The sequence below is a fragment of the Condylostylus longicornis genome, unplaced genomic scaffold (assembly GCF_029603195.1).
Source record: "Condylostylus longicornis isolate FDR11 unplaced genomic scaffold, ASM2960319v2 ptg000022l, whole genome shotgun sequence".
NCBI classification, from domain to species: domain Eukaryota; kingdom Metazoa; phylum Arthropoda; class Insecta; order Diptera; family Dolichopodidae; genus Condylostylus; species Condylostylus longicornis.
In genome coordinates, this window is record NW_026577991.1 from 1,199,462 (window position 1) to 1,343,640 (window position 144,179).

Sequence of the window (144,179 nt, forward strand, 5' to 3'; positions counted from 1 at the left end):
TCCGCCAATATATGATCATAGGCTGTAGCAAAAATATTTCTGGAGATATTTAAAAAAATCTTTTGCAAAACCTTAAACGCGTTTTCTGGCTAAACTAGAAGAGATAGAGCGATTTTAAGTGGTTTTTGTGATCACTGGGAACCCACAGAATCCGCCAATATATGATAATAGGCTGTAGCAAAAATATTTTTGGAGATATTTAAAAAAATCTTTTGCAAAACTTTAAACGCGTTTTCTTGCTAAACTAGAAGAAATAGAGAGATTCTAGGTGTTTTTCAGGATCATCACGAACTCACAGAATCCGCCAATATATGATAATATGCTGTAGCAAAAATATTTTTGGAGATATTTAAAAAATCTTTTGCAAAACTTTAAACGCGTATTCTGGCTAAACTAGAAGAAATAAAGAGATTCTAGGTGTTTTTCAGGATCATCACGAACTCACAGAATCCGCCAATATATGATAATAAGCTGTAGCAAAAATATTTTTGGAGATATTTAAAAAAATCTTTTGCAAAACTTTAAACGCGTATTCTGGCTAAACTAGAAGAAATAAAGAGATTCTAGGTGTTTTTCAGGATCATCACGAACTCACAGAATCCGCCAATATATGATAATAAGCTGTAGCAAAAATATTTTTAGAAATATTTGCAAAAATCCTTCGAAAAACTTTAAACGCGTTTTCTGGCTAAGCTAGAAGAAATAGAGAGATTCTAGGTGTTTTTCAGGATCATCACGAACTCACAGAATTCTCCAGTATATGATAAAAAGCTGTAGCAGAAATGTTTTCGGAGATATTTGCAAAAATCCTTCGAAAAACTTTAAACGCCTTTTCAGGCTAAACTAGAAGCGATAGAGCGATTCTAAGTATTTTTCGGGATCAATAGAAACTGACTAAATTATATTATTTAATTTGGTTAATCCAAGCGGAATTTCTAGTTATAAAATAGTGAGCATTTTTAAATTGATTTTTTTTAGCTGCAATCTATCATCATTTTTCATTAAAAAAAAAAAACAGTTTAGATGGTGTAACTTACAAATTCCTATTTAAAATATTATACTATACTCGTATCTGAGTTGATTATCGAGTCCATATTTCCATCCAAAACAAAAATACAAAATCACAAAAAGTAATAGTTTTCTAAACAGCATAGTTTGTATCCGTTATCCTGTAAAAAATTTCCTTAAAGCTTTTGCATTTTCAAACTCCAAGTTTGGTTTTTTTATTTTTTAAGCAAAATTTTTGTAAACCCAAATCCTTCCTAAAAATAAAGGAAATATTTTTTCTTTTTATATAAAAATGAGAAAATTATAAAAATAGTTTGCTTGCTACTATTTTAGTTTTCACTTCGATATTCTTTTTTACCGACCGTATTGTGTATACAATAGGTAGGTTATGTGATGGCAACAAATTTTGCATATCGAGTTTTCGGTGGGAATGCACTTCTCCATAGTAGGGAAGTGTAAATAAACAACTTTTAGCAACCTGTCGGTCTGTCGGTCTGTCGGTCTGTGTGTGTACGCGTGTATCTCAAGTTCTACTGAACCGATTTTTATGAAATGTTATATGTAAGTTTATTTCCACCATGGCACGGATCGATCAACTTTTGGGATATATCAGGCCTCGGGAACATTTTTGATCATTTTAAAGAAACTATTCAACCGATTTGCTTGAAATTTCATATATAAGCTTCGCTCGACCGGCCGCAAAATCTCCTAACTTTTGGAAGAAATCAGGTGTCAGCAACTGGACGTTTACTACGGGCCAAATATACATTTTTGCGTATATAAAGAGAAATAATCAATTTCATTGAAATTTAATATTTAGGTTCTTCGCATTAAAACAATGAACATATAAATTTTTTGGAAAGATCAAGGCTCGAAAACTGATCTGCGGGCCGATTTTACATTTTTCACTATATCTACGGAACTAATTGATAGAATTTCTTGAAATTTGATATTTGAGTTCTGGTTGTTACCGAAACTAACTGACGAGCATTTCAGGGAATTCGGGTGGCACAAAGCGAAACTCTACTAAGAGCCAAATTTACATTTTTCTAGGTATGTTAACTATAAGCTTATTAATGTCCTAAAAATTGGAAAGAGGTAATTAACAGGCATTTTTATAATATTCTGTAACACTTTCACTTAACTAGACAATGCACAATGCGGTCGGTTATGTGCTGACCACATCAGATTTTTTTTATATTAGTTTCACCTTTTTCCTTTTTGAAACAAGTCGAATTGTTAAAAAGCGGAAAATTAAGCAAATATAACGAAATTTAAAAGGAAATAAAATTTAGTTTTTATTCAAAATAAATATTGTAATTGAACATTACTCGGATTTCTAGATAAAAAAAATATTATAGGAATTTTTAACTTTTAATATTCAATTTGATTTGAAAAAATTTATAGCGAGAATCAAATAGAGTGACCGTTGGTAATTCAACTCTCTCACTGTGGTTAATCTTAACTCTGCGTTTGTTCAAATTTATTTTCTTAATACATACGAGTATGTGTACATATGTGAATGCTTTGTCATAAAAATCAATTTTCCCAGAAATATTTTGTGTTGTTACAAACACTTGAACTACTTTATATTTTAACAAATCTTATCAAATATAATTTTTTCTTAAATTTAATGCCTTCTAATCACATGGTATACAAATTCAATATTAAATTAATGATTTATTATAATAATATAACACATAATTGATGGTCCAGATACAAAACATAATTTGCATAATCTTCTAAAATCGGAAATTCTACATTATAAATCAGAACATTTCAATTTTTATATTTGATGCAAAAAAAAAAAAATCTTTCCCTTTACCATATACTTGATTTAAGCCAAAAAGTTTTTATAATAATTATATTATAAATTCATACACACACATGTACACATACGAATTATATTAATAAAAGTAAGAATGAATATTATTCTTAAACTTAAAACAAAAAAAAAAAAAGAAGCAAGAGCAAAAATATTCCAAAATTGAAAATTATAATCTTACCATTTTGATGTGTCCAGCACATAACCTGTCGCAAAGTATATATTCTGTTGACAGTAAACGGTAACAACTTTCTGTTAACGGCAAAATTTTTCTCGAAAATTACTTCTGCCGAAATTGACATACGAGTGACCACACAAACCGGCGGACCAATATATAGTTAAAAACAATTTATTAACGCTCCCCTACCTTTGGAAAGTTTGTTTCTACTGAAAATTAGACATACGAATTTTAGTGCCATCACATCACCTCCCTTATTTTATGAATTGCGGTCGGTAATAAGGTAATAAAAATAAAAGACGTGTAGACGCAAAAAAAATAAATTTCCAATGAAAAGAAACTAAAAACGAAATTATTTTGGACCTATTACCCATAGCAAAATTCCTTGAAATATTAAACAAAATATAAGAAAAATGAAAAAAAAGAAACATAAAAAACAGGGGAACCAAAAAATCAAAATTTCGCCAACAGCAGTAATTCAGTAATTTTGTAATATACGCCTTTTGTACTTTAAATTTTATAAAAATTATAAATATAATTTTATACGTAAAGCATAAGATTGTTTTTTGTAAATAAATACCTTTGGCTAACAAGAAAAAGAAAAAAAAAGTTAAAAAATTTTTGACCAATAAAAATAAATTTTTACCCGAAATGTCATTTTCTAACTTTATAAGGAACTTTTAACTTCGTTTCCAATATTTAGTGTATATTTTGTAAGCTAGTTAGGATTGTCCTGCAATTACTACAAAGCCATTATAGCGCGATGTTAAGAATCTGACATATTCGTTCGATGTTAAAAATATCAAATGTTCGTTCAGAAATCGACTTCAAATCAGGACGATTTCTATTGGGTGGTGAAGAATATTTCGGGAAATTTTTTACTTGTTCATCTCTTGTGAATTGCTTTTAGAGAATGATGTGAACTTTTAAACATGGGACAAGGTACTCAGGTGAACAAGGCCTATTCAATTCGTTAAGAGGAATGTTAGAGACTCCAAGAAAGTAACAATTGTTAATTTTATTCTGAAGTGTCAGCGAATCGATTTTTGGACTTGCAACAAAAAAAATCGTACTGAGCCTTTCAAAATCTTTTCAAGAGTATTTTCTGAATTTCATAAAGAAAACTCTCTATGAACGCCTGATGAAACAGGGGACTTTTAAAACGTAGAAGTATGTAAAAGGTACTCTTTTAGTTAAACAATTTTATTTATTTTCAACAATAAATGTGAAGATTTAATAATGAAATCCTATAGTCTTCCTTATCAAATACAATTTCAGTAACTAAAATTTAAAATATTACCGACTTTTATTATTTTATTTTAAAAAAAATATAAGAAAAAAATAAAATTATCAATAAAATAATAAATTTACATGCATAAAATCAAATTCGCGACTCGCGTAAAGAGTAAAATGCAAAATGAAAAAAAAGAAGAAAAAAAAGTAACTATTGATCAGCCATCATCAGTGGTTATTAAAGATTTTTGGTTTGCATGTCTGCTACTTATTTTGTTTTGTATTTTTTTTTCTGACTTCTAGAAGCCCCATGGGAGCAAATTTGCATGGTTTAAAAATGTTAAGCAGATTTTGCTACTGTCTTACTTTACCATATTTTCCTTTTTTTTTTCATTATTATTTTTAACGTCTATCTTTTCAATTTCATATAAATATTTTGTATATCAGGGCAGCCCGACGAAAAGAAGACAACAAAAGAAAACAATATAATAATGGTTGAACCTAATGAAGAAAAAAAAAACAAATGAACAGCAAACTTAAATGTTGAATACTGTTGAAGTTTTAATATCATTAAATTATTGCGTACAACAGAAGCAACAAAATAACACACGATTATCAATTATAATAATATTTAATAACTAAAGAAAAAGTAAAAAAAAATGATTGAAAGATTGAGATATGGACAGAGGATGGACATGTTATAGGAGATGGAGAGGGAATTGGAGAGGGAAAGGTGCTTAGTAAATGAATCTTCTTAATGCGATGACCCAATACTATAACTGACTTTTTACAAAGGATGGACATGTTATAGGAGATGGAGAGGGAATTGGAGAGGGAAAGGTGCTTAGTAAATGAATCTTCTTAATGCGATGACCCAATACTATAACTGACTTTTTACAAAGTAAAAGTAAATTTTTTGAATCAATTCTCTTCATCAGTTTGTTATTGAAATTGTACAACTCAATTTAACAACTGCGCTTGCATTCTCTTCTTGGTATAATAAGAGGTTTTTGATACATGTATGTAAGTATATTAAGAATTAGAAAAAAAGTTTTCGTATTTCTAAGTTTTATAAATGTCTGTTCGTGTTGCTACAAACTATTCTTATTCCATCACTCTCTTTCAAAATAAGATAAGTCAACTGTGGTGAACAAATAAAGAGCGATACAATAAATAAGTTCGGTGTTTCACTTTGCAAAACTTTTCCCTCTAACACAATAGTTTTGATTGAATATATTTTGCTGAATAAAGAATGATCATTGGTTCAGGTCAGTTACTTATTGTGAATCGATTGCCAGCCAAAATTGAATTTGGAACGCTGTTTTTAGGAAAATTTTAGGAAAAATATGCAAATATAGATATCAAGAACACTGTTTTTAAGGAAAACAGAAAAATATTAAGGAACGTCTATCTGGAACTTGAATGAAAAATTCGCCGAAATATGAAAAGTGTCTGCCTGGAAGGTGCTTTTAGGTAAAATTTTTAAAAAATATGACGGTTTCAAATATAATCCTTATGTTTAAGGATTCAGAGATTTAAGTGTTCGATATCGTAATAAATTAATATGAAAGTATCAAGCCTGTAAACTTATATGAAAGAATGGTTTGTGGTTTAGCAAATTTTTTGCAAAAAATTGTTGAAGCACCTCTAATTTCAGTGAAAATAATTAATAAAATTATATATACGTATAAACTTTTACGATCTGCCTATTTGATAAGAAAATTACTATGGAATGAAATTTAAATTTCATTGTTTGTAAGAAAGTTTTATATGTACGCATAAATTTCTTTCATAAACCAACCATCTCCAATATAATATTTCGTCTTTCCATATATGAAAATATCACTGTATAACGGTATAAGACTCTAGTCTGTATAATAAGTATATGCTGTATATAATATAAGTAGTAAGAAGTATGGAAAATAAATAGTGAAATGCAATGTATAAAATGATGTGCCAGAAGCATAATTGGAATGAAAAATCAACGAACCATACTAGTGAGAATATACTTGTGATTCACTTATACATACATGCGTTGAATGCAAAAAACTTTACCAAAGTAAAATATATAGGAGAAAAGTGATATAGATATGTATGTATGTATATTGCAGAGAAATATGGCCTTATAACCGCATGAAACTGCAAAGAAAAGAATTAAAAATTTTTGGAACTTATCGTATCTAAGAGATGAAACTAGTTTTTGTATCGCATATGGTGTTACATACGCATTCATACTCCTAATTACTACAAAATTTATATAATATAAAAATGAAAATATCCTTTAAGAAGAATAAAATGTGAATGTGCAGTGTAGGAATAACTAGACAAAATACAAATATATTTTTATTTGATTTTTGTGCTATGACTTTGTTCTAATAATATACATATAGATACTAAAAGGACGTATTATTATGTGTAGGGAATTTCTTCAAGCAAAATATCGGACCTACACCAAAATATGTTACGCGTTATATTTCTATAAATAAAGTTATAAATGTATTTTGTGAATGTATACACGTACATTTCAAGGTGTTAGGGTACAAATTGTGAGTTAAAATTATTACAGTTATTTAGGTAATTTTAGATTGTCAAATTTTCTTTTGATTTTCACTATTTTTAATTATGATGCAATATTTCTCACGTTCAAAAATTGTATTTATTTATTTTTAGAAATATAGAAGTCACCTGATATATATGATAGGCTGCATACAATGTTAATTTAATAAATATAGAATGATTTATTGGAATTTTATAATTTAACACAAGATTAAATAGTTGATAAGTTTGACAATGAGAGATTCAATAAGTAAATTCATGCTTTTATCGAAATTCTTCAATAAATTATAAAAATTTTTATTTCCATTGAGTATAATTTAACTGCTGGAACTAGCCTAAAACACTTGTTTTGAGTTTTTTTCTTGTCAATATACTTTATAGTCATTTCAAACTCCCAACTTCTTTTATTTTATTAATTGTTCTATATCGAACAAGAACCCGTAATATTTTGTATATTGCTAAAATATCTGAACATCGAATAATATAAAAAATGTTATGACTTTCATTTTTTTTTTAATTTTCAACTTCCAGAATATCCAGAACATTCTTATATATGTATGCTCTCAGGCAAGCATTCCTTGCAACATTGTTGGCTAATATGGTAGCAACTATTAAAAATATTATCATCAAAAATGATTAAAGATTAAATGAAAGAGAAACTGGAATTTATTTATCTTATTCTTGCCAAATGCAAAGTAAATCGGAATATTATCACCAATTTAATTATATTTTATTACATAGATCTAATATATATGTAATATTTTTATATATTTAATTATCTTTTAATAATTATCAATTTTGTTTTTTTTTCATATTATATTTTTACACATTTTTAACTACTCTTTAATGTTAAGTCGATAAGCATGTATGATTATACAAAATCTATTAAGAAGAAATTAACACTTTAAATGCTCATGATTAGTATCAGTTAGTTTGAAAACGCCTAAATACTGAAAAAATTTCTAAATTACATGAACACAGTTTGAGTGAAGCTTGAACTGAATATTTTATTTATATTTATTTTATTAAATATTAACAAATTATTCAGTGGCATAAAATATGTAATATATTCCTTTATGTTGCAACATGTTCTATATAATATCGAACATGTTTGTTTGTTAACGTATATGAGGTTTTATTTTCCTGCCTTCTGAATTACGGTTTTCTGTTTTAAACAGTATTTTATAATTTTCTTCAATAACCTTTGAAGACCTCTCATATGCGTTAGATTGGCCGCGGCAACCGAAGTTGCAGAAATGAATTGTTCCGCATTTTTAACACTAAGGAAATTGGAAAATACCACAGAAAAGGAAGGTGTTTTAGTGCAGAATATACATATGTACGGAGGCATGGATGATCAAAGTATTATATCTAAAAGGAGATAAACAAAACTGTAAATTCCGTAGAATAAAAGATTAATAGTATTAAAATATGTCCACAGGTATCAAGCGGGTTAAAAATTTCTTATTGATCGCGGTACATTTAAATGTTAATGATTAAACTTACATAACTTTTAATATGTAAAAAAAAACCTCAAAATACGCGATTAAATAAAATATAAAAAGTGGAAAAAAATAATAAATATTATAAATAAAAAATATATATATATATATATATATATAAATTACGAAAAAAATAATAAGTAGAGAAGTAAAACTATTAAAGTAATAAAAATAAAAATATCAATTTACACAATTCAATATTTTAATTTACTTTAAAAACATTTGCAGAATTCTTTACATTATTTTAGTTGCTTACATTATTTTACTTTGTTGCAATTTAACATGAACAGTTTGTTTATAAATGTAGCATATACTTAAAATAAATACGTACAAGGTGGTCGTAAAAAAGTGAGACATCTTTTGTTAATCAACCTTATTGCGCGAAGAAAATTTAAATATTTTCTTGGATGATGGAGCTTTGCGTTTATGTTTTAAATAATGGTAGATGGTATCGAAGTGATATACAGGACTTAGAAAGAAGATTCCTCAAAAGAACCGAGTGAGATAGGTAAGTTAGATAAAACGGTGTATTTACGCTGATTAGGGTCTCTCACATCGGTCTCGTAAGCATAATACCGAAAAAATTTATAGACTTAAAAATCTTTTCACTTTTATTTTTAGAATAAAAAATTTTCTTAAGAATACAAAAATTTACGAACGTTTTAACCTTTCTGGAGTATAGTCAGGAGGAGGCTTTTTAAAGTTTTCCAAAATACTTGTTCATATATCTCCAAGAATATCGAAAAATATCAAATTCTATACGTTTCCGGGCTTTGGTATAGGTTTGTTTTTATCTTGCTGAAAAATGAATTCAAAGAAATAACTGTGAATGAATAATGTTAACATTTCCAGCTTCTTCCACGAGCTTTTCTTAAAGAAATATTAAATAACTGTAAATGTGCACGCACATTTATTTATTTACACTTTTTATTAAATCAATTGGGCGTCATTTCACAATTAAAATTCAATGTAATAATTTTTTTAAGGTGATTTCATTTCTTAATATTTATTATATTTAATAGCAAATTTTCATTATTATTTTTCTTTAATTATCATTAAATAAAAATTATGATACTTAATTACTTTCAAATTATTATTTATAAAAAAAATTATTTTTTTTTTTAACATTATTCTCTTATAATGAATATTTATGTTAAACATAGTATCCAAGACTGTTGTATTGAGTACATGCGCAGCATAGTCACAATTTAATTAGGTTGAAAAATTTTAAAATTAAATAAAATTAAATGAATTACGAAGTTGATTTTCTGTTTTATTTTTTAATTATATTATTTATGATTATTTTGTAAATTTAATTATGTTAATATTTATACGATTTGGCACTTATATACTTCTTGTTTTTTTTTTACAAAATAAATATTTAATTAATTACTGATAAAAGATGTTCGAATTTGAATGTAAAATTGCGTTTAAATCAGAAAAGAAAATTTAGTTTAAAGTTGTGTTATAATGAGAATTTCAATAGAACTTGTGAACTTTTCAAATTGAATAGGTAGAAATTATTGGTATTTCGACAATGTGAGTTATATTAGTGTATGGCAACACTCATCATCAATTTATTATTATCATCATATCATGGATGTTCATGGATATCATCAATGAAGCAGGCAGTTTAGAATTTAAATTAAGAATTTAAGCTTCAATACCTTGATAACAGCGTATACTTTTTGTAATGATAACAAAGTTGCCATATATATTCAAATATAATTAAACCACACAACTTATTTTAGTTCATAAGTTTTTTTTTTTTCTTTGTTCACTCCTAGGAGGAGTATAGGCTAGTACATCACTGAATCAATGGTATATTGCCAATGGTCCGTTGTAAAACGTCTGTAGTGTTTTAAGGAAAGGGCTTCTTAATTCATGTTAAATTTAACATTTGAAATGTTGCTCAGGCGCCAGTTTCATCAGGTTGAAATAATAAGCCAAACTCAGTTGATAACTGTAACGAATTTTTCAAAAAAATTTATTATGGTATTGCCAGTTATCCCAAAAAGCTGATAAATGTTTTAAAATAAGAGAAATATTACGAATGAAATCAAATTTTTGCAGGACACGCCTTTAGAGCCTACAAGATAAATAAAATACTTGATTTTAAAAATAAAAACCCCTTCTTACATTTCGTAAATTGATTAATTACCGAAATTTTAAAAGAAATTCTATATTTGTTTAATAATTCTATTACTAATCGGAACTAATAATATTTTTTTTAATTTGGATCATATTTTTATTTATTTTGTTTATACAAATACTTCAAAAACATAATATTATATATGAAATAAGAGAATGTCGAGTATATATGTATAAATTTCATGCACATTAATAATTACATACCTATATATACATATTAATATTAGTTGTGCTAGGTAATATACACACGTTCATTCAGAAATATTTTTTTTGTTTATTTTGTATTTTTTCAATTAACGAAAGCGCCTCTCATTTCAATCAAAATTCTATTAAAAAATTTAATTAATATTCGAAATAACGAAATAACAAACAGGATTTGAAATACAAAAAATGACAAAACGAAAAACCAACGAGAACGAAAAGAGAAGTTCCAGAAAATTTTAGAAAAAAAACTATTTTGCTCAAATTCCCCCTTCCCCCCCCCCCCCCTACACAAAAAAAAAAACAAGAATATTTTTTATGAATCCGAATTTTTTTTTATTTTTTTTTTTGAATCCTTTAAAATTGAAAAAATGAGCGTCTTTTTCGTTTTTGTTTCATTTTCTTTCTATAACTTTTGCAAAAAGCAAGCAAAAAACAGCAAAATTGATACTATCAAGATTCTATATTGCACATGAAATCTAAGTAATTGAAAATATAGTCAAAAATTGTATAAAATGCATTATAGATTCGAGTATGATGCGTACACTATACTTTTATATTAATTGTAGATTTTTGTATAACGCACAACACTAACAAATACTATAGTAGATTTTTGTTAATTCGCAATAGGCAAGAAATGTGTGTGTATGAAAAATATTAGAGAAAAGCAAAAGAAAATCTTAATTTCATGCTCCTTTTTTTTGGATTTTCCGTTCTACTTTTTTACTTTATACACATCATCTTAAAAATGGTGGGTGTGTGCGAAAATTATTGAAAAAGAAAACTATCTGAAAATATGGGTGCAAAACGAAAATTAGAAATAAATTTAAATGAGAAACTATGGAAAACAACAAAAATAAAAAGAAAATGCAAAATGCAATTATATTGTGTTATCGTTTTTCTTTTATATTTTCTGTCCAAATTTTCTTCCCAGGAATAAAAGCACTTATTTTATACGCACCACACATATAGGTAACCAAAGATCAAATATATATAAAAAAAACCTCGAAAATCTTTTTTTGGCTGCAAAAACTCCAAAAGAACAAACAATGAATACGCAATAGAAAACCAAACCAAAAATTTTTTTTTTTCATTTCGTATCTTTGGTTTTTCTTATTCTACATCTCCATATAATTTTATATCTGAGCCCAGGGACATACTCTACTTGTACATATGTAGCGTACGCAATATATGTAATTGCGTATATCGTCAACAATACATACAAACAAGATAGTCATCCTGGCCCTTATATTATTTAATAAAAAATTAAAATTCTCAATTAAAGTTCATAATACACATTCTGATGAACATATTCAAAATAATATTTATGCACGTATATACGCTTAATAAGAATGCGTAAATTCGAATATAAAATCTCCAGAAAAATTTTTCAACGCAGAAATAAAACTTTTCGTATACTTTTTGTTTTCCAATATGAAATAAAACCGAAAAAGAAAAACAAAAGGAATTGAATAATGGCGTAAAATGCATGTAGGCGCAATAATATTGCAATAAGAAAAATATTTCGGACTCATATAAAAGGAATTAACATATATATGTGTATATATATAATGTAAGGATATATGTATTACGAATAGAAAATTGAAGATAAAAATGCAGTGGAAATCGGTAAAATCAACAATTAGATGAAAATTTTAAAGGATGCGAAAATGATAATGTCAAATATTATAATCGGTTTTCTCGATATTTTATTAATTAGCAAATCTGGGCTTATATTTAATAAACATGATTTGTTAGCATGTTACTTAATTATGGGAATGTGTCAAACAGATTCATGATCTACAACATTCCATAATAACGTTGCACACAATACGGCGGATATATATAAAATGTTGATTCGCATCGCAGAAAAATTTAAGAATCTCGTAGGTAGTTGGCGAATCGAAGCAACGTTCGTCAAAATGCAAGGTTCATCTTGAACAAGACGTCAATATCGAGACCTCTAGACTCCTTGTTATGCTCCTATCTTTTCTATGTTTCATTAGAGCAAAGAATGTTGTATTTACTTCTGAATTAAAATTAAAACAATGTGACGGTTGATCTAAAGCGAAAGATTTGGTTGTTAAAGATATGATTTAACTAACAGTGGTTTGCTAGAGAATAGTAAATTACTAGCATACATGTTTCTCTCCGACTTTGAATGAACAGAATATATAAATCAATAAAAAACTGCCTGTAGGTACATGTTGTTTGAAAATGAATGAAAAAAATTACTAACCTAATATCTCTTCATTTCTAATACTAATCATTAGAAATGAAGAGAGGAGATTTGTTTATAGGTTACATTTTGATACTGAACTTCGAACCATTAGGCGACACTCTATCAACGGCACCTCAAAGACATTCTTAAAATTTGATTTCAATTCATTATAACGAAATTCTTAACATTTGGCCAAATTTCTCTATCGAACACAAAAGTATAAGGTAAAGAGCATAATACGTTTTGTATTGCGTTAGGTTGAAAAATAACTTTGAAAAAAGAAATGAAATTTTTTTCTTATTAAAATCCAGAAATTTTCTTTTTCTTTTTCTCTTTTATTTTTGTGCATATCTTACATATACATACATAAAGGTATAAAATGAATATGAATTTAGAAAGATGTAAATATGAGAAAATCTACTGAAAATTGTTTTTCTTATTATCTTTATTTTCTTCCTTTTTCTTTTCTTTAGTTCATTTTCAGAGTAGAGCTCCGCCTATCTTATATGCATATTGACCATTGAATTAAAAATAAAAAGGAAAAAAAAGGATATTTTCTTTTTCATTTTTTTTTTTGTAATTTTTTTCTGTTCTATACTCTTTTTCTAATACTTCACATCCTTTTAATGTTATATATAAATTTTTATTTTTATACATATAGATTTTTAATATTGTATAATAGTTTTTTCTATATTCCTATAATATAATTTTTACACATATTATTCTACTTTTTCTATAGTTTTTCACATATTGTATAATATTGTACTGAATATTTTCGGCATATATAGAATTATAGGTGGAAGAGGATTGGATGTAAAATGTAAGTTTCATTTAGAATTTGATGACGAAACAACAACAGTAAGACCCGAAAAGAGTATACAAACCATGTATGAATAATATTTATGATGAAAAAATATGATTTGAAGCATAATATTATAGAAAATCCGGAAGGAAGAAAACTTATAATACAAAATTCTATTCATATACTCGTATAACAATATATAGAACATCTATTAAATGTAATATAAACACATACGTATACCTTTCCAATATACTCGTATTAATATACAAACAAATATAATATGAGATCAATCATTTAAAAATTTTCATTTCTCATCGGTCCGGTGGGGGGAGGGGTGAAGAAATAAAATTTTTCTGTATAATAAAATTACCTATACGTACATAATTGTGTACAAAATTGTATAATATTAATTTTAAATTTATATACATTATATGTATACATAAAGTGTATTTAAAATATATGCATAAAAAATATTATAGGAAAAATACCTGAAAAACCTATAGAGAAAATTTGAAGAATATGCAAAACAAAAAAAAAAATTAAAAAAATAAAAGGAAAAATTTTTGGATAAGAGTGAAAAAAGGAGTAACTAATATGAAAATTGTAATGGAAAATTATATGGAAATAGAAAAATCACAATAACAAAAGCAAAAAAAAAAAATATTAGTTTGGACCCAATGTCCAGTCCACCCATATTTTAATTTCACATACATATATGTATGGAATAGGTATAGCATGAACATTATGTATATAGATAAGCTTTTGGTTGCATTACACACATGCAAATATAATATTTTTATAATATGTATGTATGTACATAAATACGTGCAAAAATATAATATCTTATTGAGTGCATAGTGAGAAAATTGTATACGCAAAAAATTTTCCAAGAAGTAGGCAAACAGTAAAATAAAATGCAAAAATATAGAAAATTTTTTTCGATTGCCTATACCTTAATAATATGACCCCATTTCCCTTAAATTTTATTACTAATGCAAAAGAAATGCATGCAATATTTATGTATCTAGATTTCCTTGTTTTGGTTTATATCAAATTTTATTTCGTAAAGAACTTATACTCTGGCTATTTCTTGTACTTTGCCAAGTTTATAAATTAAAAATTTCAAATATCTGGTTGTACCCCATTTTATATAATTGCAACTGTTGTGAAATATGGGCTTGGAAGTATAAAATTTATATTTTATATAAATCGTAAGAAGATAGAGATAATCATGTCAACCTTATAATATTCCTAACGTATATTTTCTATGGTTCCTGTTAGGATTGCAGTAGAATATTAACGTCCAGTTATTAAACTTCGTTCAACATAAAAATATTGAATTTTAGAATTAAATTCATTTTGAAGTTGTATAACAGTTACCGTAAAAACTTGTACAACGACTACAACCAAATTTTATCAGAAAGTTTACACTTTTACAATTTTTGGGCTAAATTCTATTGAATGATTCCAATTCGTTACAAAATGTTTTGTTATATTGCCCAAAATGGTAATTTCAATATTGTTACTCCTAAAATCGTTGCGCTCACTTTAAAGTATTCAACATTTTCAGAATTGAAAACTAGTAAACCAATTTCTCGATAAAAGCATTATTCTCTCAAAATTTTCATTATTCAACAAAAAATATCTACAACTTAATTTATGAAAACATTATGGTAATTTTGGTAATGCTGATATTTTGATATTCTAAGTAATGTAAGATCCAAACCCTCTTAGAATATTTTAATATTTCATATTAACCACTGAAAGCTTGATAATTTCGATACGCGGATATTATAGTCTAAAATTTGAGTAATAGGAAACTGCCTTATAACCTTTTTTACCCTTGCAATTTCATCCACAACAAAAACACGTCCTTTAAAAATTATGAATACAAAAATTCACTTAAATTATCAATTACATTTTAATTTTTTCCTATTATTATTTTATTAATTTAAATTAAAATATATAAGACCTAAATATATATATAATTATCATTAACGTATACCAATATTTATCTCAATAGAATTGATAATTAATCTAGAACTACAATAATTAAAACACTGTTTTCTTGTCTGCATATCCTTTCCAGGATGTTAGCGATTACATCTCAAGTTATATTTTTTACAATATTGGCAAATTCTTTTCGACGTCTTGCTATGTGGAGTAATGGGCTTGCTGTTCTTACTCCAATCCAGTTCTTAATATTCCACAGTCATGACATTTTTTACTTTCTTCCGATACCTCTTCAACCTTCAATTTTACCTTCAACAATCAACTGTAGCTCATACAGCTCATACTTCGGATGTCTCATTATATATCCAAGATAGCTTACTTTTCTTCTTTTAAGATTAAAAGAAGGAATTAAAACATTACGTTTTATAAAATCAAGAAAGATTTCGAAGAACAAGAAATCCTTAAAATTATTAATTGAGGTTAACAATTAAAGTTATTGAAACTCAAAGTAATTATTTTCTCACCTCAATTAATTAGTAATTTTCTCACCTCAAAAAGATTAATTTAGGAAATCAACAAGTCTTACTGAACTATAATATTTTCCCTTAAAAATCATTGTAATAAATGTAAAACCATTAACTACCCATCAAAATTATTCCACAAATAACACTTATGTAACATTTTTTTTTTTGTTGTATAAAAAGTAATTTTATAGCTTATATGTTAATCTGTTAATTATTTACAAGTGTAATAAACTTCAACATATGCCCCATATATGCCATTTGTTATACATACTATTCCATACATGGGTATGTAAGTAATTCACATATTTACAAATATTTTATCTAGACAATTAATTACATTTAAATTCCTTTTAATCTTTGGTATTATTTACTCACTTTTTTTTTTGCTATATATACATATGTATATATAGTAATTTTCAAATTAACATATTTTACATATACACTTCATACATACATACATATTATATACGTAAACAAATTTCTTGTCAACACTTTCACTTTTCTCTTAAATGTAACTTAAGAAGATAGACAAAGACATATTGTGTACATAAAATCTTAAATACCTACAATATTCTTCAACATTTATAAGTACATATGTGTGTACGTGCTATGCATTACTAAATATTATTATTCCAATTACTTTCATTCAAGAAATATTTTTATTAAACCATATAACACAAAAATATCTTAAATTGCTTCTCTTACAATAAACTCTTAAAATATTTTTATTATTACCAGATTTAAGGAGTTTTACACAATAAATATCTTCTCTATGGCTATACATATACCATATGTATATACACGTATAAAAATAGGATATATACATACTTCGTTTGGGTTGTACATGATAAAGTTGTAAAACTATGAAATATCATAAATTAAAATTGACTATATATTACTATATAATATGTATCTATATAGAGTTTATATAATATTTATGGAAAATTTACAATATACTTAAGATTCTAGACCTACATCAATTTAAAAGTTCAAAAATGTTGAATGATTGTATAAGTGAATGTAGAAAAATCTCTTAAGTTCTATATTATGTAAATATTTTCAAGAACAAAATGAATGAATTGTAAGATAAAAAATACTATGAAAATATTTTTTTTTCTTTGGTTTGTTGTTAAATGAACTCTTTGAGGCTTTGTGGTCATTATTAAGATATTTTTTTTACTAAGAATATAACACTTATACAATAGAATCTATATTGCATAATATTTTACAGAGACTGTAAAACTCTGTAAAATCAAAACTGTAATTCAACAATTAAAGCATTTTTACAATCTAACTGAATTTTTTTTGTTCCTTCCATATCTCGATGGGCGGCCACCTACATCGGAGTTTAATTGTTACACCTAGCCAGAGCTCTGAGAACATCGGTGCACTCCCTAATTAGATTTGATGTTATCACATTGGTCGAAAGCGCCGTGATAACAGCCCTATTGTCTGACAGAATATTATTTCTAATACACTCGCGATGGAACATGGTTCAATTGCATAGGCTTCCGCCTGCAAAGTTGATACGTCACACTCCAGGCCAAACCCTTCGACCAGAATCCGGCTGCGATCCCTAATAAGTGATAATGGTGAATAGTAATAATGGTGAAGTACTCTTCTACAAAGTTGAAAGACCCATTATAGTTAAGAAAATTTTTATCTCTGTTGTTTTTTTTACACAATCCTTCTATAATTTTTTATTATCATTAAATTTTTTTACTATTTACATTGCATACGAAAATGTAAATGTAAATATTTATAAATATGTTATGCATTTTGTAGGAATAAATTGTGTTTTCAAACAATATATATATAAAAAAATTCTTAAGGACGTCAGATTTTTATTTTTTAAAAGTAATCAGACATTCTCACACTCTACACTCGTTACATTTTTAATATTAAAGCAGAAAAAACTGTTTTGTATGAAAAAATAGGGCAGTGTTTCTCAAAGTTTCTAGATGTTAATTGAAAAATTTCATATCCATAACAACACGTGTACTTATAACACACGCACTGGTAAGTATAAGTGTTGGAATACTCACAAATCAGCTTTCCAATAATTTCATTCATATTTAAGCCAAATGTTATAAGTTTTCCATTCTAGAAGTCAATTCATACTTACGAAATAATGATCTGTTTAGTAGCTGAAAATATAATATAATCTGTATAATGAGAATAATTGTGCCTTTATGTGAGCCTTCATTTAATGTAAATTTAAGGCTAGATATGCTTAGAGTTTGTAATGTTCAAATATATAAGTTCTATAAAGTTTCATCTATGCATTTAAAATAGTAAAATCCAATAGCAAAACATGGTGTCAATATTTGGGCAATATTTTGCGGATTTTAAATTAGTTTCTAAAAATATTCAACATCAAAACTCTATATAAAATATAAGCAACACTTAATCTTAAAGTGATACTGAAGTGATAAATCTTTCACCATCAAAATATGGTTACCCTCAAATGAGTTACTCTCAACCTTTTAATATAGGAAAATTTTATGTTCAGATAGAATGATTCGGTTTCTAAAGGCTAAAAAAAAACAAATAATCTTTAAATAAATCAATTGGAATAAGCAAATATATATGTATTTATACATACCACACATAATTCAAGAAGTAAAGGATCAACAAATTGCAGTACCTTTTCTAAAGGATTTTCTTCCGATTCTAAAGGATATTCTATAGATGAAGAATTGAATTTTATCCTTCGTATTTCTATTCTAAAACTTCTTTATTGTTTAAAAGTGTTATACTGTAGAACATGTTGCAATAATAATTTATGCAATAATACTCGTATGTTACAGTTTGTCTTAAGTTTTGTGCAGAGAATGGGGAAAATTTTCTTTCCTCACACAATATGGGTATTATTTAAGGTATTTTTGTTTTGTGTTATAAGTATTGTGTTGTTGTAAACAATAAAGTGTTTGAATTGGCATTGTTATGTAATTTACTTGAACTTTTATTATTATTATTCCCTCACCACACACAAAAAATTATCAAAAAGAAAAACAAAAAAATAAAGTAATGAGTACCTTTTCCTTCTTTTAGTATTTGTACATGCATGTGCGGTAATATGTAAGAACAACGTACATATGGAGTAGTTGCTTGTATGAGGGCACTCGATTTTAAACTTATCTTCTTCTATCCTCTTTATTGTTTAAAAATGAAGAGCCAGAGTCCCCTGTCCTTTATGAAACACTGGAAAGTAGCTTACAAAACTTCTGCGACGATCATGCAGGTTGGTCAGGCAAGTTGGTCATGCATGTTGGTCAAACAAGCTGGTCATGCATGTTGGTCAAGCAAGTTGGTCAGGCAAGTTGGTCAGGCAAGTTGGTCAGGCAAGTTGGTCAGGCAAGTTGGTCAGTTAAGTTGGTCATGCATGTTAATCTTGCAAGCTGGTCATACAAATTGTTCATACAAGTTGCTTATGCAGTTGGTTATGACAATTATTCCTACGCATATTGGTCATACCGATAGGTCACATCATGTTTGTTTGTCAGGTCACACAGATTGTTTATTTATTTTCGTTTACATATGTTTGATACACTTTTTTCACTTGCATATTTTGGAAATAAATTAATCCACTCGTGATCATGAAAGAGACTACTGCATTAGATTCCAAGAAAATTAGACGAATACCTACCGATAAATTTGAGCATGAATTTTAGTGCAGTTAAAGAGTTTTATAATTCTGTAAAGTTACAAAAAAAAAATGCGTTTCATTAATTTTAATTAAATATTCTTTTATTTTTATATAATTCAAAAAATATTTTTTAATTTATAAATCTCGTCCACGAAATTTTTCCGATCTTTATACAATGATGTTCTGATTTATCTGATGCTATGATTATTCGACAAAAAACATTAGTGGCCAACATTTTTATCTCAAAGGAAGGAAAATTTATTAAATTTTCCAAGACTCCTGCAATTATAAAAGAAATCATATTTTGATCAAAGAAGTTTTGATTTTTCAATAATAATAAAAATTTTCAAACAATTCATGCAAAATTTCATATATTTGTTTTAAACCCGAGCATGTATTCGAATCGAAAGCATTCATCACACCAAACATCAAAAATATTATTTAAATGAAAGTTACAAAATAACTTTAAATTTTCCATTTTTAATACACAAAAATTTAAAAATAAATTCAAAATTAAAATTTTATGCATTTATTAATTAAAGTTAAATAAAAATTTTTCAAAAATTGTTCTAATTTTTATCATAAATTTAAAGAATCAAGGCGAGGCATTAAATTAAAATCGAAAAACAAAAAATGAAAAAAACCAAAAGAGAATAAAATCAATAATCAAACAATATTTAAAATCTGATAATTCGTACAGCTTAAAATCGAATTAACAATTTAAATCCACAATAATTCAATTAAATATTTCGATTTAATGTCTGTTACAATATTCATTACATTTACAACACACTGTAATAATTTTATTAATCATTTCATAAAAATGTAAAAATTTTTATTTGATTCATGATGTAAATTTATGGATTCAGAGAAAAAAACATAAAAATACAAAATATGAAGCAAGAGTATGGAAATTTGAAATGGTTTGATCATCACTCGAATGAGTAATTGCATTCATAGACTCAGGCTAATAGAACCACGATTGGGAGTTTGAATATTTATTTTGTCTTCTTGTACGTATTAGTAAATTTAAATGTTCGCGCTTACATTTATTTACAGCAGCAAATCGAAAAAGTTGAGGTACTCTAACTGTCTGTCTAACTGACAAATCAGGCGTGTTTGATTTGAATTTTCGTTTGGAACAGCACAAAATACCAAAAACCCCATTTTTTAACGCGATCTGATATTTGCAACATCTAGTCTTTTAACGATAATCATTTGGATAATATTATTCTCTCACATTTCGGCTAATATGCATTTTAAATCCGCAAGGCTTTTAATTCGAATTAAATAGAAAGAGTGACCCTGACTAAAGCATTCCCTGTAAACAGAATGGCAAAATTTTAAATCAGTTTACTTAGCTGGCCATTTACGGTGTTACCAATTTCTTTAAAGTATAAAATTCAGAAAAAAAATTTTTTGAACTGTAAATGAAATTATTAATTCATAATATACTTTCATAAAATTTTAGAATTTAATTTGTAAAAATATGAGAAAATCGAAAAAAAAAAATTTTTATTTCCTAAATTCAATTTTAATGTTTTAAATCTGATTAATATAATAGAATTACATAATAAATTATTACATATTGTCAAGTGTAAAATATTAAAACATAATATCCTTCCTATTATTTAATAAACCATGTTGTATTTGACTACGTTCCACTTAAAAATGCATGTTAAAAGTACCATGTTAATTGTTTAGTTTTCAAAATTAACGAGAAAATTTAAATTTCTATATAGTCTAACAACCAAATGCGATAACTTATATTTAGCCTAAATTTTTATTCTGTCAGTAAATGTGTGCTCCATTTTGATTTCTGTGTGGAGTGAAATTCTCCATTTCGGGTACTGTGTTTGAGCTCAAAGGAGATATTTGGGTAAAAAAATTTAGTGTTGTCTATAACAATTACGAAGAGCTGCAAAAAATCATTCAATTTGTTATTGAAAATAAAAATAGACCAAATACAGTTTGTCATAATTTGTTGCAACACCATATACAGGATTTATTGTACACCAGCCCTTATGTATAAAATAAAACTGAATAAAAGTGTGAGATAAATAATTACAAAAAATTAGCGTATGTATAAATGTTTGTAAAATATTTAATAAATTCTTTTCATGTTCTTCCTGATAGATATGTTTTGTATGTAGGCTGTAATACTTTGCCAGGATATCAATAAAACTGTTATTAATTATTTATCTTTCCCTTAATTTTTTTATTTTATTTTATTTTGCTGATATACTGTATAAAAATAACACTATATTTGACAGAGTAAAATTATTAATACTCGTACTTGTATATTCAATTTTTAAGTTTGGTAAATTTAAATCAATTAACAATCACACAAAAAAAATGCGAAAAATGCGAAAATATTGTTAAAAAAAGAAAAGAGAAATTTGCTGTAGAGGCACTAGATTAATTTTAAATGGTGCATGAAGAAAAAAATGTTGATGGGTTGTAGTGTAAGCAATTCATTTTCGATTTAAAAATTTGTCTGCCAAAAAAGAGTGAAACGGAGAAAAGAGAATCTATTTTTTTTGGAGTAGGAAATCTTAGATGAATGATAAAATCTGCATACAATACTGCGATGCATTGTAAAATCGGTCTCATACTTCAACTAAATTCAATCTGTAATATTGGTCAAATTTCTTCGGCTTAAACACAAATATTGCATTATTACTCTATTCTCGTTTCGACGCCGTTAACAATCAAAAATTAAGTATTGACAAGATGTTGAAATTTACAACATTCACCACAAAAAGTGCATCACTACACCTTTACAACACCCTCAAATTAATAACAAAAACAAAAAATATATACTTCACTTCACACAATAAACAAAAATGCAGAATAATTTTTTTAAATTGAAAAGGATAACCTGTTGTTATTATGAGATCCAAAACCAAAAAAAAAGAAAGAAAAAAAAAATTTCAATCCCTAATTTGTTCCAAAAGGTGGCAGAGGTACACTGAAAATGCATGACTAAATTATTTTTTATTTAAAGGGATGAGAGCAAATCATTTTGATTTTTTTTTTTTTGCAGCGATTGTGCCTATACAAAAATTATTGTTCGGCTGCTTCTTCTGTTTTTGGTTTTTGCATAAATTTTGGTGCATTGCTTTTAAACAAAAAAAGAAAAAAATACGTTGAAATCCCAAAAGGGTGGCGGTTTATTCGACACAAACTGCAACAACCAACAGATATTTTTATTTACAGTTGCACAAAAAAAAAATGCATTTGTTGCACACATATGCTAAAATGTGAAGTGCAACAGTTTACATTTTTTGTGTTTTTTGCAAAAATTTTTGGAATTTTTTTCTTTTCCTCAATTTTCTTTTTTATATAGTTTTTATAGTAAAATTTTGAAGGGATAACAGTAAAAATAATAAAGAAAGACAAAAAAATTTTTTTTTTTTTGGTTGTTTGCTGCACGGAAATGGTTAACAGTGATTTAGTGGTTGAAAATTTTATATATGCAATCAATATACAATCATCAGTAGCAGAGGCTTATTAAGTAATCGTTTAGTATAAATATCTCAATAAATATATATATATATATAGATACAGAAACATGTACATTGAATAAAATGTGCATATTAAAATTGCATTCCGTTCAATATTGTACAGAATATTGCAAAAATATTATAATGTGTGAAAAGGGATACTAAAATGCAACAATTATATATTGAAATTGCAATGAAAATAAAATGAAAAAAAAAAGAAAATCATGAAAATTTTTTTTATTGTTTTCACAATAAATAAAAATTGGTATATAAGTGAGAGGTAGGCTGCAAATTAAATGATAGCCAATATATAATTTGATACCATCGTTTCAATAAAACTTTAAATTGATATTGATGATCAGTTGAAATTGATAATATTACTTAATAAAAATAATAAAAGAAAATATTAAATATTAAAAACGCAAAATGTGTTCAAAAATAAGAACACAAATTAAGAAAAACGATGAAAACAATGATTTAAGTTTAAAGTACGTGTAAATCCTTGCGGACTGAATTAAAATTCTTGTTAATTTTAATTCAATTTTCAATAGAAAATAAATCAAATCAAGAGTGTATAGATTTATAGAAGAAAACAATGGAATTTAAAACTCTTCTATAAAGAATGCAGGGTAATATTAAATATTATATAAATGTTATATCTGATCTGCCATCTTAAATTAAAAAAATATAACAGTTTTAGTGTTTTTCACGTAATCTTTAATGCAATTTTAATATTTATACTAAATTCTGAAATGCCCATGTTTTACTATAAAATCACCCCTATACCCCCTAATTATATATTTATTTCCACTAAACCTAATAATTTAAGAAACTATTGTACTATAGACGCCATATAAGGTTAACTAACTCTAAACTACATTCATATTATATACACGTATATTAAATAGAACATATTCTATATTTTAAATAACCTAAAATATTCAACTCAATATCCCATTTCCCGATTAATTTCCGAAAACACTAAAAAAAGTTCTCTCTCTTTCTCCTAATTCTCGATAACAATGATGATGAATTTTATCAATTAAATGTCATCGAGTCGGCAATTTGCATTTTTGACATTTTAACTTTGTTTTTTTTTTATTCTTTATAAAAATTTTTTTATTTTTCTGCATTTGTTACCAAAATGTACTTTTGCTTTTTATTTATTTTTTTTGCATATAAAAAAATATGAAAAAATTTATTATTACGATTTATTATAATAAAAAATAAAAAAAAAAATAAAATAATATAAAAAAAAAAAAATGTGAAAAATTACACAGTTGAAAATAATTTTTTTTTCGTCCTTTTTTCGTAGAAATGCATAGAGAAATTGAATAAGCTAAATATTGGCGGGAAAGAATGTAATGGTGACTAATATACGTTGATGAGAATTGCATAATATTTTTTGTTGTTGCCCTTTTGTATTACCATATTGCCCATTTCAATATGCAATTTCAGTATGGGAAAGAGCTTGAAAGTATGTAGTATTCTAACAAGATAATTTGACTTGGTGGTGAAAAAATAGGAGCGGCGCAGATAATATAATAGTTAGCTTTAAAATAGTTAGGTGCACCCGTAAAAACTTCAAGTATCTTTGGAATCTCAACACATAGACTTCCAAAAAAATGCATCTATTAGCTTTACTCTGTTCGCCCCTGTTTTTGCAACGTTTTCGAAAAGTAATCCTTTAATTTTTAAATTTCTACAAACACCAGTTGTTGAAAATTAATTGTGGTGAATTTTTGAGTTCTGAAAACGCAATACAGGCCGAATTTTACTTACTGCAATACAGGCCGAATTTTACTAACTATTTACTCTTCCTAAGAGTAAACACTGACCAATTACTCCTCGACTTGCGTTCTATTTGTTTTATTTTTTTTAATCTATCTTCATATACATTGAAGCTGGCTATATAGTATACCTAAAAATGTAAAGGAAGGCTCTTCAAGCTGTAATTTTCATTATTTTATTTATTATTTTACAAAAAAAAATGATTTATTTCGAGTCCTGTTATTTTTATTTCTATTTTGTTATGATTTACTACTTAATTTTAGTAGTGACCTTTTATAAATTTTTTTTTTGGAAATAACTATGAGTTGATCATCAAACTTGCATTCAACATACAATCACATATACAGAAGTCAAAAAAAAAATTATGCAATCCGCGGTTTTACACATTGCAATTTTTACACTTTTTTCTTTGCTGATTTTTTTTTTTGTCCAATATAAAACAATTTCAATTCATTTATATTAAAGGACCGTCCATTATTTTAGTTGAATAAAGAATTAAGTGGATTTTTTTTCCAAACATTTGTAATTTTTATTTTTTTTTATGGAATTTGAATATTACAAGTGTGAGACGAAAAAAAAAGTGTAAACAATATTTTTAAATACATAAGCAATTAGAGGTTAATTAACCTAACGGTAGTTACAATTATGACTATTAACTAACGGATTTGGCCGGTTTTTTTTTGTTTTTGTTAAAAATATTGTTTGAAATTTTTTTCGTAATAATATTTTTTTCGTAATTTATAATTAAAATTAATGAATAGACTATTTAACAGTTACTTTAAAATAGTGGTATTTAAAATAATAAAAAAAAATCTGATGTGGTCGGCACATAACCGACCGCGTTGTGTATTGTCTAGTTAAGTGAAAGTGTTACAGAATATTATAAAAATGTCTTTTAAATACTTCTTTCCAATTTTTAGGACATTAGTAAGCTTATAGTTAACATACCCAGAAAAATGTAAATTTGGCTCTTAGTAGAGTTTCGCTTTGTGCTACCCGAATTCGATGAAATGCTCGCCAGTTAGTTTCGGTAACAACCAGAACTCAAATATCAAATTTCAAGAAATTCCATCAATTTGTTCTGTGGATATGGTCAAAAATGTAAAATCGGCCCGCAAATCAGTTCTCGAGCCCTGATCTTTCCAAAAAAGTTATATAATCATTGCTTTAATATGAGGAATTCATATATTAAATTTCAATGAAATCGGTTGATTATTTCTCTTTATATACGCAAAAGTGTATGTTTGGCCCGTAGTAAACGTCTAGTTGCCGATGGCTGATCTTTCCAAAAAATTTACATGTTCATTGTTTTAATACGGGGAATGGATATATTAAATTTCAATGAAATCGGTTGATTATTTCTCTTTATATACACAAAAAAGTATATTTGGCCCGTAGTAAACGTCTAGTTGCCGATGCCTGATTTCTTCCAAAACATACGAATTTTTGCGAACGGTCGAGCTGAGCTTATATATAAAATTTCAAGTAAATCGGTTGAATATTTTCTTCAAAATGTTCAAAAATGTAAAACAGGCCCGCTAAAAAGTGCAGTTCCCGAGGCCTGATATATACCAAAAGTTGATCGATCCGTGCCATGGTGGAAACAAACTTACATATAAAATTTCATCAAAATCGGTTCAGCCGAACTTGAGATACACGCGTGCACACACAGACCGACAGGTTGCTGAAAATAGTTTATTTACACTTCCCTACTATGGAGAAGTACGTTCCCACCGAAAACTCGATATGCAAAATTTGTTGCCATCACATAACCTACCTATTGTTTACACAATACGGTCGGTAATAAGGGTAAGTTTTGTAAATTTATCTAAATGTAAAAAAAAAGTAGAAAATTAAAAAGTTTTCAATATTTAATTAAATCAATTCAAAATTTTTTTTATAAATATTCCAGAATATCATAATTAATTGCACAGCTAAATAATTAAAAAAAATTTGAATTGAATTATGGGTTGGATTTAAATTAAATAGGAAATTTATTAAAATAAATGTAAAATAAATTGTTGGAAGCAATTTGTTTGTATACGTGTATAAGATGAAATATGAGAGGAATTAAACAAAATCGTTTCATACTTGTTTGATTTATTATCATACTTGCGGGACGGAAAATGCAAAAACAAAATAATAGGTTAATGTTATAAATGAAAATTTTCAAGCAATTGAAATGAAATAAATTCGGGGCCATTTCACGCACATATGCAATAAAAATGATTTTTAAAGAGCTACTTCCAACAGACAACGTACGCGTAATACTCAACTCAACTTGTTTAAATGCAAAACTTTGTTTGAATGCAATTTTTTAGGATATCAATATGTTTGTAATAATGTAGCTAATATGAAATGTGCTCTAATTGCATTGATGCTAACAATTAAGATTACAAAAAATTTTTAACGCAACTACGAGTACAGTTGAACAATAAATACTAAAATTTATTGTCTTTCAATTATTATTATAAATTTATTGTATAATAATTTATATATGTATATGTAAATCAACCCAATAATCTTAAGAAATAGTTGAATAGAAATTAAAAGTAAGTTACTACTTAAGTAACTTAATTCAGAAAACAATTAAAATTTAAATAATAATAAGTTGATTAGAGACGATAAGTAACTGGCACACCTTTTAAAACACCAAGAAATATTTTAAGAACTTGTTCCTTTCGTAACATACTTACATAAATGTGTATATAAAAATTCAATTTGTTCTAAACTTCTCCAGTGCGCCTCACATTTTGTATATGCAATGTCAAATATTATTTTGTAAGTACCTGATTAATTATAATGTATGCCACGATATATATTACTCGTATATGCATGCATGAATGCAAAACAAAGACTGAGAAAAATTAATACATTTTTATTTATAAAGAAAATTACTTTTGCAATGAGTTAAACGTCATCATTGTAAAAAAAATGAAAAATATCAAAAGCAAACAAACATCAACAACAAAGTATAGCGGTGGCATTTCCCTTTGTTTTCAAATTTTCGATTGCTTAAAAAAAGAAAAATTCACCTAATTACTATTATTGCACAAAGGAAAATAGTGTAGGGAAAGAAAATAAAAGTAAGTGGTGAAATTTCTTCAAGGTTGAGATAACATTCGTACATTAGTATTTACATATATAAAATGTATGAATGAATATAGTGATATAGAAAAATTTATAATTACAGTTCCTGCTAGAAAAAGCCATGCCAATTTTCAACACAATTATTGTCAAACAAAGTTGGATATAAACTGTGCACTTTATATAGTTTAATTCTGTCCATCAGAGTGCATTTCTTCAGAAACAGCTTCTTATATGCTTTTTGCTGATTCATAAATTTATTTTGGAAAGCAGAAGGAATTTATAACCAATTCCTCTTCAATCTTTAAATATTATTGACTTTGTAAGTTATTGAATTTCCTGATGACATCGTGTATCGAAACAGTAAACGCTTCATAGTATACCTTTACAGTCAAATAGCATAGAATAGTATAGAAGAAGTCTGAAATTTTAATGACTGCAGACTTGATTTCGATGAAATGTGCAAGATTTACCGAATTGACCGTCGAACCTCCAATTCTTGTCAAAAATTTACAAGAAAAGGAAGTGTGATACTTGACAAACCATTGGTTTGACGCGAACTCATTCATTATCATATCCGTTCCCTTTACCTATTTTCCATTATATGTAAATTATAAAATTGTGTCACAAATTATTTTTATTTGAAAAAAAAAAATTACGGTGGTAATTTTAATAAAATTTTCCATAAACTATAAATATTGTAGGTTTGAATAAATTACAGTAAATTGTATAGTTAGAGGAAGAATATTTTGTCCGATCCTAATTCTAACAATATATGTATTTAAAGAATTTTTTTCATTTTCTATACCACATGCATGAAAATTAATTGCATAAAACAAAGAATCCAGGTATCGTTTTTAAACATAAGTAAGCTTCCATAGGTTCAGATATTTGTACATTCATACATATATAAATTTACTTAAAATTTATACAAGAATAAAATTAAATAGAGATTAAATTTTCTTAATTTATTTAATTGAAAATCGTATAAGGTTTCAATTCTTTAAATAAACACTTTGTGATAATTAAATTCGATGGATTATAAATAAAAATTACTGCACTACTTTTATAATGCAATAAGTTTCTGACAATTTATAGAAAAATTATTGATTCGGTTAATTGGATTATTTATAATAAGGATTAGGTTTTTTATTAGTCATCAATAATAGGTTAAAAGATTTCCAAAATAAAATAATTAATAAAATTAGTTGTTTATTACGAGGTTTGTAATTCGTATGGCCAGGGGACAAGCGCACTTTGCTACGCGATTGAGAGCTTGCTATTTGAATCACATACCTTGAAGTAGTACACTGATTAGTTCACCACTTCATTGGGAAATGGCACTGGAAAATATATGCCTAAGGTCAGGCATATGTCAGCTTCGACTGACAATGTACAGGCGCGTTATGCGACTTGTGGAACGTTGATTTAATGTTCGAAATAGGTATGGGTCTATCTCAATTGCTTTAATGAATTAGGAAGACAAAGCTGAGTTACATTCAACTGAGTAAAGATGCGCTTCTAATTTACCCTTTCTGAGATCGGAGCTCTTTTGTCGCTGTTTCGGCAAATAGGCTTTACAGATAATATTGGAGTTAACGAAACGCCGCCATTTTGTATAGAAGGACTTCTTGGTAATTGTAATCGGAGAGAAATATCAAAAAATAATAAAAATTTGCAAATACGAAATAATAATACTCACGGGCATCCAAAAGAAACATCACCGGTTTAAGACTCACCTGAAGAAGCTCTTTTGAGAGAAGATGCCTTATAACACCTCGGTAAATGTGAATCACTGATTACAACTATTTTCGCAATCTATGGTATAGCCATTTCTGCGGAGCAATAGAGGTGCAGCAATCCACCTGCTCAAAGTTCTTGCATTTTTCATTAGGAATTTCATTTTAGGTATTGTAAATGGTTGGAGGGGCATACTATTTCCCCTTTTTGAAAATATTATAGTATTAAATTCAAACAAAAAAAATCAATATTTGACCTCTTTAAAGAAATGAAGCTATTCATATCGGATTTTTTTAACAGTTTACATTAAAAATTATCCTTGAATGACTGTTACCACACACACACACACACATACACATATTATTGTTATTATTATTATATTGATCCAATAACTTTCATATTCAATAATTATTATTAATTATAATTAATTCATAATTTCTTTGAAATTCTATTGTATAATACGTGTACCTTTTAATATAGAATTAAAATAATTAAAATTTAAAACAAAAAAAAAACTTATATTGAAAATAAAATATATATAATTATTACATACATAATGTATGGGGTATTATTAATGTTGTAAAATAATTAATCGGTTCGGAACAATAGTGGAAACTCGTACCCTTTTTTATTAAAAAGAGAAAAGCGCAAAATAAAAATAAGAAATATTTACTTAACGGCACACCCTTTCGATTAGCCACAATTTTTATATATATTTTTTCTATACAAATTATAACATTTTTTTTTATACCTTTTGATCCTTTTTTTTATATTTTTGATTTTTTGATTTCCTTTTTCTTTATATGGTATGAGTTTATTAAAAATTATTGTAAGTTTATTCAAAATTTGGTTAATTCTTTTGTAATAACTAAAACGTCGATTTCTATAACTTGGACGTGGAATGATAAACTATTAAAATTTTAAAATCTAAGTGGTTTTTTCCTGAGCTTTTTAATTTAATAAAATTAACAATTGAAATGGATAGATGGATTGTACAAGCCTTCACCCACAAGACTTTGTATCTCTTTTTAGTTTCGTTATCTATTATGTCAACGAATTTCCTCAGCGGCAGACGCATCGATTTATCCACTAATGGAGAACTTAGCAAGTGGTTAGAGTCAGTGCATCCCTGCAAAAGTTTGTGAAGTTCTTGTATTTTACCTTAACAATAATGTTGAGCTTTGGAACGCGATAATTTGTACAGTGTTGTACAAACTTAGAATAAGAATGTGAAAGACCATAAATTATATTCTGTTCGTTCGAATACCTTAAAGTTGTGATTTACATTTTTCCATAATTTTTCCAATATACAGGGTGATTCAGGAAAGAATACAATATTATATGTTTTTGTTTAAGGTGTAAAGAATGGGTAAAATTTTTATTTGCAACTTGTTGTCAAATGTCAACGGTATCCAAGATACAGGAATTTTAACGAGTTTTCACGAGTTTTCATCTGTCATCTGTGATTTGTCATCTGCCATCTGTTATCTGTAATCTGTCACCTTTCATCTGTTACCTGTCATTTGTCACCTACCATCTGTCACCTGTCATCTGTCATTTGTCATCTGTCATCTATCATCTGTCATCTGTCATCTGTCATCTGTCATCTTTCGTCTGTTATCTGTAATCTGTCATCCTGAAGGTTTTTTTCTTATAACTTCCATTCCGGAAAAGGTAGAAGCTTCGAGTGAATAATTTTTGAAAGAGCTAGTAAAAGGGTTGAAGGCAGTATATTAGTTGATTTTATATTTCATGTACTTTCGGAACACTAAGCATTCGAACTTTAGAAAAAATTAAATTTTTCCCTTATTTTATTTTTTTAGTTTTCTCTAACTAAAAAATTAAAATAAAACTGAATCACTCTGTGTATTTTTTTTTTGTTTATTTTTAATGAAAAATTGTACGTTTAATTTCTTCTTTGTTTAAGAAAATCTAAAATAAATAAAAAGAAAAAATATTCAATAGAATACAATAAAGAAAAAGAAGAAAAACTAACAAAATAATGAATGAAAATTAAAGGTTGGTAAATTATTTTTTATAGTTTATGATTGGAAAATTACAATAGTCTAATGAATTTTCTATTATATTTAACACTAAATATAATATATTAGATTGTTTATGTAATATCAAACTATATGGCACGTATATAATTTAATGAATAGTATAGAACAGCGGGTACCACACCTTAATTATAATGAATTTTTTTTTATATATTTTATTCAAATAAAGGTGAAAATTTTTTTTTTTTAGTTTTTCACAATTGTAACGATATTATAAAACTTTATTATTATTATTATTATAATTTAAAGGTTTTATGTTTCCTTTTAGACAAAAAAAGGATAATTTCTATAATTTATTGATGGAAAATATTAAAAAAAAAGAAGTCGAAGGATATACTTTCTCGATTTTTTAAAATTTAATAAGATCTTGAATAAAATTCTTTAAAAAATTTCATCCTTTTAAATATGTTGAAATTGAAATTTCTTAAAGAAATCTGGGGAAAACAACGAAGTATGAACCTTCTAATACCCCACAAATGATACAAAGTGAATCAAACTATTATTTTTGTCGCTTAGCGAGTATTCCATACAAAATTTCGCTCAGTTAGTATCGCTTACTTTGTTCAAATTTTAAGCAATTTAAAGTTAATTATTGTTCTCTTCAACAACCAAAAATCTAATTCTTCAATCTTTGTAATAAATTTCTATATATTATTCCAACCTCAACATTCACATTTTAATTTTAAATAAGAGAATATGGGTAATATTTAAAATGCATAAAAATTGTAATAAGGTACGAAAAAAAATTTTCTTATTTTTAACAATCAGACGCTAAAAATATGCGAATGAATGCCACATTTACAATTATTAGTCTTATCTATTTCATACCAACAAAATATACAAGATACTGGAAAAAGACCTCACTAAAAAATATAGATATTATGTGTACACCTCGTGTATGAAGCAAAAACAATGCAAGCATAAGTGAATATTTTATTTTAATATAACGCCAGGAAATTTTACACTCAGCGAACTATGAAAACGCTAACAGTATACTTAATAAATCTTTTTCTTGTTACTTTTAATTTATACTGGTGGTTTTTTTTAGCGTATCTTCACAATATCTTAATAATTAAAAATATTTATGTATAGATATGAATATGTGTTAAGTAGACTATATAAGTATTTATATAGAAATTAAAAAAAAAATATATTTGTTAATTTTTTTTTATAAAAGGTAAATTGTAAGTACAATAAAAGTTAATGGGAACGAGAAACTTTGACTTGAATTAAAATTCAGTTTATTAAAAAGACGAGTGTAAATAATAATAATAATAATGTTATTCAACAAGAGGTCACTAGAGGTCATATTTCAGATTAGATTAGGTGAGATGCATACGGCTTTATGAGGCCTGTTGAGGTAATCAAATCATATTTTACTTGAATCATACAATGTGATGGTTAAATAAAGTTTATATGTTTCAGTTCAGTGTGTTATTAAATTTTCAGTATACTATGGTAATTAGACTACTGTGTCTATAATTCTGGAGGACAATTTTTTTCTGTAATATGTTGTTACGGATTTGTGTAACACTGAACTCTTACGGGGATGAGCTTATATGTTTGATGTACAGCCTCAGTTTTCAGCTATGATAATTATTACATTGGACATTATTTTTATTTTTTGTAATTGAATATTAGTTTTCACAATGCTGAATGTATAGCATAGTGATCATGTCGGAGTTTGAACTAGAAACAACTTGCTTAAAGGGCCAATTCTTTACAACCACCACAGCATTGGTTAAATATTAAAATTCTAAAAATAAAAACCCAAAAATCGACTGTGATTAGCGCACCAACAAAAACAAATATTTAATTCTCATTCTTCTTTGCACATCATGTAAACCATCGGGATATTATATTCGGGATATCAGGATATCATTTCCACTTAAATGCTATTATATCTGACTATCATCACTATATCATTATCATCATCAAAATCATAATCATCGTCATAGTTTAAAAATGGTAATCATCATTGTATTTAACTTTATTTACTTTTTAAATTCATGATAAATTTTTGTAAAACAAAGAAAAAATTCAATAAAATATTGTTGTTGTGTTGATATTGGCATTGCTTATAGCGAGAATCCTTTTATATAGCAAAAATTCAACAGGTCGTACGTACTTTATACTTTTATATATGTATATAAAACTGATAATGTTATAAAATTGCAGTTGCATTTTAAAAACTGCAACATTCAGGGGTAGCAATTCATATTGCTTTCAATCGATTATATAAATTTTTTTTTGTTATACTGTCGCAATTTCTATAAATTTTTTCGAATTTTTCTGTGATTTTTTGATTTTTATTTTTATATAATTTTTGTTTTTTCGTTTAAATAAAATAAAAAGAGAAGATTTAACAATTACACGATTTTTTGTCAGAAAAATATTTTATCCTATAAATAATATTGGGTAAAAAATAAGAACAAAAGCGTAATATCGGAGCTGGGGAATCAATAAAATTAAAATTGGATAGAGTCATTTCGGAAATTTTCAAACAAGAAATTCTCTTGCAATTCACAACTAATTTAAACACTTTTTTTCATTTGTGATTTTTTTATGTTCGTATGTTTGTAACTCTATTGTAATTGTAGTAATTAATGGAATTCGTCTCTCTTACTGGCTAAGAATTAATTCGTGCCTATTCTTCGCCGAATAAGAAATGAAAATTTTTATAAAAATCGAATTATAACTTAACAAAATATGCAAGCAATTGCAACGGAGATCAACCTACGGGAAAATAATTTTTGTAACCGATAATGTTCCAAACAGTGTATATGACTTAATCGGGCTTTACACGTCGCCTTTAAGCTTCTGTCTTTTATGTTAAGATTCTCTTGTATGGAACGTCTTGCATTTACGTACACTTCAATTAAAAGCACTCATATAAATATTCTAATATGTATATTCTATGTACAATAAATGACAAAATTAAAATGCAATAAAAAATTGTGAAAAAAAAAACTTTCAATCACAGTCAAAAAAAAAAAAGGTCACGAAAAACAAAAAAAAAACATGGAAAATAGAATTTATATGGTGTGACGATTCGCACTTTTTGATATGCGGTTGCATTTATACCAATAATAACGATAATCCGGTATCGATTAAAATAATTCCACAGGCTATCGGATTTCATTCAATTGGATATCATAATAATAATCATCATCATTGTCATTGCGACTGCAGTCTTATTCATCTACGTACCTACATAATATATTTAGCATATACAAACCATGTTATATTAATGTACATACATGTGTTTGTCATTAAAATTGAATGTGCAACATACATAATATAATGCAGTGTATGTATGTTGTACGCGAAAATATGACAATAAAGGATATAGTTAATACCGAGTTAAAAATGTACATTTCACGTATGAAAAAAAAAAACATTAATGCACACAAAATTTTGTATTTTAAATCAAAAAGGCAAACCAAAAAAATGGTTCTATAATATGAAATCAATTTGTTTTGACCATTTTGGGAGTTGATTGCTTTCTGTTTTTTTGTTGTTTTTCTTTTTTTTTTGGATAATTTTACACAGTTTAATTGACGCACCAAGGGATTTAAAATTTTGATTCGAAACTGTGTATAGCTAGTGTTCTGTTATACAAAAATCATATAGTTTTAAATTTTTCATTAATCACTTGTATAATGTGTCGGGTGTACATTGTTATTTTAAAAAATAAAAATTATAGAAAATTTAAATTTTATTATTAGGTACCTATACCACTGGATTTAATAAATTCCTTTAATAGCCTCTGAAGATGAAGTATATGGAAAATACTAGTTAGTGATGTAAATAGATAAGGTATGTTAGAATATAGTGGACAATAAATGAGTTAGAATTGGGGGACAATGCACATCAACCCAATATTAGTGGCATCAATTGTGCCCTTGGACTAGGTATAGACATGGCGCCCAAAATATCTCCCAAAGGCCTATTTATTCAATAAATTCGAGTATTTTCACCCTCAGAGCCGTCTGCTGTCAAAACAGAGCTACGCAGAAACTCCCTTCTTCTGTGGATCAAAGCTTTAATCTAAAGAAGAACGTTCATGCAGGGTTCTCCTTTTCTCTACAAATCTACAAGTACCATTACCTTACAGACTCAACTTTCGAAGAGTTCCTAGAGCCCACTTAAGAGACCTGTGAAAATTCGGACTTGATTCCTGAACATCCCCATAATCCTCGTGTAACGTTTTTGGTCATAGTCACACACAAATTCTTTGCACTGTCATAACTTCGGAGAGTTTCTTTACAACTCCGACCTCCCCATTTCTATATCTTTTCTGACCTCCTTCTACGAAATAAGCTTGCAGAAAAATTCTGGTCACAGAAAGGGTATCCCTAGTACATCAACGCGTTCACTGGTTCTCTAACGTGCAGAAGCATATATACATATTATTATGTACAATGATTAATAATTTACGACCAAAATATTTGACTTTCTAATTTGATTTTTTTCCTATTTTAATATTAATATTCAAATATATTCGCTAAAGGCACTTAAATTAAATTTCAAGTGAATATTAAATTAAATTTAGTATTTAACTAAATTTAGTAATATATACATATGTATAGAATACTTACTTAAAAGGTTACTTTATTATATATGAATCGTAGACGTAGAATCTATATAGAAATTTAAATAAACTTAATTGATAATAATTATTTAAGTGATAATAATAAAGATGATATCGATCAGGAGAGCTTTATTGAAAATTTTATTACAAGTTCGTTTGTATAAATATATGTTTAGGGTTTATATAACTAGATATGTAATAATGCCAACTTATATAAGTAAATTATCCATTTTCCTTATTTTTTTCATTTCATTTTTTATTATTCACATTTTATTCTTTATTGTATAATTAAAGGATATTTTCTGTATATATAATATTTAATGTATAATTAAGGGTAATTAAATACAATAATATCGAAAATATATTATAAAATATTTTCTCTTATATATACTCGTATTTTATATTAATTTGAATTGTCAATCTAAAGATATGCAATATGAATAATTAATAATTTTTTATGTAAAACATTTATTATACGATTGCTGGTAGGCCTCATAATTCGTATAATATAATTTTCTCAATTGGGAAATTAAAATTATTATTCATTTTGTAAATTGTATACGTACACATACACACGGATATTGTGTATAACAAAAATGTATTTATATACTTATTGTATAATTTGGTATATTGGAATTGATGTAGACCTGATATTGAGTGAAAATGTGTGCTAGCTATGTAAATGTATATTAGAGCTACCAGATGCTTTGTAAAAAAAATTAAACATAGTTTGTAAGCAATTCCTATTATTTAAGCAGTATAATAGTACCTGAAAGCAGAAAAAGACATGGAAAACAGGCTTAAGAATGCAAGAGCAGCATTTGCTAGGTTATAACCGCAGAACAGCCAGATATCAGATAACAAAACGAAGAATATTTCGATTGGGTGTAAAATTTACAGTATTGAAATCTGCTTTGCATTAAATCATAATTCACCAATTATGCTGAATATTCCGACCGAAAACTATAAAGGAACTCAAAAGCAATGAGGGACTCTGATTTATAATATGCGAGTAACTTATCCATAAATAGATTCGAAGCAGAAAGATAAGATGGAATGGATACACTCTAAGAAAACCCGCAAGCAACAAAACGAAAATGATTAGAATGGGATCTACAGGGTTTAAGAAGACCCGCACTACCAAAATAATATCTGCAGCTACATTGAATTTCAAGAACAAAACTTCTAATTAATTTCTTACCAGTTTAAAATAAGCGTTAACTGGAAATCCTAATTATTTCATATATATTATTTGATACTTAATCAATAAATTATAATATTCGTATATTATGAGAAAAATTAATATTGTTATCCAATTTGTTATGTAATTATTTTGAATTACCCAATACTATGCCACGTGAATTTAAGTTTTATCAAATTAAAATCAACTTTGTTATAAAAGTTTATTCATAAATTTATTTTTTATTATTTATATAGAAAATGGTAGAGTACCACATCAATACAAATTGGTCATATTGCTATTTTTGAATAAAAATGTTTTATAAGTAAAGTTTTTTATATATAAAAATTCAACAATACTCACTTAACTGAATCCTTGAATCCAAATAATAGCAATAATAATAATATAAGTTAGGAAATAATAGGCGGAATTATTATCGGTCTTCAAAATCACCCAAAACCATTTTCATATTCAAGCTTAACAAGATGATTTATAAGGTTTTCCTGTAAATATATTATAAAAATAATTATTAATAAAAATTAATTTCTACTACAAAATTTATAACTAATTAAGCACAACTCTAAGTGTTAACTAAACTTCAATTACAGAAAATTAAACTTTTAATTGTGAATTATTGGATCCTATTGATAAAATCAAAATTCAAACGCATAATACCACTAAAATATTCAAAAAATTGATAAATTAAAAACTAAAATAAAATTGAAAGTATTTGTAAAATGTAAAAATGATGGAAAACAGTGGATTTATGAAAAACAAAAAAATTTATTTTTATTTTAGTTAATTTAGACATCTATGAGAGCCACAATAATTAATAACAGTTTTTATAGTTAAGTTATCCTTGTAACGCATAAAACGAACCAATCAAATCAAGTGAAAAGAATTAATAGTAGTTATGGGAATTTTATCAAAATCTAAATTTTTTTTCTCCTTTATTTTTGTTTTCTCTATAGAATATATTTTATTGTAAAATATATAGAGGTATATGCATGAGAGGTCAATATCTATGGTATCGCATCTCTTTTACAGTATATGATAGAATATTTAAAATAAAACCCAAAAATATTTAAAATTACTATAACCATATTTTGCAGAATCTGTGTACGAATATGTGTACATAATTGGCACAATATGCATTTCTATATTATGCACAAGTATGTGCACAATGTATGAAGGTATTTTAATAAAAAAGAAATAATAAAAAAAAACTAGCATCACAAAATTAATTGTTTGTCTGCTTTTCAAAACTTAAAATAAATAAGTAAATGAATGAATGAATGACTGAAAGTATTTTGTTTAAATAACGACGAACATTTTAATTTATAAATTTTTTTTTTTGCATACATTACGGGTCAAAAGAATTGGAGCAAAATCATTTTGACCTAAAAATTGTAGCAAATTCCATTTTTTTGTTATCCTAATGGCAAAGCACTTGTCAATTAACTTTAACACAATAGTTGGGTTTGCTATAACTTTTGATGGGCACAATAAAGTTAATTGAGTGCTAAATATAGCCCCAATCATATTTCAAATCGATTATGATTTTCAAGAGCTTTGGCAAACTAAACAAGTTCTTTGAAGAAGATTTATTGTGGCTCTCATGTTTAAATTAATTAAGGGACGGAAAAGAATCAGATGAGAATTCTCACTGGAGTCTTGTCGCGTCACTGCAGAGTTAGAGGGCACCTGGAAAGTGAAGATACTTGCAGATTCTTTAGGGAAGATAAGGAGATTTCCCTACATCTTTTGGGAGAATGTGTTACTCTCCTTGGCAGGAAAAGGGAAATAGTGAAAAGCTTTACTTTCGCACAGGGGCGGACATGCAAATTTCCGAGCCTCACAAGTTGCTCGAGCTCTTCAGGGAGGTGATCTTGAGTGGATGTTGTGGGGACATATTTTCACTCAACGGATGGTGAGGGGGGATAGGGTACAAGATTCTCTCATCCAACTACAAAATTAGAACTCAATTAAAATGAGCTTTAAAGCAAAATGTATATAAACACTTTCGACCACCATTGTATTTATTCAATTCAATCGTATTATATTTTAAAATATTATAATAGAATTTAATTTATGTATATGTATATATAGGTATATTTACATAACCTCAAATATGGTATCGTTTTTATATAAATTATATCAAAATTTTCTAATTTAAATAATTGTATACTTATGTTCCTATAATATTATGCATATACATATAAACATATGAATACAAATGAATATATGAAGGTTTTTATAGAAAAATAATGTAAACTTTGTTTAGAATTTTATAATATTGACTGTCACATCAATTGTAATTTTATAACTAATATACAATTTATATATGAAGTATAACATTATTCTATATAACGGTATTCACATATATTCCATATGAATTTATGTAATTTTCTATATTAATACTTAAAAATAATATAATTATGTACAATATACATACATATATATACACTTAAATATTGTACATATTTATTGAATTTATTATTAATTAGTATTTTACAAAATATTTTATAAATAATAAATGATTTTAAGATAATCACAAATCTAAATTCAGTTTTCATTATATTGATTAAAATGCAATATATACAATAAAACCACTTATAATATGTTATAATGTGCATACCAATATTATATACGTATGTATATACAAATTATAATATGAAATTTATATTGAATAATTGTTATAAAGGTGACATAGAATATTAGAAGGTAATCAATTAATTTTTGCGATTTTAATTTAATTTAAATTTACTATAAATGTGTATGTGTTTATATGTATGTATATTTTATATTTGAAAATAATTTAATTTTGTCATGTTTATATATTAAATTTATAAATTATTATTATTATTATTATATTATTGTGGATCAATGTATATATTGCATATATATACGAACAATTATTACATTTTATAAATTTATAATATATGGAAATATTTTATGGAAAAATTATTATTTTCAATAATTAGTTGGAAGTAAATTACGAAAAAAAAATTTAGTTGAATATGAAAATCCTTTGAAATCTTTAAAAATTTTATTAAAATTTAACTGGCCATTTAAGAGTGATGCAAAGTTGATATGTCGCGGTTTAAAATTTTCCAAAAAAATTTTAACGACTTGTCCATTTGCCAGAATTTTGATTGCAAGTAATCGAATGCTTATATGATGAGTTGTGTACTCATGCGAATCACTTGATGAATTCCAATTAAAAATATAAATAAAATTAATAAAGGACTTTAAGGCCCATGCTTTAAGTTCTCAATATTTGCAAATTATACAAAAATTTAGTTCTTAGTTTTAATATTTGCATACAATAGAATTAAAACCAACAATTTTTTATCACCAATTTTAAATCATTTCAAACTAACGCTTGTTAGGTAGAACAGAGTAAGTGCGACCGAAGATTTAGAAAAATTCCTTAAAATTTCTGGGTGTCTTCGATAATCCACCTGTAATAGTGGACATTTCGACGAACGATACATTTGTAGTAATAAGGGCAAGGGAGGGCTATTGTGCCGACTAAGTCAACCCACCTACCGATCCATAAATAAATATACTCAAGAAACATCTAAAAGTCTATATATACAACCATTATATTAGTGATATACGAATGCATTACTTAAAAATATGCATTTATTCATAATACACTCTAAGTATATATAACATAAAAGTACAAGTGGCGGCATCTGACTTTATTGCAAAACATTATAATAAAATAATAAATAATATGAGAGGGAGCAATTTAAGGAAAGAAAGTTCGTTGTTTTCTAATTTTGCTTTCAACTTTTTCCATATATTTTACAAAAACATCAAAAAACAAAAAAAAAGGAAAGAAAAAGACATCAAAGAGAAAATTTGATGAAACTTAAAAACAAAAAAAAAATTCTTTGAGAATATTTTTATGTACCATTTATATAAGCATGTATGTTTGTAATATATGTAAAACAAAGTCTACCTACATATGTATTCATATATATGCGCTCGTATAAATGCACTAACATGGATTATGAATGCTGCAAGGGAGATAACGTATCTCTTTACAATGCATTAGTAAGAGCTTGAAATTTATCCTTGAACCTTGTTCTCTTCTTTTCAAAAACTCTGTCGGATGGTGACGATCTGAAATCTGTCGAAATCTGCCGAAGGAATTGCGATATTCGTCTTCAACTGACAAACATTTGGCTCTTTTCTCTCCAGTCTGTTCCAATTCTAGGTGAGTCTAATCCTTGTTCTATAATGCTAACGTAACTTTAACAAACCTTAAACGTTCATTTTTCAAAGTATGAACATTTGCAGCATTGTCAATCCAGTTTCTACTTTTCCCTGTCCTGAAAAACCTTGACATTGCCCTTTAATTAGCAGCTTAGTTCCCATGTAAATAGATGTTGGAAAACCCTTCTTTTATCGAAAATAGTAGGAAATTTTTTATGATATATTTTCTCTTATATTACTTACTCTATGATCTCACCGAACAGTTATGCATCGAGCATATAATGCATTTTATATTTTGTGTTATTCATTATGTATAAATATTTATGTAAGATGAATTATAATAAGAAAATTTATTGTATTTTATTATTTCTTTTGATGTAATGAACAAACGAAATTTGAAAAATTTCCGAATTTTTTATGTCTCGGCGGTACGAACACCTTTAGCGTGTAGTGTGAAAATATATTTTTGTTTATTCCGAAAAGGTTCAATGGTCTACGTACTTAAGAGCTACTATATTATGTGTTCCGAAGATCATCTTGTTGTTTGTTTTATAATTGTGTATATTAGAAATTTTATAAAAAAGTATAATATAAGAATGTGTACATAAAATACAAAAATAAGTGACGAATTTCAGTAATATTCGTCATTTCTTGCAAAATTCTATTGTGCAATTCAGTATAAAATTAATATACATGTATATGCATGTATGCCAATTTCATTAATCGGAAGGATACAAAAACAAAACACCCAAACATATTAAATTTCTTAAATATTCAATTTAATTGAAAACCCTGTCTTGTATCCGGAAGTCCTTGAAACAATAATAAATATCAAAACATATTCCTGTACAATAATCTTTTATATTTAAGATTGCTGTTTGTGTGTATGCAACTTAATAATATCCTTAAATATATAATGTCTTCTTGTTTGCCCTATACTTATAATGTATAGATATGAACGTGAAATTTCCATTTATATAATCATTTTACTCAAGGTCAAGATCAGAGGACCATATACCCCACCCAAATTGATAAAAGAAACCAAAAAATAAAATTCCAAATACAAACAAAATGAAATAAAATTTTATTTGTATGAACTGTGTGTAATCGTACACTGAAATACAAAGGGAAAACTTAAATGCAAAGGGAAGAAGAGAACTAAAAAGCAAAATACAAAAATAATGCAAAAGAAAAATTATAACTTTTAAGACGGAAGTCAAAGGAAGAAGGAAATTTTCATTCAAGACGAAAATACAAAACAAAAAATCTTTGGTTTTCTTCTTAAAATGAAAGAAATTTGTTTTTATCGCAAAAGGATATTGGCCTTTCTTGATTTTATTTTTAGATTAAGGAAAGAAGTTAAAAAATTTATTGAACTATAGAATCGTACACATAAACGCGCATATTATAGCATAATCATAAGCACAGACATAATTGATACAGTAGTAGCCAACCTTTTCAATTTAAGAAGTAGCCTTTTTAATTTAAAAATTGTGGAAAATTAGAAATAAAGGCATTGCAAAGAAATTCAGCAGAAATTGCGGAAATCGGAGAGTTCACTAGATGAGTCAATTACCGTTTGTAAAAATATTGATTAACCCATTTTGATGAATTTAACAACGAGTTGATGGACGATTAATCGACAAAAAATTTTAGATCGAAAGCAGATTTAGAATTGGAAGATTTCAATAGGTGCGGTTGTCTTATTCGTCGCCAAGTTTTATTAGTCTTATAATTTTGCTGTGGTACAAATTATTAAAAAATCTTATACCGCCCTGATAATACTCTCACACACGTCCTACCAATGAAGGAAGGTCTACGAAAAAATTTAAATCACATTTTCTTAAATTTTGTTGTGCAAAAAAAGAAAGAAACATGATTGTTAATTCCTTTAAGGATTTTGTTGAAGATTTTCTTTTGATACATGATAATAATGATTGGTATACTCCTTTTGAGGATATTTTATTTCTTTAAGATTAGAATATCATTATTATGCTAAGGAAGGATAATTTTTATGGGCTGGATTATACTTTTTTTCTTGGAATTCAGTTTTTTTTTTTCTTTTCTTTTACATTTTTGGGGTGACATAAAATTTTTCCTTGAAAATTTTCCCTTAGTTGTGGTCTTTAAATGTTATGGGGTTACACCCGAGGTCGTTGATATAATTGTGGTGGAAACTGAATGTTTATAAGTTTATTATGAAGATTTCATTTTTTTAAACCATTATCCCTTTTAAAATTCATCCTCTGATCACACTTGAATAAAATAAACACGTTGATAGGAAGAAAATCAAATTTTACTTTTTTTGCTTTCAATTGAAATTTATTTCTTAGCAAATTGAGGGATTGGAGAGGTCAAAAATTTGTTTTCCTGTTGTTCAATTGAAAAACAACAAGTATAAAATTTTATGAGTCATTTAAATATCATTTGAAAGGATTTGTAGTACGATTAAGGAGGAATTATGGAAATTTTATAAATTTTTTGAAGAAAAATATTAAGGAATGGATTTTAACTTTTTGAAGAATATTTTCATAATTTGTCATTGATTATTTGAAAATTTGAAAAAAAGTAAATTAATAGGCGTTAACTGTTGTTAATATATTTATTTAGATATCTAGGTGTGGTTTTACTTTTTAAATAACTAATTTATGTTTGAATTCTGATCTACTTTATATTTGTAGCAGTTGAACAGCATTTTAATATTAATCAACGATAATTTTATATTGGACTACAAGTTTATGAACTTGAAACTGGAATTATTAACACATTATTTATAATTATCATTCAATAGTATAAGAAGCCATATAACAACAATTGTTTGTAATAAAACTGTCACCATTACTTATGCAAGTGATAGTATAATTTGCAACTTTAATTCTTATTTTGTCCTTAAAGAAAATTAAGTGAAACAACAAGTGTATGCTAAGAGCTTCGCTCAAGGCAAAAGAGAAATTTTATTAAATCAAATAAAAATAGCATAAAGAAGACACCATAACAACTCTTTATGTCATCTCGCAAATATATGAAGCAATGTTGACATGAGAATTGACAATGCAACATAGAAATTCAGATAAAGAAAATTTTGTTAAAAATTTCGCAATATAACAATTAAAATAAAAGTGTATAACTGTATAGTATATATCTATTATACAAAATTAAGATGAGAAGCTACAGGGCATAAAGTTATTGTATTTTTAATTATAATAAAGAAATGTCTATTATCCCAAAGTGGCGGGTAATATTAAGAATAAATTTTAATTTTTTAAATTAACACCATTTTTTATTAAAAGTTTATATTGTGATTTTTGTTATTATGACCGGCTATTTTATATCAAAAAAGGTATTGTTCTCATACAAAACTTCACATATCAAGTTTGTAATATTGCATTGCATACAATAAAGGAGGTTATGTGATGGCATTAAATTTTCAATTCAGTGGAAATGCTTTCCACCTTGCTATAGGGATTTGGAGATTGTAGATTTTTAAGGGAACCGAGTGGGGCAGGAGGACCCGCCCGAGCCATCGCATCTACTTCTTATACTTATTGTAGCCGCCCCACGCTCCCACCTATAATAACCCCGCCCCAAATATGAAGCTGAAGATATCCCCAAGGGATTTGGACAGCAGTTCTCGAAGGCTTACGAAGCCCTGTCTAAAACAATTGCGACAGTGGACAGCCGTCGGTTTTATAACCGTCCCCACATAATCTGCACAGGGGGAAGCCCGATTTTCCCAGCCTATACAGGTGATACTTCACCGGGCAATACTATAATGAAGTATAAATAAACTATTTTTCGAGAGATGTCTGTCGGTCTGTGTGTCTCTGTTTATCTGCCAGTCTGTTTGTGCAAATCAGTGTCTCAAGTGCGCCTGAATCGATGCCTATTAAAGTTTATACCTGATTTTATATTGGGGATGAAAGAAGTTTTTGTAAAATATTTATTTTTGGTGATAAATTTATTAGCTTTAAAAGTCAGTCAGAATAACTTATTGTAACTAGTATGTTTCAAATTTTTTGTAATTTTATATAAAAACTTTATTTGGCAATTGAACGAAATCTAAAGCTTTTATAGGCTTTCTAAGTTACTTTGGCGTCTGATGTATAAACAATTAGCAATTGATTTAAATTCTTATTATGAAAATGTGTTTATACTTGGTATCCCCTACAAGGTATGGGGGTGGGTAATTTCTAAAATCGACAACAAAACATCTTTATGGGACGAAATTTATTTGTTTTACTCGCAATTCTATATAATTTATAATATTGTTTTGTTTTGTAAATAATAATATTATTTTTTTTACCTTTACATTAAATTGGTTTATTTTTTCTCAATAATTTTCTGAAAAATAAAATATTTAAAAAAAATAAATTTCTTGAACCTAAATCAAAAAAGTATAATATAAAAAGTCCTAAAAACTAAAAAGAAATCGAATTTATTTACCGTAAACTAAGAAAAACAACTAAGTTAAAGTATAAAGTAAAGCAATTCGGCGCCGCTGTTAAAACTGTCAAAAAATAGAAATTAAAAATACAGAGAAAAAAATATTATAACAAAAAAAAAACAATAAAGTTATTTACTTCGTTGATTTTATATTTTATAAAAAATAAAAGTTAAAAAGAAAACAACACGTTAAAATAACAAAAACACATCAGCACACACTTACACTATAGAACAAATTTTCTTCAACAAAGTAACAGAAAAACTTTAAAAAATTTTTATCCTTAATGTCCTGTTTTTTTTTGCTATTGTTTCAAAAAAATTTTATGGTATTAGTTTTTGGTGATGTTTTTATATGTCCTGATTTATTACAATTTTATTTTGTTATCTATAAATTTTTATGATCAAAATAAAACAGAAAAACCAAAAATGTAAAAAATAAAATGTAAAAATTCAATATACTTGGTAGAAATTGTATAAAATAACAACAAATTACGAGAAAAAATATTATTCAGAATCCTTATTTATTTGTATGTATTGGTACAACAATTATAAAAGAAAATTTACTTTGCTCTAAAAGTGTTGAAGGCTTAATTACACTTAAAAATTCTTCATATTTTCAAAATTTCCCGATCCGAAGCCAAATAATGAATAAGTATTAAATATAGGCTAAACTAAAGGTCAGGCTCAAATAATGTATAAGGTTATTTTCTAATGTTAGTTTAAGAACTTGATAAGTGAAGGTCAAATCACTTTTAGAACTGAAGCAACGTTTAATACCAAATTATTATTAGAACGTTTAAATACAAAATTATTATACTAATTAATAGTGAAGAAAGGATACTGAAGATTTTTTTGATACGAAATTCTTTAACTTTATTTAAAATTTAATTTTGCAGGCTACTCTTTCGATTGTACTCTAATTTTCATGAATATTCTCAAAAACCAAAAACTCGGACTTGTACTCTATCTCCCGTGCTTTTTCTTTTGTTGAAAATTTATTATTAAATATAAAATCGAATCAATAAAGTCCAAATAATTATTAATTTATTGAGTATTTTTATATTATATAATCATTAAAATATTCTTTTCTTTTACTATAAATTATTTTTGCTCTACTAAATTTTATATTATAAAAATAATAATTATTGAACACAAAAAAAAACAAAAAAAAATTGAAAAAACGGTATTAAATCTTATAATAAAATTAAATTGAATACAATAAATCATAATTAAAATTAAAAATATTTTAATAAAAAAACAATAAGTTGAAAACAAACCAAAAGAAATTAAAAAACATTAAAATTAAATTTGTATTATACCTAAAAGAAAAGAAATGATAAAGGAATAATATATAAGAAACAACAATAAAAAAAATACAGAAACAAGAAGGGGGAAGAAATAAATTTGCATGTTTTGCAGATATATTCGAGCAATATAAAGAAAGGATAAAAGAAATTATAATATTTACAACATATTAAAGACAATATAAAATATAACATTAACGGTAACAGTAATGAGAACAATAATATTATTAATAATGAGAGCGGTGGTATAGGGAGAGAGAACGGAAACGAAGAAGGGGGAAGAACAGAAAGTGGGGTAACAGAATAAAAATCTTCGGGTTTTTTTGAAGTACGAGTATTTACAGGAAGAGCGCAAAAGAGAAAGTAATTTAAAGCGACAAAGAGTTTTGTTTTCTTCTATAATTATTTCTCCCCTTTACAATTTTTTTATTAAATTAAATACTTTTATTCTTTGAATCAAATATGTTTTTTTATAATAAAAATTCATCACTTATTCATTGCAATAATAAACTATGCCGTCTATATACATAACCTGTAAAATTTAAATTTGAATCATTTACAAATTTTTAAAATTTAAATTTCACTAATTTCACTAATTTTATGACAATTTTTTAAAATTTTTAAAAAATTTTGCAGTAATTTTGTGGTATTTTTAAAGTAATTTTTATAAACTTGATTTTTTTTTTGCACTTGTATTTTAAACAGGGTTCGGTTGATATTTACTGTTTTGTATACATACCTTCTATATCCTCTTTATATCCCGTTATACTTTGCACATTTTGTTTTTTATTTCTCATACTTCTTTTTGTTATAATAAATTTATTTTTTACTCATTATTTTTTCCCACTTAAATTATTTTGTTTGTTGCTTAAAGATAACGTTAAAATATACACGTTGCATTATATACTAGTATATACGTATAATATAAAAAAATATAAGAGTAATAATAAAATATATTTCTACTTTAATAATAATTTACTTTTATTTTTATATCATTCTAGACTATGTAATAAATTTAAGTTTAGAATTTCCCTTCCATATTTCATATTTTGTTTCATTTTTTTTTTATATCCGAAAGAATAAGCGAATAGTTTCAAAAGGTATTCAAGAGTTACCGTTTCCTATTTGTAACATTAAGAGGGAAGGGTATGTATAGGTACGTAAAAACTCATTAATTAATCCTAATTGATAAGAAACTATGCATATGAGTTTATTATTGTCTGGATACTTAGCTTCAAATGGAATACATGCTCAATTTAAAATCGAATCGAGTTTCAAAAACGGCAACTTGTTTATAAAAATAGTTTCATTAAAATTTACGAATATAAGTTTTTAAATCGCTTCTGCAATAAACACAATAAGAAATTAAAAATTTTAGAATTTCAATACTCAGAAGTGTACTCAGGATTTGCCTAATTTAGGTTTCGTGTCAATGGAAATCGCGGTGATGTACTAAAATCTGATAGCCACGCAGTTCGCTTGGTACTGATATCAGTAAATTAAAAAACCTGAGATCTAACAATGAATATAATTTTATTCGGGCTACTTGGCATAGGTAAAAAATCAAGCTTTTTACATGGTTTTTTTAACAAAAAAAAAAAAAAATTTTAATCTTAGAATTAATTCTTGCAGGTGAATACGAAAATCACTTGATAGTTGCATAATCTCTTAAAAATTGCATCGTGTCTCCAAATCCAAGCCTTCTTTTAAATGTTATAACAGAAGCAATACTCTATAGTATTGCTGAACGAAACTTCAAAAAAAACTTCTTGTTTTATGTTATTTTTTATATTATATTTTTTTTTTACATACAGTTCAGTGAAATATAAAAATAATATAAAATAATAAAGAAAAATTATATATATAAAAATATAAGAAGAAAGAGAATAATAAAAAAAAAACACAAAAAATATAATATAAAACAATAAATTTATATTATTGTCTTATATTATGGCGGCGAACATTTTATATAAGTTGGTAATCATAAACGCCATCCCACCCACGTTGGTACTACCATAAAAAGCAAAAAAAAACACAACGAGCGCTTAAATAAGAATATTAAGAAGAAAGAAAGAAGTTACAAAAAAATTATTACACAGTAAGCGTTATTTGCAATAATAAATATAAAAATTGAATGAACGTCAGTATGTATGTGGGTATGTTGTCGGTGAAGGTTTTGATAATTTGTAATAACACATATTCACATACATAATATCTTTATAAAAAATGCAAAAGAATTTAATTTTACTTAAATGAATTTCATAAAAATCAAATAAATTTTATTAAAATTTAAGAATCAAAGAAAAAGAAAGAAAAATTATTTTCGTTTTTTATTTTTTTTTTTTTGCAGTTTTTAATTTGCATTAATGCTTTTTAATATTGTAATAATATGCGTACAATTTACACGTTATTTATTATTGATAAATATTTTTGCAAACCCTCATCATTCGCAGCCAACAAAGTAACTCTTGTTTTTCGAACATAGTATGGATGTAGTAATTTTGAATTGGTATTATATAGCTATAAGCGCTAATTATGTTCACTTATATTATTCATTGGTTCGTAAAAGAACATTTTATTTTTCTTTCGTATTCTTTGCTCTCTCTTTGAATGTCTTCATTATGTCTTAATTATACAAAAGTAATTCAAACGCTATAACAATGTTTTTTTATGTTAAAATTACTATACCTATAATATTCTATGGAATGACATTGTGCAATATATTTTCTGGAATTCCGCATAATACTCGCCGACATGTTTATAAAATTCTAAAGGAATTATCGGTTATGATTTTATATTGGATGTATTTATTCTTGTAAATTAATAAAATCCAACACGTTCATGTGTTATACGTATGATTATGCGCTCTATTTCAGCTAGTTCGTCCAGAAAGTACACTTAGCGATTATTCATTCGCGATTATTCTGACTAGTTCGGTCAGAAAAATCTCATGAGTATTCTCAAATTTTTGTGTATAACACGCTATATTTTCATACTTAAAACACCAACAGTTTTTGATTGAAGATTTCAAAAATTTACGTAAAAAAACTCTATCTCTACTAGTTCAGCCAGAAAACTCTCATTAGCATTCTTAACTTTTCGTCTATCACACACTTTATTTTCATACTTAAAACACCAACATTATTTGATTGAAGATTTCGAAAATTTACGTAAAAACACTCTATCTCGACTACTTCGGCCAGAAAACACTTAAGTGCATTCTCAAATTTTTGTCTATCACACACTATATTGTCATACCTAAAACACTAACATTATTTGATTGAAGATTTCGAAAATTTACGTAAAAACACTCTACCTCTACTACTTCGGCCAGAAAACACTTAAGTGCATTCTCAAATTTTTGTCTATCACATACTATATTATCATACTTAAAACACCTACATCATTTGATTGAGCATTTCGAAAATTTACGTAAAAACACTCTATCTCTACTAGTTCGGCCAGAAAACCCTCATTAGCATTCTTAAATTTTCGTCTATCACACACTTTATTTTCATACATTCAAGTGCATTCTCAAATTTTTGGTAATCACATAATATATTTTTATACGGAAAACACCAACATTATTCGATTGAAGATTTCGAAAATTTACGTAAAAACACTCTATCTCGACTAGTTCGGCCACAAAATGCTTGAGTGCATTCTCAAATTTTTGTCTATCACACACTATATTGTCATACTTAAAACACCTACATCATTTGATTGAGCATTTCGAAAATTTACGTAAAAAAACTCTATCTCTACTAGTTCAGCCAGAAAACTCTCATTAGCATTCTTAACTTTTCGTCTATCACACACTTTATTTTCATACTTAAAACACCTACATTATTTGATTAAAGATTTCGAAAATTTATGTAAAAACACTCTATCTCTACTAGTTCGACCAGAAAAGACTTAAGTGCATTCTCAAATTTTTGTCTATCACATACTATATTGTCATACCTAAAACACCAACATTTTTTGATTGAAGATTTCGAAAATTTACGTAAAAATACTCTACCCCTACTAGTTCGGCCAGAAAACACTCATTAGCATTCTTAAATTTTCGTCTATCACACACTTTATTTTCATACTTAAAACACCTACATTAATTGATTTAAGATTTCAAAAATTTACGTAAAAACACTCTATCTCGACTAGTTCGGCCAGAAAATACTTAAGTGCATTCTCAAATTTTTGTCTATCACACACTATATTGTCATACTTAAAACACCAACATTATTTGATTGAAGATTTCGAAAATTTACGTAAAAATAGTCTACCCCTACTAGTTCGGCCAGAAAAGAATTGAGTGGATTCTGAAATTTTTGCTTATCTCATAATATATTTTCATATATAAAACACCAGCATTTTTTGGTTGAAAATTTCAAAAATTTACGTAAAAAAACTCTATCTCTACTAGTTCGGCCAGAAAACGCTTATTAGAATTCTTAAATTTTCGTCTATCACTCACTATATTTTCATACTTAAAACACCAACTTTATTTGGTTGAAGATTTCAAAAATTTACGTAGAAGCACTCTATCTGTACTAGTTCGGCCAGAAAATACTTAAGTGGATTCTCAAATTTTTCATACTTAAAACACCAACATTATTTGATTGCAGATTTCGAAAATTTCCCGAAAAACACTATATCTTATAATTCGGCCGGAAATCGTAACCAAAAATTCTCAAATTTTTTCCAATTGAGTTAACGTCCTCTCTTGTCTCGTTTTGCCTGAAAATCCAATTGAAATATCTCTATACTTAACTGTATTGAACTATATTGAGTTGCAATACTTCATTATGTACTTCCCAACACTATTTCAATTTATTTACATTTACACCTAGCTGAAATGAAATCAAATAATATTCAATGTTGCAATAATTATTTCGCGCAAATTATAAAAATAATTTAAAAAAAAACAGAAAAGCCGCATCGTGATTAAAAATTCTTATGTTTTTTTAATTAACAAAAAAATTTTATCAATGATGATCACAAAATATACACAAATTATTTATATTTTTATTTTATGGATGTATGTTAGTATGTATGTATATGTATCACGTAAAAATTAATAAAATAAATTGCATTTTAAACGCCAATTAATTGATTTTTTTCTTTTATTTTTTTTTTTTTGCTAATTACAAACAAACTACACACTGTACATTCGAGTTAAAATCATTCGTACATATGTATGTACATATATTCATTCATATATTAATTTTAGTAAGTAGCGCAGTACACTGTACATTTGTACACTTAGTATATACAGACTAATTTACAATATTTTATTTAGTGCTGAAAATACACAATTGTTTATGTGTAGTGTTTTATGTTAGTGTGTATGCATATGTATATTGTGTGGATGTTAATTGGTCATGGTCGAACACCTTTTCTCATAAATAATGTACTCGTATCGCTGTAATATGAATTATAGTTTTCAATATGATGTAAAAATTTAGTTGTAGATTTTATGCTTGTAAAACTAAAATAAAATTTATGTTTAAAATAAATTTATTTTAGTTTTTAATTATATATGTATATGAAATAATATTGTATATGTGTCGATGTAAATAAAAATATTAATTTATATAGGAAATTGCAAAATAAAATGTTAAAGAACACAAGAAAAAAAAATTTAAATTTTTATTAAATAAAAAAAAAATTTTTTTTCGTTTCACTTTGTTTATTTTATTAATAAAATATAAATTTTCTTTTAAAATAGAAAAAAATTATTCCGCCTCTATTTCAATAATTTATATTTTTCATCTTCAATTATCATGATATTTAATATGTAGTTGTTTTACTACAATATTTTATTATATTTAAAAAATGTTACATTAATTAAAGAGAAAAGACAAATATGTAGTACGTGTACCACTATGTACAGGGTTTACCATTAATAAAAAAGGGTTGATGAAAAATTTTCAAATTTATTTTTTTTGAATTAATATTAAATAAATATTTTTTACCTACATATTACAAACATATTAAACGGTACCAATTTAATTGATGTGAGTAACATCCTTTATTGAGCCCGTATTGACTATACAAAAATACAAACGTTGCCAATTCGCTTTGCTTTATGTTGTTTTTAATATGTAATAACTACATTTTTGCCTGGCCGATACTAAAATCTACCATCGAAGAAATTAAATCGAAGTGAATTGGGTATGCACTCCGAAGGGTGTTGATCACTATAGTCAAGCGATATAATGGAACCCTCACGGCAAAAAGGTATGGGAACACCACGGTTCTCGTGAAGCAGATCATTTGCACATTAATTACAAACAACTGGAAAAAATCTTCTTTTCAGAAGGAAATCAGGTCTGATAAAGTGCGTATTTGGCGCACGAAATATATTAGCAAAAATAAAAGTATTTTATTCCGAATAAAATGCAGTTTTCTTTTTATACACCAAAAAAAGAAATTTTATATTTCGGAAAAATTATCAACACTAATTATTGAAGAATTTTTTTTTGAACTGGGAAAAATTATGAGCAGAACTAAAAATATTGGCGCAAAATAGAGTTTCACGTGAAATAAAAAAAACGGTGTAGATATTACAAGCTCATATTTTATGAGACCTGATTTTGCTCATAAAATGCAAATGTCGAAAATTTTAGAGCCCCTCTTATTGAGCCCCAAAAGTCTAAACATATTAGCTCTGTCAAAAAGATATTTCTTATTAGAATTGATTCAACGTCATTAACACTTTTATAATAATGAATAATCTTGTACATGTATCAGAAGATTAAAACAGAATTTTATTATAATTTTTGATAAGTAATAAATTTAGAATAAAAAATACTAAGAAAAAAATCTTCATAATTAATTTCTTGATTTATTTTTCTATTTTTCTTTTTAAATAGATTTTTAACTTTCTACATGGATTCACTTGTATTTTAGTATAAAAATTTTATTTATGCTGTGATTTTTATTAATAAAAATAGTCGAGAAATTTCTTAATGTTTTTAATATATTCTTGCAAAAAACAAAAATTAATTAAACATTAGAATAATTAATTTAATTATATATGACTATATAATAAAAAAAAATATAGAAAATAGAAATCTAATAAAAATCATTGAATTGAAAATTTTCTTTAAATTTAAAATTAAAATAAATTATTTAAAGAAATTTGTCCATAACATGTAAACATATTTATTTTTGTTTCGGCAGATCACACAGGTTTCTTTTATTCGGTATGTTGAACACCCGAGTCAGACTCGATTATAATGCTATGTAAATCAAACTTTTTTTGTTAACGAAAAAATTTTTTTTTTTATAATTTATGAATTTTGGAAACGGTTGCTTGCCAAAATTTCCAAAATTCCAATACAGTTGGACCTTTATAGCGCAAACATAGAAGTTCAATTATACAAAATTAATTCGTGTTATAGAGAAATTCGGTAAACTTCGTGTTGTAGGAGTTCGTTTTAAACCATGGCGTATACGCAAGCTCAAGCACACTACCTAAAGAACTTATACTTGATGATAATTTTAAAAATTATTTGGTTAATTTCATATACCCCATTATAACCACTAAAGTTGCTACATTACAAACAAAGAAACTGGTATACACTTAAATATATATAAGGATTTTTCAGTATAAATCAAAGGCCAATATATTTTCTGTTATATGTTCTCAGTTCGTAATCTTGTCCTGAGTTAAAAATATTGCTATTTACAATATACATAATATTTATTGTATAACTAATTATTTTATACTCTGCCGGTATAATATACCAATATATACTCGTAATATAGATTTTCAATAATAATATTTTATTTTATTTTTTTTCAATTTTGTAAATTACAATTTTCAAAAAAGAAATTATTTCTTTTTTCAAATATTTCCGCCACTACAAATTTATAATAATAAATATCCATTATATATATATATATATATATATATATAACATATTTATTATATATACTCTATACAAATAACATTTAATAATATTTTAAAATATATTTTGTAAAATTTATCTAAATTTATTTTTATTACATACGCATCAACTGTGTAATATTCTAATATATAAATTTTAAAATATTATGAACAATGTATATATGCGCCTATTGAATATGCAATCAAAAATTCAATGAACTAAAATGTTAACTTACGAAAATAAATTAAAAAAAAAATCTCTTTCTATTAAAAATTTTATATTTTGAAAATATAAGAAGAGGAAACAAAGTATGATTTTGCCTCCAATATGATAAAGATTTATGCACTAATTTTACTTATTCACATAATTTTTACTTATATTATTATTTAAAACATGATATCATATAGAATTTGAACAGTGCACCCATTATATTATTAAGTATATACCTACATACGCACTACGTTTATTAATATTATAGTTTATGTTCTCAAATTATACGGGCACAATTATTATCATATAAGTACATATACATATGTACATGTATAATTATTTCTAAATGGTGATCCTTTTTCATTTTTAGGAACCCATTTTAAAATATCATTCTTTATATTCTAATCTTGTCTTATTATTTTAAATATTATATAATATTATTATATTGTATGTGTGTATGATTTTTCTTTTTCTATTATTTTTTAGAAAAACGCACTTTTATTATTTGTACAGTTATAAAGCGTATTATATCTAGTATGTTTGTAGATGTTTTATTTCATTAAAAATAATTTTTAATGGTATACGCAAAATAATTTTCGTATATATTTTACAGTAGAAACATCAAGAAATTAACCAGATATTTTTAAGCGAATAAAATGGCTAAGTTGATAGTAGTAATCCTTAATTTTATTAATATCAAATTGGCACTCTTCCGGTGATTGCGTGCGTTATTTGAAAATGAGGTGAATGTATATCTATCCATCCGTCCCTTAATCAGTCAAGTCCAGTGATAACTCAAAAACAAATAGAAATAAATCCAACAAGTTATGAAATATTGTCAGAAATATTTATTACTTAAGATAACTAGAAGTTGAGCGCAAGAATATTAAGGCTATTAAGGTGGTCCAGAGACCGGTTTCAGTGAGAATTTCGAAAAATATTATGACTATAATATGATTTCAAATTGAACCGTGCTTAAATTTTGCACAAACAATAGTTACTGAAAGGGTTACAATTTAGTCAAGTTTAAATGAATCTTTTTTGGTCCAAAAATATCTTAAAGTTGACATAACCAATCTCATCTGTTCCTCGTTTTTAATAATAAAAACTTTTAATTGAATTTTACTGTACCCTCTCTATTATTCTTGTACAAATGGTTATTTTATATTGAAATTTAATAAAAATATATTAAAAGCCTTTTGTTATCCTTATTTTTTGTTAGAAAAAGTATTTTGTTAGAAAAACCTTTTTTTCTTCTAAATAAAATAATGTTTTAAATATATACAATTTTCAAATTTTATCCTTATAATACAATATTTATTTTCATTCTACAAAACTTACATATTATGTGCAATGTAGTTGTGCCTCTATGTATGTCTCTGTGTATATTCCGAAAAAAAAAACAGTGCATATACTAAGCCGTGCACGATAAAGAATCTTTTTTTGTATATACTCAAATATTTTACTTATAGTATGATTTTTTGAATCCTTTTTCTAATATAAAATTGGTATACAAATTCGTCTAATATTTTTTTCATGTACATACATTATAACATACGTTATGTATATACATACTAGATTGAATAAAATTATAATTAAACTTTTTATGCGTATAAAATTTCGGTCATAAGAATCTAGCTAGGATATATAAAGAGAAACTTTTTTTTAAAAAGGTTATACGAAATATATATGCACTCATATAACTGGACGTAAAATATACATAAATTTATGTGTATATATATAATGGGTATAGGATGCAGTTTATAGTCAAATTTAATTTGAATTTGAAATGCAAAAATTGCATTTGTAATATTAGTTCTTTATATTCTTGCTCTTCTTGCTTTTATATTGCTTGTTTGTTAATTGGTATATGTGTATATATGCATTCGGTGATATTAAAATTTGAATAGTTAAAAACGTATGTATGTATAGATATAGATAAATGTAAGTAGAATAATATGTAAGAATAATTGTGAATATTTAAGAATTTTTAAAACAAAAATATCCTTATAAATTTTTTATAAACATAAAAATAATATTAGAAAATAATAAAATGTATGTACTCATATATTAAATACAATTGAATATACAAAAGTAAAGTAGGTACAAATACAGAATGGGTACCTATGAGCACACTGTCCTCCTTAATTTCCTTGTCCATTTTTGTTCTTTGATTTTTTGTTATCATTTTTTTATGATTTTACTTTAGAATAAGCAAAAACTAAAAACAAATTTTATAAGAACATTCGCTTCTATAATATTAAATATTTGAGAATTTGAGCCGGATATTTGATGTACTAATTCATTAAGTTTTATATATATATACATATAAAACTCTTGGTACATGTGTGTATATAGACTTATCAACTATGTTATGCGAAATAAAATGCGTTCACATTATGCACTCCTATATACTATATAAAAATGTGAGAATTTTATACCAAAAGTTAAAGAAAAATAAAATTTTTTATTTTGGTGTTCTTTTATGTTTTTCCCTTATTATTTTTCTTTGAATAAAAGTATACGTAAAATTAAGTTGAATTTATTGTGATATAACGGGTTATAGATATGATCACGTTTAATATATAATATAAGTTTGTGTGTTTGTTTAATTAGAATCAAGATAAAATAAGTAATATTGAATAAAACAACGCATATCCTGGTATATTTTAAATATCTACCCATAATTTTTATGTTTATTCAAGTATATATGTATGTAATTATAAAGGATCTCAAATTGTTGGATTTTATTTAACCGCACACACTGTTTTTCTTTTTTCAAAATTCAATAAAGGAAAGAATGAGAATTTTTGTTTTTACTTATTTTGCAATAATAATAAAATAGTGATATTAATATTAAAGAAACTATATTTATATAGAGGCAAGTGGAGATGCATTTTATTATTTTGTATATTAATGTATAGAAATTTATGTAACATATTATAGTGAAATGGACATAGAAAAAAGAAGATAACAATCAATAGTAAAATATAAAAGATAGTTCAATAAAAAAAGGAACAGGCTTGTTTATTCTTTTATTTTAATTTTATATTCTTAATTTATAAGGGGTTACAAACGCATTACGCACACACAATAATTTTAGCATAGTCAAAAAAAGAAGACGAAAGAGAAGCAAGAAGAAGTAGAAGAAGAAAAAAAGAAGGTAAAAAAGAATCTGGAGAAGAAGGAAGAAGAAAAACAAAGAATAAGTTGAAGAAGAAAAAGAAAAGAAAGGAAGAAGAAGAAGGAAGAAAAAGGAAGGAGACGTAAAAGAAGAAGATGAAAAACAGAAGAGGAAGAAAGCGATAGAAGAAGAAGAAAAAGAGGAAAAGAAGAATTGGAAGAAGAAGAAAGGAAAAATCGTTGATAAAAAAAAGAAAAAGAAAAATAAGATGGAGAAATTGAAAGAAGAAGGAGAAGATAAAGGAAAAAGACGAAGAAAAACGGAACAATTAGAAAAACAAAGAAAAGAAAGAGAACAAAAAAACTGAAAGAAAAAGAAAAAAGGGCGAATTAGAAAAAGAAACGAAGAAAGAAGGAAAAAAGAAGAAAAAGACAGAGAAATTGGAAGAGGAAGGAGAAGAAGGAGAAAAGGAAAAAGAAGAAGATGGAGAGATTGGAGGAGGAAGGGGAAGAAGGAAAAGGTGAAGAAGAAAAGAAAAACATTATAAAAAAAACCTGAAAAACAAAAAAAAAGAAAAGAAGAAGAAACAAATTATTAAAAGAAAACGTGAGTTAAAAAGTTTCGCAAGAATAGAAAGAACAAGAAGAGGAAGAGAAACAGAAAGAAGTGGAGGAAGAATGAAGTGAGAATTTTAAGAAGATCAAGCAGACAGAAGGAAAAAGGGAGGGGAATAAAATAAAATCTATACCAAGAATCTTTACTGAATCTATATAATTATTACAACAGCCCGCAACTTAATCCCGGTATTTACTAATTTCTAGCGTAATCAAGCCTACATCATATATAACTGCACACCTTGTATCAATTTTTTTTATGATATTTATGTGTTTCTCTGAAAACTAAACTTTCATATACATGCACGTATGTACATGATATGTAAATTCAAAAATTTTTCCTAAGAAAATAAAACAACAAACCTAACATATATAAAAAAAACACAACTAACATACACACAATATACTTAAAACTTTGTTATGATATTCTATAAGCAAAATATTTTTATATAAGCAACGGAAAAAGGTCAAAAAATACAATTTTTCATTTGCATATCTATGTGCGTTTCTAATATAAAAACTTAAAAAATTTTTTTTCGTTGCGATGATTATTGCATATCGACTCGGCACTTTTTTATATGCAATTTTTTGTATGGAACAAAGCTAATAGCATACATACATAGCATCATTGTGCATTTTAGGCTACATACACATAAATATTTGCAAAATTATTTTTGTTTCTTTTCATTTTCATTTGGTTATAAAATTTCCGGTCTTAAATGTCTAGGCATATGCGGGTACATTTTGGATTTCTATATATGTACATAATGTGCTTAAATATACAAACAGAATTTTTAGAATTAGAAGAAAAAATATTAGATTATGAACGTTACCAATTTCTCATTGTAAAAACATATATAAAAATTTTTAATAGTAAAGAGCGCCTTTAATTAGAAATGTTTTTTATATAGACGTGTATGTGTGTGTGTGTGCAAACGCATTAATAAAATATATATACATATATTCGTATATTTATAATATAAAGAAAGAATTTTTCATTTGATTGGTATAAAAAAAAACAAGAAATTGGAAAAGAAAAACAAAAAAAAAATACAAGCAAAATAGCAATTGAAGAATCAAAAATTCTTATATCCTTTTTAGATTAGGTTCTGGCTTTTTCCTTTTTTCGTTTTATTAAGAATAATTGTGTACCCATGTGCAAATGCATATAAGGATATATTTAATAATGTATAGGAATAAAATTTGTACGTCCAAGAGGAAAAAACATGTTTGGTCTTCCATTGTTTTTTAAGTTTTCTTCTTTCTAAAACTCAGTGGTGATAAATTATTTTTCATTTTAAAATTATTTGCACTAAAAAAGGATTTATATTACAATAAAAAATATTGAATGTACAACAGTTTCACAAATTAAAAAAAAAAAAACAAAAGCATTTTGAAAAATTTTTTAATTTTAACAAAAACTTGTCCTCTTTTAGAATATAAAAAGGCTTCATAATTATTAAGATTTTTTCTCTATGCATAAAGAAAATAAAAGCCCAAGAATGACCTAATACCGTTATGTAACCCGGACTGAGTTCTATAAAAATTATTGACACATTATAGGTGACCCCTGAAAATTTTATTTGAATTTTATTAAAATGTATATTTTATTTTCGAAAAATTATTTAACGCCTATTACATATGCAATTTTATTTTTTGTAAAACTTGAATTGCATTTATGTTTTTAAAAGTAGCTAGCTAGTTTAAAACAAAAATAAATCGAAAGCAATTGAAAATCCAAAATAAAAATACAGAATAATCTAAAGAAGACTAAAGTACTGTTCTGAAATTTTTGTATATGCTTTCTAATTTAATGTACAGTTGAAGAGCATTGCGACATAATTTTGAGGTTACCATTTAATATGCCACAAACGAAATACTCTATACATTTGTTGACAAGCTCTTAAAAGAAAGTCTATCAAGTAAAAATTTGGAAATTCGCTGGCAACAACAACTAAAACAAAAAAAAACTAAACCTAAAGGCAAATAAACCATTCAATATTCATCTTTTACATTTGAACAATGAACGTGATATGTAAGTATTTATATAATGGGTATTTATGTACATATATGTAAGTATACATTAAAATAATAAATAAAATTTTATTACATAAGTCTATTTAAATAATATGAAATTTTATATTCTTTTTTAAAATGAAAATTTTTTAAAAATTAACATACAGACGTAATAACAAAAATAGACACGCTTATATACTTAAATTGCACGTACATACATAATTGATAATATAAAGAACACGTTCACGTACATATTTTAATATATATATATTAATATACGGCTTCATATTATACGCGTATAGTATATAAGTAACTTTTAGCGAATATAAAAAGGATACAAATATTCGTATTCATAAAATTAACTTTAAAATGTATGTAATATACAAAAAATTTTGAATACCATACTTATAGCATAAATATAGGAGCATATTGCACATATAAGATAAAGAAATCCGAACGTATATACGTAGTCTTATATTTTATATACAATTGTATGCTTATGAGATAAATAATAAATTATTTATTTATAAATTGAATTAAATTTTGTAAATTTTATTTTATTTCTCATTCTATACTCTAGATATACTTTTTATATTTATTCACTAATAGCATATGCGTGCGTCAAATTCAAACATATGAAATTTAGGATTTTTGTATTATATATTGTAATTACGGTATAATATATTATATACATTTGAATATATAAATGTATAAAATAATATTGTTATAATAAATAACGGTAATAATAAAATATTATTAGTAATGGTATAATGAATTGCAAATTATTGTATATGAAAGTTTTAATTAAATTAAAAATAATGGTTAATTTTAGATAAAAATTTGAATTTTTTTAAATAATTTTTGAAAAATTTTCTTGTAAAAGAAATTAAATAATAATTCTTGAGATGAAAATTTAGCATTCACATAGCTTCCCTTATTATCATATTTAATTGCATAAATTTAGGAGAAATTTGGTTTATGTACGGCTTCTCACCGGTAATTGAAAAATAATTATTTTGGTATTTTGAAAAATGTGCTTAACACTTACTTATTTGTGCTACCCTTCGATGTATTCAATCCGGTACAGAATTCGAGAAATGGTTAAGATTGTAACTCAATGAATTGCAAGATTTTCTTATTTATTAAAATTTTATTTAATTTTCGAAATTTGAACCTTTAATGAATCCTACCGTAAATTCCCTGGTTGCCATTTGAATCTAAAATTAATTTTTATTAGAACTTCCTTTACTCCAATTCCTATATGTATTAATTCTATTTGTATGACGTATACTAATTAAACAACATAAATAACCTATGTATGCTCATATATTAAATTTATAAAACCTTAAAGCAATTTTAATATAAAAAAAAATCAGCAAAAAAACTTCACTTCTTTCAACTTTGCTACACTCGAAATTCGAGCTGCAACAAAAAAAAAAAAAAAAAGAAAAAAAAATCCTGTTTTTCATATCCTTCTATCGTACCCGTGTTATCTAAAGGTCCTTTATAACATTTCACTTTTTTATTTTCACTTTCATTGAAAATTTCCATTGCACCGTCAAAAAATTTTTCATTCCACCATTTAATTTTTCAACAAACATTTTTCTGTTATTCAATGGTGTATTCGCGTTTGCATATATTATGATATGCACCCAAAGTCCCAAAACAGCATTGGTATACATTTTTATTATGATGGCATAAATTATGTGGTAAAAGTATTTGGGATCATCCGGCTTTTTAGTAAATGCATATTGTACATGCACTTATATAACATAAGAAAACATATAAAAAATTCATACTTATGAAAATAATTATTATATAATCGCATATACCGCATATAAAATTATTCTTTTATACGCGCTGTCGGCTGTTATGATTAAGTTTTAATGAAACAATATGTCACTATATTTGGAATATCATTCCGATTTAAATTTTAGTAAGAATGGTCTTTTAATATTCAAGTATAACAGTAAATACGATTTTAATAATCGGCAAAGGATCGAAGCTATATGTGTTGAACTAAAGGCAAGTTCAGCTTGCAACAATCGAGAAATCGCAGCTCATGTAAAAGAAGATGTTTCTTCAAAATCCTGAAGAGGAAAACCACATCCCAAAGGGTATGTATTTTGGCCGGAAGCACATTTTATAGACAAAATTGAATACAATAAACGGCAGACGGACAAAGACCAAAAATACCTAAAAAATACTTGATCTTAGATATGTTTGGAGACCTACACACTTCAGTGAAATCATATCCGTTATTTAAATAGTCAACTGACTTGAATAGCTTGCTACTGCCGAGAATTTATTAAGTAAATTTGTGCAGAAACAAAACAGAATTTTTTTTTTTACTACTAAAACAATTTTTATAACTCTTTGTGTTTATTTGTTCTTTTTTTTATATAAACAGCGAGATTCCGTGCACTATTAAATGGAGATGAACTGATTTGCATATTTGGAAAAAGTTTATCTTTTGTTTAACTATTCAAAGCGACATACAAGATATGCTTGTAGACTTCCATGTATGTATATGTTCACGAAAAAGAAATAATGCTAATCATACAGGTGTATGCGAAAACGTGTAAGAATGACTAAGTTATTTGAATAGTTACTACAATTATGTTTTCTCGTTATAAAAACTATACTGGAGTTACTGTTTGTTACAACTCATCAAAGAAATTATTTCCAAATTCAATCAGAGCTAAATGAGTTAATTTCGGGGAAGTCAATTGGTTAAAAAAGGAAAGTTTTCATATAAAAGAGCTTTCAACTTATATACATCTTCGGATTTCTTTAACTCCCTCGTTTTATACAAACCGGCGTTAAAAACAATATTTAAAATTTATTGAAAATTAACATGATTACTACTATGTTAATTCTATAAAGTACATTACATACTTATAGGCAATTAGTATTTTATTGCATACTTTTGGGGTAGTTAAGCCTCATTTATTAGAAAAGTATTAGGAGTAAAGTCCTCATCATCAGGTGTAAAAATTTAATGAGGTACAAATATTTTAGATTAATTTTGACTATCGTCTCATTTGGTTATCAATTTTTCCAGCTGTTTACAAATGTGTATTCTCGTCTTAAATTCTTTTAAAAAATTCTCTGAAATTAAAATAGCGGCTTTTGCTATAACATTTAAATTTTCATTTTGGACTTATGTTGTCGCTTCCCTATGAAGTACAATAGATAAAAAAAACAGTTATATATTTGTCCAGAATCTTACACACATATTTAATATTAATTTATAAAAAAATATCAAATTCACGCGACACATTATTTATTTAAATCCCAAACAAAAATTTTATAGGGAAAAAAATTAATTTTTATTTTTAATTTAAAAATGAAGAAAAATAAAATGGCAATTCAAATAAATTCGTATATTAAAATTAGGTTAATTTTCACAATTAAGCAATCTTTACACTTGAGTTTCTTTGAGAAATCCCCATACACAGAGAGAGAGAGAGAGAGAGAGAGAGAGAGAGAGATAGAAAGAGAAAGGCCTTTATGAAAAGTTTAAAAAATTTAAATTTCAAAGTGGAAATTTTGTTGTTCGTTTTTCATATGCAGAGAGCAGACTTTTATGTAAAAGTTAAAAGCATTTCATATACGTATATAAAAGTTAACTATTTCGGTTGAAAGATTAAAGAAAAACTATTATAAGTAGTAGTTTCAAACAAAGTTCGTATAACATTATTAAAAATAATAAATAAGTAATTAAATTCACTTTGTATTTTTCTGCTCTTTTTCAGAGCTGTAAAACTAGCTAAATGTTGTAAACTTTTGCGTTATTTTTCAAAAGGAGGCAAATTGAAATATATGTGTATTGTTAGAGCTTATGTACAGGTATTTACGTAAATATTTGTACAGACTATTCCACTAGAAGAAGTACATATTGTACATTCAGTAGACTTGTAATCACTTTTAGTAGGCTTATAATCGCAAGCATAAAAATCATTGGGATTACATCTGTCATCAGATATTTTAAGGTCCCATCTTTCAAAAGAAATTCAAATCGTAACGCAAATTAAAGCTTAATTAATAAGTTTTTATATTAAGAGATTATTTTTTTATTGACTTACCGAATAGAGCCATCGTCTACTATATTTGAATTTTTTACTTCATTTAATATTCTTAGTCATCTCATAAGGCACTATCAGTAATTTGTGATAATAATATAAGCTCCAAATATTTCAACTTCAAATTCATCTGATATTCAATTATTCGATACTGAAAATACAAAAAACAAAAAAAATTTCAATTCAATTGATTTTCTGTTAACTGCACAACTTAAATATTGAAATAAATTAATTTTATTAAATTTTAATAAATAAACAGTAATGGCTCTCTGCCTATATAGAAGCGAACAATTTTTTATTTATTCAAACAGGACAAATTGAGATGTTCCGTTCTCGCCATTAACCTATACAATCATAATATATTATAATTTCACATTATATACATAATTATTATAAAATTTAAAATACTAGCAAACACAGTTATATTTGTAAACAATTTACATGAAGACAACCTAAATAGTAATGTTATATTCTATGCAGTATTTCAAATGTATAACACAACATAACGTATTTAAATTACATAATATGAATGAAATATAATTTATAAATAAAAAATTTAATTTAATTTTGTTTATCTAAATTAGTTAATAATTCATTTTCATTTAAAATTCTGTTTTTATGCAAAAAAAAAAAATATAATATTATAGAGACTAGATTGCCTAGCATTCCCATATACAAACTAATATTTTCGTGCTTAGAAAAATATTTAAAATATATGGGAATAAAAAATGAAAGGTGGAATCCTCACCTTGTCTCGTTGGCGGGGAAAAATAATAAATATTGTATAGATATTATGGAACTATATAAAAGAAATAAAATTAATTGAAATTGAAATTGAATTAAATATTATGAAATTAGAAAATAAAATCGAATTTTGTGGCAAAATTTGGTTTTTATATCGTCATTTAAATATTTTATATTTGTGTTTGACATTTTATTACACAGCATTACATATTTATTTTCTCATTTTTTTTTCTAAAATAAATTTATATAATAAAATTCCGGTTAGAAATTTTTATGTACATTTATAATGTATGTATATATATTGGAGGTAAATAAAAGTTGATTAGAAAATTTTTAATATTATTGGTTTTATATGTTAAATTTACAAAGGTATATACCCAATATTATATATATGTATATAGAAAGGCTCTAATCAAATATGCAATCAATTAATTAATTGAAATTAAAAATTTATAGTAATATTTTATAGAAAAAAATTGTATTGAACTAAAATTCTATTCCAATACTTCTAACTTTTTAAAAATTTTAAAAGTTAATAAAAAATTCTAATTTAATTTTAATTCATTTTATAGGAAATTGTGTTGAAGACAGCTAAACGAAATCGAAGTCAAATAATTATCCGCTTACTATGCTTATATGTATGCTTAATCCAGTTGAATGTTATTAAGACTCAACTCTCTAAACGTATAAGTTATATACAATGTTGAAGCTAAATAGATGATGGCACAAAATTTTACATGACGAGAATTTAGAGGAAATTTTGCTTAATATTTAAGCGAAATTTACTCGTAAACCACTTTAAGCTAGATGTCGGTTTATACCTATACTCGTATATCTCAATTGCGGCTAAATTGATTTTGATGATAATTTATATAGGAGTTTAATTTAGTCATTGCCTGGATTAATCAACTTTTAGGATATGTCAGATATGACATCATATTGAATCAAGACCACGTTTTTAAAGGAATACATTTTTCTAAAACTTGTTTTTTACATATTTTAATTAAAAATAATTTTTAAAGTAGTGTTATTGTAAAATTTCTAGATCTACGCCATATTGTTACAAAAATGTGTAAAGAATAAATAATTTCGGTCTAAAAATCAATTGAATTCTGAATATTAAATTTCATTTTTATACGTACAAAAATTTCTTTAATATTCGCACACAAACATTTAAATTTCATATATGCAAATAACTTGTACGTTAACATTAAAATAATATTAAATTCCCATACGTGTTAATATATAATTTTTTTTATACAGGACCTTGTCTTGAAAATGTAAAATAATATTATAACGTGTATTGCACTGCACCTCATACTATTAACGCCATACGCTTATACCTACTTATTTATAATATTAATATACAATATACATACATATATTAGAAAATATACAGACATACATACATTACAATGCTCAATCGTATATACATAAGCATTTTATTATTTTTATTGCAGTTAATTTTCTTTTTCAAACTGTTGTCATATGACCATGAAGATTGTTATAGAGACACGGCATTCCATACATTTTATATAGAGGTAAGACTATATAGGTACACACTAACAAAATATTATTCACTGTCATTCATTTTTACATAAATATAAATATACACACGCATGTAACGCACAAGATATAATATATGCATAATATGACAGATATATATATATATTTTAAATATATGTAGATCTAATTATATAAGAAATTTACAGTTAAAATCTAGAAAGAATGTGAAATAAAGAAAAAAAAAACAAAAAATTTTTCATTCACATGGAGTTAATACAACTAATGCACACATACGTATATACACATACGTACATTCTTCGCACAAAAATATTAATACGTTTTCTTTTTAAATATAACCCTCGCGTTCCCATTCCTCGTACATAATATGTCATTAAAGTGGTATTTTCCATTTGCTCTCCATAAACGTTTATAAATTTCTGATTTCTTCTCATATCATTCTTTTCCTCTACATGGCCTCCTTGACTCATATTTACGGGGCATATATACACATATGACTGCTTATAATAGATCTAATATTACTAGCCTTATCAATATATTCTTATACACAAATATATTTTAAATGTAAACTTATTTTTATATATAGCATTTATGCGTAAATCCTTCAATATTGTATTTTTTTGTTTCTTCTTCAAATGCAATTTCAACATGACTATCGTAAAGATCTGTTCTTGTGCTCTTATATATACACTTTTTATTACAAATTCATGCAAGTGTGGTAAAAAAAAGCACAAAAACACAACGCATAAAAAATAAAAAACAAATTTTTTTAGGATGAAGTCCACCTATCTTTGGACGTTTTTCTATTTAGATATTTTATATATGTACAACCTACATATATGAATAGTGAATGTAAGAGATGTTCTTTCTAGCATAAACATTGGTAAACCAAAAAGGAAAAAACAAAAAATAAAACATCAAAAATTCCTTTTTCTAATGATATCTTGCAAAATTTTAAAATTGCATTGCCTTGTCCTTCTTCTAATATGTGCACTACATTTTAAGGCACATATACATATGCATAAATATAGTTAATGCGAATGAGCACCTAAATATACGTACGTGTATATTATTATAGAGGGATTAATGTTCTTGTTTTATTATTTCTGGACTTATGAAAAGAAATATCGAATGCAACTATTATATTTCTTTTTAATATAGTACAGGGTTTATTTAGATATTACAATACTTAATTATGATTAAAAAGGAGAGTATAGTTAATTTTATTAAAGATCATAGATGAGCAAGTGAAAGTAAGAAATGTGAAGCAAAACGCGAATATAGGAGATCACTAACTCAACCATATTTATGTGCCCTAAGGAAACTGATCTCGATTAGATATTTAGATGATTCAAATGAACAAGAGCAGGAAATGATGGATTGTCAGCTACATATTGCCTTCTTGAACATAACATGGTAGCAATGCAATTTTGTTATTTTTGTGAGGCTCAGCTCACACAAATGCTATTAGAAATTTAATTAGTCCATGTGGCATATCATAAGCAATTGGCATAAATGGCATATCGCAAACAATTTTTGTTAATAATTCAGGCTACAACCCTAATATATATCATATTTATATAAGATCTGTAATATACTGAATCAAAATTATTTGATAACAACACCCTGTGTACACATTCTATTTTTTTAAATTCTAATTTATTTGCATATAACGCACTGTTTCTATATACAAATATATTTTTAAATGCACTACAAATAAAATATATGCACCTACGACATTTATATTTTAATATATTTATAGATAGATCTAATATCCAATGCTTTGGAAAAACAAAAAATATACCACCCATATTAAATAGAAAATCAAAACCCTAGAATATAGAAATCTGAAAGAATACTGAAACTATAAGTTTTCACAGTTATCATGAAAATAACAAGGATCTATATCTAGTAGAAAAAGGACTTAAAAAACTTTATATGAAAATATATGGAAGACCAAAAAAAACACAAAACAAAAAGCAGAAGGAACGCAAAATATTTGATCATGATGAAAAAGAAAATTTTCACAATTTACGCTTGAAGGTAAATTTAAAAAAAAAAAAGTATAACAATAATAAATATGTAAAAGTATATGTATAAATGCTTTTGGTCCTTACAAATTTTCACGAGAAAAACACTTTTCGCTTCATTTCTATATGCACATTCGTTCATCCCTTCCCTACTTATTAGAGCCTAACTATACAATATAGTAAAAACAGAGTGGAAAAGAATAAAAAATAAAAAGTGCCAAATAACAATCATTTTCAGGTGTGTTAACATAATTATATACACGTAATATTATACAAGAATATATATGACGACGCCTATAAATATGCAAAATATATAAGAAAATATTATAATGTTATATTGGAATTTTAAAATATATAAAAAATTGAAGTCATATAAGTATAAGAAATGCAATATGTAGAATGACCGTAGAATACCTAAAAATATTCTAGGCATATTAAAACTAAATCCTTTTTTCAAAAAATATTTCTGCTGTTCTCCTTTTTTTTTTTGTTGCATATACGTTAGAGAAAAACAAATATAAAAGTAAAATGCAATAAGAAAATAAAAAACAAAAAAAAAAATTAAGTGTGTGTATAACCGTTCATTATTTTTATTGATGCATATGAGTAAAGCATAGTTTTAGGGATTATTGCATTTCTATATAATTTTGAAAATTAAATCTATTTATGTATGTGCGTTTATATGAGTATGTATGTCTCAATTGTAAGTTATAGTATATCCTTTTATATAATAGGTGCATGGAAAATTCAACTTTTATTTATTCGAAATGTATAAATACATATATACACACGCATTATGAATTTATAACTTAAGACTCCGTTATATATATGTAAAATATATTTATAACTTATACATAAATATTTATTTGAATATTATATAGGTGCTTACCTGACAACTTTTCTACTATTACCTCTACCAAAAATGCAAAAGCGGAATATCCTTATAAATACAACATACGAGTATAATAATATATTAAGGTGCTTGAGGATGCATTTTACGAAAATCAAATATTTTTCACCATAATACCTATATATATTTAAAATGTAATGGCATTTATGTATATGATATGTTAAGTAACAATGTCTATGTAACGCACTTATGTCTATATAATGCACTAAGAAAGAAATTTTCAATTCATTTTGTCTCCAACCAAGCCATAATATACGCACCTAAATGTTTACGTTTGCATGATTGCATAGAAAATCACAATTAATTTTATTTAATTCGTTTCGTTTCTTCTTCTATCACAAGTAATAAGGACGCACAATAAATACATATTATATGTACATAATCATGTATATATAGAGCGAATAATGTAACTTTTATACATATGTATAACAAATTTTATTACAAAATTGTGTTTTTTTGAATAATAATAAAAAAAAAAATATGATATGAAATTTTGGGTCCAATATTTTATATTTAAAATTTTATTCGAAACTTTTGTACATAAATTTTCTCATTTATTCAATGGAGAAATATTATGATATACTTACATGCAGTATACAATAAAATAAATTTATTTAACAAAAAACTAAACAAAATTTTCTAATTTATCACAAGGGATATAAAATTAAATCGCGTTTCTTAGAAAATCTATACGTACATACGCATATGTACGTATACACATGAAATTGCTTAAATATCATTTTTCTTATATATAGAGGACAGAATATATTTTTGGTTTTATGACTATAAATTTAATATGATTTTATAAGTTAAATTAATTTAAAGTATGTAGAGGTTTCATTGCTTCATTACAGGAAAAAAAATCTAATTAAAGGAAAATATCGGAAAAGTAGAATAAGTTATTACATATTATATATGGTACCGTGCGGAGTTACGGTCTTCTGGTCCTCACAAGTTGCTTGAGTTCATTAGGAGAATGGCTCTCGATTGTTGTGCACAATATCCTTATGCGTGGTCGCGGTGCACTGTTGCCCCCATTGTACAAATCTACAAATCTGCATATTATATAGAATTGGTGTGCATATTGGTTTGACTGATACAAAAAATTATTAAGAATAGTTATTACACTAAAATAAACAAAATTATGTACATAGGTCATGCGGTTATAAATAAAATTTAATTTCCCAAATATTTGGACTTATAAGAATAAATTCTATACCTCAAATTTTATTTCTGAAAATGGCGTCCTGTTTCAAAAAGAATGGTGATAGAAGGACTTTAATAATCCACAGATCATCTAAAACTCATCGCTTCTGTTATAGAAATCATCTGGAACATGCACTATCTTGTTATAATATTCAAGCTGACAGGGTTAATTTTTCTTATATATAGAGGACCGGTTATAATTTTGTTTTTCAGTATGTCACCTCACTAAGAATGACCTCTTACTTCCACGAAAAATTTATTTCCATGTCATTCCATCTAAAAACTGGACTGGAGAAGAAGCTTAATTTAAAAATTTTCTTGAGCTCTTCGATTTTACCGAAAACATTATTTTTTTTTTTTATATTAAAATATTGTTAAAAATTACAGTATACAATGTACAAACATGCATACATGTATGTATGCATGTATAAGAACAAATTTATTAATTTATGTGAAATATTTTTCCAATTTTAATATTTTTATTTTACATTTCTTAATTATACTCGACACAATGGTAACTGTACAAATATTACTTATACATAATTATATAAAATAATTATAAATACCTATGTATATGCAAATATTAAATAAGTATGTATGTGTGTATAAGCGTGTGTACATTAATTTGTTAATTTTGATTACCATGCTTGTACAGAAAAAAAAAACGCGCTTTACAGCGGGCGACCTTTTGCTTTCCTATACACTTTTCATTTATTTTACTTTTTTTTTTGTTTTTTTTTTTACTTATTTAATTTTGCTCGTTTCTTTATTTTTAAAATTAAACGAAAAAGTTAAACATAAATCATTAAATTATTATTTTATTTTTTAATTAAAATTTCTTAAGAAAAAAAAAGAGAATAACTGTAAAAAAAAATGTACATAATTTTTTTTCTCTCTCATTTAATATAAATAAATTTTTTTTTTCTTTTTTTACTGTTTTTAATTTTTTTTCTTTGTGTTTTTTTATCGCGATTCATTTTTTTTCTCCCTGTGTTCTTTTTCTTTTTTGTAGTCGTCTTTAATATTTTTCTTTTACTTTAGTTTCATTGTTGCTATTTTTTTTCAGTATAATAGCATTAAAGTACTACAGAAATAAATGAGACTATGATGAACTTGATTTTCCATTCATAAAGAGTACGAAATAATTAATAGTGAGACATAAACTATTACAAATCTTACTTCCACAAAATCTCTTTAGGATCCCTAAAACATCTGAAAATTTTCTGTCACTTTCTTAAGTCAATGATCCGCCAAGCAACTTATGTGCTCTCAAATTCGAATCTCTAAAATGTTCTTAATTGAGAATCGTAATGACTTTTTGAAGATCTCCCGTTAATCACATTAATTAAATCACTTTAAGTGATTTAATCTTAATAGGTAAAGTCTTTTGTACCCTACCTACCGGATATGTACAGGTGTTCATTCAATCTGCGGTTATTTTACAGCTATGCATTAAAAGGGTTGTGCCAAAGGGTTGTGATAAATTGTCATGAGACCTTAAGCAAATGTTAAACCCTGCTTCATAATTTTCTGAACGCCATTGATTTTTCGAACAAATAAATCTTTTTCGAGTCGAATATTTTAAGAAATTTTAAATTTTCCATTCATTTATGTTTATATAATTTAATAAATGCAATAAATACATACATATATACATACAAATATATATAGATATATATATATATGTACATAATAACAAAACTTAAATTAAGTTAAAAGAAAAGAAACGAAATCAATGTATTATTCACGATATATTTTATATGTATGTGTATGTGCAAATATGTATATAATTTTATGTAATAAATTATGTTATAAATATATTTTAAACAACATTTTTAATATAATATACATACATACTTACAATATAAAATACACAAATTTATTATGAAAAACATGTTCCTTCTTAAAAAAACTTTTTGGTCGGAGTACAAGAAAAACCAAAAAACAAAAAAAAAAATTTTTATTCTTATCAGCGAAAAAAAAAATTATTTATTTATATAATTTTATTTAAAAAAATATATATGTATATATATTTACATACTCCTATATATATATATATATATGTAATGTGCATTGTAAACATATAATATGCATGAATACATAAATATTATATTAAAATAAGAAATTACTTTTTATATTTTTTTTTGCAAAATTAATATTATAATGAAATTTGAAACTCCAATGAAAAGAAAATAGAAAAAAAATTTACAAATACATTTATATACAATACATATGTATAAGTATATTTTATTAGTATAATTTAGACAGAAATGTATAGTAAACATTTTACTTATTTGCGTTCTAAGACTGCTTTATTTTAATATATTGAAAACCCAGGTAGCAATGCAATATAAGAATTTTCAGTTAAGAGCCAGCAAGGCCCATGAATCAGCTCTGTCCCGACATTGTTTTTTTTTTTTTGTTGTTGCAGATCAAAATATCGATATCTAAACTTTAAAGTTGATTTTTTCGTTCAAGACCAGGGAAGTTGGTATATGACTGTGTGCATAATAAGTTTTTGTGACATATGTGAATACAGGAATCCAGGACGTTAGTCTTAACCCAGATTCTAAGTTTTTTTAATCAAAGAATGATATTTCATATTATCCGTTCATTGCTCATGTTATTGTCATTCATTTGTCATTATAAGTAAGTAAATGTGCTTCTTTAAGTTCTTAAATTTATCAACTGGGTATTATTTTCTTAAATTTAAATAAAATAAATTATGTATGTACATTATATTATATGGTGCACATATACTTATATATTATTTACTTTATTATAATATATAAAATGCATGTATATGTTTGAAGATTTTTTTTTATATTATATTTTTAATAAATTAAATTATTTTTATTTTTATATTTTTTTATTTTTATTTCTTTAATTTTCTCCAATTTTCAGCTCCTTTGTTGATATCATTAATTTTTTTTTTTTTTGTAAATGGGGAATATTCAGGAAATTTTAACAAACAACATTTATACACATTGTGTTTTTTTATAGAAATTTTCAAGAAAGTTTATTTATTTTCAATAAAATAAGTGTTTGTGCTTTAGACGAATCGAAGCAATGTGAGTTTTACAAAAAGTTTTCTTATTTATTTGAAAGGTTTGCGTTCTGCCATTCGATCGAGTATGGTCCTTAGTATCTATCGTGTGCTGACCGCAAGTGGAAGGCCCTATTTGAATGTGAAACTACAATAAGATTGTGACCAAAATACATAATTAGGAATTCGTAAGGGCAGGAAATCCCAAGAAGCGACCTGCCATCAAAATACATGGTGATGAAATCCCCTGATACACAATTATACACCGCAAACCATAACAGATATTTCTTGAAACCATCTGTCTAAATGGCGAATCTCTGAATCCATCGGTCTCTGCCAAATATTCAATCAACAAACCTTTGATATCCAGTCCATATTCTTCTAAAATTTTACTATTAGTATTAATGCTGATCTACAGAAAGCCGCCGTAGGAAGTCCGTGTTACTCAGAGAGGCCATATCATGAATAACCGGGTTGTTTACATACGCGACCAGTAATCGAACGTTCAAAGATGGCCTGACGGTCACGGGGTAGTAGCAGTAAACACTACATTTTTGCTAGTTGGAGTACGGGAAACCTGCCCCACTGGCAAAGTCAGCCGGCCAACCAATCAAGACTCTTAGTCAAATGTTAAAAAAAAGCTATAAAAAGTATAGATTCAAGTAAAAAAACATTCATGTCCTTAGAGCTATCCAGATGCATAATGTAAACGAAAATTTTTTACTTCAAACCACCCTCTATTTATATACCCATATCTTTTCCAAATTATTGCTTTCATTTTAAATTTTTTTTCCATTTATTTTTTTTCGCTTCTTATTTTCAGACTCAACACCCGCCGTTATACTTTTATTCAAGTTGAAAAAATTTTGTATTTTAATATTTTTTTTTTTTGAAAAAAAAAAAAAATAAAATAACCAAAAATACTGAATTAAATATTTTATATTTAAAATATATACGATATTATAATTTTTTTTTGGTAAATATATATATGTATATATATAAATAAAAATACATACGTTATACATTTACTTGTTTATAAGACTAAAGTATGTATTTTAAATTTTTTTATATAATATAGGTAATAATGTTTGTATATATTATTTGTACTCGTATACTATATGTAAATTTACCGTCAACAGAAAACCACATACTTAACTTTAGTTACGAGAAAAATCTATATGAGAAATACTGAAAATAAAATTATACAGAGAATTCAGAGAACGTCCTTAAATATTGTATGGGTGTCGGTATAGTCAACTGTTGTTATTATTGTGGAAAAACTTAAAAAATAAAAAAAAGATGGAAAAAATAAGAAATATTTTAAGTATACACTCATGTTTAATGTAAGTTTGCTTAAAAATTCAAGTATGAACACAATAATATATACATATATATACAAATATATATATATAAATGATTTAGTGTACTAAAATGTGTATATACGAAAACCATATAATATACGTTAGTAAGAAGATAATATTGTGTGGTTACTCACTGATAATATAATTATTATTAAATAATTAAATAGGCGGCAATGCAATGTAGCCTTTAACAAAGATCTATTTTACCATATTACGAGTATAAAAAGAAAGTGTAATATTCGCTATGGCAAGTTTATTAACCTTATCGTGTACTGTCTTATCAGATATTTAAAAATTTTTCAAGTACGCAAATGAAGGTAGAAATAACAACATTATATGTTGCATTTTGGCAGATTTAAGTCAAACTTGCTCTGAAACTAAATGCAATGTTCATATTATCCCCTTCTTCTCATTTCAGATCATACTATATCAGCTTATAGTATGATAAGAGGATCTGGGATGTTTTGCACAAATGGGTCCAAAACCGAAGAAGGAGTGGGCATGGGCGTGAACGGCGAAGGTATAAATATCACAAAGGTCCTTGGACACTATCCATCAATATTACAGGCTGAAATATATCCTCATCAATTGTGTGCTGGGAGTGTATCAGAAGAAATCTTAGGAGGGATAGCGTTCTTGGAGCCCTTCTTTTTGATGTTGTGATTTAAAAATGCTAAAGGAATGCGTTGATGCAATTGAAGCCCTGGCCAAGCATGACATTGTAAATTTCATGTGGGTGCCAGAACAATACAGCATAGGAGAAAATAAACAATCTGATGATCTTGTACGGAGAGAAGTGGCGACTTTTAATTTGGCCGGAACCATATTTTGGAGTGCCAAGGGCCGACTATTGACAGGTTTTTTTTCCCTACTGTTGTTCTAGGACCTTAGGCCCTTCTCAAGTCGACACACACAAATTTTTGTGATTTCCAACCCCACCTACATCAGCACTATATCAAGACCCTTGATAAATTGCAGGAGTCACCATTTCGATTCACACAATAAGTGCTCCACGGTTTCGTGTTCTTCTAGGCGTAGACAGCAGATCTCGTACTCTACCTTGTCCAATTCTTGCTATTTCTTGTAATTTGTCATAGTGAGTCAGTACACCCACATATAGCCTCAAATATGGACGACTAGTGTGGCCAGTATTTATCCCCCTTAAAGGGACCCTTTGTCAAAAAAAAAATCTTAAATTAAAAATTGTAACACTTATGTTGTACTGTTTTGAAAATTTACTTTTCTGTGAAATGTAATATCCTTACAACTAATTATCTTGTATACTCTTTTGATCACACAGGTTGATTCCTTGGTTTATTTGCAATGAAAGGATAGTAAGATTATATTTAGCACATAAAAATGACAATAATCAAATTTATTTTATTAAATTTGTTGAAAATAGACAGGAAAAATTAAATTTGCTCTTGTCTTCTTTTTGCTTTCTTATAGGTATCTTTCCTTTTGGATATTGATACAAGAAATAAGGATACGGAAAATAAAATTAAATTTAATAAATAAAGAGTACAAAAAATTTTATACAGCATTAAAACACAATTATAAGAAGAAAACATGCACTTCATTTCACCTCTTTATTATAGAAATACAAAAAAGTACATATTTCCTAGGGTGGATTGTAATTTTATTTATAGAAAAAAAATATAAAAGGATTTTGTAGAAAGGAAAAATATATTTTTTATAAAGTTTAATTAAATTCATTATGATCATTTAAATTAAGTTGAATTGAATTGAAAAACACTTAAAAATACTGTGGAAATAAGGACGATACGTATGAGAAAAATAAGTTATCACGACTTTGAAGTGAAGAGGGAGTTGTGCAGTCATGGAAGAAGAGCCTTATCATCAAACTACCAAAAAATAGCAACTTGACTCACTAAAATAATTGGATAATTGGACTATATACAAGGTTTTGGTAACAATTATCTTAAATCGTAAAAGAAAAAAATTAGAAGGCATAAAACTTAAAGGAGGAGTTGTGTAGATCAAGGGAACACACTTCGAATAATAGTCGAACAGTTAATAAAGTGAATAACACTACTATACATGCTTTTCATCGACCTCAAGAAGGTTTTCGACACAATTAAAGCCAAATAATATGAAAAGTACTACAATACGGGGTAACCCCCAGACAAAAAAATCCGCATGATTCGAGCGCTGTATGAAGAAGCCGAGTTCGCAGTAAAACAGAAGAAAACAAATCAGGACTTTATTTTAGCCTATTCCATATATCAAGGCTTCACTATAATCATATTTTATTTGTTTCAGGAAATATATAGAACATTTTCTTTCTACAAAATTTTTTTATTTTCTTATTCATAACTTTTTTAAATGCATTAAAAATGAATATATTTTTATTAAAATATTTAACTATTTAAAACTAAAGAATAATATTAAACGTGAATTTATTTTTAATTTATTCGAAACCCATATAAGTAACATTCCATTTGTGTGTACATATACAAGGTTGCGTACATGTAATTTTGTGTTTTACATAGCTGATATCCTTGCTACTTAATATAAAAGAATTACAAAATAGTAGATTTTTATACGTGTTATTACACAAAAAATAATTGAATGCAATATAAAATAAGAATAATATTACGGAAAGTGTAAAGGGGTAACGAAAGTAATATAAGTAAACAGTAAAGTAACTCATTTTTTATTAAAAAAATTCTATTAAAAATTTTATTCTTTCACCATGTTCTATAAAAAACTAAGTATTTTATTTTCTCTTTTTTTTTAATATATTGTATATAAAAGGTGAAAGTAAATATTGCAATGCAAATATAATATAACAAGGGTAGATGCGAAGGCGAGAAAACGGAACAATTTTAAAATTAGAGCACTAACTAAAAAATTTTTCTTATGCTTCTTTATATTTATAATTTTGGTACAGAGATGTTATTTTGTTAATAAATAAGAATATAGAAATTTATAACGCTTTCAAATAGATCTGAACAAGGTATGAGTAACTAATGTAAAAATCCCAGTAATATAAAAGCTAATTCGCGGATAGAATTGGTTCTAAAACGAAAAATATTTTAGCATTCAGCACTTACTAAAATTTACAAAATATTTTCAAAAATTTCTCACAATTTAAAACATTCTTAATATTCTTTATATGAATTTTACATTCTTAAATATGATCCTTTATTCATCAAAATATAAAATTGAATTCAAACTCTAACATATTTACCATTAAACTTTTCAGGCCTAGGTGCATTATCTTTAAGTATTTATTAGGGACATTATGCATCGCATAATATAAAAATAAATTAATAAAATACTCATCTCTCAAACATCATTTAATATTAATAACGCTAATAAAAACCGTGTACTTATGTATGCAATTACAATGCAACAAAGTTAACAATTAAATGTATTCGAAATATTCTACCCACCATTTTTACTATTCTTTCTTTTATTTTTCTACCAACCATCCCCATAGTGTTCCTCATTTATTTTCAACTCTTTCTATACGTCTACATTATCTTCCTCATGTTTTTTTTTAGTTACTCAACAAAACATCAAATTTATTTTAATATATAAAAATTTTAAGCAACCACGAGTACAAATGTAGGGAACTGAACAAGTTCTCGAATCGAACTATTATAATCGAATGGTTTCAGGTACTGGGTTCTGATCCTTCTATTTACAATTTTTCATAAGGGCAAATTTACAATTTTTATTTTTTATTTTTATTACATATTTTGCACTGTACGAAAGCCTCAGACTGATTTGAAGCAGAAGAAAATATCATGATAACTGATACAAGTTGAGCATTTGGAAGTGCATCCGTGCGGATCCTGCTGATGTTTATAAAGAATGTCGGGTGCTTTTGAATAGAGTAATGTGCTTTGGAGGGTCATCGATGGTAGACAGATTTTCGAGTATTAGCGAGAATCAACGCTCCTTCTCTTGATAATACTACTGCTAAAACTACTGTTCCTATCGCATATGGGCAAAAATTCAATATAGCATTTATCACGTGTCAATATTACACATACAAAAGCGAATCATTAGCATCATCTCGTAAATTTTTCAATTCCAATTTATTTAGAATACAATTTTTTTTCATATTCTATTATATTTTTGGACCGGCCAACATTAAATAAAGTTAAGAATGATGGTTAAAAGAACTCATACTTTTCCACTAAATTTATACTTGTATATGTTATGTATATGAAAATTTTATAAGCCTTTTATGAAACGAAGAACATTTTTGAACTAAAAAGTTGTTAACTATTACAAAAATTAATTGCATATGAATTTATTAGACTCCTTGAATGGGAATATATTAAAAATATATGAGGAAAAAAATGTAATACATTATACAGAAGAATAAAAAAACATGAACAGCTTTTATTGAAAAACATTAATAATTTATAGAACAAGGAACAAAAAATTTTGTATTAGTATTTAAAAACAAGCAGTGCCTATTTTTAATCAAGAGATAAAAATAAATATTATATAATTACACCCAGATATGGAAACAACACTAGATCTATAGAATTTATTCAACATAGTGGTGGAATATGAAACTATTTTAAAATTACATAAAAATTAAAAAAGTTTTTTTTTCTCTTTTTGTTAAGTTTTAGTAATTTTTTTTCAAAATACTTGTAGGTACGAGTACTAGTATTTTTTGATAACTTTCTTAAATTTGGAACAACAATTTTTTTGTTTTAATTTATATAAAATTTTTTATGTTTCTAGAGGTCATTCATAAATGAGAATGTTGTAAAGTTTAGTTGAACTCAAATAAGTGCATACTAACGAACTGAATGATTGACATTTATAGAAATATTCATAACAATCGGGGTCTCTTTTAAATTATAAGCTCAATATTTCAAGATTTGGATTATTTGGATTGGAAAAGGTGTACCAAAAAATTTTCCCATGGAGTACAATAAAAATTTTCGTTGTATAACTTTCATATGAAAATTTTCAAAAATATTTTGCAATTTGATCTATGTTGATTTCTTCTTCCCTACAATAAGATTAGTAACACAAAAATTACAAATTTGAAATTAAATTTTAAAAACAAATTAAATTAAAGCACCAATGTACGCACAAAAGCACAATTTTATTTATCCATGTGGATCTTATGTGCAATTATGAATAGAATATCTATAGAAATTAAATTTTTTTTTATTATATTTTTAAATTGAATTAAATAAATAAATTATATTGTGAATTTTATTGTTTTTGTACAAATAAATGTACCAATTTTCTATATAATAAAAAAAAATATTTCAGCTAATTACATAATTCCATCATAGTATCATACGTACTTATTTGTAATAAATATTATAAATTACAAAATTTCTATAATAAAATATTAATTATTTATTAAATTGATATTTATTGTATATAGCAATCAGTGGCGACGACTAGACTGCATTTATAGTACATTGTTTTTGTATAAATATGTAGGTAATTTATATTTAATATAATTATAAAATAAATTGAATCAAATTTGAAATTTATTATAATTTTTTATGTATTATACGCGTACATATGTATATTTATCAATATATGTGAATTTAACTTGCAAGAGCATTTAAATAATTACAAAAAATTAGGTTTTTGCAATTTAATTTTAGTCTAATGGTGTATAAAATTATATCAAAGTATATTTATGTACTTATATACATATGAATAATGAAATGTGGAAGCAAATAAATATTTGGAAATTTATGTTGTGACAAAGAGATGGAGACAAAAATAATCATGTGTATCACAATTTCAATAATACGAAAAATACGTTTGTGATTTGTTTTTACACATTGATTTTTTTCAGTGCGTTTGAGAAACACAGCAAAATCATTCCAACTTTCAATTAATACCTAAAATGATAAAGACGAATTGTCAAAAATTGCAGAATTGTCAAAATCAATACAAAAATAGGGTAACCCTGCATATAAATTTGTAGTGCAAACTCATATTTTCTAATTATGCAACCATAAATATAGAAGTTATCACGATGCAGCTTAATGCAATCAATACCCTGCAATGCATATGTCATTTTAAAATATTCACTCTCACTTTCTTTATTTTCTTCTTCTTAAGAATCTATTACTACAATTCATTGTCTTATTTTCTCTTGCACATTCATTCATAAAATAAAGTTTATTTTTGTTTCAAAGAAGAAATTCACAATTATTTTACATACAAATAATAGCATATGCAATCATACATATGTGTTTTATGTAGATATTTAATGAAATATATTTTTATATTCTTAAAAACAATGTACTCGCTAACGTGTAAAAAAAAAACAACAATCATCGCCAACAATCAAATGTCACCTATTCTAGTTGAAGCGCCACTATAAAAAAAAAATTTTTCATTTCATTTTGTATCTCTCTTTTTTTTAAATCTACTAATGTATGTATGTACATATGTATGTATATTTTATCAGCACGCGTTTAAAATTACAACTATTTGTACATCATATTGTAAAAAATCTGATGTGATCAGCACATAACCGACCGCATTGTGTATTGTCTAGTTAAGTGAAAGGGTTACAGAATATTATAAAAATGTCTTTTAAATACTTCTTTCCAATTTTTAAGACATTAGTAAACTTATAGTTAACATACTCGTATCTAGGAAAATGTAAATTTGGCTCTTAGTAGAGTTTCGCTTTGTGCCACCCGAATTCCCTGAAATGCTCGCCAGTTAGTTTCGGTAACAACCAGAACTGAAATATCAAATTTCAAGAAATTCCATCGATTCGTTCCGTAGATATGGTGAAAAATGTAAAATCGGCCCGCAAATCAGTTCTCGAGCCCTGATCTTTCCAAAAAATTTGTTTTAATACGAGGAATTCAAATATTAAATTTCAATGAAATCGGTTGATTATTTCTCTTTATATACGCAAAAATGTATATTTGGCCCGTAGTAAACGTCCAGTTGCTGATGCCTGATTTCTTCCAAAAGTTAGGAATTTTTGCGGATGGTCGAGAAAAGCTTATATATGAAATTTCAAGTAAATCGGTTGAATACTTTCTTCAAAATGTTCAAAATTCTTAAACAGGCCCGCTAAAAAGTGCAGTTCCCGAGGCCTGATATATCCCAAAAGTTGATCAATCCGTGCCATGGTGGAAATAAACTTACATATAAAATTTCATCAAAATCGGCTCAGCAGAACTTGAGATACACCGACAGACCGACAGACCGAGGGACCGACAGGTTGCTAAAAATAGTTTACTTACACTTCCCTACTATGGAGAAGTGCATTCCCACCGAAAACTCGATATGCAAAATTTGTTGCCATCACATAACCTACCTATTGTTTACACAATACGGTCGGTAATAAAATATAAGAATAACCAAACAGATATTCCAAATGTTTCTATTTAATTCATCTTGTATGCAAGTATGTTCATCGTATTATTTTATAAGAACTATAAGTTATGATGTTATGAATGTGATTGCAATATTTATCACGTATACGTAAACTACATGTACATATTAGATAAATAAACAGAATTCATTTTGGTTGCGTATAAACAATTTAACAAATTTTCAAGTTCATTTTCACAATTTGTGCGAATTTCAAATTTCTTTTTTTTTGTATTTTTAGTTTTCCTTAGTTCTACATTATTCTATCCAACTGCACTTACTCAATACTGTATATATATGATAGAATACAAATACAAGATGTTAAGTGTTTGAAATTATGAGCCTCATAGCCTCATAGTATTTTAAGAAATTCATTCACATATTAATAAGATATTTCATTCTTATAAATGATTATGTGTGCAAATATAATTTTAAAAAACTATTATGCATTTAATAAATTATCGAAGATATATTATTTTAATTAAAATTTACATTAATGAATTGTCGAAAATTTTGTATGTCAAGTAAAGTGTCCAGTAACTTAAAGGCCTAGCACAACACAATGGTTATATTCCAGACAAATGACTATCCCTTCTTTTCTGCTCAACCTAATTAAGTCTACTTGAATATCTTGAATTTTTTTATTTTAATTTCCAAGCTTCAATATGAATTTCTCGTGTGAAATTAGCTCAAATTTTCATAAAATTCATTTGAGAGAACAATTTTAAAATTTCACTAAAATTAATAATCGTAAAAGGTCTTTCACTTTACAATGCAATAGCAATTTTACTTCAATCAATAAGAAAAAATCTTATATATTATAGCAAAATATTTCCAATTTAAGCGATTTTGTAAATTTTTTTCGTTGCTTGTTTTGTTATAGAAAAACTTTTCCTCTCTCCTCATATTTTTCAAATAACGCGTTCGTTTCATTTAACTTCATTTTTTTTTTGTTCATTTCTTCTTTTAGATTTATTATTTTTATAAATTGGTATAATAAAATGTGTGTTTCTTTCAATTTTGTTTAATTATTTTTATTTAAAATTCCCTTTTATGCACATTTTATATTATTTTTAAAAATTATTTCCATTTTAGCTTTTAACAGTTTGCCAGCCAAACAGCCGTACAAAAAAAAAAAAAACAAAATTGTATGTATAGAAATTTTAAATTAGAAAATATAAAAAGAAAAAAAAAGAACAGAAAACAAATGTAAGAAAACAAAATTATGAAAGGAAAATTCACATACGATTTCCACGGTATACAGAGAGGGATTTAACAAATTTTTAAGCCCTAGTCTCACATTCAAATTAAGATATTAAAAAATAAATTATTATAAAATTGTGTTCGAATTTGATTTGAATTAAATAATAAAAACGGAGTCTTCCTATTTTAAATTAGGATCTTTCTATCTTGTGCTTCGAAGCCTTCTATTACGGAAAAACTCTTCAAGCCATATAAATTATTGGTTTTAAATATTGATTTTTCATGTAGATTTGTTCTTTAAGTGCCGGTAGCTTTTCGGGTGAGTTTTCACAATTCGACGGTTTCAATAATTTATCGGTATTGTTTTTGTTTAAATAGAACGGCTCAATATTACATTTGAACGATTGATTACTCGTTCATTGGAAACATTCAAAGAGGAGTTTGGTTTTCGTTAAATTTTTCAAACGTCTTTTTTTTACCAACCCGCAAGGCATGTACTTACATATTAAAATGAATTCAACAACAGTTTTTTTTACATATTCGTTTGTTGATTGTTATTGTCATGTTATTTTATTATTTGCTATATCAAAACATACATATTATAAAGACTATATACGAAGGCATATACGTGTGTTTATGATTGCTTTTAATGTTTTCTGTTTATTAGTTTGGCGGATGTTATTTCCTACATGAGTTTATTTTTATATTACAATTTTTTTTTGCACTATTTTTACTATTATTATTTTACTATATTTGAAATATAAAAAGTCAACCTAATTTTTTACAATAATAATAATAAAACAAAAAGAAAGAAAAAGAAAAATATATAAGTAAAAGCGACAAAATAATAATAGAAAAGAATTAAATAAAAGTGTTTTTATTTTTAAATTTTTTGATTATTAAAAAAATATTAATAGAAAACATGGAAAATATAAAATGTACATTCGTAATTATTACACAAAGAAATTTATTTTGTACAAAAATTTTAATATAGTTTGTGTAAGAAGATTATTATGTAACACAAATATTGACATTATTATAAATCGGATGCATATTTAAATGAAGTATAGAAATTGCAATAATGTAAAAAATTAATTCACATAATCATAAAAATAAACACACTTTACAGTGATTTCAACTTTTGTTAAATTTGGTGGGTAGCTTCCCATAAAATTAAGAAATAGAGAAATGGGAGGGTGGAATTTCTTCCTCTCATTACGCATATTGACTGACTACAATCTAAGTTTTTATAGTATACGCTATGGATATGCATGCGAGTCTGTGCAATCGTTCCAGGTTCATTCTAGCTGTTCCTAGTCCAATCACAACCTCCTCACGTCTTGAATAAAAGGTGCTTACAATCAAAAAGCACTCCTATGTATTTGATTTCCAGTTTCTTCTCTTCAAATGAATTGTGTGAATAAGTTCTAGTCTCCTTCTCCAGTGAAGGGTGTCAGGGTTCTCTTACTCGAGTGAAGTCTGTTATCTGGAAAGCCAAAGCTAGTCTGGTTCATTCGTTTAACTCCTTAGATTATGTCACAAAGAGTCTACTAGGGTGTCTCTCCCATTGCAATCTCTGCCATGCGTGTAGATAACATGTTGGACATCCCATAGAAAGATCGGTTCGTCCACATCGTCATTCTCTAAGAACATCGCAATCACCTCATGCCAAACGGTTTTCCAAAACTCACATTGAGTCACCCAATTTTGTTCTATTATTCTTTCAATTGTGTTAGTAAGACGGAATACTGAATCTCGCTCCGAACACTGAGTATCGCTAAGTGGTCTCTTTACAAGTCCGGATATTACTGCCTTATCCATTGTTTTCAATAAAACCTATGTAAGACTAATCCGTCTGAATGACTTGAGCGCCATGTCTCTCCTGCCCACCTCAAGATAGACCCGATAGCTGCCGAGATTTCTCTAGGTTTTCTTTAATTAAAAATTCTAACAAAGACTTTTCAATGTTAGTTTTGCTGCTTCCCCATGTCTTATAATTTGTGCTTACAACACATCCGCTGATAGGTGGCCCCCTCTTTTTATTGAACTGAAATACGCTAGGATGCCCACGAAGTACGTCGATGGAACCAGTAATTTTTTTCAGTTCTCCTGTACCACGCTGTTTCTTTATTAATAATATCGTGTAAAAGTAATTAAAATTTATAATTTATGACATTTAAAGTAATAATTATATTTGATATTACAATATAATTACAAAGTATAATAAAATTATTATTAAAAATTAATTTAAATAATAAATTTATTCATTATAAATATTATAATAATGCTGCAATAAAATAAGTAATAATATTGAAATAATAATAAATTAATTATGTTTTTTTTTTAAATTATTATTCTGAAGGTTACTCAAGTTTATTTAGAAATAAATAGATATTTTTGTAGATCCAATATTAATAAGTGATTATATGATTAGCTGCCTGTTATTAATATATAAAATATGGTACCATGAAAAAAATTAAAATATGACGGAAATGAAAATAATTATAATTAACCCTATGTTAAAGGGCATTTCCATTATTTATGCGAACCATTAACCTATATCATAAATTTATTTTTTTATTATATGTAGTTGAAAAACAATAACAACTTTTAATGATTTGCATATCTTATAATAAATACAAAAATTTTAAATTAATTAAAATGATTTAAATATAAATTATGTATCTACAGTATTTAGAAAAGATAATAGAAAAGCAGTGATATTAGAAATTAAGTTATATATAATCAAAATTTTGGATTTTACAATGTTTTTAGTGGGAAGACTAGCAGTATAGTAGAAGCAGTATGAGAGGCAGCCTCACCTGTCAACCCACGCGAAGCTCGTGCACTAGACTAATAAGAAGGCCGATCACCAACTCGCAAATTAACAACCCACAACCCCCATGTTTTACAATTCCATCTATCTGATCCAACCAACCTCCATAGCGAATCTCAAAAGCCGCGCAAAAGACTCCCCCGACAGATCCCCCAGGTCATTATAAAAGAAAGCTACCAGGATACGCTTCCTCTTCCACATCAGTGACGGACAGGCACAAAACACATATTCCACATCTTCCATCTCCGCGATATCCTGACATCCACGACATACATTCGTCGTAGCGACCTTAAGCCACTTGACGATTTTCCCTGAGAGGCAATGTTCGTCAGTGAATATTGTTGTATGAAAGTGAAACTCGCGAATCAGACCAATATTAGTAGTATTCAGGTATTCATAAATAAATGCCTCAAAAGAATAAGTGATCTTCGGGTCAAGAAGAATCTCCAATATGGAACTGTAGGAACTGGCAAGTTAAAAACCCGTAATGACGCAAATAAGAAAGAAAAGGCGACACTTGCGGCATACGCTAAGGAGATCACACGCTGCAATATCATGCAACATTAGGCAATAGAGTGAAACTCACAAGAAAAACGTACGGCAGGAAGACAGAAAATGGTTTGACGTAGAACAATAAAGAAAGAAATTATACCAAAAGCTACAAGACATGGGTATAGACAAGACAAAAGAATGCCAGAGGTTAAGTTGAAGCTTTATGCTTTACGAGGTTTGCGCACTTAACAATGTGTATTGAAATTATACCGTTCACCCTTCTCTTTTTAATAAATTTTCGCTACTTTAAAAATTTTCCCACATTAAAATTAATAACTTTTTTAAATTGATATACATCCATATTAAAATGTTAAAAGAATAAAAGGGTTAAAGTTTAAATTAAAAATAAAAATTTGCAATTAAAATCAATTGATATATTTTTACATTTTCTCTAACGCGTTCCACTATAACATTGAATAATAAAAGCATAACTATACGAGTATATTGTATATATTGTATACAGAATACAGATGCGTGTGTATGTTCAAATGAAAAGTTCCATAATGGAAAAAAATTGCTTACTTATGTTTTATTTAATAAAATGCTGCAATTAAAATAATAAAATATATAGAAAAAAAAATTTAATTTTTCAAGCGAAAAACACAAAAACTGAAAAAAAAAACTTTTATAGAAATTGCATTTTATTTTCATTTCCTTTTGCACAATTTATAGTGACAGCTGAGAACTTTGTATTACAATGTTGTATCTTGTATAGAGTATAGTTTTTCAGAACTCCAACGAGCTAGAAATTATAATATTTAATTTTATTTTATTATTTTTGCTTTTTTTTCAATTTTCAATTAATTTTTCTATATCTTTTTTTTTTCTTTCTTATATTATAAATTATTTTCAAAAGTAATAAAAATAATATAAAAATGAATTAAATATAAAATTCATTTTTTTTCTCTTTTTGGTTTTTCTTATTTAATGTTATTTGCCTCTCGCTATAGGAATAATTTATAGTTTTTTTTGTGTTTTTCTTTTTGTTTTTGTAAACAAAGTTGCATTGTATATTTTATTAATTTTATTATTAGAGTAATATAAAATTTACTATATTACGAGGTTGCATTACGAGTAGCATAATATATACATAAGTATGTACGTAATATAAATATGTACACATATAATATATTTATAGGAACTAGATATGAAAACCTGACAAAATTATTTATTTGAATATAAAATTAAATGTTATAATTTATGCTATTATTATGTATAAATTTGATATACGATTGAACTCGTTAAATACATTCACCGTATATTTATTTGAGTATATATGTTGAAAACATGTATTAAGTATGTTCGAATATATTATTTGATATATATTCATATGTTAAAATACTTGTTAGTATTACTTACTTGATGAACACAGGAATTTTCTAAATAAATTTTAAATAAGCATAAATCTACCTGAACAAGAAGAAAGTAAAAGCATGTTGTGTTAGCTATTGAGCTTGCTTAACAATTTTTCGGATTTTCTGCAGAGAAGTTCAGAGTATGAGCTTACTAATATAATATAGTGCAGAAATTCAATATCATATCTCATATGACCAACAGTAAATAACTCAAAAAATAATTATAAGCTGCCAGTATTAGCAAATGGAATCCATTTTTCCGATATATACAGAATAAAACTATACGTACAAGAGATATAAACGCAGAATGAAATTATTCGTCTTAAACAAAAGTATTTAAACTCTTATAACAAAAAACCGTTCGAATTCGGACAAAAGAATCAGTTCGAATTCTTTTGTCCGAACGGAAAGAAAGAAAAATAAAGTTCAAATTTGTTAAGAACTTCTAAATTGTATTGGAAGTACAGAAATAATTCTAGTATACCAAGAAGTAAAACGAATATCAAAATAAGATTAACGAAAATCTAAAATAAATACATACATACAAAATGTTTACAAAAACGTGACATGTTTTTTATCCTTTTCGATGAAAAAATTAAGAAATATTATTATGATGTCATTCAACCCAATAACAAGCAAATAAAACCGAATTCGCTCTTTTATTGTTCACTTTGAAAAGTGAAAACAATGTAAATAATAATGTGATAAATGTTTTCTTTTTAGTACGAGTGTAATAAATGTGCAAGAAAATGTGGAATATACAAATGGATATTTGTAGGTGCATGAACATATATTGGTAGCGGGTATTATACGAGTACTAGACTTATAAATAAATCTGAAGAAAAGAGAAATTAAATAAAATTTTTTTTTGTTTTTAAGTTGCCAAAAGGCACCATCTGCTTCACACATGCCACCGTTTAATGATGTTGTCTACTTGTTTTTTTTTGTTTAATTTTTTGTTTACGTTTGGTTTTTTGCCGAATTTCACATTTTTCATTTATCGTTTTAATTCTCCCTCAATTTAACTGTTGCCATTTTTATTGAAATTTTTTTTAAAGAAAAATTTGAATTCTATTATATTTGATGGAGGGACAATTATTCTTGAACTGTGTAGATTTATGTAGATGTATTTGATTATAAAAAGGAATAGGTTTGTAATTAAAGAGAAGTTTATAAAAGCACGAAAAGGATGTCTTTTTAAGAGATGGTAATATAGTGAAGAAAACTATAGAAAAGCTAAAATAAAGTAGCTACTAATAGCACAAAGTGTTGTAAGAAGTTTAATGGCTGAAATATAAAAATATTCATATGAAGTCCAGTTAAATAAAATTGTGTCAATAAATGAATTTTATTCAATAATACAGAAATACGACCTCCATCCTCCATAACCATCCCCCAAATCTTGTACTTTTTTAATAGAACACTTGCGAAGATTAATTATACAAAATAATGGTAGGGTAGTGTAGAGAATCGAAATAGACCGTCACACTTCTACTGAATATTTACTCTTTAAGCGACTTCTTATATGGATACCATCTTTTAAATTAGTATACGTTTTGCGAAATGGATTGTGAACAGTTAATTTGGCAATTTCATCAGAGTAGTGACTATTGCAGGAATTATTTCACAATATCATAGAATAATTTAAAACAACAAACAAATGAATCTTATAAACTCACTTTAAAGTTTGGTAGCCATAATAATATATTAAATGTAACATTGCAGTTTTTTAAAGAAGAAACGGGGGCTTTAAAGAATGGAAGTCAAAAACTGCTTTTTTTTGTTTTCCAATATTTCGCTTTCATTTTTACTTTTTTCTCTTCAAATATTTTTCAAACTTTATGGTTCCTGACTTCTAAGAAAAAAATTGTTTTTCTTTTCTTGTATTCTTCCATTTTTTAATTTTCCAAGCAATTTCTTTTCGGTATCCTTCTATAAAAGGATACAAGAACTTGTTTTATATTTTACTTTACTTCCCTTTTTTCATGTCCCATTTTGTATTTTTTCTTATTATTATTTTTTGCTCCATATATTTGTAAAGTATATGATTATTTTACTCTAGGTTTGGATAAAGCAATTTCTGGTAGAGTTTGTAAAGCAGAAGAAAATTTTCTCCATTTTTATTTTATTTTTATTTTCAATTTTTTCTTCAAGTTTTCTTTTGTAATTTTTTTTGGTCGATTCTATTTTTAAAATTTTTTTTCTCATTTTTCTTTTTAGGGTTTTTTCCGGAAAATCTTCCTTTATTTTTGTTGTATATTGTATCATTATATTAAGTTGAAATATTCTGCCAGACTCAAAAAAATATAACCAAATATAATATACATTATATAGTTGTACATAGTATGTATGTAGAAATGTAAGTATGAGGAATGTTGTATACATAAATTATATTTGAAACAGCTGGTCTGTAAGGATTTAAATTTCTTCAAGGATATAAAAAATAAAATAAACTTACAATGAATATATAAGAAAACAAAAAATACTTATATATTATAGGTACGTAATAAGCTTTATGTATGTATGTATGAGAGACAAGGATGTATAGAAGTTTATTTGGAAAAAGACAAATTCAAGAAGTAATATAAATAATATAAATAATATATTTATATATATACAATTATAGTAGATTTTATTTCAAGGTTTCGTAAAAGAATCCTTGAAAAATCATACTATTTTCACAATGTATATTGATATTCATCAGACGAATTTGATGTAACTACACAGATTTTATATATAAGTGTATATATATTATATCTTCTATACAAAATATATATATAAATATATGATATATGCATATGTTTATATTACGTATATAAAGTAATAAATTTAAATTCAAAAGAGTAAAAATATATTTAGGTTAAAATTTTATGGGTTTTATCAATGAAAGAAGAAAATACTTTTTCAAGTATAAATATCTTTGATTTTCTTCTAAATTGTAAGTTTGTGAATCATAATGTCTTGTTCTTTGATTTGCATATACAGAATATATGTATGTAGATGTATGAAATGGAAGAAGAATATTTGCAGTATTGTGTATACTTTTATTCTCAAGATTCATAATAATCGTATCCTTTATCTATATAATTTTATGTATCCTTTCTATATAATATATTTATTATTACAATTGTTTTGGACCCTTTTAAACTTTAAATGGATAAGAATTTTATGTGTATATAGGTATACTCACAAAAATATGTAAATATATATTTTTGTAACTTATTTGCTTATAAATTATTTTTATTATTAGTTTTACAAGGTTGTTGAACGTTCTATTAAGAAAGAATGTAAATAATAGGTAAAGACATATGTATATGGGTGTTAACATAAATATAAGGCATGAGATTTGTAAATAAACAGCTGATTTAATGTTAAAGTTAGAATGCTATTTCCTTACTAATATATTTAAAAAAATACTATTTAAAATTTAAATGTATATGTGTATTTGCTAATAAAATTTCTTATTTAAATGTATTGTAAAAAGTAACTTACCAAAAATTATTGAAGAGTATTTTTGGAACCGCTTTTGAAATATGTAATTGAAAGTTTACAAATTTTCTCAAAGTTTTGGAAACATAATTCCTTTTCTCTATACTATTTTTATATATTCGATTCTTATACTTTGTGATGCTTCCTTATGAACGACATGCAAATTTGGCTAACATTTTTCTTGCTCTAACAGTTAGCAACATCTTCTGGAAACCAGACTGTCAACAAGTTTCAAACCTCAAAATAACATATTCAATATTCATCATACTCAAATGGAAGTCATCCATATCAGCCATGATCCACGTCAGTCATATGATTTGTAATTGTTATACACATTTCATTTTAGTATATGTTTCTCAATAAACAGCAGTATTTCGCTTTCTTTTGCTGTTTTACAGTACTCTTAATTACTTGATTATAATAAATTTACTTTTTATTCCGCTGTAACTCAATTTAATATTGTTAAATGACAGCCAAATGACAATTTATTCCATTATTCTTATATTATAAATATTAAAAATAATTTAATTGTTTGACATTTTAAAAATTATAAAAATTATTTAAAATTTTAAATTTTAACTTACATAGTTCGAATAAAATTTTTGAAGAAATTTGCTTTAATATTATATTAAAATTATCATTATTTATCAGTATATTTTAATTAAATAAAATGCAATATTATTATATGAATAAAATTATTATGAATGTGAAATGATTTTAATAATAATTATTGTTTTTCATTAAATTTTTATAATTGTTATACATTTATTATAATTTCTCTGGCTTGATAATGGAAATTTTTGCATTAGATATACTGGATATACAATCATTATTAATTAGTAAATAATTATTATAGTAATTATTATTATTAATTAGTTGTTAAACATAATAATACATTTAATAATTATTCATGTTGCTATCTTTTGTTATATTATTTGAATTAATAATTTGATTTCTTTAAGGTTAGAAATTTATAAAAACCTTGTCATAATGTTTTGTAATACTATAAGGTCCACTCATATATTAAATTAAATATTGCTTACATTAAATTAACTTAAATTTCGTTCAACATAGTTATTCTTTATTTATTATTAAAAATTTTTTTATGTATACGTTCACACATTTAATTACATTTTTTTAAAAATCTTATAAATTACGTGAATCACTCACTATGTGTAGTACAAAAAGTTTATGTTATATAAAAAAAAATAATAAAAAAAACACTCCTATCCGCAAACGAATTATTCAAAGACTGATTTTTTTTTTATTTTCATTTCAAAATTCATTTCTGTTTTTACAAGTTGAGTTTTTCTTGTTTTTCTTTTATATATATATTGGGAATTTTTTGCTTTATAAATAAATTCCCATTATTTAATTTTACAATTTTTCTCCTTAACTTTAATGCATAATGGAGGAAGTTTCAAAATGAGACAATTTTTTTCTTTGATATCTTTGACTCGTCTCTTAAATTTTGCGGCATTAACGGTATTGTAACGACTTTTATATTTGAAAGGCTTTACATTAGTGCTTTAAAAACAATTATTTAAAGTTGAGTTAGGACAAAGAATATATTTAATTAATGGTGCAATAAATATTCAAATAAATGTTAATAATATTCATTTTAATGCTTATATAAAAATTTCTGAAAACAATTTGGAGAATTTCTTGAACAACAACAGTAAAAATGAAATGATATATTTAAGAGAAAGGTAATTTTCTCTTGAATTTTTCCTATTAAAAATTCTCTTCTCTTGTTTATTATAAATTTCAAACTTTTCTAAACTAGTAAATTGAAAACTCTTATGAATAGGGTAATTTTCTCTCTTTTAAAATATTTTATTTGTTTTCTTTAAATTATTTCTCTATTTATCTACTTTGTTTTGATTCCTTTTTTATACAACACATGCATATTATGTTCATTATTATTATTTTTTTGTATAGCGTGACTAAAAAGTATAGCATCTCTTACAATACTAGATGAGATTTTCAAATAATTTTTATTTCAATAATTATAATTTATAATATTTTATTGCATCTTACATATTTCAATTTGTATCTGTATAGCTACATGGGAACATATTAGTGCTTTTAATGTTTTTACTTTTATATCTACTCTAATGGTGAATGGTGGTGTTCAGTACCTTGAGTGAGCGAACTAATATTATGAGAATTTTATGACCAAAATCAAAGGAAAATTTCTCTGAGAATTACTTTCTATAAAATCAAGAGATATTTTAGATGAATACACATTGAAACTATGAAATTCCCTATACAAATTATTTCAAGATGAAATATGTAAGTTGGTTTAAGTTCCTCTAAGTTTTTATTTTAATACAAAATATGCATATACGTTTTTAATGAAGTCATGTTAAATTTTTAAATTTTATAGGTATTTATATTTTTTTTTTAATTTTGAGTTTCAAAAACATTTAACAAACAAATTAACGTGTAATACAAGATCTATTTTAGCGAAAAGTTTTATACATCTTACTTCGCCATGTTATGGTATTTTTTATTCACGTTATGCAGTTGTGGGTTTCATTTCAGTGCCTGCCTGGGTTTGCCTGCCTTCCAAAACATATATCCGATCCATGTTTCAAAAAATTAATTATGCTTATTCCCGGTAGGTCCAGACGAGTTTCATTCAGGATGGACGGCTTCCTACTCTGTGCCTGATCCCAGAGAGACGGCAGTAACAAAACCTGGCTATTGCTAATAACCATATAATATTACATAAGACAATATGAAATATCCAATATTAAAATATAAATACAATAGGATATCTAACAAAGCGTTGACAGAGTCCGTGAACCTCGGTGAGTGTTTAGTTGAATGAATGTTTAAGTCGCCAATGACAAAAGAAGGAACACTTAGCAAAATAATTGAACTCGGTTGGCAAGAGCTCAAGGAACCTTCCCCTATGGGGGGAAACCGTAAAAGATTATCTTAAAACTAATCGTAAAGTGTTCAAAAGGAAATCGTAAGAGGTCCGATATTAAAAGTAAAACCGTAAAAGGTTATAAAAAGAGAAAGTTTGAAGAAGACAACAAAAGTAGAACTTCTGAAGGTAATGCAAAAAGCCTGTTACATAGTGAAAGTAAACCAATGGTCGATTCGTGTAAAAACAGTTTGGAAAACTTGTGTAAAGAACTAGGAGACAACGTCTGCAAACTCAAGGCAGAAAATTTAAGATTATTAAGTCAACAGAATATGGCTCCGACGATAACAAAATGATTGTTGTGGTGTACGCATAAAATGAGGAAGAATTGGCCAGAGAAAGCGATTGGATTCTTAAAACCAAAAGAAACTCAAAGAAAAAAAAGTCGAATTGGCCTCAATTGGCTAGATACAACAAAGTATAGATATGTATATAACCAAATAATAATTTTTTTTTTGGACATATGATAAACTACGGCGTTATACGAAGCAAACACTTATCAAGCAGATACAAACTTTCCAAAACGAAATGTTCATAATATGGGAGGTGGTATTCAATAGAATTAATCCACGCAATATTGACATTTCTAGAAATTCGAAAGAGATATATACGGTACGTTTAGAGCAGCATGTAAATATTGGGACAGTTAAGACACGAAAATTAAAATGAACGATATCTTTCAATTTAGCCTATATTGTTAATGCGGCACTTCTCTGACTTCCTCCTGGATCATAGACACAAAAACATGATAGAGCAAAACTAATGGTAAGTCAGTTTGACTGATTTTAGGAGGTTATTACCATAGATCAGGTAAGATAGTTTGGGTAAATTTCCCCATTATTGACGGATTTGACGGCGATTTGAGGCCGTTTATGTTTTTCTGTCCATGATTTTATATCTATGTATATAGAAAAAAAAATTGTATTTTGCTTTGATATTTTGCCAGTTGATTTACTATGAACAGTAGGCCTATGCTTAATACATTGATTTATTCTATGTATGGCCTTTTCTTTCTAAATTCTGATTGGTCTTATCTGCCATTTAAAATTTAATTGAATTTTCAATTTCAATTAGATATGGCTATTTCTATTAGATATATTGTGAGTTCATATGTTTTCATATTAGAAAATAAATACGTTTCTTATACTTACATATTGTTATATGTAGTCAAGCTTTTATAATATAACCCTACACCTACATTAATTTTTATTAATTTTTTTTAACAATATTCTTATTTGATTATATTTTTCGACCAATACCTAATTTATATTAAAAATTGAATTGTACATACACTATATTCCTCCATATAATTCAATTACATATCATAGAACTCCATATAAATTACAACATACAAGTGAGTACCTGTAAAAAAAAGATTTTTTTTCTTTACTTTTTAAATATACATAATATAAACACATAGTGTTCTCATATTGAAAATACAATACAGTCTTCCCATTTTTTTTATAATAAAATAATATATTAATATATAATATTCCTATTTACGTAGTTATATATATTATATACAGGATATATAAGTATATTTTAATATAGTATACATTTATATTTATAAAAATAATATATGTATATTTATAATAAATTCCTTTCATCTTCCAATCATATCATTGCTTTTTAAATACATAAAATAATTTTATATAATAAAAATATAAAAATAAAAACAAAAAAATATATATATCTATATAAATAATATAAGCATTATAATATGTATAAAAATTATCTAGACATACAAATTATATTCTTATATACATATGTATGTATATAATTATTTTATATAAATATATTTATATAATATTTATATACATACAAGCATATATTGTATTAAATTTATTTTAAAAGTTTTGTACTGCACTAACATACATATGTATATTGATATTCACATTTAAGCGTTATACATATAGGTATACAGATACAGAATTGACATATCTGCATATTATATATAAAAAATAATACATATATATATATATATATATATATATGTATATTATTATTATTAATAATATATGCTATAAAAACCGTTTCCCAAAACAATTTTTCTACGGGTTGGCACAAAAAAAAAACTATTATAATAATAATGTATAGTGTATTTACAACAACAAAATATTTCATATCTGTGTATTATATAATATACATTTTGTTTTGTATTGCTCTAATAAAAATATATTCTATAACTGTAATTTTTTATGTTTCTAAATAATTAAATCATACATGTTCAATGTACGTATGTATGTAGCTATATTGTGAAACATGTATGCTCAAATTATGTGGTATGAGGATAGTCTTTTCTGTTATATACATTTACTTAAATACATTTTCCTATAACAAACCCAGTTATATTTTAATACTAAATAAAAAATTCTTAATAAGAGTAAAAAAAATTAATTACTGCAAAATAAATGTAATCAATAACAACAAAAAAATCGCCTACGATATCGGGCAATCTTTCAAAAAGATAAAAAATGAAATCTCTATATATATACATACATATCTCTATATTTTTTACTCATTTCTTGTATGAAGGTACTCACAATTTATTTTCTTACATTAATGGCAAAGTGTATTCTATATGAATTACATATATGTACATACGTATATGTAGGAACTTACTTGCAAAAAAAAAGAATGTATAAAAAAAATAAATTAAAAAATATAAAAAAAAACAACTATAGGTACATACAAAAATTTATAGAAATAAAAAGGAAAGCCTCTCAATTAATTATAGTTTTTTTTTTATTTAAAAAAAAATAATAACCACACAACAACAAAAATATACTGTCGAACACACTATAAAATTTATTTAAAAAAATAAAAATAATATTAACAACACTACTAATATTACTAACACTAATCAATTTTAATATGAATATTCCCCACCCGAAATACTTATATTAATATTATATTCAAATCACTTATACATCATCATATATACACGAAATTATTTCTATACGGTAACACTATACGAAATAAAATATCAATGTTGAAATATGTATGACATAATTTAACAGTAAAGAAATCATAATACAAAATAGCAACAATAAAGAGTGAATAAGAACTACAATCAATTTTGAATAAGATAAACTTTATACTCCAACACAAATGCAACATAATCTTATATTACAATAAATGTAATTCCCCCCTTTTTCGTATGTATTAGTGATATTATTATACATTTTACATTATTACACTTTGAAACTATTTTATTGTTATATACAGCCTACAACACTTTACAGCAACAACAAAAAAAGCGAACAGTACTAACCAGGGGTAATATTGAAAACTTAAAACTATGTTTTTTTTTTTTTCAAAAAAAAATTTTTTTTTTTAATAAAATATAAAAATATTTATTATCAGTACACACACACACTTAAAATTCGAAAAATAAAACTTTTTATTCCCATCTAACACACAAATAAACGAACAAAAATGAGAAGCAAAAAAAGAGTATACTGGTTGTTTTTGTTATACTTTTTCTTTGTTGGAGAAAAGAAAGAGAAGGAGAAAGTGAAAAATAGTTTTTCGTTCTGCTTTTACATATTGTTGTTGTTTTTTGTTTTCATTGATTATGTGGATGTCCTAAATAATGTTACCGCCCATTATTTTTATATTTCCGTTGAAAGAAAAGTAGGTACCCCCGAAATCGCGCAGCTCGAATAGTTTTCAATTCATTCAGTATTGAGAATATTAATAAATTGAAATATGGGTTGGTCATTTTTATTGTTCATTAATTTTTTTTAAAAATAAAAATATAGTTTTATTGTAGGAGTATTGTTTTTTTTTTTATATATTTTGTAATTTAAATAAATTAATATATAGGAAAAATAAAAGAAGAAGAAGGAAAAAAAAATATAAGAACTGCGATGAATTAATTAGAAAAGGAAAATTATATATTAAAACAAATAACGGTATTAATTTTTTGCTTGAAAAATTACTTTATGTAAATCTAAGCTTTCATTGTTTGATTGTTCGATTGAAAAAATGTGAAGTTACTATTAAGGTATAGAAAATGTTGCCATTTGCTGTGTACGTATTTAGTAAAAGTCATTAAGCCTATGTAATTTAAAATTTTTATTATAAAATGAATTTTTTTTCTATATTTTTTATTAAACGGTTGGTTAAAATGTTATATATGCTGGGAAATAGATAAAAACAGGAACCTTGTTACTTATAGTAGTGTGCTAGTGATTATTGCCATATTTATCTCATTATAGAAAGGAAAATTGTATTGCTTCTTTCAGTATTGCTTCTAAACATTTAAAATCAAAACTATTCAGCCATTTTCATTGTCTCCATTTAAAGAAAGATGGACCTATACCGAACTAAGTTATATAGTTTGATCTTTGATTTTATTGAACTTAAGTAAGAAAAGTAGGTTTTCTGGCAAATTGTTATTTTCTTCTAGCATCAATAAATAAAAATATATTTTAAATTTTAAACTTGTTGAAAACTTATTCTGCCCTATTGTTAAAACCCTACATACGTTCAATTATCTAATTTTAAATTAAAATTTTATTGTAATAGCAATATTGTAATAGCCGATGCCATATCTGAAAAAAAAATTCGTAAAACTTCCTCCTAATTGTAGTAATTATTATGGTATTTTAACATAAGTATGGCTTTCAATTTAATTTATGCCAAATTTCTGATAAGACTAGGTTCCTCCTATTAAATACATTATAATGTGTAATAAAGTTACTGCTTTTAATCATTTCCCCCTATGTTTACAACCGGATTTCCTTTAATATCTTGAAGAAAACTATCTATATAATTATAGCCGTTTTGATTCTCAATTACGTGAAATTGTTAATTGAAATACGAACCGATGTATGGCCATTTCATCGGTTTCAATGTTACCATCAGCACCCAGTACTCATTTAGTTTTCTATAATTAAACTTGCAATCTAAGGTTTCTTTTATTAAATTTGAAACGAACCACAAAATTTTCTTCATGATTTTTATGCGTTTTCCATAATAAACCGAAATTTCTTTAAAAACACAAAAAAAAAAACAACTTTTTTTTATCTTTACCATTTTTGCTTGATTTGTTTTAGGATTTTTCTTCTTTTTTTGTTGTGATTTTGCGTTTTTTTCTGTGTAGAATTTTGAGATGAAAAAATAAATTGTTTTGTTCATATTTTTTTTTTATTTTTGTTTTTTTTAGTAAAAATGTAACATAAATATCTTTATGCAAAAGATTTACAACAAAAACAACAACAAAAATGGATTTGCATTTATTTTTGAGAAAGAATGTTTTTAGTTTTTACGTCTATGTGCTTGTCTTTTTGTCCTATTTCAATTTTTTGTTTCTTTTTTTTTTATCCTGTTTCCAAAAAAGGAAACAAAAAAAAAAATAACATTTTTTTTAACCATTACTTTTTCTTTATTCCTTCTAACTATTTTTTTTATTCTGCTTATTGTTGTTTTTGTTGTTATTTTGTTCATTCCTTCCTCTTTACAATAACAAAAGGCGATTTTTGGAGTATATGGGAAATTAGAATGGCCATAGGCAGATTTTTTTTTACTATAGGAAAAAAAATTTTTATATTTGTTTTTTTTTTTAGTTTTACAGTTATTTTTTTTTTTGGTTTTTTAATGGCAATAAATATGTTGTGACTGTATACATTTATTCAATGCAGCAGCTATAGTAGAACAGCAGAGTAGAGCAGCAGCAGAGCAGAGAAGTAACATGTTTGTTCGCTTGCCTATGTTTTATTTTTGTTCTTTCTTTTCGAATTTTCCTTGTTGTATTTTATAACATGCAATGTTAGTAAGAAGATATGCTGAGATAATGGGAATTGTATACATTCTGTATATGCAAGTTCTAAGCGTATACTTGTGTATATAAGAAATAAAATATAAGCAAGTAGAAAAAGCTTTAGCTAGGCACAGAAAATAAGAGAAACAAAAAAAAATATACCCATATAAAAATCGTAGATTTATTTTTCATTAATATTTGTATGTAGGCAATTTTTTAATTTTATTTCTATTTCTTTTTTTTTTCATGCGATATTTTTGTTAAATTTTATATAAGAAATTCAAAAAATAAAAAAAAAAATCTAAAAATATAACCGAGTATAAAGGAAAAAAAAATCTAGGGAAAAGATTTTTTTTCCTATATGCAAAATAAATAAGTATTAAGGATATGCATTATGTATAAAATGCTCATATCTGGGCTTATAAAAGTATGTACGAGAAGTGAAATGGGCAGCAAATCCGAAAATTTATCTTGAATTATTTGAACTCTTTTTTTCATTTTGCGTTATTGCAAAACAACGAAAACTATATAAAAAAAATGAAAAACGAAAAAACAACGAAGATAGAAAACTTTTTTATATTCGACTGAATCTGAAATATTAAAGTAAATTTCACTTCATAATATAAGTTTTTTTTTTTTTTTTGGAAAAAAAGGAGAAGATGGCAGAATTTGGAAAATTTTTTTTGCTCTCTTATTTTTTGTTTTTTTTTTTTTGTATTTGACATTCTTAATTTAATTATTTATTTGTTTGTTCTTTTATTTTAAGCATTTCACATGAAATGAAAATAGCCAATTAAGTATTCCATATGAATGGCCAATTGTAATTTATTTCGAATATTAAATTTTGAGCACACAAAATAAACATTTTCGATGACGATACAAGCATTAACGTATAAATTTAAATGTAAACCTTTAAAAAACTAATAAGAATAATGCCCCTCCCAGCCCTGCACGCGGGGAGCCATCAATAATATTTTAAGATAACTTTTAGCTTTTAACCTACAAGGTGATATTTTTTATCATATTCGTCAAGGTGGTAGTACTTAATATTCCATAAGTGTTTATCGCACGATAACAAAATTAGTACTGGGTAAGAGAGCGTAAAAGAGCACAAGGGCACAGAGAATGTGAAAGTGTGAAAGAGCAATATAAGGGAGTAATTATAAAAGAAAAAACGGAAAGTGTATAATTAATTACCACCTCATTGCTTAAAGGTTAAAATCTTGCCAATATAAAATACTCAAGAATTTGAAATAAATAAATATTTTTATTATTATTAAACAAATAACGTCAATTAGTTTCAAGTCTATCACGCAGCTTGTCATTAAAAACTGATTGAAAAATTTAAAAAAGCAAGTGTTAGAAAAAGAACTTATAGCTTAAAAAAGTACTAGTATAAGTTAAGAAAGCTGATTAGTATGGGAGGGAGGACTATACGATCCTGGGAAATACATAAAGCAAGCATAAATAATAAGAAATCATTAAACATAAAAAAATAAGAAGGAAATGTGAAATAGTTCAAGAGCACAGAAAGCAACAGCATCATACCGTCGCACAAATAAAAGGCTTCGTAATAGATTCACAAACTGGAACCGAAAGAAAGCCACACAATTCGCCGAAAGAAAGTCACACAATTCGCTGAAAGAAACGGACTTGCCGATCTGGAAATCAAATAAGTCCACAACTATAGAATTATTATTAAAAAAAAAGGAATTCAAAATGTTTACATGTTTATATTGTGTGCATATTTTGAATAATATTTGCAAACTTATATAATTATCTTACAGATTACAGTAAAAATATTAAAGTTACGCTATAAATAAAAAGTAAAGCATTTTATAAGTAAAAATAACAATTGTATAATTAGAATTTATTACTTTAATTAAATTAATTTATAACCAAAAAAGAATTTAAATAAAATAATAAATACTTTAATACCGGATACTGGATATTTATACTTACAATATTTCAAAAGAATTCATTTTTCCATATGTATATATTTATAAATATAATTTTAGTGTAAAAAATGTGTGCCAGTCAGCCGCAACTCCTCGTATTCATTCAAATATTATACAAAATATATACTTACAAAAGTAAAATAACAAAATAAAATAAAATGAATCGTTCAATTCAGCTGTTATTGCAAGCTAATTATGCAGTTTCTTAAACGAAAATTATTTAAAGACTTGTATTATATCCACTAGATATCTATATCTATATATAAATTATATTGAAAATATGAACATAATAACAGTTAAGAAACTTAATATAAAAAGTTACAATAACCAATTTACCATTTTTAAAATAAATTTTTCTGAATTACGCTATACTACACCTAACCAATAACCGCTTTATATTAATTTTTTTCTTTGTTTTGTAATATTGCGATTATATTGTATAAAAATACAGAATCCATTTATTTTAATTTCGATTTCATGGCAATTGTTTGTACTTATATACATATATTTCCTCGAAAAAAATTATTAATATAAATTTAATCACAATATAAAAGATAAAAGAGAAAATATTTTTATAAAAATGTACATGCATATTTTTTTTATACATATTTGATAGGCACAAGTGTATGCAGTCCAACACTAAATTATAAAAAATTCTTACAATTGACTTTAATACAATAAAAAAATCTAATTTACGACATGTGTTTATATATACTAATACGGCATAGACGGAACTGAGAAAGCAGGATGATAAGAAAGAGAACGGCAATTCCTTTCATTGAGCCGAGGGCAACAGATCTGCATGGTTTGAATGGCTTTGATCAACTGGCCGGTGTCGATCATTGGAGCAGTTACTCAGCTCTATCTCACTTAAAAAAAAAATATGTTTTTTTTGGTACCGAGCCGGCAGGAATTGGTCATACAAGTCATCCAGATTTGAGGCTTTCAGTGGGTGTACTCATTGAACATTTTTTTTCGATGGTCCATTTGATGGAAAAAGCGGAGGGTGATGTGCCGTCTCCGCCAAGAAGAGCACAAAACGGTGGAGCACATGTTTAGTATATTCGAGGCAGTGGCTCATTTACTATATAGTTTATAGTATCGTATATCACAAATTTTGTTTGATATCCAGTTCATTCGTGAAGAATAACAAAGCTAATTTTGACATACATTAAATGCTCAGTATAATTTACGTTCTCGTTTATTGGATTTCTTTGACCGCTAATATGACATAAAATGAATAATTTTCGTATAGGAAAATTAATGTCCTCCATTGTATATAAAAAATTTACAATATAATATAGACATATGTATAAATGATTTAATATAAAAATGATAATATAACGATACTATATACAATATAAAATAAATTTTATGCATAAACACAAATACCCTTTAATAAATACACACAATATAAAAATTGCGGGAATACTACTAAAACCAAAAGATATTACGAAATCAATAATGCAGTATTCGGCCATATAAAAATGTACAGAATAAAAATTTTTAAAATATAACTTACAAATTCAAGGTTGTTTATGCAAATCGAAAATTATTTTAATAATATAATAAAGAAGAAAAACAAAAAAAAAACATGAAAATATCAGAAAATCGTGAAATTATCATTAAAGAAAATTTTTGTTTCTGTCTGCATAAAATTGGCAAATAAAGTTTCCTTAAAATTATTGTCTTAAAAGAACATACATTTCATCAACTAAACTTCTATACCAAATAATATCAAATTAATAATAACCAAATATATGTAGACCTTAGTTTTGAAATTACCTACATTTTCTAAAAGTTCTAAGTGAAATTGGGACTAGTCCTCCTTTCATCCATAAAGACAATATGCGATAATTACATAATAAAATTAGAAAATTAAAAATTTTTAATCCATAAAATTTGTAAATTTTCTGATTTCTTTAAAAGCACATTAAGAAAAAATTTAATTAACCCTTTCAGTACTGTGGTAATTTTTTTTCCTTATAATAAGGAAAATATCTGATCTGCTCTATGCAATGACGATCTTTTTGGTAAACATATATTCGTTTTTATCGCAAAAAAAAATGCTTACACAGAATTCAGGTGTTTAAAACGTTCTAAACGTGCAAGCACACCTCTTCTTGGGCCAGATCCCGTCTATGGAATAGGACCACATACGATTCGAGGAGAAATATAGAAGGAAATGGAGAGGCGTCGTTCAAAGCGCTGGGGGTGTTTTCCAGGACTTCGACAGGCTAAGGAGCTTCTGGGAAATTATGACCAGGGGCGCTTTAGAAAGTTGATAGGACTCGGCATAAATCAGGTCAGAATTCTCACTGGGGTCTTGACGGGGCATTGTCGCCTTAGGTCTCACCTTAGAAAGCTTGGCCTGGGAAATGAAGATGTATGCAGGTTTTGCGGGCAGGATGAGGAATTCTCGGCGCACTTCTGAGGGAATGCGGGGCTACCGCCCGCATGAGAAGGGAGGGTGCGGTCTGCCGGTCCTTCAAAGTTGATCGAATTCACCAGGAGAATGCGTCTCGAGGGGGTGTTGTAGGGCTTTGTCCCGCACCTAGTTGGGGAGCCTCAATACATCTTTATTTTCTGGTCCCGATGCACTGTTACCCCTTCTTTTCTCTTATTCCTTTCTCTTTATATAATATAATTTTTACATAGCTTTATAATATATTTTTTTTCCAAATCTAAAGTAGTCTGGTACTTCTACGGTCACACAGTGAATGAATGGCAATATAACTACATCTAAATATTATAAAAAAATCTATTATGAAAACTCTCATAATACTAATGAATAAATTAAAATAGTATATGGAATGAGAAAATATCAAAATTTTAGACTTCTAAATTAAATTTATTATTATACTTAGTTATTGTTTTACTTCACTTAACAATAATTTTTTCCTGATTATTTGAGACGCATTTATACAAAATAGTCTCGTATAATCTATAATATACGTAAGAATGAACTTGTAGACGCCGCCGTGATAACCATTAAATTTTTGTAATAAAATAAAAAAAAAGGAAAAATTCCCAAAATATTTCGTTCTTTTTTTATTCAATTAAGAAAAATAAATTTTAAATCTTGAAAATTAATTTTAACTAATCTATATTTTATTTAATTACAGTTCTTGTCAAATTTAATTTAAATTACTTATATATTATGTATGTTAAAATTAATCTAAAGTGCTGAAGGTGTAAATGGATTTAAAATTACCTCAAGTACATATAGCTGATACATTTTTCTTTTCTTTTTTTTGTTTTATTCACAGAAACTCCCAATTTTTTTAAGATTTTTCTCTGAATATTACAAATTAAAATCTACTTATTGTGGAATAGAATCTTTTATAGAAATTTTCTAACTTTTAGTTTTAATTTTAATATTAAGTTTATGAGAAAAATTGCTGTTATATTATATAAGTATACAGACTATACCATTAATTTTTTTTTAATTGCTAGACTAGTATCCGACAAAAGTATATCATTAATTTCTTTAATTTTTATTCGTTATTCGTGTTAACATCGTAACTTTTTTTTACGTCTATTTAAAATGAAGTTGCTTCATGATTCTGATATGAAGAGTATATAATTATGTAACTATTAATGTCTTAATTATGATTTTAATTACAAAAATTTAGAACAATGTTGTCATTAAGCTTAAAACAGAAAAAAAAATGTGTAACAAAAAAATTTCATACAAGAAATTTAGTTACAAAATTTATTTATTTCGAGGAATACAAATTAGTAAACGCGCTGTATAAACTATTATTTACAATAGTGGTGATACATTCATAATATAAAATTAAAAGACACAATTTGTGGTCTCTGTTTTTCTTACATGAGGGCACAAGACTGTTACCGTATTTTTTCCGACTACCGTCACTGTGAAAAGACAATGTTTATCCGAAAAACGAGGAATTTTCAACTCGAACTTTCATTAGGAAGATGACTATTGCCTTCAATAGAGTTCGGAATAAATTAATTTTAATATCAATTGTCACACACCGCCAGATGTCGTTATGATTTTGTGCATCCACGAATTTTTCTGAAACGATTAAAAATGGCGAACTGCTGTTTAAGTATTCATTATTATTGTTAACGATCTGATTTTGTAGGATTTCCAATAATTTAATATCGTGGATGTGCGGTAATTATTTTCATATAAATTTTGTACTTATATATTAGATATTAATTATATTTTTAGTATTGAATGTTAAATTACACATATAACTCGATAATTTCTTCTATGAATCAAGCAAAACTTTAAATTTGAGACAGTAAAGTAATTTAAGGTCATAGACCAGTCTCAAAAAAGCACCAGTATCACAAATTCTTATAGAGATAAGTGTAAGTACATGACCTAAAAAAAAATCATATCAAATATGCTAAGTTATGATGGAAGACAAATCTTTTGAATTTATATTGCATTCAAATTGCATTGAATGCGATTAAGGTAATTTTGCAAAGGTCATATACCTTAGATTTTATAATTATTAAGCTTGATATAAAAACTATTATGTTGCATTCAATTTCTTAAAATTATAACAAAAAAGAAAGAACATTTTTTTTTATATAAAAAAATTAAAACCATAAATAGAAGTCATTAAACTCTTTATATAAGATTAAACCATTAATCTCATATATAATTAAATTAAAATACGTTCCCAGACCAATTTTTATGAATTTGTGTAAATTAATCTTTATATATGAAACTATATTAAAAAAAAATTATTTTTATTCTTTAATTAAAATTAAAATCACTAGAAGTTTAGATTTTTTTTTGGCCCGTTTAAAAAATAAGATTTACTTTTAAATCAATCAAAACCCAAAATAAAAAAAAAATTGAGACTCACAAAAAAAAATGAATTTTCATTTAAAGGAAACTAAAAATTAAATTTAACAGTAGCTCTATAGAAGACTGAAGTTTTAATGCATTCATCCATACCACGATTGCAAAAATTCACATATTAAAAAATGTAAAATTACCAAAGGCTATAATTTTGTAATGAATGCTTTTATTATACCATAATTTTTTATTAAATTTAATAATATAATTTTATATACAAAATTGCACAAAGTTTTGCTGAAAAATACAAAAAAAAAATTTTATTTTTTTTCGTATTTTTGTTTCTGAAAAGTAAATTGAACTTTTGACCAATAAAAGTGAGTCTTTTGTTTTTTTTTGCACCGCACATTTTTTTTTCATATGATTTCGAAAATTAATCGTACAAATTTAGCTTTGAGCGCGGTATTATGATTTTGCTTGATCCGTCTGATATTTTAAATAAATTATACAAAATATCTATTGTGAAAAAAAATCTGCTGCGGTCAGCAAATAATAGTAGAGTGTCGCTTTGTGCCATCCGAATTCCCGAAGAGTTCACCTGAATGACACCAGACAGAGAGACCAACGTCTTTCTAAAAAATGGTTTATTTACGCTCGCCTACCATGGAAATATGCGCTGCCACCGAAAACTCGACACCCCTGCCGACATTGTATGCTGTCGGTATAATAAGCTTTTAGTGTTAAGCTGAAAATTAAGTAGATATTAACAAAGTTAATTTTATTATCAGTTTAAGTTTTATTTAAATTTGTTCAAAAATTTTTTCCAACGTTGTAGAATATTCAACGTTTGTGTTAGAATTTAATTTTCAATAATTTAAAAAGTTACAAAAGATACAAAGGGTGATTTTCGAAATACATATATAGGCGGCCACATTACTCTAATCTGTTGAACAAATTTAAATTTATAATTTTTCTAAAATTTAAATTTATTATTTTGTGGTTGACTGAAATTTTTGTGATTGCTCGTTTCGCTTTGTGAATGCGAAATAAATTCTTGTAATAATTTAAAATTCTTGTAATAATCGAATTTAGTAATAGGTCAACATTTGAAAACAATAAAAGCACCAATGGCTGAGTTCAAATTCGAAATATGCTTGAATTTACATATTTGATGACTAGTAAGCTATCGTTCGGCTAAAAACAAGTTCCAAATATCTCTAATTTTATGTCGGAATCATAATCAAACCAGAAAGAACGAAAAAACAAATGAAATTTAATAATTTTCTCCAATTTTATTTTTACAAAATCCACACGCAACGAATAATCTACATTTAAACAGAAAGGTTAAGAATCACCACATTCATCGTATGTCTTTCCATTTTCTACGCTACACTATACCGCCAATCGACCAATCCATATGCAATTCAATTTTAATGATTTTAATATAATATTTTTTTAAATTTTTAATATTATACTGTTTTTACTTAACTATACTATCTTATACTAATCTTATAAATCATAATTATATATGTATATCTATGCATATTTTGCATTATACCCACAATTATAATTATTGCGTACAACAGTAGCCAGATCGCAGATAATACACGATTATCGATTATCTGTCTTCAGGATTTTTTTTTAGTTCTGTTTTGTGCGAGAACAGGGGGCAAAAAACTAATAGTAATAAAAAACAAAATATTAATAAAAAAATTATTCATATTGAAACAAAAGAAGAAAAAAAATGCAAATCATTTTCTTTGGTATTTCCATTCCATTAATAAAAACTTAAAATATTGCAATGATGGGGAACAAAAAAATTCAAATTTTGTATGGAGCAACATTAAGGAGGCCGAAAAAATAAAAAATTAGAAACTTTTTGAAAGAAAAATTCTCATGAATTAAAATTTTCTTATCCATTAATTAGTTAAAAAAATAACATGAAAAACAAAATACAAAAGAAGAATAAGGAAAATGTAAACCTCCTCTTTATTTTTTAACTTTTAAAGTTATCAGGAGGCGCAATCTTTAAGCAAGTTCTGTTATAACAAACATTATTTTCCTCTATTGTTTTTTTTAAACTATTCGAAATTGAAATGTTTTTCCTCTAATTCTAATTATAGTGCCAAATTATGGAAAAAAGTTATTATTTATTGAACAAATTCTGCACAATGCAAAAGTTGTTTTTAAAATATGTGCACTTCGAACTATAATATCCATTCAAGAATGACTTACCGACGCTTAACGACTTGAATTTATATTTTGTTAGCGACCTTAAAAAAAACTCAAACGAAAAAAATTTATTAGTACAAGTAAATCAAAATAAAATTTATGGCATATACTTAAATTAAAATAAGAACAAGTTGAGTTGACCGTGTCAACTTTCTAATAGCCGTACGAATGACTATTTCTCAAGAACTCTTGTCTTTTTATAAGCACATCTATATGGATGTTACTACATTTTTTTTTTCTTCTCCACAGGGACCGAGGCCCTTAGGCCCCCCTCATGTCGACCCATACGATCTCTTGTGATTCCCATCCCTCCTACATTAGCTCTATTCCTAGGCCCCTGACAAACCGCAGTATGGCAGCCACATTAAGCTGCGAGATCCTCCCCGGGGTCTAGCCTCGCACTCACACAGTAAGTGCTCCATGGTTTCGTCTTCCTCCAGGCATAAACGGCAGACCTCATCCGCCACCCTGCTCATCCTTTTCAGGTGGACCCTCGAGAGGCAGTGTCCAGTGAGAATCCTCACTAATGTCCTCAAATTTGGACGGCTGAGCATGGTCAAACCCTGCCACCCAGTCCCAGGGGACGCACAAACTTCTTAGAGTGCGACAGGCCCAGGCAGCTATCCCAGTGTTCAACTCTGGCCCGCTCCTCCAATTCACTGAGGGCACGCAAGACCGTTGTCTTGGGCACCCCAAAGCATGGCTCCGGTCCAAATGAAGGGAGCCGCCGCTCAATTCACATATAAGTGAAGTCAGCAAATCATGGAAACTCACAAAAGTATGAGACTTTCGCTTGATCTTAAAGAACTCAAAAATCACTTATAGGTATAACAGATTGTCATCCAAGTTTACGTATCTTCAATTTTCATTAATGAACTACTTTTTTTTCAATGTAAACCAATCAAAAGCCTAAAAAATGCTATATCAATTGCTTTCTCACAAAATTTCATGTTAAAATTAAAAATCTATCGAAAATTCTTTTGATATTGTAGACAATGGTTTCTTTATAGGCCCTCTACTAAAAAAATAATTTTTTTTTCCCATTTTTCTAAAAGAACTCTTAAAATAAAAATTACTGCTGTCAATTGCCTCAAACAAATCAATTTTATTAACCACTTTAAAATTGTTACTTTTACATACCATTTTGCATAATTCTGTTAATTAAAATAAATAATAAAACAGCAAAAAATATTGTACATACATGATATTAAAAATACAAACAAAAAAAGGAAAAACCCAATATGTTAAAAAGAAATTCATAAATAAAACCGATTTAAATTAAAATAGAACAAATAAATATGAGAGGAATTATAAAAATATGAATAAAGAAAATGCATTTATTAGATTGATTAACTATATAATTGCATTCTCGATGAGATTCATGAATACTAAATACCCTAGATTATTACATATCAAAGGTGTTTAGAATCATTCACTCTGATTTGTTTATTTGTTGCTCTGACGTCTACATATACATATAAATTTTATTGATTCCACAGTGTTAAACAATACACTTCTGTACGATTGAATAGAGTCATTTGGACATTTAAAGTAAATTCCATAATTTTCTTGTTAGTAGAAGGAATATATTACAGATTCACCGCAGCCATTCTCGGTTTATTGTAACCCCCCGCGCTAAAGTGTCCCGGTTCCAAGTCTAAAATTGCAGATATCGCCAAGGGAATTGGAAAGCAGCTCTCGAGTGCTTAGGAAACCTAGTCCAAAAAAATAGCGATGTCGGAAAGTCAGCACCTGGCAATCGCACTAAGTTCAAAACCGAACAGCTCAAAAAAGTTCGTAAGCGGGAAGTACTCGTGGAGTAGTAAGCCAATAAATTGCAGAATAGGTGAAGAATTGAATTGTAACTTGTGATAAGTAAAGCATTGGCAAATCTTTAATTGTAACGTTTCAACAAGTATAGAATGGTTTTTTGCCAGAATTCTTTATACGGGTGTAAAATCTTAATAAATATTATTATTTGACTTTATTCACATTCATCATAGTGTCATATATTCCTATATTTTTTAATCAAATTGTTGCAAAAATTATAAACACAGTAACATTGAGATTAATAATGATATTATCGAAATATCAATGCACACTTATGGAACATTATCCACAAAACATGCGATAAAATATAGCCTGATTTTTTTTATATAAAAATTTTATTACCTATTCAAAAGCAATATACATTTATATTGTACTAACAAAAGGCAAGACTGTTACAACAACTGCAGCAACAACAATAACATATATAATAGCGAAATATCAAACAAAGATGAGCTGATGAACTGGAATTTAATAATCTATTTATTGTATATAGTTATGAACATAACATACATACACATAATACTTTAATACTTGTATATATGGAAAAAACATCAATTATTTTTGCTGCTATAATCATTGATGATTTGATTTAGATTTAAATTATATTTTTCTATCTTTATTTAAAATATAATTTGAAAAGTTATAATGAAAATGAATCAAATGAACTGAATTTATATTATTATTATTATTATTATTATTGTGTAAATCTTTCTGAAAACATACATTCATGCGCATATTATAGGCGGATATGTAAAAATATTTTTTTCTATTCGAATGGATTTAAATTGCATTTTAAAGTGTTTATATAGGTATTAGTTTGATTCATTAAATTTTCATTTAATACAGTATCGAACATAATTTACAATGTTATTTTATAAAGTATTAATAGCATAAATTTCGATGAAATGAGAAATTCAGGAAGAAAATTCAAATTCTTATACCAGAATTTTGAAATTTACCGAAAATAAGTAACAGCTACAATTCTTAGTATCAAATCTCGAAAATGACAGACATGAAAATGAAATTCTGTTTAACCCTGAAAATATTCCTTTTATTTTCATTAATCCTATGATGTATTGGTGGACTCCTGCCGAGTCTTTATAAAATATTGTCTAACTTAGTATCCCATCTTATAAAACACAAAATAATGTTATTCAGTATTACAGTACAAATTAGACGTGTACAGCTTCGGCAGTTTTGCCCATATTTTATTGAAAGCTTAATGATTGTAGATTGCAGACTATTGAAGAGAGAAATGAGCAAAGGAACACCTTCCTTACGACCACCGAAGCCTTGCCTTGGTATATTGTAGTATCCCCATATCTTACTTTTACTATCCCAGTCCCAAGTAAATAGTTGCGAGTTTTCCAACACTGAGGAGGCCTCTCCCAAATCATCCGACTCTTTCGACGGCCACAGTAGGACAGACACGCACAATATGTATGGCCGTCTACTAACCATCCCGGCAGAATATTCACAAAAGGGAATCCGATTTGCGCAGTTAGTGTAGGTGAAAAACTCAATGATGGTTATCTAACAATTCTATTTTATTTTATCTTCTTCTTCTTCTTCTTCTTCTTCTTTGTCATAGGTTTCCCTGTTTCTTGATACATTTGTCGGTCTTACTATTATATTTGTTGTTATCCAAGATATGATGATGGTTGTTGTTTAGGATATGATGATGTACTTGCTAGTTGACATATGTGATTTGATTGTGGTATTTATTTTGTGTGTTCGGATGTGTGTTTTACTATGGTTGTTCTTGTGAAATTGATGACCAGCATTGTTTCCATCGTTTTGGAGGGCGACCTGGAAGTCGTTGACTGTATGGTTTTTCCGTGTATGCAATTTTTGCCAATCTATTGTTATCCATTCTTTCGACATGATCCCTCCAATCGCGTCTTCTACCTCGTACCCATCGTACAATGTCGGGGATCTTACAGCTTTTCCTGATTTCTGCGCTTCTGATCTGATCACGTAGAGTTTTACCACAGATTTGCCGTAAAGTTTTCATTTCAGTGGCTCTTAATTTTTGTTTTGTTATGGAAGTGTCTGCCCTACATTCTAAAGCATACGTTGAAATTGGTCGTACACATGTCTTATATATTTTGACTTTTGCTTCCTGTGACATGTATTTGTTTCTCCATACGACCTGTCGTAAACAGCCAGAGATTAATGAAGCTTTATTGGTCTGTTTACTCATTTCGGCCTTTATGTCTCTATATGCAGTTGTTTCGACACCGAGATAATTGAATTTCATAACTTGCTCTACGGATTTGTTGTTGATGACTAGTTTGCATCTAATTGGATTTTTGGCAATTACCATGCTTTTCGTTTTTTCAATGGAAATCTTCATGTTATATTGTTCTGCAGCTTTCGCAAAATTAAACAGTAATCTTTGAGCATCATCTTCGTTCTCTGCTATAACTGTGGCGTCATCAGCATAACACAATATATTGATTCTCCTGTTACCCATTGTGTATCCGGCATTGACCTCTTTTGTTTTTTCAATTATTTTATCCATGATTAGATTAAATAAAATGGGGCTTAAGCTATCGCCCTGTCTAATGCCATTAGCCACACGCACCTCTTGAGTCAGTTTTTTATTGGCTCTGATCTTTGTTTTGTTCTCTGTGTTCATGTCACGGATGATATTGATAATTTGTGGGTGGACACCTTTTTCATTCATTATAGCAAGAACGTCTCCAAGTTTTACTTTATCGAAAGCTTTTGTTAAGTCAATAAAGCACATATATGCTGGTTATTTTATCAAGAATAGAAATTGATAAAGAATTTTCTTTGGGAAAGCGATTTGTATATGTTAACAACTACATCACAGTCTAGAATCGATAGTTTCCAGAGCTGAACGGAGTTATCAGAACATAGTTTTTACACTAAAATTTTTTAACATTTAATAATTATGGCATAGATTTTTATATTAAATTATTTATGGCCTACATTGCGTTAATTTTTCAAATATTCTAAACCACAAAACAATTTATTTTATAAATCATATTGATATTTTTATATAGGTATGAGAAACTTCAATATAAAGATAAAGTACAAAGTATCAATGAAGAATTGAATGCTAAATCATAAAGTGTTTTAAAAAAGTTGTAATACGTCTGGAATGAGGGTTGTTTTTAGTCAAAGAAAAAATATTTTATTGTCTTAAATTTGCTTAAAATAGTCTACATATTTTAGAATATTTGTTTACTAAGCTCTATAATCGACCTTTATTGTTCATTTTAAGGAAAGCTTCATATAAAAACATCTTCAAACAGCTTTAATAAAAACTATCAAATTCATTTATTGATACTTTTCAGTACAATGGATGGACAATAGCGTTGTACAATATAGGAAATGAATAGATAACCATCAAAGTATAGAAATTCATTCATGAAAATTGTCCTTAATCACTTATATTGCAAAAAAAGCCAATAACAATTCGGAAGTAAGATTTTTAATGTGCTTATAATAGCAGACATTTTTTCACTGAAATATAAGGTAAACCAACTACATAAGAACGGAAATTGAAATTTGCATTTTTTCTTTGGCATGTCTATTTTGTTCTTGTCTGATATAGTTGAGAAATCATACCAATTATTGTAAATTACTAATTCATACTTTGCTAGCCAAAATAAAATTGTTAATTTAATTTCAATTTGCTTTTCTTTTCATATTATAAATTTTTTCTTTTAAATAGATTTCAAATCAATTCAATTCAATAATATTGTAAACTCTTAATAATAAAAAAATTTTAATTATTTTTAAATCTTAAATATTTTTATTTCTATATTTAAGCCGGCCGATTTATGAAATAGTATTCGGCTGTAAGCGATTTACCAAAACTGTGGGCGTTTTCCAAGTCTTTTAAGCCAAACGTTTTGTTAGTATGCCACGCGGATGTACTAAATCGAATTTTTTTTTAAAGCAATTTCAGAAATAAATTCCCAAACTTTCAATTCAGTAGAATAATGGTGATAGGAAGGTAAATATGGGAAAATAGCGGTAGTCCCAGTTTATTTACAGATTATTAAAATTATTTTGCTATACATAAGAACTCGAAATCTTTTACTTTAGAAAATCTTTTCGTTCAATTCAACTTGTCTTGTATTATAAAATGAAATCTAACATAAATTTCATTTTATATTCATACATGCTTATAATTTATTTTAAAATTTACAATATCAATAAATAGTTAGAACAAAAACACAATTCAAGCATTTTATTTTTATGTTTTTAACAAAAGTTTAAATAAAATTAAAACTAACAAATAATCATCATGATTTTATATTAAAGTTTATAATATACATAATATGTACAATGTGTTCAAACGTATGTACAAGAATATATATTGTCCAAAAATAAGAATATTCGTACAAAACATCCTTTATAATTTACAAATATATACAATTAGAATTTTTTAGTAATTCTTTTTGTATAACATTTAGATTTTGAAGTTTGTATACAATATACAAAATAAAAATTGTTTACTTTTACAATAAAGGATGAATTATTTTTGAATCTCTTATATTGAGTTCTTCTCATATTCTCATATAATATGAATGCATATAGAGTGTGTACGTAAAAGAGACGAATACTATCTATATACTTAACCTCAACGAAATACAAAATATCGCCTGCTGCCACCTACAAAATATTTTATTACAGAAAGAAAACTTAAAAAAAAATATAACGAAACTATACGAGAATAGAAAATATTGAGTTTATAGAAATGGAAAATTATTCATTGAATTTAGAAATAGAAAATTTTCTAATAACCTTTCTTTTAGAAATTAAAAAAAAAAAGAGAAAAATTTAAAATAATAAAAACAATTCCAAATGTCTAAAATAGCAAAGAAAAACAAAAAAACTAAAAAATTTATAATAGAAAATTTCGTTCTGTTTCGTTGGTTTTCGTTTTTTTTTCTTCTATATTTACTAGAGAATAAAACCAACTAACTTGCCCAATTCGCAAGCCCCCCTCAATCTTTAATTCTCTGTTGGTTTTTTTAATATTTTTTCCTTGTTTGTTTTTTTTTATTTTTGTAAAATTTTATTCCAAGTTCTCTTCTGTTATTTTTTCCTAAACTCCTTCTTTTTTTTTAATTTTTTCTATTATTTCTACAATATTCAATTTCTTTTTTGTTTTGTTTGTGTTTTTTTTTGGTTATTTTCTCTATTTCAAAATGACGACGAAACAAATATTAGATTGTATTATGAATTCTATTTACATCAAATATAGAATTTGGTCTTAGAAAAGAATATTATGGAATCTAAAAATTTTTCCGGTTATAAAACCATCATCATAAACCATTTACTGTAGTTACAAGCACCACCACCATCAGCACCACCCATATAATATATGACCATCGCTTATACCATTACCAATATTTTCATTATTATAAATATGCGCATAAATACACAGAGTATTTGATAAACGTGTGTGTGTTTGTAAATACTTATTCTAAAATTGTTTAATGTTGGCACATACATAATATGTATGTCCATGTATTGTGAATACATCAATTGAAAAATAACGTGCCTGATAACCTTCTCCATATAACATGTAAATAGAGATAAAATTCATCATGCTATAATCGTCAACTTTAGATTTTATTATATGAAACGTAATAATAATGGTGTAACTCTAAAAATGGGAAAGGGAGAGGAGGAAGTTGGAGAGGGTGCAGCGTATGGCGTGTGTTTGGGTGACTGGTACATTGCGTTGTGCACCTACTTTGAGTTTGGAGGTTATCCTTGACTTGGAGAAGGTGAGTGAGCAGGTGAAAGCGGTGGCTGTGAGGAGTGCCTTGAAACTACAAGCGATAGGTATGCTCTAACAAGGTATACACACACAGTAGGATTCTGGGAGAATATGGAATGCGGCCTATGGACATTAGGTCTGACTGTGTGGTGCCATATACTGACTGGAGAATTGATTACGGGATTGTGGTTCCACAAAGGGAGGATTGGAGTGCGGAAGAGCTATGCATGCATGAGAGATTGTCCATCTATACGGATATAGAGAGCTATCCAATGGACTGTCTGATGACTGTGGCGTTTTCCTGGCAGAGATTTTGGCTGTGCTCAGGGCGGCGGAATTGGCTGCTGCTAAACCGCTAAGGGGATTCGAGTTGGCAATTTTTGTGGATAGTAGGGCGGCGATTGGGGCCGTCACATCCTATGAGGTAATGAAGTGGCAGATAGTTCTGCAAGGGCTGAGCGGGCGGGCGTGTTAACATTGTGGATAGGTCGGTGCGTCTGCCGCTAGGAGCATGTCTTGACATCATAGATGATGAGTGTAATAGGAGGAGTGGGGTCTTGTGGGCCAATACTCACACGTGTAGGGTGACCAAAACATTGGGGCCTATCAGAGACAAAAGGAGGACGAGGATGCTGTTGAGGTATGGTAGGGCTGATCTCAGCACGCTGGTGCTGACGGATATGAAGGGGATGAAGCATGTGGAATATATTTTCTGTGTCTGTCGGTTTTTAATGTAGAAGAGAAAACGTGTCTTGGGGGCTTATATTTAAGATGGCCTGGGAGACCTGTCCGGGGTGTCTCTTGCGCTGCTTTTGGGCTTTGCAGGGAGGTTGGCTGGTTTGGATAGGGGGTCTGGTGGGTTGGATTGTATGGGTGTAGGTTTTGGGGTTGCCGATGGGCTTTTCTGTTGGTTGGGTGTTGATGGGATTGTAGTCCTAGGAACCGGATGAGTCTCTTTTTCGATATCATACTAACTAATAAAAGGGATTTAAACAGCGGCCTTGACGGGAAACACCCAGTTAATTAATGGGCATATGTTATTGGTATGTGCGTGAAGATCTAATATGGAGGGCGGATGACGAGCATTTTAAACATTTATCATACCTAATTTTCCCTTATTTTTTTTATACATGCATATATTATATATATATATATATGAAATCTTTAACAATCAACATTTTTAGTTTATACATCGTGCTCATCATTATAATCATCAACAGTCTTCATCATTATTATGATCATCGTCATCGTTCGCACACAATCTCTTTGTATTATTATTATATTATAAAATAAGCATAGCTATATATAACATAAGAAGAGTATGAGATCCTTATTTGATAAATATTTTTTTTTCTTCTGTTATACTAGAAATTACGAGTATATTATTTTTTATATTTTTGATTTTATGTACATTTTGAATAGATTGGAAATTCTGAATATTTAACCATTATGTGTAGAAGAAGAAAATTATACTAATCAAGTATCATAACAAAATATTATAAACACACACATATTTACATTTATGTATGTAAGTATAACGTATTTAGGAAATATATAGAAATTTAGAAATTCATATGCATGTACATTTATTGGTGAACTGTAAACCAATATTGTATATTGGCGGAACCATTATTCTTACCATTTTGAATGTATATAAAGCTTCACCATCATAATTCACATCTCTTTTCTTTCCCTATATGCCATTATTATAAATGAGAACTATGTTATACTCGTATGGTAGATATTTACATATGTAAATGCACATATTTATTCTTTTTAGAAGTTCATACCAATTTGTGAAGCTCAAAAAGCCCATTTTGTTTATATTTTTTTTTTATTTTATATTTTCAATTTTTAACTGATATTTTTTCTTTGATTTTAGTTTTCTTTTTTTCTATTTTTAATTTTAGAAATCTTTGGATATTTTTTTTTTTGGAGAGAGCCTAGAAATTTTCGTAAAAGGAATCACAAAATTTATTATAGAAAGGATGTAATATATGAGTCGTATGATCAAAAAATATATACTATACATACACATTTGCATATATATAGAATATACATAGGTAAATTAATACCATCTATTCATATATTGAATTTCATTAGAGAATCTAAATTTTACATAATATAAGTGCATACCATAAACATAAGAAAAATATTCTACATGAATTTCAAGCGATGAAAAGTAAATAAAAGGAAGAAAATATTACTTGAATCTATTGAATTAAAAAAAAACAGAAATAATAAGAAAAAAATAAAAAGTAGAAGCGGATAAATCCCGAAATGGATGCTAAAATTTCAAAACCTTTATATAGAGAGTTTAATAAAAGAAACCTGAAAAACAACAAAATATCCACAAGAATTTTATTAAAAGAAAGATTTTCAAGAGGAACTTCCGCTACTAATGATGTTTCTTGTTGAATGAATAATTAGCTGTTGACCGATACACATAAGTACATGCATATATGCCGGTAAAATAAATGTATATATATTTTGTAGTGGAATTGATTTTAATGTTTTCGAAGAACCCATTTTTCAAATTCTTAAAAAATCGGTTGGCACAGCAATCCGGTAAGTGTTTGTTTAAATTCAATAACTTTTCGAAATTCGAAAATTCGGAATTCGTAAATCTGAAATTCGAAACTATAAAGCTATTTTGAAAATAAATTAAATTAAATAATTTTTATTAATTCGCTTTATCAAAAATTATTACTTATATTTACTTATCTTTAATTATATTGTTATAGAGCCCCGAATACTTGGAATCCAAAATAACCCAAAATCATTTAATCACATTAATCAATTAAAAAAATAACTAATTTCCTAATTTATTTATATTTCAACATGAGCAATTTGATTTGAAAACAATATCTATCCTCTCTATGATCATATGGTGTCCCTTCTTTAATTTTAGTTAAATTTACCCTAAAATTGATGGCAATACGCTGGGCCATTCGTGGCTTTGATCCATTTAAATCGGCTGGCCCTGACGACATAGTGCCAGTAGAACTACAATGCGCTGCGCAGGTCATCCTTCCTTGGCTTAAGATCATCTATGAGTGCTGTATAGACTTAACCTACATTCCAAAAACGTGGAATGCTGCAAGGGTGGTCTTCATTCCTAAGGCTGGGAGAAGTTTTCACATCTGTCCAAAGGATCTGAGACCTATCAGTTTAACGTTTTTTCTATTAAAGATATTGGAAAAGTTGATGGACGTATACATAAGGAGTAACCTTAATGCAAGGCTTATATCTCCGGCACAACATGCGTATCGTAAGGGGAGGTCAACGGAAACGACCCTCTACTCTTTGATACACTACATTGAAAATCTCTGGACTGCAGATAGTATGCAATGGCTGCTTTCCTGGATATTGAAGGCGCATTCAACAATGTCGAGTCGCGAACTATCACTCAGGCACTGTCGGGGCTCTTGATTCATGGCTCTATGATTGCTCTGATAAGCAACATGCTGTCAAGCAGAACCATCAGGGCTGGCTTTGCGGAATCACGCATTGAGCGCTCCGTTGGCAGCGGCACCCCGCAATGAGGTGTGCTTTCTCCTCTTCTCTTTAACGTCATAATTAATCAATTACTGGTATGCCTGGATTTGCCTGTCGCACAAAAGACGTATCTGGTTATTTTCAGTAGGAGATATAAGATATCAACATTGACTCCGACAACACTCAACGGAACCCGCTTATCATTTAGCAGGGAAGCTAGATTCCTGGGTCTAATTCTTGATTCAAAGTTGAACTGGAAGTCCAACGTTATGGAGAGAGTGAGAAAGGCAACTATTGCGCTTTACTCATCTAAGAAGGCCGTGGGAAAGAGGTGGCTTCTGGTGTGGTGGCCAGCGCTCCACACAGCTGGGAACCTCAGGCTGATAAGCAAGATTCAAAGAATGGCGATTGTGTGTATTGGTTGGGTATTATGGTCCACCCCTACTCAGACTCTCGAGATTCTCTTCTATCTGCCGCCATTAGATGTGCCTGGCTGAACGAGGGAGTTACTGACGACGGATCAGTCCATTTTTATATGGACGGATCCAAACTCGCTGGCTTGGTTGCAATGTCGTATCGACTGGTGGCGTCAGTATTTTCACTGACTGCCAGGCCGCGATAAGGGAACTGGGCTCTTAGGTCTCCACGTCTAGCACGATCCGGGACTGCAGGTCGTCTCTTAACGAGATGGCGGGGCAGTTCGAAATAAACTTGGTCTAGGTTCCCGGACACAGTGGGGTTGGGGGGAACTGCAAGGCGGACGAGCTTGCGAAGTGTGGAAGTACTCTGGGATTCCACCTGAAAAGGAGAACTTGGGCATGCCTCTATGGGCCGCCCCACAAACGATCTTTGTAGGAGTTGCTGTGACGAAGGGAGGAGGAAACGGTGACCCATCTTCTATGCTCATGTCCAGCTTTGACGAACTCCAAGCAGAGATTCATTGGGACTTACTCCTTCAGGCACGTTACGCACTTACCGAATGTAAGCCTTAGTAATTTTAACCGATTTTTGAGGGATTCTGACTGGTTCAGATGAGGAGCGGGAGGGAAGAGATCCGGCGGTACCATAACGGGCCTAGTTGGCCTATATGTATCCTTCGGGGAGCCGCGACAACCTAACCTAACCTAACCTACCCTCAAATTAGGCAATTTTTAAAATTATAAAAAAATTTTTTTTAACATTTGTTTTTTTATTACGGACTCAAGTAATTGCTAATCTCTATTTACAATTTCTACTGTTTGATTCTGCAGAACTACAAATTAATAAAATTTATAAATCTTTTTTTAAATTATATACTAGAAATCCTTAATTTATAAAGGTATGTGAAGGTAACACCTTATCATGAATTTGAAATCTAACGTAAAAATAAGCGATTTCTATAAAACTATACATAATGCAATTATTTGATGTATAAACTATTATAATAATGCAGCTATTTCTTTTTAACTTTAAATTTTTCTAAAAATGTTCATTCTAATATCTGTAATTACATGCCCTGCATTAAATATAACTAAAAACAAAATATTTGTAAGAAAACCATGAAAAATTTACATAATATTCTTCTATATGATTTTTTTTATTTCATTCATGCGTTTTCTGATTAAAAAACTGAAAATTTTAATATATTTTATAGGTGTATCAACGTGCACTTATTAAGCACAAACGTAAATGTGCATAATGCACACAAATTTCATATAACAGTTAACATTTTAGTAAAATTAAAGAATTCATAGTTACACGTTTTCAATATGTATGGTTTCAATACCGTATACCACTGTATTTAAATGTTAATATAGCATATTTATAGGAGAATCTTTGCCTCTTACATGTATGTACGAGTAACATCTTCGTAGAACATACAATAATTTCTATAATACTAAAAAAAATGTATATTTTATTATTCATATACTCGTATATATAAAAGTATGTGTAATTAAAATATATTATATATACAAGTGAATATGTTTTATAAAATTAATGTATATACATATAAACACAATTATAATTGTTCACATCCATTTATTTACACATATGCGTGTTCAAGATATACATATATACATACTGCAATTATGTATAATTTTATATATACAATTATATACATAATTTTGACAAATGATTTGATGAAATAAACGCATCTCTCTAAAACAGAGAAAAAGTAACAGCATCAAATATACAAACAAAATAGAAAAAAAAAATTAAAATAGAACATCATGAAAAAATTCGAAAAAGAAATAAAAGCAAAAACAAAAAAAAAATTAGAAAAGAAGAAGGATAAAAAAAAGGTATAGGATTGCATCCTGATTTTCTCTTATGTCCGTTCAGCAATATAAAGACGTAACAATTATTTAACAATATATGTAAGTAGATTTTTTATATATGTAGATATGTTTTTATTCCCGTCTTATGCCTATATTATGCTCAAATCACACAGAGGTTGTTATACATTTGGCATTTGTTGTATAAGAATTGAAATATCGTAGAAAATAGCCTAGGAAGCGTAAAAAGAGATGGTTGTTTTCTATGCCTTTTCTATTTCTGCTGTCTTTCCGTTTTTTTTTTTGGTTGTGTGTGCGTTCTTTTTCTTTTTGCAATTTTCTAGTTGTATAATATTTTATATAGTTGGCGATGTTGCTTTTGTTGCTGATGCTACTGCTGCCTATCCAAACGATTTTCTTTTCTGTTTTTTTATTTAATTTTCTTTTACATTTTTTTCTTTTTATATTTCCTCATTTTGTATTTTAAATATTAAGTTGTTGTATTTCAATTTTTAGTTTTGCAAAAAAAGAAGAAAAAATTTTACTTACCACATGGAATACATATATATATATATATATATATATATAAGATTTTCTGTTTTTGTTGCATAAATATAGGCGCATATACAATTATTTTTGCATATTTATAGGTTCACAATATGTATAGATATGAATATTATTTTTAGCCAGCAGCATTTATCAGCTTTGTACCCATTTATATACACACGTAGAATAGCATCATTTCATACATAAGTACGTATATCGGTTAAAAAGAAAAATCAACGAACCATACAAGTGAGAATTTTAATGCTGGTACAATACTATAGATACCAACAACAATAATATTATAAAAAAGGATAGGAAAAAACTAAGCAGCAATAATGAAAAACTTGAACAGCAATTTGAACAGAAATAAGCACTAAAAACAACAAAAATTGTTATTTGTGCGGAACATTTACATACACACATATATGGAATATAAAAAGAAAAAAGAAATAAAAAAATTGGTCAACAAAATGTGAAAATTCAAAATATTCAGAATTTTCTAGGCCTCAATCTTCTCCCATATATTAAGACAAGAATATGCAAAAAAACTTTAACTTAAATTTTTTGTTGTTGTTTTTTTTTCCTGTATTTTATTTGCTTTTCAAAATAACGTAGGTGGAATAGGAGGTTTTCTCCTTTTTAATATTATATTTTCCTATATTTATAGTAATACGTACATGCATGTATTTATAAGAATTGGGAATATCCTTGTTTTAGAAAAAAAATTTTGTTTTTCCCTATTATAACAGTAAATGTACTCCTATAAGTATGTAATAATGCAAGAAAAACAGGTTTGTTTTTTTTATTTTCGTTTTATTCACCACGACTATTTTCGATACGTGCACGTATCATTTATGTGTGGCATTTGAGAATAAGAGAAAAACAACAAAAAAAGAGAAATAAGAATAAAAATTGCAATATTATATAAGAACGCAATATAAGAACCTATGATATTGCATGAAATTTTAGTGATGGTCTTAAATTTAACAGCAGGAAAATATTTTTTTGCGATTATATTGTAATATTTAGTCCCTATATATGTACATGCTTTTATACATCGTAAAAATTAATACATATACAACACATAGAATTATAGAATTAAAATGATGTTGTTATACATACATATATATATATATATATACAATTAAAATATAAATGAGAAAGAAATAATTCTCGAATTCAGTTTAGGATTTTCTAATTTTCATCTCATACCGTTATATATTCATTAATAATTGGTATATTTATAGACTATGTATATTTATAGTGAAAGAAATAAATACTACCATATAGGGTGTGTGAAATTTATTGACATCTCGAACTTTTTTTATTAGATATAATGAACGAATCATTAATGTTATGGGGTAGTCCCATACTTTCAACTGAATTTTGCTAAGTTGGTGTATGATTCCGTATGTTAAAGATTAAATACATTCTTAAATAAAAAATTTTAATCTCAAAAATTATTTCATTGTTTATAATATAGGTCCGTATTGTCACGACAGTAAATTTATTTCGGCTTAAAGCTCGGATTTCATATAGAAAAAAAATGTTTCAAATAGAGGAGGTTGCGTTTTAAAACTTTAATCCTCCAATTTATTCTTGATGCTTTACAACAAAATTTTTAAATATTTTAAACCAAGAATCAAGATCATCCTGTATACTTTCATTATAAGAAAATATATGGGTTGTATAAGATCAAATTTGACATTGTTCACAATTTATATGCGTTTTGTTTGTTTAAATTTTTGTTTTCTTTTCGGTTGTCAAGAGAAGGCTTTTCTTTGAAATATTTCCTTTAGGAACCTAACTATATACATATATATGCATAAACACATAAATTCAGCCATATTGGAAAGAAACATTAACAAATATAAATTTAAACGATATGCGTACACCATGATAGATTTTTCTTAGTTTAATTTTCAAACGCCTAAAAGTTTTTTGCCTTCAATATATTTAAATGTACAGCGTAAACAACTATAAATTATATGCACTATATGTCATTATAACTATAAATATATTGCAAGATAAATATGGCAAAGATCCACAAAAAAAATAAGAAGTATATTTGGATTGAAGTATTATATACGTTGCATGAAAACTGTAAAGTTTTAAAACCAAATATAAGCAACGTATATAGATTTTAATTTTATAAGAACAAACAGTTAAAGTTTTTACATATATTTTGAAAGAAAGGTTCGGTTAGGTGCGTGAGAGACATAGCAATCAATGGCTCACTTTCTTCTTTAGTGCTGCAAACGCCTCTGTTGAACAAGCTTAAATCTAGTTTAATGCTCTGAATGTATTTATCTGTTATTGGTCCAGTGATTGCATACATTTTACTGAGTTGATGACAGAAAGCATCTTCACAGACAACCTTGAATAAGCTTACAAGATTTCAGAAAGTTGTGTAATTAGTGCCGCCGATGTTATAGACACGACGCTAGTAATTATGGTTTTGTTAAATCTTCTACTACATTTTGAAGTTAAAGCCTAGTATGAAAGAGGTACAAAAAGAAAGGCTGAACTTGATGATTAAAACCCTAGTGGAATGAAAATTATCCCAGCTGCACTAATAGATTCGAACTCTTTTGGCAAGTCCTTGGAGTAATGCTAGATAAAACATCAATAAGATGTTTGAACTGGAGCTTGTCATTGAAAAAAAATAAAGGAGGAGGCTTTTGAGTGAATGATGCTTGTTCGATTCTTATGCTTATTCGAATTCGATCCCGGTGTGGGAGATATGCAAAAGCTAGTAGAACTTGGTAGGAATGGATTCGTTCTGTAGCGGCACACACTATACTGGATATCATCGCTATAAAATTTAATACGTACAAAACGCTTACGTAGATATTATTATACGCATACATAAAAAAAAATAGTTAAAAAATTAGAAGTGCTTATTAATTTTTTAATGTCCAAAATGATACATTATTCTTTACGTACCCACATCTCCATTTTAAAAATATCTTCAAACTTAGCTATGCACATATTGCACGAAATAATTTGCTATAAATATTCACATAAGTAACTGTGAAATAATAAGAATTATACTTATAATTAAATGATATGTAAGAATATTTTGAAATTTTCCATTATACTTTCGTATAGCCTTCCTACATTTACATATTATGCAATGATGTGTACATAGATTTACGAGTACTAAGGCATATGCAACGCAATTAAGAATATTGAAACACAAAAAAAAATTAAAATTCCGTCCTTTTCAGAAATTTTTCTCGTTAAAATCTCTAAGGTTTGTTATTTTATTTGTCAAAAAATTAAAAAAGTAAAAGAAAAAGAGGCCTGCATTAGAATCGTTAAAAAACATATTGGAGAAGAAGGAAAATAAAAATATGCATTTCAATTTTACATTTTAAGCAAAATATTGCTATACACTCAACTATATACGATTGTGTGCTAATTACATAAACAAAATTATAGTAAAAATTTATAACAATGTGTAGGAAAAGGAATTATTATTTAACAACAATGTTTTATACGCATAAATGGGCATCAAAAATCATAAGGTAATTTTATATTTTTAGCATTTATAGCAATAGGAAAAAGCAACATCAACATCAAAATATAATCATATATAACTAATAAAAAACATAATGTTAATATTATATTATAACTGTTATATCATAATGTAATATTTGTACTCTTATACATTTTATAACTATAATTATTTGCATAGGATCTATGTATTGACTACAGAGCTTGCTTATATCTATGTATATAAATGTAGTAATGACGCTGTTTTCACAAGTTTAAAGCTAGAATTTTCACAATATGCAATTAAAAGTTTAAGCAATATGATTTAAAAAAATGATTATAGTTATTATTATAACAAATTAAAAATATTTTTATTTTAATTAAAATCTATGGAATGGAGATGGGACGGATTGTCGACAAGTACCGGCTGTTTGCCTGGAATGCTATTATAATACAAAAAAATGGTCAGAAGTAGGAACAGTGTCTGATTGGAACTATGGAAGAATCTCAAAAATTAGAATAATTTATTTCTGGTATTCTTAAAATTGTTAAATTTCTTCACAGTTCCGCAAGTTTCCAGATACATTTCTTATAGAATTTGTAAATTGTAGATTGTACAGACGGAGTAATAGTGCACTGCGGCCAACATAAAAAATTTATTGTGAGACACTCCCTTACTACACCCCCTCAAGACCCAACCCCATAATAAATTCGAGTAACTTGAAATTTTCGGCAGATAAGGAGCCCTGGTGTTTCTTCGTAAGTCTGCACGTCTAAGCAAAATCTGCACGAACAACCACTATCTGGTCCCATCCTCCTAAGATAACCTTCAAGTCTGCAATGAAAAACATGGGTAAAAATTCTCTCCTGGATCCTAAACAACTCTTTGATCTTCCTAAAGCGTCTTTTATCATTGTCTCGCAGAAGCTCTCTGGGTTGTCGAAGATACGGAAGACGTCTCTAGCTCTTTGAACACTGCCTCTTTATTTTCTTTCTTTACTCTCCAGGAACCGTCGAGTTTTCCTTATAGAATTGACATATCTCATTCTTCTAAAGTACAATTTTTGTTCAGAAATAAAAATTTTTTGAAGTTTCCCAAGCAACATTTTCTTAACATTTAAACATTAATTCTTTCTGCTATCAATATTTTTTTATTTTTGATTTGACTTCAATTTTTTTAAGATTTAAACTTCAACATGTCTATATTGTTTGCCATCATACATAGATTATAATGATTTTAACATGTTTTCCAATTAAATTTAATGGGATTAGAAATCCAATCAAAAGCAAGATATTTCAAGATTACTTAAAGGAAATAACAATACAGTCAAAATCTATATTAGAATCTGTCATCACGTCGTGTCATACTATGAGGAAAAAAACCTTTTTCAATTTAAAATTAAGCCATTTTTAGATAAAGTCATTTTTTTTCAATAAACTAAAAAAAAATTAAAAATAGTTTTTACTTTTAAAGTACGAACACATCAGTGATTATTTTTTTTACACTTTTTTTAAAATTCAAACACTTATACACGTATGTGCGTTTAAGACGCCTCCTGCGTAGGTAGGTCCTTTCAAGAAATTTAAAAATTTTAAAGAAGAAATTGTTGGAATCACTTTTTTTTGCAATCTTTTCAATCAATACCAAAACTTTATAGTCTCGTACAACCTCTAAAATCATAAAATAGCCTATAAGGACCCTAAAAGTTATCAGTATATAAATTTTGCGCAACGTTTACTTTTTATTTGTTTGCATTTTGTATTTTTATGTCCAAAAATATCTTGAATTTAAAAAAAACACACACACACAATATATATACATGAATTATAAGAAAAAAAAATTTTAAAGTAATTGTATGTTTATAACCGTGCAGTGTCGTTTTTATAGGTTCATTCCTTAAAAAGAAAAAAGAGAAGCATATGAAAAACGCATTTTACATGGCATATGAGTTATGCACGGGCGTCCGTCCTTTTTATGTACGAAACAATACAAACCTTGATTCAGCTTTATTTTACTTTTTTTTTAATTCTTTCAAAAAATTCTATTCATTTTTTGATTATTTTATTTGTTTTTTTTTCAGTGATTTCTTGAATTGGATGTTATCCTCCAATTCTTATGGCTGTCAAGTAACCTTAAACGTCATTATAATGAAATTTGAACTAATATGAGGATAAATTTTTTGGAATATAAACGGGTATATTTACAAGCGCAGCGATAGGGGAATTTAAAGCGGAGACGTCTACTTCGAGAAAAGTTTGGGATTCCAAGTAAATAAAATTATGCAATTTTCCGAAACTGACTACATTTGGGTTCCGAATCATAGCGGAATCCAAGGAAACTGTAGGGTAGATAAGCTCGCGGCACATGAAATCGCTTTTGGGATCCTACCTAAAAAGGAGAACTTGGAGATGCCTCTGAGTACGTTCAATAAAAAGACAGTAGCCCACCTCCGTTGCTCATATCCGGCTCTGGCAAGTATCAGGTGGAGATGCCTTGGTTTCTTTTTTCTATTAGCCGGTTTTTGAAAAGTTCCGGCAGGTTCGTGTAAGCATGAGGCGCTTTGTGGATCCAAAGGATCACGGATTTCACGGTAGCTGCGTCAACCGAATCTAACTTAACCTAGGGTATATCGTCCTGAATTTGCAACAAACACTATATATGATATAAAACAGGTATGAAGATGTGAGCGAGATTAAAAATTTTACAAAATTTGCATTTTAATATAAGAACCGTAATTTTTATTATTTTTAAATCTCTAGAAATCTATTCATCTATATAGTTTTGTCATAAATCTATAAAAATAAGTTTGAATCAATGTACAGAACTTCAATATACCTTAAATAATATGTTACATGACAATATTTTTTAATAGAAAACAATTTTTTTTTTTTCAAATTTCCTGATATTCCAAATTTGATTAATATGGATTAAATAAATTTTGATTCTAAGGCAATTCATTTTACATCATGTACATGGAAAATCAAATATTAGAAAGAAAAACTAAAAAGAAAAATATTTTCTTCTTATATACTTGTATTCTCACCCCCATTAATTAATTTTTTTAAAGGTCTGCAAAATGCAATTTTTTTTTTGAAAATGCCGCAGAGTACAAGAAAAAAAGAAGAGAAGAAAAAAGTTATAGAAAAAAACCCGCTCTAACATCAACCTAAAATAATTTCCCAGGACCAAAATTCCATTTTAATGTTTAGATTGATTTATTTCTTATGTATTCGCACGATATAAGCACGAAATTTACATAAGATAAGCTTTACATTAGCTATACCGTATGTATAAAATATCTAGATATATAAAATATCTTATAAAATTATATTATTGAATCTGGTATATAAGTATATATAGAATAATAATAAAGTATATATTTACTGTAATGGACTTTATGTGGTACAAAGTTAATTAAACTAGATCCATCCATCTATATTCATTCATCCATTCAAGTTTTTGTTGTTTTTTTTTTTTGAGTTTATTTTTTTAATATTTGTATATCTTTTCATCCATACATCTCTTTCCTTTTTACTAAAATCTTTATTAGAATTCATCTCAAGGACTCTACATACAAATATATATATGCTTCTCTTCTGTACACAATTTTTTTTTAATTCTTTGTTTTATGAATATCTACCTACAATTTTTGTTATTTTTTTTTTATTTTAACTTTCTTTGTTACTTCTAATACCCGAAACCCTAGAGCGTTATTGAAAGGTGCATTGCACTTTTTTAAATGAACTCAATTACATATATGATATATAACAACATACGACTTAATATATTTAGTCGTTCATATATTTTATGGTTTACAATATATTAATCTCTCCCAGATCTTTTCTTATATATTCTTCCAATACACAATATATTAACTATAAAAGTATATTGAAAGGATTCATCGTATAAAAGAAAAATTGCAAAAAAAAAGGAAAATAAAATTAGAATTATAAAAACTATATAAAAACTACAACTAAAACTAAAAAGTAAAATGAATTCTTTTTGATTCTTCTTGCACAAAACAAGAAAAAAAAAAACAAAAAATAAATTGTAAAAAAAAAACAAAAGTAATAAAGCATCTCCATCTAAATATTGCATACTTATATGCTTATTCTTAGTTTTAGTAGTAATAACAGCCATAAAACAATAACGACATTAAAAAAACAACAACAACAATAGCAGCAAGAAAATCTACTATTAAGCGAGAAAATAATAAAAACAAAATAAAAATTTTAAAAACAACAACATTTTATGTTATGTTTTTCTTTTGCTGTTCTCTAAAGTTTATACAACCTAGACACATCCCATTATTCTTGAAGAATATAAAATAACAATAATAACAACAACAATAACAACACTATAACGCCACTAAAATAATGGAAAAAAATGAAAAATCAAGAAAATTCTACTGAAAAAAAGGCGACCTCATCAGCAACCAAAACAAAAACTAAAAGAAATCAACTTATATTTTATCTGAGTTTTCCTAAAAGTATGCAAAAAAAAAAATAAAATAAAAATCGACATTCTAAAATCTATAGTATAGGAAAACAATAAGTTTCACAACAAAACAAACATATAAGACGAACAAAAAAAAATTAGAATCCATTGCTTTTTTTCTAATAATGCCATTTTATGTATATGCATATTATGTGTGTGCATATAAATCTTCATATCATTTATATTATACACAACACGTCCACTCATTTCATACATAAAAAAATATATAAAAAGAAAGGCATATAAATATTGAATATATCCTTATTTATACCTAAACATGATGTCTACATTAAAATTATATAAAGAAAACTCGTTCATCATTCACTACATCAATATCATATTGTTCATCATGATTCACCATTCGCATTCTTCATTGAACGAACATCATCATAATTCACTATCGTCGTCGTCGTCGTCGTTATCATCGTCAATATCGAATCAAAATAGCAAAAAAAAAAAAAAATGGTAAGTAGAAGCAAGAAGAGAAGAAGAAAAATGAGAGTAAAGAAAAAAAATATTATAGTTACACCTTCAAGTAGAATCTATAAAAAAAAATGGCACCTATCTTTAGAAAAAAAAGGAAAACTAACATTAAAGTATAAAAAAAAATTTCTAAAAAAAATAAAAAAAAATAATAAAATTTCTATTCATATTTTATGAAGAAAGGGTAAATAGAACTAAAAAGTAAAAAAAAAATCCAAAAAAAAACAGTAAGTACGTGTACACAGGAAACGGCAGCACTGCCTGCTCTAATACATTTTATTTTTATTTCTTTTCAATAAAAACAGTACAACAAAATGACAGCAATAAACAGAAAGAAAACAAGAAGAAAAATAACAAAAAAAAAATTAGAAATGACGTACGTACAATCAGTCAGTAAAAATAAAGAAATATTGAACAACAACAATAAAAACACGCAAAAAAAAAATAAGTAGAAGAAGAAGTGAAAGAAGTAAAGAAGTAGAAAAGGAGAGAAAAGCACAAACTGTAAGAACAAAAAAAAATATTCGAGTGAAATTCAATCATTTTATATTCGAGATGAATACTGAAGGCATATATGCAAAAAAGTTATTAAAGTTATGAAGGATTCGAAGGATTCATTTTCCTTCTTTTTCTATTTTTTTTTAACTCCCGCATAAGTAAAAGAGAGGAGAACATTGTCTAATATTTTTCTGCTTTTTTTTTTGTTCTTATTATTTTATTTTATTCTAACTCGTATGTATTTTTTAATTAATTTAGTTTTAATATTTTCATTCTACATATAAAACTTTAATAATTTAGTTTGAATTGAACTTTTTAACGTTGGTCACTTCATTTTTAGTTAATACTTAATTTTCCTTAAAATTTGTTTTAGTTCAATTATTTCTATATTAAATTCTAGCAAGACTTCGTCAAAATTTTATATATACGAAATTAATGTCTAAATTTTGTGTCAACAAATTGATGACTTGTTGGATATTATCTATACTGCAGTCAAGATTTCCGTTTCTTGTGTCTCGTTGCAAAAGAATGACCAGGCAATGGATAGGAGACGGTACCAGGAAGAGCTTCTCTGTGCAGAGCAGCACTGTGACTTGCATTCACGCACGATATCCTATTGTTGATGCGAAAACAGTCAATATAGTTGCATATGCGTACAATATTTTTATGCTTATTTTAGAGCTTGACCTTCCAATGATCAGTAGTGTTTTGTGAAATCACAGACCAGAAATCAGTATTGATTAGCTGGAAGCGCTAAGAAAATGTAACAAGTTTTTTTTATGACAAACAGAACAAAGTTTCCGAGCTGTAACCTGCTCACAATTCAATTATTCATTCAATAATCATCCGATTATTCATTCATAAATAGTCTGACGATTAAATACCTGGGTATCGTGCTAGACTCAAAGCTTAATTGTTGGATTTAAGTCGAGGTAAAGGTTTACCGCATTCAGTACATCTGCAAAAAAAATTGTTGAAAGCTAGCATGAACACTTAGTTCTACACAGCGGTTGTGTGACAAATCCTTACATATAGAGCTATTATGCGATGGCCGGCAATGCAAAAGGCATTCAACCGTACCAAGATTTGTATGGTTCAGAAATTAGCGTGTATTTGTATTACGGAGACGATAAGTTCGACGCCCTCGGATGTTTTGAATACGCGTTTTTATTCAAAATAAAATTGCTTGTTCGTTTCGCGTGAAAATAATCAAACCACTACTGGATAAATAATCAAATTTTTATATTTGATAATTCGAACCCTAATTTATATGGAACGATGCAAAGAAAAACTGAAAAATCTCATCATACACATTACGTTTTAGAACTTATGCATTTTTTAATTGAAGGTGGTGAGTGTAACATCCCTAAGCACTAATATAACTTTATATATTCATAAATTAACTCACCCTATCCCACAGCCCCATTATAATATAAATTAACAAAAAAAAAATTACTCTTTTAACATATTTGCATTCATCAATATTTCGATAGAACTCATATGTATATTGAAAAATTGAAATATCAAGCAAATATCCAAGAAAAATTAATAAGAAAAAAAAATATTTTGTATAGTGCCAAAACCAAAACCACCATCCGAAAAAAATTTCAAGTAAGAGAAAGAAATCAATGAAATTATAAAAAAAGAAACAAGGAATGGATTTTCTACCCGAAGTAAAACAAAAAAAAACAGGATTCCATGTTATCAACTATTATAGCGTTCCTATATCGTGAACTATACGAGGAACATCATATATTTGCATTACAAAACAAATAGGTAGCTATAAGAAAAAAAAAAAGTGGTAAACTTTTTCAAAAGGATTCGATCAGAGTTATAGTTTAGAGACCATAATTACAGTGCAAAAAGAAAAAGAAACTAAAAAATATTGTAAAGAAAATAAAGAAGGAAATGGAAAATGAAGGCTCATATATAACTTTTCATAAAATAGAAAGTACAGTTAATAGCATATATGTATGTATATACCATAATTGTAATGAGAAGAAGGTGAGGGGGTTGTTTGGTCATAAAGGTAAAAAAAATAAGTAAAATATGAAGCGCGCGATTCAACTTGATAACAAATTTTAATTTGAATTTATATAACACTAAACTATGTATATAATATGAGTATATAAATACATATATACATACAGTAATTACATAAATAGCATTCGATTGCACATTGATTAATATTCTGATGGTTTTCAATAAATTTTACTTACATAAAACTTTCATACAATGCTTATATAAATGTAGTGAATTATGTATATGACGATCAACTTGGTCACAACACAAAAAACAACAACCAAAGAAGATGGAGTACCTTTTTGAAAACGGAGGAAAACAAAATGTAAAAATAGTGATAGAAAAATTAGGATAATAAAAATATTCGACATTAAATTTAGAATTTTTAGGTTCATAAAGTGAATAAGTAAAAGCTAAAATTACTAATTTATATTTATGTACATACATATATATTCACAAGACAGCTCCATCTTATGGTTTTAGAAGTGTGTATGTATTTCAGTGTACAGAACTGAAACAGAAGAATTTTAAGTGTTATTATGCCATTTTAGGTCAAGCAAAATTTTATTTTAGAAAAATATTAATAAATTATATATTTGTTGTCTTTTCAGGTACTTCTAATTCTTAATTACAGCAAATAATCTCCTCAAATTTATTCTTTTATTCTTTTTTACTTTAGGTACTCCCGGAAATATCCTGACAACGCGAGAGTGGCTGATATATATAGGAAAATCCAACTTAAGGCATTTGTGGCGCTGCTACAATAATTCATAATACTGATGCATACGTCGAAGTCAACTATTAAGTACTTAAACACAATTAATAAATCTGTTACCGATGAAAATAATAAACTAATCGATAATAAAGAAATCGACATAATAAACGCATTCTTTATAAATGTGACTGATGAAATAAATTTCGCTTCCAGTGCATCTATTATATAGAGTTTTCTCTGTCTCCAACAAACTAAAGATTGCAATGGTCAACCCAATTCACAGGGCGGATTCAACCTCGTTCTTCTATTCTTCTGCTACGATTGCGTAACCCTAGAATTTCTGATTCAAATATAGGACTGCTCAAGTCATATTTAATTGGCAGGACAAGAGAGTTAAAAAAGGAAATTTTCTAGTAATAACCTAAAAATTAGGAAGGGTATCGGTCATGCAAAAGGCGATATGCAAGATATTACATCGACGATACGTGAGCAAATGATGCATAAGGTATTCAACAAGCACGAAAACTGAACTGAAAAGAAATATTGAAAACCACTTGAATGTAAATGATCTATAGACTTCCAATAACAAATTGGGCTTAAATATTAAGACTCTGTTACTAAGATTCTAAGTAACAACAAAGTTGTTGGTACGGGAAATTTAGTGATCGATGCCGAAGGGATATTGCGAACGTGGAAGCAACATTTTGAGCAGCTGCTGAATAGAGAATATACCGGAAGAGATGCATCCACAAAAACACTCCTATTAACAATGAAGAGGTAACTCCTAGCCTTGAGGAAGTTAACAACGACATTCAAAAGCTCAAGAACAATAGGGCAGCTGGCTCTGATGGCCTGGAAAATCTACCATCGACCAAATCTTCGGACTTCGTCAAATCCTGGAGAAGACCCACGAATTTCAGATCGATCCTTAATACTTATTTATCGATTCTAAATTTGCCTATGCCAGCATAAATCGCGCCGCATTATATGATGCGATGACAAAATTTGGGTTCCCGAGCAAAATTATTCGATTATTTCGGATGACGCTAGAAAATACTAGATATGCGGTGAAAATCAGGAAAAATGTGTTTTCAATCTTGTGCTGGAACTGATAGTGCGTCGCGCGGGTGTTAACACTAAATGCACTATCTTCTTTAAATCCGTCCAGCTGTTGGGTTTTGCTGACGACATCGACATAGTCGTTCGCCTACGACGAGCTAGCATTGAAGCCTTTACGCAGATTGATCAGGAAGTAAAAAAAATGGGTCTGAATGTCAATGAAAGCAAGACAAAATATATGCTGTCAATCCACAGGGCTACCACTGTCCATCATATTAGTCAAAATATCATTGTTGACTCATATAATTTTGAGGTAGTTAGGGAGTTTATCTAACCGCTAGTGACATCGGTGTAGAGGTGCGACGCAGAATAACTCTGGCAAATCGCTGCTACTTCGGTTTGAGAAAACAACTGTGTTCAAAACTCCTGTCCAGGAACACTAAGCTTCAGCAGTACAAAACGCTCGTTTTTCCAATTTTACTATATTCAGCTCGGAAGCTTGGACACTGTCCAGGAAAAGTGAGCAATGTCTTGGTGGTTTTGAGCGAAAGATTCTTGCTCGCATATTTGGTCCTCATTCTTCCCTGTCTAGTAAGAAGAAGAAGAACACTCTGTTGCTAGGTAAAAAACTATATTCTCCGGAGAAATTTCATTTTAGGAACGAAATAATTGAAACAGTAGATAATTTAATTTTCTGAGTTTAGTTAGTTTAATGATTGGTAGAAAATTAAAGTAGGCTAACCATGTACATCATACAATCAATAAAATAACTCCTTATCTCTTTTTGATCTCCACTGATGCATTTCATACAATTTATTCTTCATTTATAAGATGACATATTGTATATCTCAATCATATACGGGGCGACGGCCAGCAAACTTTAAAACAGTTAGATATCGTACATAAAAAACCAAATAAAATTATTCACTTCTTCCCAATCATACATCCAACAAATTTACTGTATTTCAATAAATTCTTAAGTTTGGCAAATATTTGTAAAGCAGAACTATATCTAACAGCTTTCAAATAATTAATAATTTACATAAATGCTTGTGTAATTTTAAAATCCTTGTTTACATAATATAGCCTTACTTTATTTTTTATATTATCAATTTTGCCATTACAGGATTTTGTAATTCAAATACCAAACCTTAATGAATTTACAAATTTTTAACTTTTTTTCATGACATTCCTTTTTTATTTTATTAAATTTTATAAAAAAAATATGATTAAGTAACCAAAAATAGAGAGAAAATTAATTAAAAAGCTTATAATATAAAAACAAAAAGAAGTTATAAAAACATGTGAATAAAGTAAAAAAATCCAAAAATTTTGCAGGACAATTTGTAGAAAATGTCTGCAACGTTACACATAAAGTTATTAGAGTTCGACCTAGACAAAAATAAAAAATATAAATAAGGAAAATATTTGAAAGTTCGTTAAATTTTCAGGTTTTATACTATACACACAAATAAGTTGCTTTTACAGATCAGTTCTTGGTTTCCGATGTTAAAGCCTATGATAAGCGATTTTAAAGAAAGGAGATGACCTTTAAGAGTAAAATTTTCTCTTTTCTTCTTTTCTGCTATTGTAGAGTATTTCTAATAAAAAAATATCAAAGTATCAGCAATAAAAGTAAGTTCCTTGACTTGCTCCTAAGATTTCAAAGGAAATACGACAGTTCTAAGGCAGATAATTAACATGTTTAGTATTGTTTTTTTTGTATTAAGTTGCAGATAATTTTAGTTTAAACATATTTAAAATACAAAAGTTCAATAAAGCTTTAAAGCGTTCTTTTCATGTATATTATCATTCACAATGAAAATAGACTCACGGTTCAGAATTTTGGTCAATCCCCACACAATCTTCTCCTCGAAACTCAAATATTATAAAGTTTACCTTCTCCGTTTGTTCTCCCAAGTTTTTCTATATCTTTACAAACCATATTGCTGATTTTACATGAAACAAAAATAAAAAAAAACGCGAAATGTTTTTTGTTTGAATATTTTATTCTATGCCTCGTCATTATCATTAACACCAAAGTCAGCCTCCCCAACTTTTTATTTTAAAAATGAATTTACAATTTTATTTTTTTTTTACATTAATTTCTTCTTTTTTCTTTTCCTATTATGTTTTTTTTTCTTTCTTTTATTGTACTCTGCGTTGTTGTCGACCTTTAATAAAATAAAATATATTTAAATTCATTATATTACGCGTATTGTATGTATGCATATATAAATAGCCAGAAGAAATATTTTGATTAGGTATTTTAATAAAAAATGCCTCATCATTCATTTAAGAATACCCATTATACATACATACTACACAAACATATACAAATAAGTATATGCAATATATGATTTAAGGCTCGGCAGTGAATTTTGTTTTATTTAAAATTAAATAAAAGAAAATAATAAATTTATACACGTGGATTTTCAAAAGCAGGATAATTTTTTATATAATTTTAAAGCTACAATAAAAATAGCTAAAAGAAAAGAGCTCCAAAAACTATAGGACCACTCTTATATATATTCCCTAGAATTCTAGTAAAATGCAAATCTTAATGTAACTCGAAACTGGTTTTTTTTTATCAAATTCAAATATTTTGGCCTAATCGGAAAGCAATTATTGAATTATTTGTGAGTTATTGATAACTCATTTATAGAATCGGAAGTTATTGATATTTCAAGCTGATAACGGTGATTTCCTTAAACTAACTGTTAACTAACTAATGAATCATTTATTAAAATTCGACTAAATCTTGTGAAATTTTATTCAGGGTTGTTATTTTTCAATAAAATTCTACTTATAAAATATAGTTCAAATATTTGAAAGTACCGATATTACAAACGAATCACCAATGATTATTAACACTTATTCAAAGCTACTTAAAGTAAGGTACAAAAATTTACGATTTTTAATTTTTCTTGCCCAATTTGTTTTCCTTTTTATTCTTAATTATAAAGAATAATATTGTATAAATTTGTATAATATTTTTTTTGGACTTAAAAATAGAAATAAATGAATTTTTTTTTCGGTTTTTCATAAATTTTTTTATTCTGACGCCATATGGCCTTTGTCGCATTCATTCCATTTTCCACTGTGTTTTCATCTCGCCTCTGTTATTTTCCTTTTTATTTTTTTTTTTTAATAAATAATTTGTAAAAATATTTTTGTATAAGATTTTAAATTAAATAATAAATTACGAAAATATTATTTTAATTATAAAATGCTCGCGGAAATTTATCTTCGATATAATTGTAAAATATTTAAAATAACAGAAAAATAGAGAAATATAGTTTATGACAAAAAAGTAAAAAATTTGAGGGGAATTACACCATGCCTAAAATGAAAATTATGTGCTGAACGAAATTTTCTCTCTCTTTATTGTCCGTGTTATATAATTATTACGTAATTTATCATTATTTAAGTTTGTCTAGAAAAACTATCTGCAACCTAATGAAAAGCTTAAATCTTATGATTTTCAATATCTACTTTCATATATAAACGAGAATTCCGTCGGTACGTTCTCTTTGAAGTTTCTCATTTTATGTCTCCAAAATTTAAAAAACTGCAATCAACCCTCTTTTTTCGCTAATTTTTTCATTTTCCATTACAAACCGTATATTTAAGTTTAATTCCATACTAGACGTGAATTAAACTGAAATTAAAATTTATGCAACTTCTCAATCATATTTAGATTTATTAAATTTTCTTACTTTAAATATTAGATATTCCGAAATTCCTTTACTCACCTTTTATTCACAATAATGTCTAATTATAATTTAAAATATTATGTTTTCCTCTAACCGACAGATAATTGCATACAATACAAAAAGAGAGCCAATCTAGAAAAATATTTTGTTGCTCTTTGTTTATTATTGTAAGTTTTAATATTACAAAAATTCTCCATACCTTTTTTCTATGGTCACCTCACTTTCGATTAATTGTTTCATTTATGCTAAAGACTGTACCCACTTCATGTATTTATTAATTTGCTCACCACCTTCGCATTGTTAAAAAAAAATATTACTCATTTACGCCATTTTTATTCTTGGTTTTTCGTTTTTTAATTACAAATTTTCAACATCGTAAGCAAATTCGTTCATTTACGAAGCCAAGCCAAATTTAAAAAAAAATTTATAAATAAAAAAAGTCATAAAATTTTATTTTTTTTTGTTTTTTTTTTTTGTGTCAAAATAATTGTAAAAAAAGAAAAACTTTTTTTTTTAGTTGAATTTTTTAATGTGAGTTAAATTATGTTTTCTGATATGTTTAAAATTTACAAAAACAAAAATATTTTTTGATTTCGAATATTCTGTTTTAAGGGATAAAATATCACAAAAGTTCTGTCGTTGTACCTTCATACATAATGCACACATATTGTGAAATTTTAATGCAACAAGGTGACTAAAAATTAATTTGTATGAAAAAGAAACTATAAAAAACTGTCATTGACCGGCAATAAAGGTTACTGTAATTTTTTAAATCACATTTATTTTTTCGCCTTCCGACGGATGAAATGCGCCTAAAATTTTTAACAAGCAACTCAAACCCAGCAGAATCTTCACAAAATGTATTTTGATCCATTTCCAGCAATTCTGAGTAAAACTTCTTTGAGTACGATTGCAAGACCAGAACTTACTGTGTCTGATCATTACTAATAATTTTATTTAAATAAATTAAAAGCTATCAGCAACTTCATATCAGGTCGCTTTCTTCAATTTTAATTCCAAAATTGAATATAAAATTTTATGCTTTTTAAAAAGCGATATCTCACCATTTTGCGCCTAGAATTCAAAGTTCGTTTCTACGAGTACTTCATTCATCTATTCTTCCACTCAAAACAATATTTTCAGTATGTCGCCCTATTGATAACTCCGTTTACATTAGCAAGTTTTTTTTTTACAACTTTATTTCCAATTCCTTTCAAAAAGAATTAAAATAAAATAAAATACAAGAAATCCTTTCTATGTTCTACCATTTATTTTTTTTAATATTTCTTATTTTAGTCCGTTTCTAATAAAATTAACAAAGACAAGTACAAAAAAAAAATTTTGTTTCAAAAATAAATAAAATACTAAAAATAATATACAAAATAAATTAAAATGATATGTGTGTACTCTTTATACTACATATACATACTCACATGCATATAGATTTTGTGTTGCTGTTTTGTTGCTCCTGCTCAGCTGCCACACACACTTATTGTGCATAAATATAACTAAGAAAGAGTAATATAAGCCCCTTATACCTTCTTCAAACATAATCATTTCATTCCAAATATATTTGTACATATCTATACATAAAAAAAAGTTGGGTAATAAAAATTGTGAAAGTTCCTAATAACTTTGTTCACAATACTGCATGGCCCTTACACATAGTCTAGTGTATTTCTCATATACGCAACAATACCATCTTCTTTTTCTTTCTCATTGAAATCCATCCAATGCAGAATCATCATCATTGTTAAAATACATAGACATGTACATTTATATTTGTATTACGAAAATAAAAAAAATTACTTGAAAAAATCTATTTAGCGGCACATGACGACGAACAAAATCTAACAGAAAAAAAAACTGCCATATGAATATAGAAAAAAATAATTAAAAAAAAAAAATTCGCGAAAATAAAAGCCGAACAAGAATATTGTGTGTACAATTTAGCAGAGATCCTTTTGCATATCCTAATTCTTTTATTTAATAATAATAAAAAAAAAGGAAAATTATAATATACACAGTATCTCTATACTGATATCAAATAATAAATATACACATACACACATATTATATGCATTTACACAATGATATGTGAGAGCTTGAAATGCGGACGTACCTATCTACTCGCCGACATTCTTTTGGCGAGTTAAAAATAAAACTAAAAGAAAAAAATGAAGTTTTTTACTTTATTTGCTATTTCAATTTTTTTTACTTTTTTTTTTATTATTCTTTTGGTGTTTTCGTTTGCATTCAGAATATCATCAGCACACGTGACACATGCAAATAGGGTATAATAAACCAGACATATACGACCACTTTAAAATAAATATATAACTTTATTTTCGCGAGTCTTTTCCTTTTTAGACACAATTTACTAGACTTTGTTATAATATGCCAGCTTAAAAAATAAGAGTTTCAAAAAAAAAAAAGAAAAAAAAGTGAATTTCAACAAAATAAGAAATTTATATGGAACATTCAATCGGACTTGCCGACTATACCTTACCTACATTAATGATATTTTTAACATTATTGAATTGTAGGCAAAATTTTAACTTATATTATATACAATTTCGAGTTTACACTAATTGGGTACATAGATTTACGAAACATCCTATTTTTATATATAAGCGGGAGCTATAAGTTAGGCAGTTTAACGAGGTGAAAGACGGCATGGAAGGCAGAACTGGAGACTAAATGATTCTTACAGGGATTTCGCTAGAGTTACGGCGTTTTTTACGGGTGTGGATAGACCGATGCGGATTGACGCATCTAGAGTAAGTATCCTTTAAAACACACGCTGTAGC

At 26.8% G+C, this 144,179-nt stretch overlaps 1 protein-coding gene and 1 long non-coding RNA gene across 2 annotated transcripts; both read right to left on the reverse strand.

Moving 5' to 3' along the window:
* Window positions 1-19,894: 19,894 nt before the first annotated feature.
* Window positions 19,895-93,831, reverse strand: LOC129606916 (uncharacterized). Its single transcript, XR_008696782.1, has 4 exons — window positions 93,307-93,831; window positions 65,683-65,830; window positions 38,125-38,264; window positions 19,895-20,082 (listed from the first exon to the last, which is right to left on the reverse strand). It is a non-coding gene; the product is annotated as an uncharacterized LOC129606916 (long non-coding RNA).
* A 20,730-nt stretch (window positions 93,832-114,561) lies between these two features.
* LOC129606933 (uncharacterized) lies at window positions 114,562-118,187 on the reverse strand. Its single transcript, XM_055517580.1, has 3 exons — window positions 118,136-118,187; window positions 115,383-115,568; window positions 114,562-115,307 (listed from the first exon to the last, which is right to left on the reverse strand). Exons 1-3 carry the CDS (start codon window positions 118,185-118,187, stop codon window positions 114,562-114,564), a joined length of 984 nt encoding a protein of 327 aa, XP_055373555.1.
* Window positions 118,188-144,179: the final 25,992 nt, after the last annotated feature.

Coding starts and splice junctions, on each gene's coding strand:
- LOC129606933 (XM_055517580.1), bottom strand. CDS start 118,187: ATGGTCATATATTATATGGGTGGTGCTGATGGTGGTGGTGCTTGTAAC. Junction 115,569..118,135: donor TGGTGGTGCTTGTAACTACA/GTAAATGGTTTA, acceptor TAAAATAACCAG/CATATATGTGCTTTATTGAC. Junction 115,308..115,382: donor AGAGGTGCGTGTGGCTAATG/GCATTAGACAGG, acceptor AAAAAACAAAAG/AGGTCAATGCCGGATACACA.